Here is a 116,351-nt window from a genome sequence, read left to right as displayed (position 1 = left end):
CTCATCTGCATAATTCAGGGCCGTTCAAAGAGCCGACCATCTACAATAACAAACATAATGGTCTGCATCTAGCTTGGATACTAACTTTGTGTTATTCCACCTGTAGCCTTGATAACTACTTTACATGTTGTTCTGTTTACCTGAGCTATATCAAACCATCTATTCAGGACATATACAGATGTTCCATGATCACAGTTATGAGAGGCTATGGTGCCATGGTAACTAGAGACCATTCTTCTCAGCTGTTGCAATGTTTCTGAAAGTGCATCTGACAAGGTGATGATATCCCACTTTATTGTTTCTGTGTCACAAATCTCACTCTGTACTATAAGGGATAAAGGTATTTGGTTTACTAAACATTTGAACATGTACAGAGTATGCACCTGTTGTTTTTAGAAGATAATAAGACATAACTGTGGTTTGAGTTACAAGGGTGCCCTAGCAGGCAGGGCAATCCCATAACAAATCAGGGCACCCCCATGAGATAATGTATGCCCATTTCTTTCCACACACCCATTAGTCTGTGTGGCAAAGGTCAAATGATTGGGAAATATTAAAAGTTGGTCCAACGTTTTACGCACACCGTCTAGAATCAATGTGCAACAAATATCCTGCATAAAATAAATGTAAGTCTTTATTTATTAACATTTAAATATATCCTGATATATTTAAATATATATCTTCATTTCATCTTTCACTCATCAATGTATTTTATTTCCTATGGAAAAAAGCTAGAACAAAATTACAGTATATCAACATGTGCTGCCAATGCATGTTAATATGAACACGTGCAAACAAAGTAAATGAACATTTTCAAACATATATCAATATGAACATGTGCAAACAGAGTATATATCAACCTCCACACCCAAGTGACAACCCACTGGGCACAAACTGGTTGAATCAATGTTGTTTCCACGTCATTTCAACAAACAAATTCAATTTGATGGATATTAAATCAATATGGAAAATTGATTGGATTTGCAAAAAATCATCACTGTAAAGACCTTTTTGGGAATGTTTGTCTATTTTTCACCCACTTTTTTAACCTTCATCCAATGACATTGTTAAATGTTTTGTTGATTTCACATTGAATTCACGTTAGTTGACACCTCAATTAAATGTAAATCAAAACTAGACGTTGAACGAATGTCTGTGTCCAGTGGGAAGCGCTAATCAATTCAATACAGAAAACACTTACACACTCGGGTCTATGATTGACACGTCTCTTTCATTTCCGCTCTCTCTTTTGTTCTCTCCGATATATGTTTTTCCAGGGACGGTCACATGTTCTGTGTGCTCCTTAACCTCTGATCTGGGGAAGTTCTCACATGCATGGTGCTGTGCTGTGTGTCCAACCCCTCCCTTATCTCCACACAGAGCCAAGTGGGGCAGAGGTGGAGGAACAGCCAGGGCAAGGGGGTCGGGGACGTTTTTTTCCCCAGGGCCGGTTGTTGTGCAACACTTGACATTGATCTGGGGCTGATGAGCAATGACACTGCAGTTTACTGGTGTTAAACAGCCGTACAACATGCCTCCTTCCTTTTCACTCTCTGCTGTGCCTGGATTCCCTAGTAATACACACATTGTTGTTGTTTTCCTCTTTCTCTGGTGCATTATGAGTGGTCCCACCTCCTCTCTCTCCTCTTTTCCTTTCCTCCCGCTGCTCCTCTTTTCGTCTCTCTCACTTCTCTGTATGTCTTTCACCCAACCAATCATTTTGCTGCAGTTAATAAGGAACCTGCATGTAGTATTTTGCGTCAATATTACATTCCAGTGTTCTACAAAACAATGACAGAATATTACAGTTTCTCTGTTGATATGGCCCAATGTGTAGTGGGTTAACAGTTGGAAGAAAATATGAATCAACACTCATGAAATGGGCTTTATGGAGAGACTGGCTGGATATACAGTTGAAGTCGGAAGTTTACGTACACTTAGGTTGGAATCATTAAAACTCGTTTTTCAACCACTCCACAAACTTCTTGTTCACAAACTATACTTTTGGCAAGTTGGTTAGGACATCTACTTTGTGCATGACACAAGTCATTTTTCCAACAATTGTTTACAGACAGATTATTTCACTTTATAATTTACTGTATCACATTTCCAGTGGGTCAGAAGTTTACATACACTAAGTTGACTGTGCCTTTAAACAGCTTGGAGAATTCCAGAAAAGGATGTCATGGCTTTAGAAGCTTCTGATAGGCTAATTGACATAATTTGAGTCAATTGGAGGTGTACCTGTGGATGTACTTCAAGGCCTACCTTCAAACTCAGTGCCTCTTTGCTTTCCAAAAGCCTGAGGGTACCACGTTCATCTGTACAAACAATAGTACGCAAGTATAAACACCATGGGACCACGCAGTTGTCATACCGCTCAGGAAGGAGACGCGTTCTGTCTCCTAGAGATTAACGTACTTTGGTGCGAAAAGTACAAATCCATCCCAGAACAACAGCAAAGGACCTTGTGAAGATGCTGGAGGAAACAGGTACAAAAGCATCTATGTCCACAATAAAAACGAGTCATATATCGATATAACCTGAAAGGCCGCTCAGCAAGGAAGAAGCCACTGCTCCAAAACCGCCATAATAAAGCCAGACTACGGTGTGCAACTGCACATGGGGACAAAGATCATACTTTTTGGAGAAATGTCCTCTGGTCTGATGAAACAAAAATAGAACTGTTTGGCCATAATGACCATTGTTATGTTTGGAGGAAAAAGGGGGAGGCTTGCAAGCCGAAAAACTCCATCCCAACCGTGGCGCACGGGCTGGCAGCATCATGTTGTGGGGGTGCTTTGCTGCAGGAGGGACTGGTGCACTTCACTAAATAGATGACATCATGAGGAAGAAATGACACAAACAACAACACAGAGTTGAATAAACAAACATACAGTCAATAATACAATAGATTAAGTCTATATACAGTGTGTGCAAATGAGGTAGGATAAGGGAGGTAATAAATAGGCCATAGTGGCGAAATAATTATAATTGAGCAAATAAACACTGGAGTGATAGATGTGCAGAAGATGGATGTGCAAGTACAGATACTGGGGTGCAAAGGAGCAAAATAAATAAATAAATAACAGTATGGAGATGGGGATGAGGTAGTTGGAGGGCTATTTACAGATGGGCTATGTACAGGTGCAGTGATCTGTGAGCTGCTCTGACAGCTGGTGCTTAAAGCTAGTGAGGGAGATATGAGTCTCCAGCTTCAGTGATTTTTGCAGTTCGTTCCAAGGCGGCCAAAGTAGGAATTGGCTTTGGGGGTGACCAGTGAAATATACCTGCTGTAGTGCGTGATACGGGTGGGTGCTGCTATGGTGACCAGTGAGCTGAGATAAGGCGGGGCTTTTACCTAGCAGAGACTTATAGATGACCTTTAGCCAGTGGGTTTGGAGATGAATATGAAGCGAGGGCCAGCCAACGAGAGCATACATACACATTTGCTGAGTAGAGTGTTGGAGGCTATTTTGTAAATGACATCGCCGAAGTCAAGGATCAGTAGGATAGTCAGTTTTACGAGGGTAAGTTTGGCAGCATGAGTGAAGGATGCTTTGTTGCCAAATAGGAAGCCGATTCTAGATTTAATTTTGGATTGAAGGTGCTTAATTTGAGTCTGGAAGGAAAGTTTAGAGTCTAACCAGATACCTAGGTATTTGTAGTTGCCCACATATTCTAAGTCAGAACCGTCCAGAGTAGAGATGCTGGACGGGCGGGCAGGTGTGGGCAGCAATTGGTTGAAGAGCATGCATTTAGTTTTACTTGCATTTAAGAGCAGTTGGAGGCCACGGAAGGAGAGTTGTATGGCAGTGAAGCTTGTCTGGAGGTTAGATAACACAGTGCCCAAAGAAGGGCCAGAAGTATACAGAATGGTGTCGTCTGCATAGAGGTGGATCAGAGAATCACCAGCAGTAAGAGCGACATCATTGATGTATACAGAGAAGAAAGTCAGCCCGAGAATTGAACCCTGTGGCACCCCCATAGAGACTGCCAGAGGTCCGGACAACAGGCCCTCCGATTTGACACACTGAACTCTGTCTGAGAAGTAGTTGGTGAACCAGGCGAGGCAGTCATTTGAGAAACCAAGGCTGTTGAGTCTGCCGATAAGAATGTGGTGATTGACAGAGTCGAAAGCCTTGGCCAGGTCGATGAATACAGCTGCACAGTATTGTCTCTTATCGATGGCGGTTATGATATCGTTTAGGACCTTGAGTGTGGCTGAGGTGCACCCATGACCAGTTCGGAAACCAGATTGCATGGCGAAGAAGGTACAGTGGGATTCGAAATGGTTGGTGATCGGTTTGTTAACTTGGCTTTCGAAGACCTTAGAAAGGCAGGGTAGGATAAATATAGGTATGTAGCAGTTTGGGTCTAGAGTGTCTCCCCCTTTGAAGAGGGGGATGACCACGGCAGAGAGGTTGAATAGGCTAGTAATAGGGGTTGCAACAATTTCAGCTGATAATTTTAGCCCAGCTGATTTGTAGGGGTCCAGATTTTGCAGCTCTTTAAGAACATCAGCTGTCTGGATTTGGGTGAAGGAGAAATGGGGGAGGCTTGGACAAGTTGCTGTGGGGGGTGCAGGGCTGTTGACCAGGGTAGGGGTAGCCAGGTGGAAAGCATGGCCAGCCGTAGAAAAATGCTTTTTGAAATTCTCAATTATCGTGGATTTATCGGGGGTGACAGTGTTTCCTAGCCTCAGTGCAGTGGGCAGCTGGGAGGAGGTGCTCTTATTCTCCATGGAATTTACAGTGTCCCAGAACGTTTTGGAGTTTGTGTAAGGGATTTCTTCCATTGACGAAAAGGCGGACCAAAGCGCAGCGTGGTTATTCTGATTCATGTTTAATTCAAAGATAAACACAACAAAACAAGAAACGTGAAAACCCAAAACAGACCTATCTGGTGCAAACACAGAGACAGGAACAATCACCCACAAACACACAGTGAAACCCAGGCTACCTAAGTATGATACTCAATCAGAGACAACTAATGACACCTGCCTCTGATTGAGAACCATACTAGGCCGAAACATAGAAATACCCAAATCATAGAAAAACAAACATAGACTGCCCACCCCAACTCACGCCCTGACCATACTAAATAATGACAAAACAAAGGAAATAAAGGTTAGAACGTGACAGTTTGTGCTTCAGGATGCAAATTTCTGTTTGAAAAAGCTTTCCTAACTGCCTGTGTATATTGGTTCCTGACTTCCCTGAAAGGTTGCATATCGCGGGGGCTATTTGATACTAATGCAGTACGCCACAGGATGTTTTTGTGCTGGTCAAGGGCAGTCAGGTCTGGAGTAAACCAAGAGCTATATCTGTTCCTGTTTTTTTTTTAATGGGGCATGCCTATTTAAGAAGAGGAAAGCACTTTTTTTTTATTATTATTATTTATTTTACCCCTTTTTCTCCCCAATTTCATGGTATCCAATTGTTGTAGTAGCTACTATCTTGTCTCATCGCTACAACTCCGGTACGTGCTCGGGAGAGACGAAGGTTGAAAGTCATGCGTCCTCCGATACACAACCCAACCAAGCCGCACTGCTTCTTAACACAGTGCGCATCCAACCCGGAAGCCAGCCGCACCAATGCGCCGGAGGAAACACCGTGCACCTGGCCACCTTGGCTAGCGCACACTGCGCCCTGCCCGCCACAGGAGTCGCTGGTGCGCGATGAGACAAGGACACCCCTACCGACCAAGCCCTCCCTAACCCGGGCGACGCTAGGTCAATTGTGCATCGCCCCACGGACCTCCCGGTCGCGGCCGGTTATGACAGAGCCTGGGCGCGAACCCAGGGACTCTGATGGCACAGCTGGCGCTGCAGTACAGCGCCCTTAACCACTGCGCCACCCGGGAGGCCTGGAAAGCACTTTTAAAGAATAACCAGGCATCCTCTACTGTCGGAAGGAGGTCAATATCCTTCCAGGATCCCCGGGCCAGGTCGATTAGAAAGGCCTGCTCGCTGAAGTGTTTTAGGGAGCGTTTTACAGTGATGAGGGGTGATCGTATGACCGCAGACCCATTACGGATGCAGGCAATGAGGCAGTGATCGCTGAGATCCTGGTTGAATACAGCAGAGGTGTATTTGAGGGCAGGTTGGTCAGGATGATATCTATGAGGGTGCCCGTGTTTACGGATTTGTGGTTGTACCTGGTAGGTTCATTGATAATTTGTGTGAGATTGAGGGCATCAAGCTTAGATTGTAGGATGGCAGGGGTGTTAAGCATGTCCCAGTTAGTTCACCTAACAGCACAAGTTCTGAAAATAGATGGGGGGGGCAATCAATTCACATATGGTGTCCAGGGCACAGCTGTGGGCAGAAGGTGGTCTATAGCAAGCAGCAACGGTGAAAGACTTGTTTCTGGAAAAGTGGATTTTTAAAAGTAGAAGCTCAAATTGTTTGGGCACTGACCTGGATATTAATACAGAATTCTACAGGCTATCTCTGCAATAGATTGCAACTCCACCCCCTTTGGCAGTTCTATCTTGTCGGAAAATGTTATAGTTAGGGATGGAAATTTCAGGGTTTTTGGTGGTCTTCCTTAGCCAGGATTCAGACACGTCTAGGACATCCGGGTTGGCAGAGTGTGCTAAAGCAGTGAATAAAACACATTTATGGAGGAGGCTTTTAATGTTAACATGCATAAAATCAAGGCTTTTACGGTTACAGAAGTCAGCAAATGAGAGTGCCTGGGGAATGGGAGTGGAGCTAGGCACCGCAGGGCCTGGAGAAACCTCTACATCACCAGAGGAACAAAGGAGGCGTAGGATAAGGGTATGGCTAAAGGCTATAAGAACTGGTCGTCTAGTACATTTGGAACAGAGTGAAAGGAGCAGGTTTCTGGGCACGGTAGAATAGATTCAAGGCATAATGTTCAGACAAAGGTATGGTAGAATGTGAATACAGTGGAGGTAAACCTATGCAGTGAATAACGATGAGAGAGATATTGTCTCTAGAAACATAATTTAAACCAGGTGAGGTCACCGCATGTGTGGGAGGTGGAACTAAAGGGTTAGCTAAGGTGTATTTAGCAGGGCTAGAGGTTCTACAGTGAAATAAGGCAATAATCACTAACCAAAACAACAATGGACAAGGCATATTGACATTAGGGAGAGGCATGCGTAGCCGAATGATCATAGGGGTCCCGTGAGTAGCTAGGCGGGCTGGAGACACGGCGATTCAGACAGCTAGCGGGCCAGGGCTAGCAGGTAAGGAAGGGTCTTAGAGGGACGTCGTGACGGAAGAAGTCTATTGTAGCCCCCACGTGCGGTTACGTCGGCAGACCAGTCGTGATGGATCAGCATCACTTGAGTGACTGAGGGATACAAAGTACATTGAAAGCAGGTGCTTCCACATAGGTGTGGTTCCCTGAGAAACTCCTTAGCAATTAATATCTCATCATGCTTAGGGTCATGAATAAAAATGGCTCAAACCCCATATGATGACAATGCCCCCATCCACAGTGCACAAGGGGTCACTGAATGGTTTGATGAGCATGACAACGATATGAACCATATGCCTTGGCAGTCTCAGTCACCAGATCTTAAACCAATTGAACACTTATGGGAGATTCTGGAGAGGCGCCTGAGCATTTTCCAACACCATCCACAAAACACCAAATGATTGAATTTGGTGAATTTGGAAGAAGAATGGAAGAATGGTGTCGCATCCCTCCAATAGAGTTCCATTTACTTTTCAAATGTATGCAAAGTGCATTGAAGCTGTCCTGGCTCGTGGTGGCCCAACGCCACATTAAGACACTTGGGGGCGGATTCTTGGACAGAGATTCATTTAAATCAGGACCAGGCTAATTCTACTTAAATTAATCCAGATTTAAAAAATGGCTTTCTGAGACTTTGCTTAACTTCAGACTCATTAGTTCTAGACTAGGGAGTCCCAGGCTAAGGTAAATAAGGACTACCCAGTTCATTTTTGTGAAGCCTAATTAGATAAAAAATGTGGACCTTCTAAAACCAGGGATGGGACATTAATACATAATCTTACTGACACTTGTGGCTGCTTTGCATGATGTATTTGTGGTCTCTACCTTTTTGCCCTTTGTGCTGTTGTCTGTGCCTAACAATGTTTGTACCATGTTTGTGCTGCTACCATGTTGCGTTGCTGCTTTGTTGTTGTCTTGCTGTGTTGCTACTATGCTGTGTTATCATGTGTTGCTGCCATGTTGTATTGTTGTCTTAGGTCTCTCTTTTATGTAGTGTTGTGGTGTCTTGTCGTGATGTGTGTTTTGTCCTACATTTGTATTTTATTTTAATCCCAGCCCCCCTCCCCAGGAGGCCTTTTTCTCCTTGGTAGGCCATCATTGTAAATACGAATTTGATTATTGACTGGAATTGGAGCAAGTCATCTAAACCAAACAATGGACTGAGGTAAAATAAAACTTAAAAAATAAAATAAAACCCTCAAAGTGAATTGTGTCAAATAACCCAATTATCGAGAACAAACAGAATGATTCATCAACAGAAAATAAGAAAAAGAATGCCTGGACCACCATTTGTAAAGAATTGAACTCTAATAAAGTTTTTTAAAAATCACAAAAGGATGCTACAATAACTTCAGACAAAATGCTATATTTATTGTTGCCTCACTTTTACAAATCACTTTGAAATGTTAGTTTTCTTGCGTAATAACACAGTGGGGCCTAAATGTATTTGTGACAGTAACAAACTCCTGAGTGGTGCAGTGGTGTAAGGTGCCATAGGTGTCACTACAGACCCGGGTTCGATCCCAGGCTGTGTCGCAGCCAACCGGGAGACCCATTAAGTGTCGCACCATTGGCCCAGTGTTGTCCGGGTTAGGGGAGGGTTTGACTGCCCGGGATGTTCTTGTCCCATCGTGCTCTAGCGACTCCTAGTGACGGGCCGGGTGACTTTGTGTCGCCAGCTGTACTGTGTTTCTTCTGAAACATTAGCGCTGCTGGGTTAAGCAAGCAGTGCGGCTTGGAGGGGTTGTGTCTTGGAGGACGCGTGGCTCTAGACCTTTGCCTCTCCGGAGTCCGTACGGGAGTTGCAGCAATGGGACAAGACTAACACCAATTAGATATCACTAAAAAGTAATACAAAAAAAATTATATTATTTTTTAAATGTAACAAAACAATATCATACAATATCATTACGAATAATTTCTATAGTATCTTGTCTTTCTAAGGTCCTGTGGAAAAACATAAAAATCAACTAAAAGAAGACAAATGCTGTTGCTCATAGGGAGTGTTTCAAGACTGGTGGCTGACCCCCTAGTAAGACCACAGACAGGTCAGATTGGGGACCATTCCAATCCTCATTTAGTAGGAAAAATTCTTTCAACATGTGCCATCCCCGGACTGCAGGGAATATGTAATGTTGTAAGTCATGTCTTGCACTCCCATAATAAAACATAATGCAAGGAACTCAACTCTAGAAGAAATAATGTTCTCTAATGCAGCAATGTCATCATTTTCTAGAGGCTGATGATCACCTTAGATTGTAGGGGACAAGACAGGATGAAGGACAAATCACTACATCTGCAGCAGCCAGGAGGGAAGATTGTGTCACTAACTCGGGCTGGAAGACAAAGACAGAAGCTGAGCATGCATGAAAAACTGACCATGGAATTTCATGAGTGCAAACTAATGTATTTAAAAGAAGAGCATGACACGAAGATGCACATCCTTCATGTTGAGTTGTCTATGAAGGAGGAGGAGAGAAACATGAAGCAGCAGTAGTACCAATCTTCTTCTCAAATAAGCACCAGTTCGGGGTCCCGGTATTTCCATTTGTGAATAAAAAATGTTTTGGATATTACTTGTTTCAATCACCTGAGCTGTCTTTGTTGGGAGAAGTGCTGCATAGCAAAAGCATCTCTGCAGGCGAGTCCATTTCTGTCATTCTCTGCCTCAACCATGGGAACCATCCTCATCTTCAATGCGAGGATATGGGCAGCCATACTGTTTGGGGTAATTGCGAAGCACTGCTGTTGGAATTATGACAATGCAGCGTCTTCTTGGTAGAAAGCGCAATGTGTTTCTGAGACACTGGAAACAACTCTTTCATACACCAAACGTGCGCTCCACTACACCACAGGTGCCGATATGAGCTTGGTTGTAGCGTTGTTGCTAAGGTCCTATTACATGAAGATGAACCTTCCCCTAAGAGAGTCAGATGAAAGCCTTGGCTCAAGCAAATAAATTATGTCAACAGCATTTTCTTTGTACATACGGAAATTGTCACACAAATTGATTTCATCAAAATCATTCAGAGGGTTGCTCCTGTCTATAACTGCCTTTCTGCCTGGCCTTGATGGTGCTCTGTGATCATCATTGAAAGTCCAGGCAATCAATTTTCCTCCATTGCCAAGGTCAACCTGGGGACCAACATCCATTTATCTGAAGTTTAACCTGCCTCTGGCGAGGTTTCATTTAAGGCTTCACTTAGATCTAGATTAAGGCCATTTCAGTTAGTCCAGTTTAAAAGTGCAATTTAGTCTATGGTTAGGCTTAATCTGTGTCCGCAAAACCGCCCCTTTATGTTGGTCTTTCCTTTATTTTGGCAGGTACCAGTTTTTTTTCACATAGTTGATTATGTGTTTATTACCAGGATGATTTGTGTTGTATTGTTTTTCTCTATACTTTATCTCAGAGGAAGGGTTATACGTAGATAGGTGAGAATCCTTTTCAGACAAAGCTGCTGCTTGTTAATGTTCCTCGAATAAGTGGAAATTGTCTATCAAACATTTCCCTTGGGTTAAGTGGGCTGGGAACTCACCCAAGCCGCCTACAGGCCTGTATAAAATGAAGTCAGCATTTGTAAATAAGGCATAATGCAGCAAGAGGTCACAATAAGTGTTAGGATTTATGAATATGTCATATCATTGATAATTAAATGGTAAATGATTACTTTTATAGCGGATAGAGCCTCTATTTCAATTCATTTTAAACTTACTACATTCACCATGAGTTCAAGTTCAAGACAGCATTCATAGAGTCATGGGCCTGGTCAGTGAGCTTTTATTTGCTTTTCCAGCTGGACTCACTGTGGCTCTGGGGCTTTTTAAATAGGACAGTCTGGGATATGTGCCCTTGTGGTGAACACAGTAAAAGCAGAACAGTAAACATGATGGACTGAAAATTTCAAACGTCCTTTGTGCATCATCCTTTAATACACATTTCACTCACCATCAAGAGCACTGGGCAAACGGGAATTTCCACCAATGGAGGTGAATCCAGAGAATTTGTGGCTTGTTTATGTTCCAGTGGAGTCTGCATTCGGGAGAGAGGATGCCTAGTGTATGGAGGGGGTGTGAGCATGGGGTGGAATTTGAGAAGGAGAGAGTGTCTCCTGTTCCTCAGTTGCACTGTGTTTACACAGTGGACACACCCCTGACCCAGGAACCACCACACACCCCCATGCCTCACTTCCCCCACATACACTGATCCGCCCCTCAGACACAAAGCCACAGGGATGGCCTAGATTCCTGCACGTGCAGACGCAGGCACATAAAGGCACAGGGAAAATATTACATGCCTGTTCTGTTGCACATGCGACCCACATACCTTGCCAGATGTTAATTTACATGTACACATAGCACAATGGTGCTCACGCCAAATTCACACACTCCATCATATGCTATGTGTATGAGCATGTTGAAAGACTAGACTACTAACAATTGCCTACACATTCACACACATGTATACGCCCACACAAAGTATGCAGACAAAGCTTCATGCGGTCACTGTTACACACTGAGCCCCCTCCTCCACACTACACACATCTCGCCATCTGCAGAGTGCTTTGTGAGGAGAGTTCTGGTAGGTTCGATTTGAGAGACACACCCAGGTCGCAGGAAACCATCCGAGTGGGGCCCATGTGACTCTACAACAACACCACTTTCCAATGAGTGATGAGTGAGCATGTGTCCTACTGTTCACAATATGGCTTTGAGGAACCACTTGGTGCTATAACACATCTAATAGCCTACTGGTCAAAGATGTGGCTCTGGTTTAAAGGTCTGACATTTTCTATTATTTGTAAGTGAAACCAACCTACCCAAGCTCAGCTCGCAGCCTCACACATGATCACTGACAGACAAAGAGGCCTGACAGTCATTCCTTCAGACTACCTCCAGAAAGGCATGTGCCCCAAGTTAAGCTCTATATCAACAACAACACTGGGCTGCATACAAAATCAGTTTCCCTAACCTCTTGATCCCCCTCCTCTTCGGGAGTTGGCATTCGTTTTCAATGCAGAGAGGAAGAGAGGCTTTGATGCAGCCTTTGACAATGTATAATTCATAACCAGAAACACTTTACATTTTTGTATCCACATTATTAATGTCTCTTTCTTGCGATATAATCATAGATCACTGTAGAAAAACAACAACATTCCCCAATTCTCCTTTTAGTCATTATGAGAAATCCCCAAATACACATACATAATTCCAAACTTCACAACAGCCGAATTGTTTAGCGCTTAGCTGGTTTTCTATGACGTCAGGACACACCCCTACATGGCAGGGGGCATCGTCTTCAATAAATTCCGAGGAGTTCTATTCGACCAAAAAGATGAGACTGTCATGCTCCTGTCCAATAAAAAGAGAGATTATTCTTACATGTTTGTTATGATTGGTTGCTTGTGGTGCTATACTTACAGATATACCTTTCTGCTGAGCTATGGGGCGGGACAACGCAGAAGTGGTGGTCGTAGCTATTTATGGGTAGATTAAAGATTTGCCTCCGTATGGATTAATGTAAGTTGTTTTACTAATACGTTTACAATTAGGTCCTTATAACATGCAAACGTTTTAAATACATTTGATAATGATCCATTGACTTTTAGTAATATGTGTTTTGATGCGTTTGAGACTGAAAAGAATGGTTCGCTCGCGCAGCGCTGCACGCTTTTGCTGGCGCTTCGCAACTGCGCGGCTAGCTCGCGGCATTTTAGCCAGCTAGTTTGTTAATATTTTAACATGCTGACAATGTAGTTATTGAATGTAATTTTACTGTGTTTAATTTGGAAATGTTGGTGAATAGTATTGTTATATACTTTACGAGCTACTTAATATGGCTACCTAGCTATCTTGCTACAATATTACTTGTTAGCGAGTTATACTCCTAACGTTAGCTATTTTGTTCTGCATAATACATGTTTTGATTTATCGTCTTTAGTCATAGCTAGCCCGTTACGGTTACGTAAAGTTTGTGTGATCCATTGCCATTTCTTTCAGTTTAACACCAGAAAAGTTTCCATTGAACGAAGAATACGTTCACCAGCTACCAAACATTTGGAAAATTCTCGACCTGGCTTCAAGTTTAACAGTCCCGGAGACCCTACCCAGCAAAGTAAAGAAACGTGACATGCCACATCAGGTATGAACATAACTAGTATTATGCAAACTTGGTAAAAAGCTAACTAACGTTAGTCACAAACTCGATTCATCCAATACAGCAGGGACTGTGATGCAGCTAGTTGAGGAACGCTCTACTCCTTTCTCTTATCGAGGCTGAATTGAGTTTTGATATCTGGTCGCGGGATTTTCTAGCAACAACATTAAGTGCGGTTACATGCACACAAAATAGATTATTTTGTATAGTCTGATTATTATAATAGTTAGATTAAAACGTTTACTTTGCAAGAAGAACCTAATAATAACTTTTTACATGAACACATCTGGAATCAGGGTACCTGATGGTAATCTGATAAATGCAGAAAATAGGGCTGAGTGATTAGAGTTTTTTGGTTTCGGTTCGATCATTTTTTTTAAACATCAAATGCATTATGTGGGTTGAATGCTGTAACAAGACAGAATAAAACGGGTAATAAAAGTCCCATGATGGTAGTTTCTGTTTTGTACACCAGCTTCAAAAAGCATAAAAATACAATATTTTTAGTTATTGAAAATATATTTTAACAGCGATTTAAATGGTACAATGATTCTTTACATTTGTTTTCTCACAAACTGAAATTAGGTAAACTATTTGAATTTTAGCAACTAGGAAATGGCAGTGATTTTTCTGCCTAGTGTACCTTTAAGATAAGATAAGCAGAGTATGGTGTTTACATGACTATTGCATAATCGGTTTAATATTTATTTGATTTATTTTACCTTTATTTAACCAGGTAGGCTAGTTGAGAACAAGTTCTCATTTGCAACTGCGACCTGGCCAAGATACAGCATAGCAGTGTGAACAGACAACACAGAGTTACACATGGAGTAAACAATTAACAAGTCAATAACACAGTAGGAAAAAAAAGGGGGGGAGTCTATATACATTGTGTGCAAAAGGCATGAGGAGGTAGGCGAATAATTACAATTTTGCAGATTAACACTGGAGTGATAAATGATCAGATGGTCATGTACAGGTAGAGATATTGGTGAGCAGAAAAGTAAATAAATAAAAACAGTATGGGGATGAGGTAGGTAAAAATGGGTGGGCTATTTACCGATAGACTATGTACAGCTGCAGCGATCGGTTAGCTGCTCAGATAGCAGATGTTTGAAGTTTGTGAGGGAGATAAAAGTCTCCAACTTCAGCGATTTTTGCAATTCGTTCCAGTCACAGGCAGCAGAGAACTGGAACGAAAGGCGGCCAAATGAGGTGTTGGCTTTAGGGATGATCAGTGAGATACACCTGCTGGAGCGCCTGCTACGGATGGGTGTTGCCATCGTGAACAGTGAACTGAGATAAAGCAGAGCTTTACCTAGCATGGACTTGTAGATGACCTGGAGCCAGTGGGTCTGGCGACGAATATGTTGCGAGGGCCAGCCGACTAGAGCATACAAGTCGCAGTGGTGGGTGGTATAAGGTGCTTTAGTGACAAAACGGATGGCACTGTGATAGACTGCATCCAGTTTGCTGAGTAGAGTGTTGGAAGCAATTTTGTAGATGACATCGTCGAGGATCGGTAGGATAGTCAGTTTTACTAGGGTAAGTTTGGCGGCGTGAGTGAAGGAGGCTTTGTTGCGGAATAGAAAGCCGACTCTTGATTTGATTTTCGATTGGAGATGTTTGATATGAGTCTGGAAGGAGAGTTTACAGTCTAGCCAGACACCTAGGTACTTATAGATGTCCACATATTCAAGGTCGGAACCATCCAGGGTGGTGATGCTGGTCAGGCGTGCGGGTGCAGGGAGCGATCGGTTGAAAAGCATGCATTTGGTTTTACTAGCGTTTAAGAACAGTTGGAGGCCACGGAAGGAGTGTTGTATGGCATTGAAGCTCGTTTGGAGGTTAGATAGCACAGTGTCCAAGGACGGGCCGGAAGTATATAGAATGGTGTCGTCTGCGTAGAGGTGGATCAGGGAATCGCCCGCAGCAAGAGCAACATCATTGATATATACAGAGAAAAGAGTCGGCCCAAGGATTGAACCCTGTGGCACCCCCATAGAGACTGCCAGAGGACCGGACAGCATGCCGTCCGATTTGACACACTGAACTCTGTCTGCAAAGTAATTGGTGAACCAGGCAAGGCAGTCATCCGAAAAACCGAGGCTACTGAGTCTGCCGATAAGAATATGGTGATTGACAGAGTCGAACGCCTTGGCAAGGTCGATGAAGTCGGCTGCACAGTACTGTCTTTTATCGATGGCGGTTATGATATCGTTTAGTACCTTGAGCGTGGCTGAGGTGCACCCGTGACCGGCTCGGAAACCAGATTGCACAGCGGAGAAGGTACGGTGGGATTCGAGATGGTCAGTGACCTGTTTGTTGACTTGGCTTTCGAAGACCTTAGATAGGCAGGGCAGGATGGATATAGGTCTGTAACAGTTTGGGTCCAGGGTGTCTCCCCCTTTGAAGAGGGGGATGACTGCGGAAGCTTTCCAATCCTTGGGGATCTCAGACGATATGAAAGAGAGGTTGAACAGGCTGGTAATAGGGGTTGCGACAATGGCGGCGGATAGTTTCAGAAATAGAGGGTCCAGATTGTCAAGCCCAGCTGATTTGTACGGGTCCAGGTTTTGCAGCTCTTTCAGAACATCTGCTATCTGGATTTGGGTAAAGGAGAACCTGGAGAGGCTTGGGCGAGTAGCTGCGGGGGGGGCAGAGCTGTTGGCCGAGGTTGGAGTAGCCAGGCGGAAGACATGGCCAGCCGTTGAGAAATGCTTGTTGAAGTTTTCAATAATCATGGATTTATCGGTGGTGACCGTGTTACCTAGCCTCAGTGCAGTGGGCAGCTGGGAGGAGGTGCTCTTGTTCTCCATGGACTTCACAGTGTCCCAGAACTTTTTGGAGTTGTAGCTACAGGATGCAAACTTCTGCCTGAAGAAGCTGGCCTTAGCTTTCCTGACTGACTGCGTGTATTGGTTCCTGACTTCCCTGAACAGTTGCATATCGCGGGGACTATTCGATGCTATTGCAGTCCGCCACAGGATGTTTTTGTGCTGGTTGAGGGCAGTCAGGTCTGGAGTGAACCAAGGGCTATATCTGTTCTTAGTTCTGCATTTTTTGAACGGAGCATGCTTATCTAAAATGGTGAGGAAGTTACTTTTAAAGAATGACCAGGCATCCTCAACTGACGGGATGAGGTCAATGTCCTTCCAGGATACCTGGGCCAGGTCGATTAGAAAGGCCTGCTCACAGAAGTGTTTTAGGGAGCGTTTGACAGTGATGAGGGGTGGTCGTTTGACTGCGGCTCCGTAGCGGATACAGGCAATGAGGCAGTGATCGCTGAGATCCTGGTTGAAGACAGCGGAGGTGTATTTGGAGGGCCAGTTGGTCAGGATGACGTCTATGAGGGTGCCCTTGTTTACAGATTTAGGGTTGTACCTGGTGGGTTCCTTGATGATTTGTGTGAGATTGAGGGCATCTAGCTTAGATTGTAGGACTGCCGGGGTGTTAAGCATATCCCAGTTTAGGTCACCTAACAGAACAAACTCTGAAGCTAGATGGGGGGCGATCAATTCACAAATGGTGTCCAGGGCACAGCTGGGAGCTGAGGGGGGTCGGTAGCAGGCGGCAACAGTGAGAGACTTATTTCTGGAGAGAGTAATTTTCAAAATTAGTAGTTCGAACTGTTTGGGTATGGACCTGGAAAGTATGACATTACTTTGCAGGCTATCTCTGCAGAAGACTGCAACTCCTCCCCCTTTGGCAGTTCTATCTTGACGGAAAATATTATAGTTGGGTATGGAAATCTCTGAATTTTTGGTGGCCTTCCTGAGCCAGGATTCAGACACGGCAAGGACATCAGGGTTAGCAGAGTGTGCTAAAGCAGTGAGTAAAACAAACTTAGGGAGGAGGCTTCTGATGTTGACATGCATGAAACCAAGGCTTTTTCGATCACAGAAGTCAACAAATGAGGGTGCCTGGGGACATGCAGGGCCTGGGTTTACCTCCACATCACCCGTGGAACAGAGGAGGAGTAGTATGAGGGTGCGGCTAAAGGCTATCAAAACTGGTCGCCTAGAGCGTTGGGGACAGAGAATAAAAGGAGCAGATTTCTGGGCATGGTAGAATATATTCAGGGCATAATGCGCAGACAGGGGTATGGTGGGGTGCGGGTACAGCGGAGGTAAGTCCAGGCACCGGGTGATGATGAGAGAGATTGTATCTCTGGACATGCTGGTTGTAATGGGTGAGGTCACCGCATGTGTGGGAGGTGGGACAAAGGAGGTATCAGGGGTATGAAGAGTGGAACTAGGGGCTCCATTGTAAACTAAAACAATGATAACTAACCTGAACAACAGTATACAAGGCATATTGACATTTGAGAGAGACATACAGCGAGGCATACAGTAATCACAGGTGTTGAATTGGGAGAGCTAGCTAAAACAGTAGGTGAGACAACAACAGCTAATCAGCTAGCACAACAACAGCAGGTAAAATGGTGTTGACTAGGCAGGGATGGTCGGATTAACTACACACAGAGCCTGAGTGCGGCTGGGGCCGACAGATAAAACATAAACAAGCAGAATGGAGTACGGTGATTAATGGACAGTCCAGCATGCATCAGCTATGTAGCCAAGTGATCAGTGTCCAGGGGGCAGCGGTGGATGGGGCAGGGAAGCTGGACTGGCGAGTGTTATCCAGGTTTTTTAAAAACTGTCTGGCTGTGCAAAAGGTAAAAGCCGCTAGCAGTGGCTAACAATGACTAAATAGCTTGTAGCTAGTTAGCTGGTTAACTTCTGGAGGTTCTTGAGTGTGTTCTAAAAATAAAAAATAACAGCGATTCCGTATCACATTGGTTGAGGCAGGTTACCGGAAGGTATAAACAAATAAATAAAAAATCGAAAAGAGAGAGAAAGTAAATATGGGTCCAGTGAGTGTTTGGGACGCGGCGATTCAGACGGTTAGCAGGCCTGTGCTACCAAGCTAACAGTTAGTAGGCCGGGGCTAAACAAGGTAGCAGTTAGCGGACCGGGGCTAAACAAGCTAGCAGTTAGCAGGCCGAATTAGCAAGCAAGGAGATGGCAAGGGCTAGAAAGTTAGCCTCTGGGGGACGTCGCGATGGGGTGAGTCTGTTTATTCCTCTTCATGCGGTGACATCGATAGACCGGTCGTGGGTCTGGATATTGTAGCCCAGGAGTATGCTTCGGTGGTAGCACAGGAGCTCTGGCCGGGCTAGCTTCAAGCTAAGTGGGTGGAAACGCTAGCCAGGAGTAATCATCCGGGGTTGCGGTTAGCTAGATAGCTAGTTGTGAAGAATCCAGCTGAAAATGTTCCGTTTGCGGTGGGAATCCGGTGATAAAAAAATAATAGGTCCGTTATGCTCTGGTTAGAGTCGCGTTGTTCGAACTGGCGAGAGCTTTCCGAGCTAAAGGTTAGCTGATGACCGGTTAGCTGAAGACCGCTAGCAATGATTTGCTGACTGATAGCTGGTAGCTAGCTGGCTAGCTTCAGTTGAGGGGTTCCGGATCCAAAGTAGATATAAATACTTTAGAAAAAATAGCTACATTGGGTGAGGCGGGTTGCAGGAGAGTATTTAGAAGTTGAGGTTTAGCAAAATGTTTTAAAAGATATGCGAAGAAAAATATGTAAAAAAACGATGTATACAAGGGACACGACACGACAAGACGTCTGACTGCTACGCCATCTTGGATCAATATCATTTTTATTGGGTAAACTTATTAATTCTAAACCTACTTATTGAGTTACTATCAGTCGATCCTTGTGAAAATGTCAATTCTGAAAACGATTCTGATTTTCCTGTACAACTGCGGTCCTGCTGAAATTCATATCTTTAATAACTTTTTGCTAATACAATCAGACTTTTAAAAAATCTAACATTTAGGTAATGTACTTTTACCTTTGCTGCTATTTCCCATAGAAACACATTGAATTACTCATTTGTACATGGCAAAACAGACAGTCAAAAAATAAATCATAAGTTTCTGACAGGTCTGTCCTAAATCGAATCAAATAGGCTTTGCAAAAATGTGGTAGAATGTTTATTTTGATTGGCGATTTTCTTTTACGTCCCATCAGGTAGCCTGCTTTTAAATGTGTCCATGTAAACAAGATTATTAGGGAAATAGTTATTCTTGAAAGCATGTAGATGTTTTTTTAAAACTATTATATTAAAGGGAAACTTTGCAACTTCATATTTACTATCTGCACCAAACCAATTGTCTACATATGTGAAAAAGGCACGTTTCTATCATCTGTGGTTAAAAAAAGATCAGAAAGTTCCTAAAACAATGCAGGGTAGGATTTAAATGTCAGAAAAACAATGATTTTCAAAACCTGCCATTTGTTTCTAGCCATACGGATGGTATTTCTTTCTTCCCAAATCACTGTGAATCTGTTTGAACATCAGTGCTTTTAAAATGTTAAAACTTTGGATATCAGTTAACTTCTTTACGTTCCATTTTTTTCTTCTGCAATTTAGAAATGTGACATTTTTTTCTTATGTAGACACTGATTTGATGATGGATGGAGATAATGAATATGAGGTTGAAAAGTTTCTGAGTTGCCCTTTTTAATGAGTATCCACAAACCCTAATTACTCACTAAAGTAGCTGTATGGGTACCAAAAAAAGATAAGGGAACTAAAATGTAACATTTTTTATATCAACCCTTAGTTTAGTGTCTGAAATATCTCCATATACTTCCATTCATTTTTTAAAAGCTGGTTCCAGGGACCTTCATACGAGGCTTGTGGGCATCCTAGATCAAAGCGGAGAACACCTTTGTGAGAGTCTCTGGTTTCAATAGTGGTCATAATAGGCCAAACCGTTTTGATGCTACAGATGTTTTCGTGAGAAGACCAATTTTCGGGAAGTGTATGGTCTGACAAACACCACTGTAGCTCTGCCACCTTTCACCGCAGATGCGGAAGGGCGATATTGGCGGATGTGGTGGATTGAGACGCAGCTCATGCAAAAAAAAACACATCTCTATCTAGGTTTGCAAACTGTCTGAAACTTTCCACTAAATTACCTGGAATTTCTCCAGAAATTTTCCATGGGAATTTAAGCCCTGGAATTTTCTTAAATTCGTCAAAAAGTTAGCTTGTAGCAGTGAACTTTTTTTGTGGGTTACGATACACATAAGGAAATCTAGGTATTGTGGCTTATTTTGGTTAAACTATCCCCAATTCAATGGAATTGCAACCCTCTGCATGCACAGTGCATTCTTCCATCACATGTGCAGCTGATTCTCAAGATTTTGCACACTAATGAGATTCTATTGAGCCCACACTACTACACTGTCTGAGCCAAGGACTACATGCTTTCTGGTAAGTTTTGGTTACAATACTGGGTGGGGTGAATGTATTTTATGACACATGATTTGTTGTTAACTAGTAAATAGTAGCCTACAGCAAAGTGTGTTTAAATAATTTACAACTTGTTAACAATTTCTGCTAGTCAGTTTTTGCTACCATGTGGGTTTTTAGCTTGGTTGAGTCTGCTAACTAAGTGTTAATTCACCTGTTTCCATACATGTTTCATTTTAAAACATTTCTCTTATAAAGGAGTTGTTTAATCTAACTTCTTAACTATTCATCTGTACATGGAATTATATATATTTTTTTACTAAGTTTTTATTTTATTTCATCTAATCTTTACTTGGAAAAAGCCACAGGCACTATCTGATGTGTGGAGACATTTCACTGCAGCTAATGTAGAAGGAGAAAAGCTGTGTACATTTGCTAATACTGTGCCAAATCATATGTGAAGAATGCAACAAAGATGCAGAATATTCTGGCCAAGTGCATAAAGTTCCCTCAGCACTCGCAACAAACAAGCTCTGACAAAAGTCCCTCTACTTCTATTCGAGGTGAAAATTATGAATGTGACACCTTATTGATAGCAACAGCTCAGGGTCCTCCTGGAATCAAAGTTTTTTTTGACTCAATGGAGGAATGTAGTCAGAGAGATGCTGATGAATGTCTTGCTTGAGCAGTGTATGCAACTGGTTCACCTCTGATGCTCACAGGCAATGTGTGTTGGAAAAGATTTCTGAATGTTTTTCGCCCAGCATACACCCCTCCAACCAGACATGCTTTATCTACCAAGAGTTCAAGTGAAGGTCAAGCAAATCATAGAGAAAGCAGACTGTATTGCAATCATCTCTGATGGGTGGTCGAATATTCATGGGCAAGGAATAAGTAACTACATCATCTCCACCCCTCAACCAGTATTCTACAAGATCACAGACAAGGGACAACAGACACACCAGTCTCTACATTGCAGATGAGCTGAAGGCAGTCATCAATGACCTTGGACCACATAAGGTATTTGTACTGGTGACAGACAATGCTGTGAAAATGAAGACTGCTTGGTCTAAAGGGGAGTAGTCCTACCCTCACATCACACCCATTGGCTGTGCTGCTCATGCATTGAATCTGATCCTCAAGGACATCATGGCACTGAAAACAATGGATACACTCTACATGAGAGCCAAGGAAATGGTTAGGTATGTGAAGGGTCATCAAGTTATAGCAGCAATCTACCTCACCAAGAAAAGTGAGAAGAATAAGAGCACAACATTGAAGCTGCCCAGCAACACCTGTTGGGTTGTGTTGTCATCATGTTTGACAGTCTCCTTGAGGGGAAGGAGTCTCTCCAAAAAATGGCCATATTACAGTCTGCCCATATGGACAGCCCCATCAAGAGGATCCTCCTGGATAATGTATTTTGGGAGAGGGTGTTAAGCAGCCTGAAACTCCTGAAACCTATAGCAGTAGCCATTGCACGGATTGAGGGAGACAATGCCATCCTGTCTGATGTTCAGACTCTGCTTGCAGTTATAAGAGAAGAAATCTGTACTGCCCTGCCCAGTTCACTGTTGCTCCAAGCAGAGGAAACTGCAGTAATGAAATGCATCAAAAAGCGTCTGGCGAAGTACACTTCCAAGCAAGGGCTTTGGGATGGAGATGCAATATGGGTTTCGTGCCAACATATCTCATCAGCCACCTGGTGGCAGGGACTTTGTTGATCTGAGGCTCTTTCCTCTTTTGCCTCCATCATCCTCCAAATCCCACCAATGTCAGCCGCCTCAGAGCGCAACTGGTCCTTGTTTGGGAACACACACCAAAGCAAGCAACAGTCTGACCAATACTAGGGTTGAGAAATTGGTGGCCATCCGGGCAATTTTGAGGCTTTTTGAGCCTGACAATGAGCCATCCTCAACTAGTTTGAAAGATGAGGCCTCAGAGTCTGATGTTCAAGAGGTGGACATTGAGGAGGTTCAGGAAGAAGACATGGAAGTCTGAGAGGAACACAACCAAAGCTTTAGTTTCTGGACTATAATTTTACAGATGTATGTTGAAAATGTTTTTGGGAGATGCGATGGATCATTGGGGATCATTATTCCCTTATCAGTATTCCCATGTGAAGCGTCAACTCATTTAATTAAAGTTCAGTTCGTAACAAATTTTTTTTTTTTCTACTATTGGAATAATTTGCAGCTATGTCTACTTATGGTAAGGTAAAAGGGTTCTGTCTCCATATGATATAAAAACCTCCAAATGGTAAATGATATCTTAATATTAATTGCATATAATTGCATATATTATCATGGAAAGTTTCCACTTCTGAATATTCCCCAAAATGTGCAACCTATCTTAAACAGATGGATTTAAAAAAATTATATTTCAAGTGTTTAAAGTAAAAAAAAAAAAGATTTTCAAAACCTGCAATGAGAGAGGGTATCCCCCCCCCCCCATATCACTGCAAATCTGTGCTTGAAAATGACTTCCTTTTTAACGCACACAGACACTGGTTTGATTCTGGAGATAATGAATATTAGATTGAAAGGTTGCTGAGTCGCCTTTTTAATCTGACTATCCACAATACTCATTATTGTGTGCATGTAACCCTACTCACTAAAGTAGCTATGTGGGTACTGTTACATCCTCCTGTATGTGAATCTATAGAGACATTCTCTGTTGCAGACACATTTCTAGTGACATGGCCGTGTTCATAACTTTACCAGACTATTAGCTTTTTTTACCTGAGTGGTTAATTAAATGTATTTATAATTTATTTCCCCCCCAAATTCTGTTCTCTCTGTTTTGTTGCTTCAGGTTTTCACTGTCAATCACTTGTTTAATAGAAAAAACAACACTTGCTTAAACCACAGACTACTTTTGAGGCCTGGGGAAAATTATATATATATATATATATATATATATATTTCTTTGAGTAGTTACTCTTTTAATGGAAGTGTATAGCAGCAAGAGACTGTTTCATTAGCAGTGTTTCTGTAACCCTCATGTGATTGCAGAGTTTGCTAAACAAATGGCCACTGGATTCATAGGCTAGTTTGTAGTTGACATTTAATTGAGAGGGTTTTGGGAAAGCCTTTCCGTCTGATTCAGAAGATGGTTATCGTTAGCATTGTCGCTAATGGCTACACATGTAGACATGCATACGCACGACACACAGACGAGCATTCCTGTGCTTTTGCATTTTGTATTATGATGCATTTTATTCATGTCTTATGTTTAACTTGGGAAAATGTTATGCATTTTCTAATAAGTTAATACATTTAGTTGATTTCAATAAAATTTAAATATATTAAAAAAATATTGTTAGTTTTAATGTCTGTATTCTGTCAGCGTTCTCTGCGCAGACTGTTTCCTAAATGTTGTAGTCTGGCCTTATTTGTGGTCTGATGATGTATGGGTAAATTTGATGATTTTAGCACCATTATCCCATAGGCTAAATCTCGTACCTCTTTGAAAAGAGACTTTGTCTACGGTACTTTTTGTGGCTGATGGCCATATTACGTTGGGAGTCATTGTATTGTTTCAGAAGCCATTACCATGCAGAGATCTTGGCTGGCATGGTTGGGCTGTTTGATGTGGTCAGATTGTGAGGCACTCCATGCTTTTCTGAGGCAGTACTGATAAAACCCTTTACCCCTCACCTCCCCAGAGCAGAACAGAGGTTCACTTCGATAGGGAAAGAGCCAGAAGTTTTAGCACTGCCAATGATCTTTGTTTACCCTCAAACTGTAGGCAAGAGTTGTTATCAAAGAGATTTTATGTGATGGTGGAGTTTGAAAATAATCATATCTTTCTGCCAAGTAAGCATAGGCTACTTTGTAGTTAACATTTAATTGAGAAGGTTTTTGGGAAAGAGTTTCCATCTACCAGAAGACTTTCATTAGCATCATTGCTAATGGCTACACAAAGTGGTACACTCGCGCACCACACATACCCAAACGGGGAATTGTCAATGTCTCTTCAGAAAGTTGCAGGAGATACAAATCACTGATGCATTCTGTTCATGTCTTATGATAAACTTGGGCAAATTAATACATTTACATTACATTTAGTTGATTCCCTAAGTGCCAATATGTTTTATAATATTGTTGAATACGATTTTAATGTCTTGTATTCCTTCCGCGTTCTCCGCATTGTGTATTTTATATGGCCCTACATAATAGGCCCCCATTCAGGCAAGTGTTCCCAGCTCATCTGAGTTCTGCCCTAGTAGCTGGTTAGTTCAAAGTGCAGTACAAACTGTCAAGCAGAAAAGTTTCCAACACCATAAACAAACACGTCCAAGTATCTTGGCTATTGCTGGTCTACAGCAATTCCCTGGCTTGTGGTGTGAGTGCACGTGTTGCTGTACAGACGGTGAGCTTTCTCTTGACGGCTCCCATATGAGCAAGGCTTGTGAAATTTTGTGTACATGCTTTGAAAACAGAACTGAAGGTGTATCATTTGTGTTCCCCCAACCACACATTGCAAACAAATAACTTGTTGTGCAGGAAGGCCCCTTGCGCATTGCGTAGGACCACCCAGCTATGAGTGACACGAGGGAGATCATTCAACAAGATAAAAATGGTCTGTTTTTTTTAATGAGTGGAGACCCATGCCATTATTAATTAATAACCTTTGCCTCACTGTCTTTCACTATTTTCCTTGAAGATGCAGGTTACGCCTAAGTATTTAACTGTTAAATCACTACACTCCAGTAGCCTTGCAGCCTGAGTAGTGGATTACTTTGAAAAGGGGGCTAATGGTTTCCACATGAGTGTAATTGCAATGGAACAAAATAAGTGTAGGTATAATTCAGGCCTTTAGAAAAATCGCTGATGTTATAGTTTTGTGATTAGGCCTTGGCCTTAGGGGCTTTGAGATCCCCAGGGGTGGCCAATGTTTGTAACAGGCAAGCCAGGCGGCTTTCTATCACTGATCTGTACACCTTGACACTGTTAGTCTCCAAGCAAGTTGTCAGAAGCCACATGGCTGGTTAATCCTGTGCTAGCATTCAATGCCGACAGAGAAAACGACAAGTTGAAGTACTCCATTGAACTATCCATCGACTTTTTCAAAAGGTTTTCATAGTGTTAATTTTTTTCTAAATAGGTGACTCGATCAATTGTAAAGGCCTTGCACAGTGCATACAACATGGAATTAAAGTTACCAGAGAACAAGGATTACTTCAGATTTGTTTTACTTTTGGCTACTCGATTACACTAGTTTAACTACCATTACCTTAATGTTTTTACTGCTACAATAACATTTGCTCGTAGTGCTCATTAAGCCTTAATGGGCAGTGTTGATGTGCTGCTGTGTAAAGTGTATCCCTGGGGCTTGCAGTGCAGGAATTCACATGCTTTTGTCCTGTGCAGGGTATGATCCCTGGACTTGGAGAGAGCATAGCAGTAGGGAGGGGCTGTGTTTTGTAAAGGACTCTGGTCTGAGCTCTCCCTCTCTGACCGGTTGTCCTCACAAAGAGGCCCAGCGCAAGGGGGGTATCCACTCCTCCCTCCCGCTCTCTCGCTCCCCTCCTTCCTCTCTCCGCAGCTCATGGGTTGAGTGGATCAGGGAGGGATGGGGTGTAAACTGAGTCCACTGGATAGGATTGGTTGAGAGACAACAAGCCCCCCACTGCAGCCTCCTCCCCTTCCTGTTTGTGTCCTAGTCATGCGCACCCCAGACCCCCCACCCCTCATCCTCACCACCGCCACTACTGCACAGAAGAGCTGCTGACTCCTGTGGATCTTCTGTGAATACAGAACACAGGGGTAAGCCCATGGAACAGGACTGAGCATGTTTGGCTTGAAGTGTTCTTCTCCACACTCTCTCCCTTTTCCTTCCACTCCTGTCTCCTCTTCTCTCCTGTTTTTGAATGGTTCTAATTTTCATTTTGGTGTCTGTCTCAGAGGTGTGTAATATGAGGTAGCTTGTTGAAATGTTTTTCTCGCTCTGGGTTTCTGTCTTTGTTTTCCTGTTGTTCTTGTCCTTGGTAGCATCTGTTTGGTTCTGTGCTATTTTTTGGGGCCATTCTGAGGTCTTCTCAGGTCAGATTTGTTTTCTGTCTGTGCTTGTAGTCTGCCAGCTATAGTACGCTTTAAACCAACACCCGCGTTCCTCTCTTAGGAACTCTGTCAGATCAGATGACAGATATTACCCAGTGACGCAGCATGCATTAGAGTGACTTAATGGGGTAGTTAGATATAATTTTTTGTTTGGTTTCCTCTGGCATGATGTATTTGTCTGATTGCTGTATGTGGGGTTCCCTGTATGGAGGTGAAAGCTGACACCACTATGCTTCAGTGACCTTTCTGCCTACACCACAGGCTACAGTTACGCTCATGCTGCGTTCCTGTGTTCACCTTTCATCCCAGGGATGTTATTGACTTAACAAAATGCTGTTGACTATTGAAATGGAGTACCTCTGGAATGCATATGGGAAACCTAAAGGGAACGGATACAATGTGATTGCAAATATTGTGCGAACTAAGGACATCTGACATTTATGCTTATTCTTTGATGCTGTTCGTTAACACAGGAAACCATGAAACCTTAGATGGTGGCTATTGTCTCTATTGCATAATGTGTCTGTAATCTCATCAATCATTTTTAATGCTCAATTGCACTGTTGTAGTGTTAACATTTAGATGAAATTGGGATCCTTAACGTTATGAAATGTCCCCTCCACAAAATTAAAATCACAGTGCAGTTATCACAAACATTGTCCGTGTTATAGCCCAACTTGACAATGGGCTATAAAGGCCTGGGAAAAGTTGTGTAATTTAAATAAAACCAGAGCGGAAAAGGCAAACTTTAGGCTACTTTGGTGAATTTTGCGAAGCATGCAAGACAGATGACCAATGCACACCCAGCCTGCCCCTCTCTCCGTCGCGCTGGCTCGCCTGGTGCCTATTCATTATGCTGATTATGTTACAAAACGTTTCTTAAATGGGTGCAAATGGGACCTTCCTGAATTTGGCCAATAGAAACTCATTTTAGATGAATGATTACACCCCTGCTCTTTCTCTTTGCTAATGATGCAAATGTATGTTGTGTGTAGAATATCCTTGCCTATTCATTTTTGTTTTCACCTTTATTTAACAAGGTAGGCTAGTTGAGAACAAGTTCTCATTTGCAACTGCGACCTGGCCAAGATAAAGCAAAGCCGTGTGACACAGACAACAACACAGAGTTACACATGGAGTAAACAATAATCAAGCTAATAACACAAACCAGTCAATGACAGTAGAAAAAACAGTCTATATACAGTGTGTGCAAAGGCATGAGGAGGTAGGCAATAAATAGGCCATAGGAGCGAATAGTTACAATTTAGCAGATTAACACTGGAGTGATAAATGAGCAGATGATGATGTGCAAGTAGAGATGCTGGTGTGCAAAAGAGCAGAAATGTAAATCCAATAAAAACAATATGGGGATGAGGTAGGTAGATTGGGTGGGCTATTTACAGATGGACTATGTACAGCTGCAGCGATCGGTTTGTTGCTCAGATAGTTGGTGAGGGAAATAAGTCTCCAACTTCAGCGATTTTTGCAATTCGTTCCAGTCACTGGCAGCAGAGAACTGGAAGGAAAGGTGGCCAAATGAGGTGTTTGCTTTAGGGATGATCAGTGAGCTATACCTGCTGGAACTTGTGCTACGGGTGTGTGTTATCGTGAACTGAGATAAGGCGGAGTTTACCTAGCATAGACTTACAGATGACCTGGAGCCAGTGGGTCTGGTGACGAATATGTAGCGAGGGCCAGCCGACTAGAGCATACAGGTCGCAGTGGTGGGAGATATAAGGTGATTTGGTAACAAAGCAGATGGAGCTGTGATAGACTGCATCCAGTTTGCCGAGCAGAGTGGTGGAAGCTATTTTGTAGATGACATCGCCGAAGTCGAGGATCGGTGGGATAGTCAGTTTTACTAGGGTTTGGCGGTGTGCGTGAAGGAGGCTTTGTTGTGAAATAGAAAGCCGATTCTAGATTTGATTTTGGATTGGAGATGTTTAATATGAGTCTGGATGGAGAGTTTACAGTCTAGCCAGACACCTAGATATTTGTAGTTGTCCACATATTCTAGGATAGAACCCTCCAGGGTGGTGATGCTAGTCGGGTGGGCGGGTGCGGGCGGGCAGCGATCGGTTGAAAAGCATGCATTTGGTTTTTACAAGCGTTTAAGAGCAGTTGGAGGCGGAAGGAGTGTTGTATGGCATTGAAGCTCGTTTGAAGGTTAGTTAGCGCATTAATGCTAGGTCCTACTCTACTGAAGTTGCGATACATTGCAAGCTAAGAAATTGTGAGATTAAGCATTACATTGCAAGATACAGCTTTTGATTGCCAATCGAAGGCCTAGTACACAGCTCTGTCTGTCTAGCTGGGGGCCTATACTGTGCCTCTCTTTCTCTCTTATGAAAGATACAAGTGTTTGATTAGCTGCCGTACTTCAGAGAACAGTCTCCTCCGTTCCAAAAATACTGAATCTTAGGTGTCGATTCCTAGCGGAAACTAATCTTTACACTCAGAAATGTGAGTCGACGTGCAAAGTTGAGGAATCAATTATTTTAGTCGACTCACCGCCACTACGTCGTTATCTTTTGGAAAAATAGCAGAGGAAAGGCAAGCAACAGCAACAAAGTTCTGTATGGCAGTTTAATGAGAAGGAAATGTAAACTTTGCGACGTGGAATTGAGGTAGGCCTACAATAATGGTAGTTGAGTTGCAATGCTTAACCATCTGAAAGGGACACATGAGACCCAAGCACAGAAAGTCCGTGGCACCTTAATTGGGGAGAATGGGCTTATGGTAATGGCTGGAGCAGAATAAGTGAAATGGTGTCAAACACATGTTTGATGCAGGGGCGTAGACAGAATTCTTTGGGGGGATAGGTCTAGAAAAATTTGAATAGGCATTTTTTTCCTACTTGTTTATTACATTTATTTTGCGATGTGCACCGTATATTATTTCGTAATCCAATCGTTTTATACTAGTGCATAGTACTTGGAAAATATCATCAGGGCAGCTATAGTGCATAGTACATGGAAAATATCATCAGGGCAGCGATCAAGTACACTCATTATGGAGGAAAAGTCACTCGTTCCCATGTTCATTTTGTGACTCAACTGCTGAATAAAAACAGTGAATTCAACATCCTCAATTGATATTGCACAATGATCGCATATGGTCTTCAGCTGCTCTTTAAGGCCGCAGGTTTGGGATTCTTTGGAAAAGGAGACGCTTGCATGATCCCATATGTGTCTTCTTGAAATCTTGAGTTTAACGCAGTAATCTGTCTGTCTAGAATATTGTTCCAAAGTTGCCTCAGGTCACTGTCACTCTTGATGCTGGATGTTTTCCCTAATGAAGTTGTGACTACACTGACTACAGACAGTTTTCGCTGCCGTGATGCGCTCACATCCCAATTACTATTATCATGCTTAATCATCATCTCTTCAGTTAGCTTGAACTTTATCAAAGTCTCCCCCGAGTTATCTCTGATTGTAGAAAAGCTGCTTTTAAGGATTTCAATTAAACCAATACAGTCCGTCACAGATAATGTATAGCTTTGTAATCCCTTCGTAGCAAAATCACTAGTGTCAAACAATTTACTAAACGTGACTAACAGGAATAAAAACATATTATTCTGGCTTTGTTGTAAGAGGGCATCGGCTTCTAGTTTGGTTTGTCCACAAGCCTCTGAAAAATCTTACAAGAACCTCGAAAAGCACTACTCACAGACCCTGATTTTGAACTCCAAAGTACATCTGTGGATCTTTCTAGTTCGATACAAGTTCTATCTGGATGCAACTCTTTCTGTGCTTCTATGAATAGAGCATGTCAGTGGGATCCACTCATAAATGTGTGTAGCTGGTTTACGGTGTCAAAAAAAGTACTGACATGTCCCGACACTTTTGCCGCGGTGCACAGAACCAAATTCAAACGGTGGGAGTTGCAATGCACATATTCCTTTTGCTTTAGTAGGACATGTTCCCTGACATGACTGAAGCGCCATCAAAACCCACACACATAGTGGGATCCAACTCCAGGGGTTGAAACACTTCAAGTATTTTCAGAGAAATTCCTTGTGCAGACAAATCAGCTGTTTCCATAAACCCAACAGCTCTTTCTTTAATCATTCCAGCATGAATGTATCGGATGCACACAGCAATAAGTTCTCGTTTAGATTGTTCTTTATATTCATCTGCTAGTATGGCAAAATACGCAGAAGGTGCAGAATGAACTTCATATTTTATCCTGCACAGTAACAATGATGCTGCATACTCCAGCAACTCATTCTGAAATTTGGGGCTCATAAGTGTGGCATTGCGAGGTAGCTCATTAAGCCTATTTTGTTTTTCTTTTGTATTTTTTAAATTTTGCCCAGTTTTCTCCCCAATTTTGTGGTATCCAATTGTTTTTAGTAGCTACTATCTTGTCTCATCGCTACAACTCCCGTACGGGCTTGGGAGAGACGAAGGTTGAAAGTCATGCGTCCTCCGATACACAACCCAACCAAGCCGCATTGCTTCTTAACACAGCGCGCATCCAACCCGGAAGCCAGCCGCACCAATGTGTCGGAGGAAACACTGTGCACATGGCAACCTTGGTTAGCGCGCACTGCGCCTGGCCCGACACAGGAGTCGCTGGTGCGCGATGAGACAAGGACATCCCTACCGGCCAACCCCTCCCTAACCCGGGCGACGCTAGGCCAATTGTGCGTCGCCCCACGGACCTCACGGTCGCGTCCGGTTACGACAGAGCCTGGGCGCGAACCCAGAGACTCTGATCTATTTTGTATTTCTGAGTCATACTTTGAGATGAAATTGAAGATTTCTAAAAAGTTACCTTTTGTTGATTGCCTCTTCGGTTTCTCTATGCCCTCTGAGTAGAATATCCTGCTCTGCATACATTAGAACAATATCTATGACCACTTTAACATGTGCACTGTTTCTTTCTATAAAATCCATGTTTGCATCACCATGTATTTGGTTTAACAGTCCCACGACTTCTAGGCTCATGGGTCGCCTTGTAGGATTCAAATTTTGCAAGGGCACTAGCATGTCATTTACTATTCTCGTGTTTGCAGCAAGCATTTCTTGTGAGTTTCCAGTTTTTAAATCCATCTCGTACAAATCTGAATTTGACATTTGCCCCAGGAAAGTGACTGCAAAACTTACAATAAATTGCATCTTTTGCTTTACTATACTCAATCCACACAAACTGGTCATACCACCTCGAAGAGAAGCAGCGTGATTTATCATACTTGAAGGGAACTTTGCTAGCTTTGGTTGACAGGCTGGTTCATCAACGGCAGACATCTGTCAGTGGACCTACTGCAGGTTCACCCCCGCCCGCAGCATCAAGAACGAGAGGAGACGGTGGGGTAGGCAAGCATGCCTGGCTCAACGTGGCATTTGTGGTTGTGATGGCTTTTGCGGTTGTTTCTATCCTGGTGCCACCTGTTAATGTCTCATTCTGGAAGATATCGGTAGATTGAGCCAAATTATTTTCTGGCACACACTTTTTCCTCCGGTTGTCTTTTTTCTAAACACCCAGCGGTCAACATTTGGTTTGCCATTGCTAGAACTACTAATTTACCTTAGCTGGTGAGTCAATTTGAGTAAGCTAGCATGGTAGAGCTTGCTAGCTTATGCGCTACAAAGTTTATCCACGTGACGTTCAGGTAAACCACCGTATGAGTTTATTTTAAATGTAACCAATAGTCGGAAGCCAACTTAATCGTCGCGGACTATTACATTATATTAAAATGACCCATAAAAAATAAATCTCACATGCATTTATTTTAAAGATTTAATAAAATAAATACAAATGTATATTGAATAATAATAACTTTTTTGGGGGTAGGCCTGAGATCAAACACCCAGGCCTACCTGTGGCTACGCCGCTCGTTTGATGCCATTCGCTCTGTTCCTGCTGTTTTACTATGAGCCTTCCTCCCCTCAGCCTCCACTGGGCCCAAGCCATTGCAGGCAGCAGCGCAGCTGCATTGCGAATTTCTGGAGTTCTAGGATTGATTTTTTTTGCATTTTAATGGACAAAGTGTCTTAAAGATTGTCAAAATGTCATAGCCCTAGTTGTAGTCGTCAATTCATACTGACTAACAAAAGTGAATTGACTGACTGGTCTAAGATCTGAGGGACTTGCTTCTTTGAGAGTGGTAGGCATGCATATTAGGGACTGGTCAGCTGTTTGTTTACCTTCCCGCAATTGGTAATAACCCTCTTTCGGCAACCGCCCGACAATAGGTGATAAAGTGAAAATCTGAGGCCCTACCCTCCCCTGCAAATATAAAGAAAATGCGTTGTACAGTCAGATAGCAGAGCAAATATTTTTGGGGGGATAGGACTATCTTTGTGCTTAGAATTTCTGACATTTTGGGAGGCTACTTGTTCGCTAGAGAACACATTATCACATGTTATAATACCTTTAAAACGATAACCTGCACTCCAGATTGCCAAATCAGCCAATAGATTGTATGGGCATACTTGTCTAGAACACTTCCATCAGTCTATATCGTCATGACAGAGTATGTGCCGTCAGATTAATACCCTTAATACTGCGAAGCAGTTTTCCCCTCTCGGCTCCCTGCCAGCAGGTTCTTGGCCTTTGCAAGTTTCCATAGCAAACTCAGCAACTCAGTTTTGAGCTAAACACATGATCTCTACCAGGTTCGAAATTGTGAGAATGTAACTCCTAAGTTGATAGTGCAGTGTGTTTCAGGGATTTTACAGCTAGCTACCAACGTCACATGCTGATATTGACTTTGGTTTTATTGTATGTAGCTATGTTTTCTAACTAGCTAGCCAGCCTGTACAGAGGTAGCATTGAGTTTTGTACCAAACAAATTTATTTAACCCCCTTTCTGTATTTTAAAGGAGTAGTTCATTATTTTACTACATGATGTTAGACTACTTTCAGGGTGAGGAACATCTATGGGCCGGGAGAAATTGTAATCCATGATTCGGGTTTCTTAAAAAATTCACTACAAACTTCAGCTAACTCTAGGCACCGCTACCTAAAAGGAAATGGTAATGATAGGAGCATGTGAACACGTATTTATTTTTTGATTCAAAATGCAGAAATCACTCCATTTCCTGGTTACAAAAGTTCTAATAGTTTGCCTAATTTCAGTTTGTGACAAAAAAAGCAGGTATAGTGCGGAGAATCATTGTACTGTCTAAACCGTTGTGAAATATGCTTTCCATAACCAAAAATATTTAGTTTATTCAGCGGTTTAAAACTGGTGTAAAAGACGCAAAAACTAAACTTAAGAACGGGAAGCATAGAAATAGTGCACGTAACAGATCTATAACACTAATGTCTATGTGAATTTGGTCAGGTCGACATATTGAAGCTTTAAAATGGCCAAATCACCTTTAAGTAACATCAAACCAAATATGAAATTGATTTCCAGTGATTGTGGTCACAGGTGATATCAGGCCCCCACCACTGCCATTTTAGATTTTTAGCTGCAGATTGTAGTGGCGGTTTAAAGAACCAATCTATGGAGCAGAATTTCTTCTTTCTCAAAGCCTACTTTCAGGGTGAGGAACCATCTAACATGTTGTAAAATAGTAAACTACTCCTTTAATTTCCCTTAGCCAGGAATTGAAATCCTTCAATGGATCTGCACTCATAACTCTGTCCTTTGTGCCAGCTGGACCTGGTCAGCTTTAGGAGACGTAGGCTACAGCAGTAGTGTAATGGTGGTGCAGTAGTAGTAGTGGATGATGTGATGGCAGGCTGTAGCACACTCCCCCATTGCAGTACCAGCCAAGAGCCAACAAAACTGTGCCTTTTTCTCCTGTGCACTGCTGCTGCATTAACACAGACAATCCGTCGTTTCCCTGAGTAAGGGTGGGAGGGAGAAACGAACTAAGCCAACACCAAATAAGAGTGAGGTAATGATTTTCGGAACTGCCTCTCTCCCGCTCTCTCTCATTATTTTCCCCATATGGGCTTGGTTGTTGTTTTTCCTCCCTCACGTAGGTTTCATGTGGGAGCGACTCATGCCTGGCTGAGGAATACAGAGAAACATCCAGCTCTTCTCTGGACTGGAGGGACAATGGAGCTGTTTGCTGCTGTGCCCATTCTGTCCATAAGGCCTTGTTGTGTACACTTCTGTTGGATAGAGGTGGTGTACCAGATTTGTACCAGATTTTGCAATCAGATATTCACTGTTCAAACAGATGTTTTACTGTGACCTGATTTAGGATTTTTAAAATTATGATTGGTCAATCTGATTTGAATTCCTCTGTGATAATTCAGTGATAGAGAATGATTTGTCTCCATGGCAGACAGCAGTGGTTGGATCCACCAGTGTGTATGTGTAGTCTGGGCTTGGCTGTGTGGAGCAGAGTAGCTTTCCCTGCAGGTACCTCCCACACTGTACAGTAATGAACTCTGACTCTTGCTGTGTGTGAGGTCTTTTTCTGCTGTCCTAGACAAGTGTGGTAAGTGCAGCAAGTGGGTCTTGAATTAGTGGCATCTATGTGCTTTCCCCACTTGCCCTCTTCCACGTTTTGCTATAAATCTCCTCCCCTGACTTCAGCTGTGGGCTGCATTTGCGCTGGCATAATTGTCTACTCACCCACTCGCTCGCTCACTCACTCACGCTCTTCCTCGCTGTCAGTTTCTGGAACAGCCTGTAGATTTGTTTTTTTTCTTAAACGGATGTAGCAGGCAGCGATGGATGAGTCATTTTCTTTGTTGCGTGTAAACCTTTTTTCCACATCTCTTTTTTTTATCATTAATTGATGCCAGGGTTGCGTGGTGAAATAGATTTTTTTTCTGTTCTTTTTGTAATGGTGGAGATGTGTGGAGGGAGATTCAGGGCCGGCTGAATCCCTGAGCAGATGGAGTGGTGGTGTGTCGGTCTGCTGAAGATGTGGGTTTGGACACGTGACTCCAGGAAGGGTTAATATTAGGTGAACTCTACAAAGTGAGTGGAAAGCAAAGTGCTCCAAGCCAATTACAGACCTACTGCAAATCATCTATTTTCTAAGAATTAAAAAAATATTTAAATAGGGTTTATTAGAAATATTTTCATAGTTTCTTATACTCATGATGGTTAATATGTCTACCCCTTTAACACTAGAACCACTAAAGCAGTCATTCTGACTGCTCATGATTATGAAATATTTTCTCTGCCATTTTTAAAGTCATGACCCCCTCTCCTTGACTTTTCCTAAATATTTCAACACGCTGCTGTTTAAATGTTAATATCACAAACAGAACTGGAGTTATAAGTTTTAGGAGGGTATGTCATTTTAAAAAAAGAAGGTTTTCCCTCATTGCCCCGCTTCCCGACAGTAGGGCCGATCTGCACCTTCTCCCAAGTTGCCTCAACTGAACCTAAACTATACCGTCACTAATTTAATTTATGTATCTCAACAGATGAAATGAATTAAGTATGATGGGTGAGTTGATGAGCGAGGGGAAGTGAACAATACATAGTTATGTAATCACCAATTGTGAATAAAGAACATGGCGGGCCGTTCTGCTTTTGAATTTTCGAATTATAATCTCAAAATGGTATGTACCCTATCTCAGTCCACCAAATCCAAGCCGTTTTAACAGTCTACTCTGGCCTACTTGGGAGTACACAGTGAGAGCGTGCACAATTTACCATGTCAAGAAGACCAAGACGAATGGATGCACATGCTAGGTTAGCGCTGCTACAAGATCTGAAGGAAAACTACTTGGATAGTGGGAAAGAAATTAATCATGACATCTCTGATTATTCTTCTGATTCTGGGCTTCAGCCTGAAGAACAAAAAAGCCAGAACGGTGCACACTGAACAGGGGCCCGCTCCACCACCCAAATGAAACGGTGAGAGGGGAAGGGACGGCACCATTTGGATAGAACAAGCCGGTGACAATGTTACGGGACAATTATCAGCACAAAATGTCAGGCCCTACACCTCTTAAGCAAAAAACATCAGCAACGCACTCACCAGCTTTCATTGTTTATGTGAGATGGACAATGCTACCGCACATCAGGGACAACTGTGGCTGAAACACTGCCTGGGATCTGTCTGTTGATGAGCTGGAAGCATTCATTTCAATCCTGTATGTATGTGGAGCATTCGGTGGAAAGAGTGTGTATACGGAGAGCTTCTGATCAGATGTATTGGATACCTTTCTTTGGAGAAACCATGTCACGGGATTGCATCAGAGATCACGTGTTAGCTTCATTTTTGATGACTAAGAAACGTGACCATGACGCCAGGAAACAGACATTCACTGTGGTGTCCTACATATAAATAATTGACTATTGGTGACTGCTGTCATATCCCCACTATTTTTTATTATGCCATTTATTTATTTTGTGCTGAATTTCCGAGCCAGAAAGAAAATGTAGCTCCAGTAAAATGGGTATTTAAAAAAAAAAAAGTTTTGAATGGTTTGAGCTACAGACGAGCGGTTTTCTGTATTGTGAAGGTGCAACCACAGGCACAAAGCCATACTCTGTTTGTTTCTATGGCAGAGGCTGTGGTATGCCTAATCAGACTTGCCTGTGCTAATGGTTTTCAGACAAAGTAAAAAATGGCACACGTTTAAAATCTGTGAAATGTTCAAATGTATTATCTGAGCGGCGCTAGTGCTCCCAAGTAGGGATGTTAACCTCTTGATTCTAGCCATCCCGGATCCGGGATCGTGAATACAGCCTCAAGCTCATTACCATAACGCAACGTTAACTATTCATGAAAATCGCAAATGAAATGAAATAAATATATTTGCTCTCAAGCTTAGCCTTTTGTTAACAACACTGTCATCTCAGATTTTCAAAATATGCTTTCGAACCATAGCTAAACAAGCATTTGTGTGAGAGTATTGATAGCCTAGCATAGCATTTAGCCTAGCATTCAGCATGCAACATTTTCACAAAAACAAGAAAAGCATTCAAATAAAATCATTTACCTTTGAAGAACTTCAGATGTTTTCAATGAGGAGACTCTCAGTTAGATAGCAAATGTTCAGTTTTTCCCAAAATATTATTTGTGTAGGACAAATCGCTCCGTTTTGTTCATCACGTTTGGCTACGAAAAAAACCTGTATCCAGGAGTGTAATTCTCTCCGCATGCTCATTAGCATAACGCAACGTTAACTATTCATGAAAATCGCAAATGAAATGAAATCAATATATTAGCTCTCAAGCTTAGCCTTTTGTTAACAACACTGTCATCTCAGATTTTCTAAATATGCTTTTGAACCATAGCTAAACAAGCATTTGTGTAACAGTATTGATAGCCTAGCATAGCATTAAGCCTGGCATTCAGCATGCAACATTTTCACAAAAACAAGAAAAGCATTCAAATAAAATAATTTACCTTTGAAGAACTTCAGATGTTTTCAATGAGGAGACTCTCAGTTAGATAGCAAATGTTCAGTTTTTCCAAAAATATTATTTGTGTAGACAAATCGCTCCGTTTTCTTCACCACGTTTGGGTAAGAAAAAACCCGAAAATTAAGTCATTACAACGCTAACTTTTTTCCAAATTAACTCTATAATATCGACAGAAACATGGCAAACGTTGTTTAGAATCAATCCTCAAGGTGTTTTTCACATATCTATCGATGATAAATCATTCGTGGCAGTTTAGTTTCTCCTCTGAAGAAATGGAACGCGCATGGACCTAGAGATTACGCAATAATTTTGACGCAGGACACCGGGCGGACACCTGGTAAATGTAGTCTCTTATGGTCAATCTTCCAATGATATGCCTACAAATACGTCACATTGCTGCAGACACCTTGGGGAAACGGCAGAAAGTGCAGGCTCATTCCTGGCGCATTCACAGCCATATAAGGAGACTTTGGAACACAGCGCCTTCAGAATCTGGGGCATTTCCTGTATGAAATTTCATCTTGGTTTCGCCTATAGCATTAGTTCTGGGGCACTTCCAAAGCTGTCAATTACATGCATAGTCGAGCATCTTTTCGTGACAAAATATCTTGTTTAAAACGGGAACGTTTTTTATCCAAAAATTAAAAGCGCGCCCCCTATCTCGAAGTAGTTAACCGATAATCGCTTAGCCGCCGAAATTACATTTGACTGGTTATGCTTATCGTCTATAGGTTTAATTTGTGTAATTTAGTTTAAATTGGTGCGTATATTTTCATTACCCATCACCTGTCAGCTGGTATTGGAGTGAAACATGCTTTTATAAGCCCAATCATTGTGCAACAAATAGCAATTCTAAATGCAATCGTGTGTTATATTGTAATGGCTACGATTTTTTTTTTTGTATTACTTTTTTTTCTCAACTCGTAATTTAAGCTTGCCTCCCATTCTCCATTCGAGTGCATAGGCTATCAGTGCGTCACCCAATGTCAGTTCCAAGTATGCATGCATAGCATTTTCTGTTGGTCTCGTCATTTTACTGTTTGGAAAACATTTAACCATTTGTTGACTGGTTAATGAGGGTCGGTTAGTCGGCTAAAAAATTTACCGACATGTGCGTCCAAAGTCAAAATTCCACAGGCATTCCTGTGAAGTAAAAAAAATATATAGCAAGATTGGGAAAGGATTGGTGGCACACCTGAGTTCCTCAAGGTTTAGAGCCACTTATAGATTACAGGACTTTATAGATCCTTGGTTTGTAGGCTCTCTCATTTTTCCCCTCTCCTCGGAGACAGGCACTTCGTTTTTTGTCTCTGAAGTTCCCTGTCCCACTTCAACACTATACATTTTTCCCTCAAGGCTACAGTAGGGCTGTGAATCTGTGTTTAAATGAAGTTGAATCTTTTTTCTGCCGCAATTAAAATCAGTGTAATTAGTACTGGTTTGTGATAACGGGTACCAATCATCATAAATGAACAACAAAAAAACATTGTCTTGCCAATGACCCCAAGCATACAGCAAAAGCAATGCTGGAATTGCTTCAGAACTAGAATGTGAAAGTCCTTGAGTGGCCCAGCCAAAGCCCGGACTTGAATCCCATTTGAAAGTCTGTGGAAAGACTTGAAGATTGCTGTTTACTGCCACTCCCCATCTAATTTAACAGAGCTTGAGAAAATCTGCAAGGACGAATGGGAGAAAATTCCCAAATCCAAATGTGCAAAGCTGATGCAGACGAACCCAAGACGACTCAACAGTGTAATGCCCACCAAACGTGCTTCCACAAAGTATTGACTCGGGTGTGAATACTTGTAAATTAGATTTCTTTCATTTTTCAATACATTTGCAAGCATTTCTAAAAACATGTTTTCACTTTTTGTGTAGATGGGTGACAATACCCCATAATGACAATCTATTTTTTCCATTTTGAATTCAAGCTGTAACATGTGGAATAAGAATAATTTCAAAAGGCTCACTGTGTGCACGTTACAGCCTTGTTACGGTACAACCTTATTCTAAAATGGATTAAATAACAATTCAATCTACACACAATACCCATAATGGCAAGGGACTGGGAGACTAGTCAGGATCGAGGGAAAGATGAATGGAGAAAGGTCCATGATGAAAACCTGCTCCAGAGCACTCTGACTGGGGGGTGATGGTTTACTTTCCAACAGGACAATGACCCTAAGCACACAGCCAAAACAACGCAGGAGTGGCTTCGGGACAAGTCTCTGAATGACCTTGAGTGGCCCAGCCAGAGCCCGGACTTGAACCCGATTGAACATCTGTGGACAGGCCAGAAAATAACTGAAGCGACGCTCCCCATCCAACCTCACAGAGCTTGAGAAGATCTGCAGAGAAGCATGGGAGAAACTCCAAATACAGGTGTGCCAAGCTTGTAGCGTCATACCCAAGATTACTCAGGGTTGTAATTGCTGCCGAAGGTGCTTCAAAAAAGTACTTAGTTCAGGGTATGAATACTTATGTAAATGTGATTAGTAATTTTTTTATATATTTTCAAACATTTGTGAACACCTGTTTTTGCTTTGTCATGATGTGGTATTGTGTGTAGATTGAGGTGTAAATGTGTTTATTCAATTGCAGAGTAAGGCTGTAACATAGCAATGTAGAAAAAGTCAAGAGGTCAGAATTTTTTCTGAATGCACCTTAACTGCTGAGTATACCAAACATTAGGAACACCTTCCTAATATTCAGATGCACCCCCCTTTGCCTGCAGAACATCCTCAATTCGTTGTGGCTTGGATTCTACAAGGTGTCTAAAGCATTCCACAGGCATGCTGGCCCATGTTGATTCCATTTGCCTGGATGTCCTTTGGGTTGTGGACCGTTCTTGATACACACGGGAAACTGGGGAGTGTCCAAACCCAGCAGCGTTGCAGTTCTTGACACAAATCGGTGCGCGTGGCACCTACTACCATTCAATGTTCAAAGGCACTTAAATATTTTGTCTTGCCCATTCACCCTCTGAATGGCACACATTACACAATCCATGTCACAAGGCTTAAAAATATTTTAGCAGCTCGCTGCTGCTAAATGAAATATGGGAAACACTGAAGATGCCTTGTCCTGTTCATTAAAAGATTGTGTTCAGCTCAAATGGGGCGGCAGGGTAGCCTAGTGGTTAGAGCGTTGGACTAGTAACCGAAAGGTTGCAAGTTCAAATCCCCGAGCTGACAAGGTACAAATCTGTCGTTCTGCCCCTGAACAGACAGTTAACCCACTGTTCCTAGGCCATCATTGAAAATAAGAACTTGTTCTTAACTGACTTGCCTAGTAAAAGAAAGGTAAAATAAAAAAATAAAAAAAATGTCTTGTGACAGAAGGTTTTCAGGTGCTGGGTTCTAAAGGAATATACATGAAAAAAGGGAAAAACCTGCACTCACTGAAACATTATTTAGATTTTAATGTATTTTTTTAGCAGCAGAGGTAAAAAAAAATTGAGAGGTTTTGGCAGTAATCTTCACCAGCGTTTACGAAGGCTGCTGCCTAAATGCGCCCGTTTCTGCTGACCTCTGCTGCTAAAAAAAGACATTAAAACAAATATTTCAGGGAGTGCTGTTCATCTCAGTGCGTTCAGATCGAAGGCCAAGGGGGTGTCAAAATTGGCGATGGTAGGGACTGAGGCTTGGTGGGGAGCCTGTATACATTTTGTCTCCCTGGGCCTCGAGGAGCTCTCTGCCTCTAGGGTGCTACTTTTCACCATTTTTAAACTGCCCGGAACAGCTTTTTATCTGGAGTACCAATCACAACCATTTCCTTCCAAAAAGTACATGAAGATAGAGTCCGTGGCCTTTTGCCCCTTTACCAAACCTACTGTACACGGCCAGTACGACATGGCTAGACACTCAGATATGCATAGCCTAAACATTGATCGCAATTTGGATTAACAAAAGTTTCTGATTAGTTAGCTGATTGGCTATAAATCATGCTACTCTCACGCTTGAAGTTTTCTGGTGTGTGATATCATAGGGCAATTCCACCGTTATAGAGTGACACTGAGACTGTTCACTTTAAAATCTGTCAAACAAAAACCAATGATTGCAAAGTTAAAGAACCTGTAACTCTATGCACAATGCTTATTTTCAACAATTTCCACTGAGTTGTATGGCTTAACTTGGAAATCATTGGATTTTGTGAGACATTTTAAAGTGAAAGATCTGAGTCTGTCACTCTTACTGTGGAATTGCTCCATAATTACCCAGCATACCACTCACTGACCTGAATCGTACCGTCGTACCGTTTTCTCAGCTGTGTTTGATATATAGGCAAATGCCTGCTGGCTTTATCTGATAGAAACGCCATGGAGTAAGTATAGCGATCAGTGCTCTGATATGTACAGTGCATTCGGAAAGTTTTCAGACCCTTTGACTTTTTCCAAATTTTGTTCCCTTACAGCTTCATTCTAAAATGGATTACATAGTTTTTTTCGCCTCAATATACACAATACCCCATAATACATTTGCAAACATTTCTAAAATTTATTCATTAAAATAAAATTGAACTCACATTTACATAAATATTCTGACCCTTTACTCAGTACTTTATTGACATACCATTTGCAGTGATTACAGCCTCGAGTCTTCTTGGGTAAGACGCTACAAGCGTGGCACACCTTTTATTTGGGGAGTTTCTCCCATGCTTCTCTGCAGATCCTCTCAAGCTGTCAGGTTGGATGAGTGAGCATCACTGCACAGCTATTTTCAGGTCTCTCCAGAGATGTTTGTTCGGGATTAAGTCAGGGCTGTGGCTGGGCCACTCTCGGACATTTAGAGACTTGTCCCGAAACCATTCCTGTGTTGTCTTGGCTGTGTGCTTAGGGTCGTTGTCCTGTAGGAAGGTGAACCTTCACCCCGGTCTAAGAACCTGCTCCAGAGCTCTCAGGACTTCATGAAGGATCTCTCTGTACTTTGCTCTGTTCATCTTTGCCTCAATCCTGACTAGTCTCCTTGTCCTTGCTGCTGAAAAACATCCCCAGAGCATGATGCCGCCACCACCATGCTTCACCGTAGGGATGATGCCAGGTTTCTTCCAGACTAGAGGTCGAACGATTTTATGATTTTTCAACGATGATACCGATTTATTGGAGGACCAAAATAAAGACTTAATTTATTTAAAAAATATATTTAAAAAAAGTGTGTAATAATTACAATACTCAATGAACAATTATTTTAACTTCATATAATACATAAATAACATCAATTTAGTCTCAAATAATGAAACATGTTTGGTTTAAATAAGGCAAAAAAAGTGTTGGAGAAGAAAGTGAGAGTGCAATATGTGCCATGTGAAGAAAAAAGCTCATGTTTAAGTTCCTTGCACTGAACATGAGAACATTTGAAAGCTGTTGGTTCCTTTTAACACGAGTCTAAAATATTCCCAGTTAAGACGTTTTAGGTTGTAGTTATTATAGGACTTCCTCTCTATACCATTTGTATTTCATATACCTTTTGACTATTGGATGTTCTTATAGGCACTGTAGTATTGCCAGCCCAATCTTGGGAGTTGATGGGTTTGAATTCATAAACAGCGCTGTGCTTCAAGCATTGCGAAGAGCTGCTGGCAAACGCAGGAAAGTGCTGTTTGAATGAATGCTTACGAGCCTGCTGCTGCCTACCACCGCTCAGTCAGACTGCTATATCGAATCATAGCCTTAATATAATAAACACAGCAATACGAGCCTTGGGTCATTAATATGGTCAAATCCGGATAACTATCATTTTGAGAACCAAACGTTCATTCTTTCAGTGAAATACGGAACCGTTATGTATTTTATCGAACGGGTGGCAAGCCTAAGTCTAAATATTGCTGTTACATTGCACAACCGTCAATGTCATGTCAGAATTATGTAAAATTCTGGCAAATGACTCTGCTTACGCAAGAGAAGTGAAAAGATTTCAGGCACCGCATTGATTATATGCAACTCAGGACAAGCTAGTTAACTGCACATGATTGATGATATTACTAGTTTAACTAGTGATTATGTTAAGATTTTTTTTATAAATAAGATAAGTTTAATGCTAGCTAGCAACTTACCATGGCTCCTTGCTGCCTGCATTCACATAACAGGTGGTCAGCCTGCCACGCAGTCTCCTCGTGGATTTCAATATAATCGGCGTCCAAAAATGACTTATGAAAATTTGAAATCGACCCTAATTAATCGGCCATTCCGATTAATCGGTCGACCTCTACTCCAGACGTGAGGGTTGGCATTCAGGCCAAATCTTGGTTTCATCAGACCAGAGAATCTTGTTTCATGGTCAGTCCTTTTAGGTGCCTTTTGACAAACTCCATGTGGTCTGTCATGCGCCTTTTACTGAGGAGTGGCTTCCGTCTGTCCACTTTACTATTAAGGTCTGACTAGTGGTTCCAAACTTCTTCCATTTAAGAATGATGGAGGCCACTGTGTTGGGGACCTCCAATGCTGCAGACATTTTTTGGTACCCTTCCCCTGATCTGTGCCTCTACAAAATCCTGTCTCTGCGCTCTTATGGACAATTCCTTCAACCTCATTGCTTGGTTTTTGCTCTGACATGCACTGTCAACTGTGGGATCTTATTTAGACAGGTGTGTGCCTTTCTAAATCATGTACAATAAATTGAATTTACCACAGGTGGACTCCAATCAAGTTGTAGAAACTCTATGGAAACAAGATGTACCTGAGCTCAATTTCGAGTATTATAGCAAAGGGTCTGAATACTTATGTAAATACGGTATTTCTGTTTTTATTTTTAATACAAAAATGTCTAAACCGGTTCACTTTGTCATTATGGGGTGTTGTGTGTAGATTGTAGACTATTTAGTCCATTTTTAGAATAAGGCTGTAACAATGAGGGTCAAGGGTCTGAATTTCTTCCGAAGGCACTGTAAATGTCGTGTGATCTGTGGATATGGTGCATAAGGAGTAGAGGATGGAGAGTAGGAAGGAGGGGCTTTGGATGACTAAGGTGACCCATTCTGCCCTAATACCTATTCCTATGCTAGCCTGTATGCTAGTGAGGTATGGTACACTTAGTACTATCATTTGCATGACCACTTAACTTTTTTCTACACTTTCTTCCAAGATCTTTTTTCTTCCACATTTTCCTATCCCTACTCTTGTTTCTATTTCATCCTTTTAGGAAAATGAGTGAATTTCTAATGAATTCCTTCAAGTGAGCTGCACTGGCAAATCGGAGATCATTTCCATGAGAGCTTCATATCGATCTTTGTTTTGCTTGTTATCAGACTGTCGTCATCATTTAGCTAGGCGATCTCATAGCACCCCACTCCTTCAGTCAATGGCACAAGGCAGAGAGAACCAGCTTTCTTGGTTGATCGTCACCCTTGCCTGGCGGGGGGGTCTACATGCTTGGCCTCGTAGACCGGAGGACTCATCACAGTGCTCCCATGATCAATTGTGGTGATAGTTGAGGTATTATTGCCATCATTACTTTCAACAACAGCATTTGCAGCAATTCAGATGGAATTAATTAGCCTTCCTTCACACTTTGTCTACCAGACAACGAGTCAGGTGACTGAGTCGGGAGGCAAGAATCTGCATGACTCAATGAAGGTATAGGCTGGCCTAGCTTATGCATTTGTATGGGCACTATTTGGATATGCTGATTTGTTGTTTGTAGTCAAGCATGCCTACTATGTGGGTGCACTCTGGTGATATGTTTCTTGTGTTAAAGTACCCACATATGACTGTCCTGAAACTGCTTTCCTCAATTTCCTTGCCAGTATCTGTTCATTCAGATGTGGACAAAATGGAGGATAAACATGTTGCCTTTTGACTGTTCCTGGTCGGAACAGAAGATGGGACAGAGTTGCATAGGCCTGACTGTTGAGGTTATCCTCTGCTTTTGGCCTCCCCACCACACAAAAACACCAGCTCACCTTAGCTCACAAAATGTATTCTAAATAGGTCACATTTTCTGCTAAACAGTCTGATGTGGACAGATATGAGGTGTCAAGTTTAAAGCTTAATCTTTTGGGATGAATTGTGTTAAGTATGTTTTGGAGGCCAGTGTTCCTGAGATCAGTATGGTTGCAATCAATGACAACATGGAGATATTGAGGGTAATTTGACAGTTGGAACTAAGGGGCTCGGGGGGTCCTGACGGTGGTAAAGCATTAGGAGAGGCGTGACCGTTTGGTTTGCTCCATGGGGGCAGCATCTGTTGTAGACTGCTGAGTGCAGCCACAACTTTGTTTGGTTAAACCCACATTTATTTGATTAACTTTCCCTTGTTTGTTTTTGTAACCACCTCTGATGTCTTGGCCCAGACGGTTACTTCAGTGCAACAAACTCTACCCCTGTCTGCCTAGGGCTGTGACAGTCATGGAATTTTGGATGACGGTGATTTGTCTGTCAAATGACCACGGTCACCAGCGGCAGGGAGCCTAGTGGTTAGTGTTGGGCCAGTAACCGAAAGGTTGCTAGGTTGAATCCCCGAGCTGACAAGGTAAAAATCTGTCATTCTGCCCCTGAACAAAGCAGTTAATCCACTGTTCCTAGGCCGTCATTGTAAATGAGAATTTGTTCTTAACTGACTTGCCTACTTAAATAAAAAATAATTAGAATAGTCAATTTTTTATAATTAGAATAGTCCTTCCCCCCCAAAACACATATTTTCACTCCTGCTCCTGACTGTCAGTGTGCCCTGTTTTTGGTGCATGAATTTCATGATACTCGTTTGCTACAAAACGTTGCTCAACAAGGAGCAACAAAGTTTCCTCATGTTAGAAAGTGTCTGTTACTATGGGAAATGGACCACACTGCACAGCTGCAGCAGTCTTCAGTCAGCTGTTTATTTCATACAAAAAAAACTGTATTTTTTTCCTTCTCTCCTTTTATCAGGTGTTACATGTGAACCAGGTGTAATTTAACTGCTTTTTGGCTAAAGTTAGTCTTAAATGAAGTTCAGAAAACATAAAGATTATGACTTTTGTTTTCATTATGGTCTTCATCATAATCGTTGGTTACACGATTATTGAAATGACCATGTAAGCCCTATGCCTGCCAAAAACAAACATCACTTGAGTTTTCATATCCTCTAGCCTCTGTCAACTAGATGTCCCATAAATTGGTGTTTTCTGCTGTTATTACTGTGATATCAGCTGCATTTCTGTACAGTAGTATTAACTAAGGGTGTGCTGAGTACTCTGACAAAATGAGTATTATAACGGATATGGAGAATTCTTCGTCATGATCAGTGATCGACAAAGTTATTTTCAGTTGTCAACACGCATCTCTTTCACCGTGTGAAGCGTTGTGTGCTCCAAACAGCTATTGGCTAGTTCTTCTGTCTGTAATGAAGCGGGCGGGGTATTGGTTGAGCCTGCTGCAGAGACTAGGACAAGCCCCTCTCATTTCCAAAGACAGGCACGCGCGACTGTTTCACTCAGTCACTTATCTCAGGGCACAAGCCTCCCCTTCTCCAAAGATGATGTTAGACATTGTTCAACCTAATTATTTTCTGTACACATTGCTGAAGCCATATGGCTGTTTTTTTGTCTGTCTACTTGGCGTTGTTTAGTAGGCCTACTTTTTCTCTCACTGTATAATTATTCCATTACTGACGACGTCTTATGTCGTGATCCAAGCCCATGCTTACTTACAATTATTATTTATTCTCGCTTTGGCATGTTTACTGAGTGACAAATCATTTGGAAAATAAAATGACATATGTAGATTGGATAAGTGTCTATGTTTCAAGTCTCTATACAGTGTATTTAGAGCCTTTTCTCACATTTTGTTATGTTAGACTTATTCTAAAATTGGTGAGGATTTGTATTTATTTTACAATCCGCACACAATACCCCATAATGACAAAGTGAAAACAGGTTTGTAGAAATGTATGATTTTTGCAAATGTATTAAAAATAAACTGGAATATCACATTTACTTAAGTATTTAGACACTTTACTCAGTACTTTGTTGAAGCACATTTGGTAGCGATTACTGCCTTGTATGACGATACAAGCTTGGCACACCTGTATTTTGGGTAGTTTCTGCAGATCCTCTCAAGCTCTGTCAAGTTCGATGGGCAACATCGCTGCACCACTATTTTCAGGTCTCTCCAGAGAGGTTTGATCGAGTTCATGTCTGGGCTCTGGCTGGGCCACTCTAGGACATTCAGAGACTTGTCCCGAAGCCACTCCTGTGTTATCTTGGCTGTGTGATTAGGTCGTTGTCCTCTTGGAAGGTGAACCTTTGCCCCAGTCTGAGGTCCTGAGTGCTCTGGAGCAGGTGTTCATCAATGATCTCATCTTTCCCTCGATCCTGACTAGTCTCCCAGTCCCTACTGCTGAGAAACATCCCCACAGCATGATGCTGCCACCACCATGCTTCACCGACGGGATGGTGCCAGGTTTCCTCCAGATGTGACGCTTGGCATTCAAATAGTTAAATCTTGGTTTCATCAGACCAGGGAATGCTGTTTCTCATGGTCTGAGAGTCCTTTAGGTTCCTTTTGGGAAACTCCAAGTGGGTTGTCACGTGCCTTTTTACTGAGGAGTGGCTTCCGCCTGGCCACTATCATAAAGGCGTGCTTGGTGGAGTGCTACAGAGATTGTTGTCCTTCTGGAAGGTTATCCCATCTCCACAGAGGAATTCTGGAGCTCTGTCAGTGACCAACGGATTCTTGGTCACCTCCCTGACCAAGGCCTTTCTCCCCTGATTGCTAAATTTGGCTGGGTGGCCATCTCTAGGAAGAGTATCGGTGGTTCCAAACTTATTCCATTTTAAGAATGGATGCCACTGTTTTTGGGGACATTCAAAGCTGCATAATTATTTTAGGTACCCTTCCCCAGATCTGTGCCACAACACAATCCTGTCTCTGAGCTCTGGACAATTTCTTCGACCTCATGGCTTGGTTTTTGCTCTGACATGCACTGTCAACTGTGAGGTCTTGTAGACCAATGTGTGCCTTTCCAAATGTCCAATCAATTTGCCACAGGTGAATTCCAAGTTGTAGAAACATCTCAAACATCTCTACTTAGCAAACTGGATGTAGTCTATCACAGTGCCATCTGTTTTGTCACCAAAGCCCCATATATTACCCACCACTGCGACCTGTATGCTTTCGTTGGCTGGCCCTATACATGTACGTCGCCAACCCCACTGGCTCCAGGTCATCTAAGTCTTTACTCACCATAGCAACATACACCCGTGGCACACGCTCCAGCAGGTATATTGCCTGAGACAGCTGCGCCACTCTGGAGGCCCCTACCTTTGCTTTCTTGGGTACAGGAATCATGGTGGGCATCTTGAAGCAAGTGGGGACAGCAGACTGGGACAGGGAGAGATTGAATATGTCTAAACACTCCAGCCAACTGGTCTGCACATGCTCTGAGGATGCGGCTTGGGATGCTGTCTGCGCCGGCAGCCATGCGAGGGTTATTGCACTTCAATGTCTTACTCGCATTGGCCACGGAGAACAAGAGCTCACAGTTTGTGAGCAGCGGTAGCCTTTTTGTCTTTGAAGCGGGCAAAGATGTTAAGCTTGTCTGGTAACGAGGCGTCGGTGTCCGCAACTTGGCCGGCTTTCCCATTTTAATCCGGGATTGTATGGAGTCTGTCACATACTTTTTGTATCTGAGTCGATGAATTACAACTCCACTTTGGCCCTGTACTGTTTTGCCTTTTTGCTTGCCTTATGGTGGTCATAGCTGGTCTGTACATGCCCACGTTCCCAGTCACTTTGTCGTGGTTAAATACGGTGGTTCGCGCTTTCAGTTTTGTGCAAATGCTACCATATATCCATGGTTTGGCTAACTCAGTCACCGAGTCATTGTATATGTCGATACTGTTCTGAGGCAACCCGGAACATTTCTCATTTGCTGTGATCAAAACAGTTTTGAAGCATATGTTCCAATTTTTCTTCCCAAGAAATGCTATTTGTCTCAGCACCTCTCCGCTCAATCACTGGATTTCTTTGTCTCTTACGCATTTGTTGTCAGTTTGATATTTAAATCTCTGCACTTCAACTTCTGATTCCATGTCTCTCTTGTCTCCAAATCTAAAATGCATTCTGCAGACCATCCCATAGGTTACTACTGGAAGGATCAGTGTAACCTTGTCACCACTCCTTTCAGTTCCAAACCGCCAAACCACTATCAGAGGAAAATAATTTGTAAGTCGCTCTGGATAAGAGCGTCTGCTAAATGACTTAAATGTAAATGTAAATGTAAAATAAGATTTAGAGAAAAATATGATCAATGACGGAGCTACTGTTTCAACTGTCAAGGACTCTGGGCCAACGAGAGCGATGAGTGGCCTCAAGTAGCAAAAAGCTTTCCCAGGCCCATCTCCCCATGGTAACCCAAATGCCCATCTTTTGTCCATTGCATCCTGTACATCTCATGCCCTATAGCTGCACATAACCTAAATGAGGTATAATAATATTATAGCTAAGTACCTTTTAAAGCCCACCCAAATGTAAGTTTAGACATTTCTAAGGTACAGCCCTATTTAAAAAAAAAAAAAAAAAAAAAAATATTTATTTATTTATTTTAATAACACTTAAAAAAAATGGACAAGTCTGGACTGAACTTAATAGGTACTGAATGTACCCTTTAAGACCATAGATATTCCAAATAAGCCAACCTCTTAAATAATACATTTTTTTTTGTAATTTCCAAATGTTCAAAACTTGCAAACTGATATTTCTTATGGGGAGATTAATATAATCCAAATTTATATTAATCTCCCCAAAGTTATTCAAATAAACTGATCATTGCTGTTAATCATGACAGTAGCAGTTATGAGAGGAGGGTGTCCAATCGTATCCACAGAGATCAATGTGGACTTAGGCTTTTGTTCTTGCCAACCAGTACACACACACGTGACTCAATTAATCAGACTTCAATCAAGACCTGATTAGTAGAACGGTGTTGGTCTGTTGCTTGGTCAGAACACAACCCTGTACCCACACGGGCGCTCTGTGGATAAGAATCCATGCAACAAAGACCATAACTTTAAATGAATTATCTGGAAGGTGATTCACATTTGCTGTACTGGTTTTCTTAATTAGTTCAACTTGTCTTCCTAAAGCCTATTTAATGTGTATTAAAAAGGTACCGGTGCTAAATCAACAACAGAAAATCACCTGGATGAATGAAGGACAACAATATGACGATGCCCCCACCCAAAAGTGCATGAGTAGCTGCCCAATAGTCATCTCTTGTCCCTCACTTGTTTGCATTTTTGTCCCTCACTTGTAGGTCTTCTGTCCCTCTAACCTGATCATATTCTTCCCACTGCATCGACTACCTGTCCACCCACTCTTGGATAGAGTACAGAGGTTTCACATTTTTCCTAATTGTTTCTAATCTTGGTAAAGATACCGTATTTAAGCTCATGTTCATTGAAATATTAGGGATATCATACACTATCGACATGTGTTTCAATGCAAACAGGGCTTAATAGGAGCGATTTTTATGGTGACAAATATAGAATAGCAGTCTACTCATAAAATATTTGGAAACCAATGGTTTAGGGTATAAATATACACTATGGACTACAATATTATGCAAAGTTAGTATTGAAAAATATGTATTTTGTCATTTACATTCTGTATAGAGGGAGTGCTTTTTGTGCTCCTGTACCATTTAAGCCCACCTGAGAAATGTCAAATTTACAAATTGGAATCTATGTATAACAATGCAAGGTTCAAAATTACTAACAAAAAAGTAGATGTGAATGCCTGATATGTTATGTGAATGCCTGCCTGATATGTTATGTGAATGCCTGCCTGATATGTTATGTGAATGCCTGCCTGATATGTTATGTGAATGCCTGCCTGATATGTTATGTGAATGCCTGCCTGATATGTTATGTGAATGCCTGCCTGATATGTTATGTGAATGCCTGCCTGATATGTTATGTGAATGCCTGCCTGATATGTTATGTGAATGCCTGATATGTGTGATATATGCAGGTATGAAAAACCCATATTTTCAATTTGCAGGAAGTAGTAATACATGCTCATGAAAATGTTGTCATGAGAATTTACAGTATCAGTACATGAATCTCTTAATTTTACCAAGTATGGTCACATATCTGAGAAAGTATCTGATGTGTATCTGAGGGTCGCCTTAAGTTTTACATTTTTTATTTAATTTTTTTAATTTTTGAAATTGGCCATTACTGGGAACTTAACCAATGAACAGTAACTTAATAATAACTTCTGATTGGCTTATTATTATAATAACCAGTTATGGATATATAACCAGATGAATAAGTTGAAACATTAAACAGCAGATATTTGTTCCAATATTTTAGTTTTTTAAATCCAAAAATGGATGTGGGCTTAACCCTTGTTTGGGTCTGTGGGACCTATATCCAATTATTACTAAAAGAAAAATGATACAATTAAAAAAATAATGAATCTGAGACACATTGGCCTTGGCTCATCTTCTGTGAAGAACATGCAAAATAACACATTTTCATTGAGTGCACACTGTGCACCTCCCTGTACATTTATAATACATATGTGGTGTTCAGGTCCAATGGATCCGAGGGTAATAAAAGTGTGTGTGTAGGTGAAAACCCTGTGCCGGCTGTTTCAACATAGGCAGGTTATTGGTGCTGTCTCCCGCTTTTCTCACACTCTTTACCCTTTGTAGTGTGTGAAACTACACAATGTTTGCGGGAACCTGCACAATGTTATTACAATATATTATTTTGATACATTGTAAAAAAAAAAATTTAAAAAAAATGCTGTACATTCCCACTCTACCCCAGCCAGGTGCAAATTGAGGGAGGGACAACAAATAAATAGCTTAGCATGTGTGGCTCCTTACCACAATCAGTATGGCAAAAATAATCTCTGCCTTAGAAATCATTTCTGCAGAGAGAGAAGCTGGTGTGGAAGGAGCGTCTTCCACTGTGGAAGATGAAGAATTTTCCAAATATGTCTCTCTATGTCTCTCATGTCTCTGTCACTTCGGAGTCTGAAAGTAAGATGGAAGCCAGCCCCAGGACCATCCCGTCAGCAGCCAGCCCCAGTACCAGCCCGACAGTAACCAGCTCATCAACAGCCTGCAGGAGGAGAAATATGGATGTCACAAAATTGTGAAATGTAATAGTCTTCTTGCTGAAGGAATGAGCCACCCCGCATGGCTGCCAATGTGATAAGGATACAACCAGGGTCAAAGCGGATGGGGGTTACTCATGTGCAGAACATAATGTCTTCTTTTGAACTGTTCATCCCAAAAATCATTCTGCACTGCACTAATTTGGAGGGACTGTGTGTTTTTGGAGAACGATGGGCCAAACTCATTTACATGCATACTTTGGGGTTCTTGCCCTTGCTGGTGTTTTCAGATCCAATGGGGAATCTACAGAATCCCTGTGGGATGCAGAAGCTGGCAGAGAACTTTTCAGTGCAACAATGTCTCTGGAAAACTTCCACATTATTTCCAGGATTATCCTCTTCGATAATCGAGACACCAGACCAGCTCGGCGGCAGAGAGACCAGCTAGCTGCAATCAGGTCAGTGTGGGACAAGTGGTTAGACCGCTTTCCCCTTTCTTACAACCCTGGGCCCAACGTTACTGTTGATGAACAGCTTATGCCATTTAGGCAGTATGTACTGTCTAAACCAGCAAAATATGGAATCAAGATCTGGGCTGCCTGTGATGCTGCTTCATCAAATGCGTGGAACTTGCAAGTGTATACGGGGAAGCCAGATGGAGGAGCCCCTGAGAAGAACCAAAGGATGCAGGTTGTCCTGGATGTGACACATTGGTAGAACCTCAAATCCAGAGGAGGCAACATATCCCAAGGACCCCAGCTTCTGCAGCCATCGTGAGGTGGATGCTTGTGACCCATCTGCCCGACCCACAGAACCAACAACTCCAATACTGGAAGTAAATGTGAATGATGTTGTGTGTGTGTGTGTGTGTGTGTGTGTGTGTGTCTGACTCGCCTACCCTGGTGTGTGTGAGAGAGTAAAATTCCTCAACGAAGTGTTCATTATTCTAGTTTGCAGCCGGTAGCAACAAGAAGAAGCCCTGTGACGTGTGTGGACCCAAGAAGGACAGGAAGACACAATACACATGCATCAAGTGCAAGAAATACATTTGCAACACACACACACAGTAAAATTCTGTCCCTTTGCCTTAATTTGTGTTCAATGGGACAAAAAAAAAAAAAACATAAAATACTGTATGTACAGTTTGTCCTTCCAATTTGTTAATTTCAACGCAATAAACATCAATAGTGATAAACCTTGTTTCATTTATATTTGTTCGTGATATCATGATTTATTCCAATGTTTTTTCAAACCGCACTTTTATTAATAAATGTGATCTAGCAGAGTTAAATGGCAAATAGTAACCATGTAAGCTGTCTATATTGCTTGTAATTTAAGTCAACATCTAAGTTAAGTATTTTTACGGCTGTATTGTTTTAAAAACCCAATAATGTTGTGGGTCCGTCAGACCTGCGAACATTGGGTGAATAACAAAAACATGAACACCACACAAGGGTTAATAAATACACTTACCCTAACTCTCAACCAATTTAGTAATTGTTCAATAATCTACAGATCTAAAATGAAGTGAATTTCTTAAACTCATTTATTTTGAGTGGCTGAAGTGAAGATGAATGTGTTCCTAATCATAAATCTCCTCATGTTGCATGTAGGGCTATTACTGCCATATTAGGCACCTTTTTGTTCAACAGGCTAATATGTTATGCTTGGCACTTTTTTTTTTTTGCCTAACATGAAGATTTGGCAGGGGACAAAGCTCAGATCTTAATCTGTTCCCCTTCTTAACCAAGTTGATAATCTCAATGTTCTTGTTGAGTCCACCCCTATTAGCTGAGGGGAACTTAATGTATAGTTTCCTCAACCCCCTCACAAACTTGAGGTCTCGGTGCTGTACAGACAATGTGGCATTTCCCAAGGTCATATGTCGCTACCAGTATGTTTAATAGAGATGCATAGCCTGATGATGCTCTTTTGAAGGGCTCATCTGCCATGTCTTGTCTTGAGGTTAAGTGCACTCCCCTACAATTTCCATCGCCTGTTTGTTTTTGTAATGCAGTACTGTAATAAAATCCAAACTTTCCTGTCAAGTGAATTTTTTTTATGTAGGCCCTACTCCCATTGGTCAGGTGATGTAACAACGTACTGGTCAGTGGCTCAGTGCACACGGCGAGCAGAGCTAAACTCTTCAGACATTTCAGAACATGGTTCTGCTAACCTACAACATTCCAATGTCATGTGGGCTGTTCCAGCTTATAGCCGATTCCATAGAAAAAAATCTAAATCAAAGGGGCTTATTCAGCTAGAATGTAAGTTTTACTTTGCCAAATATTGGTTGAAAGCAATCTCACCGTAACTATCGGAGCACCATAATACCGTTACGCTGCATTATGTTAATATAATGCTAACTTTGATCTGTCCACACATCCTACTTACTTACTGTGTTTATGTAATTATTTCCACACTTAAGTGAATGTCAAGTACATACTCTTGTTTTAAAGGCTGGTCTGTTAACTGTTGCGGTTTCACTACCTAGCCTTTCCTTGCTCATGGTCCTTTTTATTTTGATTAATGCAATTGCATGTCAGGATGTTATGAGAACATTTGTACTGCGTCTCCCTATGTTATGAGAACATTTGTACTGCATCTCCCTATGTTATGAGCACATTTGTGGGCCACATCTCATATGTTGATGGACCTCTCTCCTTTGCCCACGCCAGTCCTGGAGTTTGCACTGCTGACCCCATGAGTATGTTAAACATTAACTAATACCACTCACCTCATCACTACCGAACTGGTACAAAGAGAGACATTACTGCACCTGAGGGGTTGAAAGAATAAGAGAGCCACCAAAAAGGAGTGTTAGGCAGAGGAGAGAGGAGAATACTCTTTTTCTTGCAGACCTTGGGGGATTTTGTCTGGAAACTGTATTTTCTAATTCAGAGGAAATGGATCCACAGACCCCTCTCTGAGTCGCTCAGGTCAGTGCTCCTGTGTTTTACCTAGTTTGATGAAGTCTGAATGATCAATTCTATGTTTATAGTCATTTAAGGATTTCTTGTAGTTTCTGCCTAATAGTGCCCACTGTATGTAAGGTATTCTAGCTTTTATTTTAAGAGGTGAACACTGAGCCGTTTCTTTGGGAGCTTATCTTTGTGCATTGGACTATTAAATTTGCCTGTGTTCAATGCCTGGCCAATGAATGTGTGAACACAAGCTGTCGAAAGAAAAAGACCACATGGTGAGCACTGAGCACTCATTGACAGCTCCACTCGGTGAATGCTTAGTGAGCCCATTTAATACTTGAATGTGAGTACCTAGCCTCTTAGGTTTTAATGGGCAAGTTTTAATGTGACTCTTCAGGGAAAAGTGATGGTGGCCATTGTAAAATTTAGGCTAGTCGGACATTAGCTATAAGTGTGTCAGTTCAGTTCATTTTTCATGCACTGCAGCTGTCTGCTGGGTGTTTCATTGATGCTTTGGTTCTATACTGCAATTCTGTAATTGACAGAATTCCATTGATCTTTGCGTGACCTCTCAGCAGCTGTGTTGAAATCTGACTTGAAGAGACCCCACGTGGCTTTCCAGCAGAGGGGGCATTGTTCCCCACAGGAGAATCACTTTATTACAACAGGCCTATATTGATGATGAGCAGCTATTTTGTTTACTAACAGTTTTAACATATGTTAACAAACAAAACGTGAAAGGGATTTGCAAGAACGGCAAAATATGAATATACTAGTCTTGTATTTTGCAGTTTTGGTAAATCTCTTTCAGGTGTTTTTGAAATTCCTTTCCTAACAAAATTAGCTACTTTCCTAGTTCTGCTCTAAATGATCAGTTCAGAAATGCTGTGTCATTTGTAGAGCCCAACCGATAAATCGGTTGGCTGATATTATCGACTGATTATTAGCCTTTCACAGAAATATTTGGATCAGTCTTTATTCCACCGATAAAGCATAAATATTATATACATATTAATGAACAAATGTGCTCGTTTGCGGCTCATTGAACGTCATTCAGCCCGTAAATCCCAACGTCACTCAGTGGGCATGGTGGTTTGACGGTGGTGCATGGTGGTTAGCTTGCGACAGCGTATTTCAATCAGTAAACTTCAAAAGTACACTTCACCAAACAAGCAGCCCTGTCATCACATGCCCACTTGGGTAACATTAGCTGACTAGCTAACCAGCAAGGTAGTTAGCCAGGCTAGCTTGCAATCTGTGCTACTTATGTGAGAACACTAGACTGCTACCAAAGTTAACGCTGACTCATCCTTCATACAATAATAACACTGTTACCGTCTGGGCCTGTTATGTTAGTGAGCTTATTTAGATTGCGCAGATAAATCATTCAGCCCATGTGCATCATTAGTGATGACAATGTTAGCTAGCTAGCTAAATTAGAATTCAATTAGAACCAGTGGCAGGCAAGCATTTGAATGCATTACCGTTTTCAGTCATCAGTGCATGCCATTTGCAGTTGAAATATATAGCCAGTACATTTTGTATTGAATAACAGTGTAATTTAAGGTTTCAGTCATTTTTTTGTAATGAACAGCTAGCCTGTGCTTGTCATAACACAGTACATATTGTGATAACAAGCCAGAGAGAGAAAAGAGGGGATAGGAATCCCATTGGGCAATGAATGGAGGAACGTAATAACACCTCACAGCACTTTCGATCAGTCGCGTTCACGTTGTCATGCTGTGTTGCGTGATTGCTGAGCTAATCGCCAGGCAATTACTTCTCAGTCAGGCAGGGTGAGTCAAGAAACCTGCCTATTTTCCTTAAGTACGTAATGTCACAATTCCAAAACTCTGCGATATTACAGAGAACAAGTTAATTAACTCACATCTCTGAAAAATATTTGTTGTACTTCTTGTTGACAAAATTCATGCTAATGTTTTTTTTGTTTTGAGCTAGTGCCCAATTTGATTCCATACAGTCCTTGAAGGAGAGCTCTCCTTGTCCCAGAGTTGCCAGAATGCACTGCGCGTTCCATTGACGGTGCATGGGAAACATACACAATGGCTGTTAATACAATGGAGTTAACCATCTCTCGAAAGTATCTCCGAACAAGCTCTCATTGCGAGGCTGCTGTAAAGTGTTTATTTACATGACATTTGACTGTTGCAAAGCGCTAGTAAATCTACTCAATGCAAAGTGGTGGCATTATGAACCGCATGTTACAGGATTTCACTGCATAGTTTGATCTTGTGAAAAGTGCAGTTTCAGGTTTACTTTGAGACCAAGTTCAATTAATTCGTTCCTTGTTTATTAGTGTGCTTGTGGTTCTTCAGCACAAACACTTCTACATTCGTATCTACTCCCATAGATATGTATAACTTAAAGATGTGTCTAAGAAGGTAAACTGAAGAAGTGTTTTGTATTTACTTTCATATTTATAGAGGATAAAGTTGCTTTTTGGTGGTTCATGTAAACCACAAAATGTTCTTTAAATAATGTAATGGTAAGAACATTTAAATTAATGTTATCTGTGAATCCTTTGGAGCACAATTTTGAAAAATATTTGAAAGTATTTTTTTCTTTCCACACTATCGGCAGATGTCATTTGTGATTTTTGCCTCCCTAAAATCAGTATCTGACCCAAAAATCACATTTAGGTCGGGCTCTAGTCATTTGCCTTATTTGGTTTTTGCTTGTTATTTTACACATCAACAATATCCTGTTTCCCAGATGTTTAAAAGTACACTACTTTTCTTTGCATTACACAGGGATGCAGTACATGCTTGTGCTCTCGTGCAGTTATTTGACTAGTTGTTTCAGCAAGGTAGGCGGATTTGCCACATCTAAACCTTTGACCAGGTATGTTATTACTGCCCTGTGGGGAACATACAGGTCATCTCTCCTTTTACCTTATCGGTCTGCCCTCCATTCTCTCTAATTGTCAGTCAAAGCTGCCTGAGTAAGATGGCTGACATATCAGTCTTACTAGGAGTAACATTACATTACATTTACATTTAAGTCATTTAGCAGACGCTCTTATCCAGAGCGACTTACAAATTGGTGCATTCACCTTATGACCTCCAGTGGAACAGTAGTGCATCTAAATCTTTTCAGGGGGAGGGGGTGAGAGGGATTACTTTATCCTATCCTAGGTATTCCTTAAAGAGGTGGGGTTTCAGGTGTCTCCGGAAGGTGGCTTGCTGCTCTATAAGTGGCTTGCTGCTCTATAAGGAAGTTCATCTCCCTCCAGCTCATCATGCACTGTGATAACCTGTCAGCCCGATAGGCTATACCGTTGGACGTGTCTCACGCTAGTTTAAATCCCAAAGGTTACAAGCCAGTCTGTTTTTGTTAACTGCTTTATGCACTTATCAGGGATATCAGAGTTCAGGCAATCATTCCCACAGAGAGGGATTTCTTTGCTGTGCTAATCTGATTTGTGTTTCTGTCTGTGTGCATCCTCTGTTGTTGCGCCTCTGAACTTTGAACTACAGCCCTCTTGATTAAGTCAAGGCAAATGGAGGATGGGCTGAAAGCATATTTTAGAGAGGGGACAGGGTGGGAGGTTAGATTTTGTGTGGTCACAACTCTTCTAATTTGTGGTCACAAGATGACACACCTTGACCCCAGTCAGAGATACCATACTTCATCCTGTCCAGTTTCGGAGACCATAAGCACTACAGTTCTTTTTTTAGTTTGCTCTTAAATGTATCTATTAATGTAATGACAGTCTCTTACTGTTGAAGTAAATTAAGATTGATCAAAGGGAAAGTTGGCTTAGTTACTAATAATACATAGCTAGTAGAATTCAGATATACATTCCACCATGGTTGCGAGAGTGGGGTGTGGACAGTCGGCATCGTAAAGCACTGCTCAGCTCAGTTATGCTGCAATGCAAGTTTATGTTCCTGTTATTCATCCCTACGAGGCCTCGCCGAAGGGATTTGGGGCCCCCCATACCACAAGTTGTTTTTTTCTCTCTCCCTTCTCACTTTTGTCAGCCTGCCAACAACACGGCGGCCTATTCATTTCCAGCCAATGCCGAAAACAAGGTCCAAAGTTCAGAGTCGCTGCAGCAGTGTGGATCTGGGGAACAGGATAATGTTATTTTATTTTATTCTATTGCTTTGATGAGCAAGAGAATAATATTAGTTATCCAGTTTCGGATGCCCATATGCAGGGATGCTTAGGGAAGCCTGGTGAATTCATTAGCATATTATCAGTTTGTACAGTCATCGCCAAAAGTTGAGAATGACACAAATATTCATTTCCACAAAGTTTGCTGCTTCAGTGTCTTCAGATATTTTTTTCAGATGTTACTATGGAATACTGAAGTATCATTACAAGCATTTCATAAGTGTCAAAGGCTTTTATTGACAATTACATGAAGTTGATGTAAATAGCCAATATTTGCGGTGTTGACCCTTCTTTTTTTAATAACTCTGCAATCCGCCCTGGCATGCTGTCAATTAACTTCTGGGCCACATCCTGACTGATGGCAGCCTATTCTTGCATAATCAATGCTTGGAGTTTGTCAGAATTTGTGGGTTTTTGTTTGTCCACCCGCCTCTTGAGGATTGACCACAAGTTCTCAATTGGATTAAGGTCTGGGGAGTTTCCTGGCCATGGACCCAACATATCGATGTTTTGTTCTCTGAGCCACTTAGTTATCACTTTTGACTTATGGCAAGGTGCTCCATCATGCTGGAAAAGGCATTGTTCGTCACCAAACTGTTCCTGGATGGTTGGGGGAAGTTGCTCTCGAAGGATGTGTTGGTACCATTCTTTATTCATGGCTGTGTTCTTAGGCAAAATTGTGAGTGAGCCCACTCCCTTGGCCGAGAAGCAACGCCACACATGAATGGTCTCAGGATGCTTTACTGTTGGCATGACACAGGACTGATGGTAGCGCTCACCTTGTCTTCTCCGGACATGCTTTTTTCCAGATGCCCCCAAACAATCTTAAAGGGGATTCATCAGAGAAAATGACTTTACCCCAGTCCTCAGCTGTCCAATCCCTGTACCTTTTGCAGAATATCAGTCTGTCCCTCATGTTTTTCCTGGAGAGAAGTGGCTTCTTTGCTGCCCTTCTTAACACCAGGTCATCCTCCATAAGTGTTCGCCTCACTGTGCGTGCAGATGCACTCACACCTGCCTGCTGCCATTCCTGAGCAATCTCTGTACTGGTGGTGCCCCGATCCCGCAGCTGAATCAACTTTAGGAGACGGGCCTGGCGCTTGCTGGACTTTCTTGGGCGCCCTGAAGCTTTCTTCACAACAATTGAACCGCTCTCCTTGAAGTTCTTGATGATCTGATAAATGGCTGATTTAGGTGCAATCTTACTGGCAGCAATATCCTTGCCTGTGAAGCCTTTTTTGTGCAAAGCGATGATGACGACTCGTGTTTCCTTGCAGGTAACCATGGTTGACAGAGGAAGAACAATGATTCCAAGAACCACCCTCCTTTTGAAGCTTCCAGTCTGTTATTCGAACTCAATCAGCATGACAGAGTGATCTCCAGCCTTGTCCTCGTCAACACAAACTCCTGTGTTAACGAGAGAATCACTGACATGATGTCAGCTGGTCCTTTTGTGGCAGGGCTGAAATGCAGTGGATATGTTTTGGGGGGATTCAGTTAATTTGCATGGCAAAGAGGGACTTTGCAATCCATCTGATCACTCTTCATAACATTCTGGAGAGTTTGCAAATTGACATCATACAAACAGAGGCAGCAGACTTTGTGAAAATTAATATTTGTGTCATTTGTGGCCATTACTGTACAGCTGGGCATGTGTTGAACCCTGCTTACTGTGCTCATCGTTAAACAACCATGTCTCTGCTGCAGAAGTGCCCAGGATTGATGACTTGGCCCATATGCCACCATGTGTTTTTTTGGCGTGTCATGTGTGTGCATCTCACCCAGGTCTTACCCTCGCCTGCTCCTTGTCTGCCCTCAGCTCACTAAGAATAGGAGACCGCCCACCTGCTCTTTAGCTCAATTCTGCCCCTATGATTGTTGCTTCAATAACATGCACAACAAGTGAGGCAGCACGCAATGGTGCTGTGACCTGGTCTTTGTTTTTTTTTTGCGTGTAACTTTGGCCAGTGAAACCGCACCTTATCAGAGCGATGTGTCCATGGGGGGCACGGGTGCCGCGTTAGCCAATCTGAACATTGTGTGTATTTTTTGGGGGGAGGCCTGGGGAAGGCTTCGTTCCGTCGTTGGGTTTTTATGTCTGTGACTAAATGCGACTCTCACATGGCCCCTTTCCTATGGCCCCCTATCTTAATGGTTTCTGGGTCGTTTGCTCTATGAGCGAGCGTCCGGTTAGATAACATCAGCGCTTTCTTCCCTCTTGTGTGATGTCCTGTAGCTGCACTGAGGTTGGTTGTTTCTCTGGTCAGGTCTGGAGCGACAATAGGAACAACATGTAGTGACTGGTGACTAAACTAATCATCCTGATTAATAGTATAATAGTTAGGTCCCTGAGTAGCAAACTCGATTGCACAGCAACGTAACATTTAACCTAGCCCAGGGCTCTAGGCTGCGACCATTTAGTCGCATTTTGCGACCCTTTGACATGGCTCTGCGAGTAAAATGTTTAATTTGTCGCATCAGTGCAGGCTTCAAATTCGCTGGTCACCTCACTCAAAACCAAGGCTTGAAGCGACATTTTTTTTGCCACTTGTTCTTTTGGACAAGTAGGAAAATATATATATATATATTTTTACTTGTCTGAAAGCTGAAGTCTCAAACCATTTTTGCTGCATTGTATTACGCAAGGAACCACTTTACAAAATACAATGCTTTACTATCCTTTTTCAATAGAACCAGACAAATGTAGGCTACACTCTGCCTATTAGGCTTGAATATGCAAAATGAGCCGTCTCAAAATATAACATTTCCCCTTTAAGGCTCTCATGGAGGATGGTTGGACACAGTTTGAAGCCTATAAAATATTGCAACATTACAATTTACAACCATTTAAAAAAAATCTTGATGAAATAATTCATTCCAGGGCTTAATTAATGGCGTCCCGTCGTCCCTGGGACGATTACAAAAAAAAGATGGCTAAGACCAAAACACACTCGGGGACAGTTCTGTGATGACAGATCCAAAAATCATACAACCACTCCACATCCAAATATTGTAAAGCAATGAGGCTGATGCAACAGATCAGACCATTTAGCTAAAAATACTGACAGTTCTCAAAAGCTCACCACACGTGTGAGCGGTTTCATGTGATGAAGATATCTGTTAGAGGGGAGATCTAAAGATGCATCAACTGGCATGGGTTACTAATATGACTAGGATTATCATCATCTAGCATGGGTTACTAATATGACTAGGATTATCATCATCTAGCATGGGTTACTAATATGACTAGGATTATCATCATCTAACATGGGTTACTAATATGACTAGGATTATCATCATCTAGCATGGGTTACTAATATGACTAGGATTATCATCATCTAGCATGGGTTACTAATATGACTAGGATTATCATCATCTAACATGGGTTACTAATATGACTAGGATTATAATCATCTAGCATGGGTTACTAATATGACTAGGATTATCATCATCTAACATGGGTTACTAATATGACTAGGATTATCATCATCTAGCATGGGTTACTAATATGACTAGGATTATCATCATCTAACATGGGTTACTAATATGACATTTACATTTTACATTTAAGTCATTTAGCAGACGCTCTTATCCAGAGCGACTTACAAATTGGTGCATTCACCTTATGACATCCAGTGGAGCAGCCACTTTACAATAGTGCATCTAAATCTTTTAAGGGGGGGGTGAGAAGGATTACTTTATCCTATCCTAGGTATTCCTTAAAGAGGTGGGGTTTCAGGTGTCTCCGGAAGGTGGTGATTGACTCCGCTGTCCTGGCGTCGTGAGGGAGTTTGTTCCACCATTGGGGGGCCAGAGCAGCGAACAGTTTTGACTGGGCTGAGCGGGAACTGTACTTCCTCAGTGGTAGGGAGGCGAGCAGGCCAGAGGTGGATGAACGCAGTGCCCTTGTTTGGGTGTAGGGCCTGATCAGAGCCTGGAGGTACTGAGGTGCCGTTCCCCTCACAGCTCCGTAGGCAAGCACCATGGTCTTGTAGCGGATGCGAGCTTCAACTGGAAGCCAGTGGAGAGAGCGGAGGAGCGGGGTGACGTGAGAGAACTTGGGAGGGTTGAACACCAGACGGGCTGCGGCGTTCTGGATGAGTTGTAGGGGTTTAATGGCACAGGCAGGGAGCCCAGCCAACAGCGAGTTGCAGTAATCCAGACGGGAGATGACAAGTGCCTGGATTAGGACCTGCGCCGCTTCCTGTGTGAGGCAGGGTCGTACTCTGCGGATGTTGTAGAGCATGAACCTACAGGAACGGGCCACCGCCTTGATGTTAGTTGAGAACGACAGGGTGTTGTCCAGGATCACGCCAAGGTTCTTAGCGCTCTGGGAGGAGGACACAGTGGAGTTGTCAACCGTGATGGCGAGATCATGGAACGGGCAGTCCTTCCCCGGGAGGAAGAGCAGCTCCGTCTTGCCGAGGTTCAGCTTGAGGTGGTGATCCGTCATCCACACTGATATGTCTGCCAGACATGCAGAGATGCGATTCGCCACCTGGTCATCAGAAGGGGAAAGGAGAAGATTAATTGTGTGTCGTCTGCATAGCAATGATAGGAGAGACCATGTGAGGTTATGACAGAGCCAAGTGACTTGGTGTATAGCGAGAATAGGAGAGGGCCTAGAACAGAGCCCTGGGGGACACCAGTGGTGAGAGCACGTGGTGAGGAGACAGATTCTCGCCACGCCACCTGGTAGGAGCGACCTGTCAGGTAGGACGCAATCCAAGCGTGGGCCGCGCCGGAGATGCCCAACTCGGAGAGGGTGGAGAGGAGGATCTGATGGTTCACAGTATCGAAGGCAGCCGATAGGTCTAGAAGGATGAGAGCAGAGGAGAGAGAGTTAGCTTTAGCAGTGCGGAGCGCCTCCGTGATACAGAGAAGAGCAGTCTCAGTTGAATGACTAGTCTTGAAACCTGACTGATTTGGATCAAGAAGGTCATTCTGAGAGAGATAGCGGGAGAGCTGGCCAAGGACGGCACGTTCAAGGGTTTTGGAGAGAAAAGAAAGAAGGGATACTGGTCTGTAGTTGTTGACATCGGAGGGATCGAGTGTAGGTTTTTTCAGAAGGGGTGCAACTCTCGCTCTCTTGAAGACGGAAGGGACGTAGCCAGCGGTCAGGGATGAGTTGATGAGCGAGGTGAGGTAAGGGAGAAGGTCTCCGGAAATGGTCTGGAGAAGAGAGGAGGGGATAGGGTCAAGCGGGCAGGTTGTTGGGCGGCCGGTCGTCACAAGACGCGAGATTTCATCCGGAGAGAGAGGGGAGAAAGAGGTCAGAGCACAGGGTAGGGCAGTGTGAGCAGAACCAGCGGTGTCGTTTGACTTAGCAAACGAGGATCGGATGTCGTCGACCTTCTTTTCAAAATGGTTGACGAAGTCATCTGCAGAGAGGGAGGAGGGGGAGGGAGGAGGATTCAGGAGGGAGGAGAAGGTGGCAAAGAGCTTCCTAGGGTTAGAGGCAGATGCTTGGAATTTAGAGTGGTAGAAAGTGGCTTTAGCAGCAGCGACAGAAGAGGAAAATGTAGAGAGGAGGGAGTGAAAGGATGCCAGGTCCGCAGGGAGGCGAGTTTTCCTCCATTTCCGCTCGGCTGCCCGGAGCCCTGTTCTGTGAGCTCGCAATGAGTCGTCGAGCCACGGAGCGGGAGGGGAGGACCGAGCCGGCCTGGAGGATAGGGGACATAGAGAGTCAAAGGATGCAGAAAGGGAGGAGAGGAGGGTTGAGGAGGCAGAATCAGGAGATAGGTTGGAGAAGGTTTGAGCAGAGGGAAGAGATGATAGGATGGAAGAGGAGAGAGTAGCGGGGGAGAGAGAGCGAAGGTTGGGACGGCGCGATACCATCCGAGTAGGGGCAGTGTGGGAAGTGTTGGATGAGAGCGAGAGGGAAAAGGATACAAGGTAGTGGTCGGAGACTTGGAGGGGAGTTGCAATGAGGTTAGTGGAAGAACAGCATCTAGTAAAGATGAGGTCGAGCGTATTGCCTGCCTTGTGAGTAGGGGGGGAAGGTGAGAGGGAGAGGTCAAAAGAGGAGAGGAGTGGAAAGAAGGAGGCAGAGAGGAATGAGTCAAAGGTAGACGTGGGGAGGTTAAAGTCAGAACAGAACTGTGAGAGGTGAGCCGTCCTCAGGAAAGGAGCTTATCAAGGCATCAAGCTCATTGATGAACTCTCCGAGGGAACCTGGAGGGCGATAAATGATAAGGATGTTAAGCTTGAAAGGGCTGGTAACTGTGACAGCATGGAATTCAAAGGAGGCGATAGACAGATGGGTAAGGGGAGAAAGAGAGAATGACCACTTGGGAGAGATGAGGATCCCGGTGCCACCACCCCGCTGACCAGAAGCTCTCGGGGTGTGCGAGAACACGTGGGCGGACGAAGAGAGAGCAGTAGGAGTAGCAGTGTTATCTGTGGTGATCCATGTTTCCGTCAGTGCCAAGAAGTCGAGGGACTGGAGGGAGGCATAGGCTGAGATGAACTCTGCCTTGTTGGCCGCAGATGTACACCTGCTGAGACAAATTGCATCATTTTATGGCTGGTTATGTTCAAATGTGTTTTTTTCCTGCCAATAACTTTCCTTTTGTTTGTTGTTGTAACAAATTCTTTAGTCATTTTTTTCTCCGTCATATTTTAAATAATTTGTCATAAAGCATTATGATCATTATGACCATCATAATCATATAAGCCAGATATGTCTATCACGTACTTTCCCTTATGTCAGTCATCAGTCAAATAGAGGGTGTCTTGTCCTGTTTCTTAAATCTGCTCCTGCATGCATCCCAGTCATCAGAAACAAAGCATTTGGGTAGTTGCATGTCTGACATCAATGTGTGCACAATTACAATGATATTAAATTCTGGTAAATTCCAGAAAATGTTTGGTAACATAAACATACTACTGACAAGTAGGCTATGGTGGAATGAAATGTTTTGCTTTGTGTGGTAGGTTGTGGGTTTTGACATTTATGTAGGTGTCATAACCAGCCATAAAATAATCTAATATGTCACAACAGGTGTAATTATGCCAGGTTATGTCAGCTGTTATGACATGGTTATGACCGTTTCATAACGTGTAAGGACGCTGGGTGTCAAGTAAAGTGTTACAGACATGTTGTATTTTCCCAAACATCTTTGCAACGAGATTTAGCGAGTTTAATCTCCCCACAGAGGTGATGCATTTTGTTAGGGACATGTTCGATACTGAAGGGGGAGGGGGCACTTCTATGCGAAAGCTAAACAGGTGCCGACGTCACTCACCGAGGGTTCCCTCCAGCTGTAGACATGCAAACATCTTATCTGAGGCAGGCACTTAAGTCTGTGGGCTGTGCAATGTTTTGGACTGATCATATTACTGCAGAGTAATTCCCAAACATGACAGCACTGGCGTTTTTTCTTTTAACGGTGTTTGGATCAACATACACGACATATAAATTCAGCTTCTCTCACATGAAAACGAACACTGTTCTTCTCTGTCAAATGTGCATCAACAACACTGCAGGTTGCCCTGAATTCATATGTGCCAAATGTTTTGCTCTTTCACAATTTAAAAAGTGCATCCAACTTGGAATTCTAACTCAGAAACTCTGGCATCTTTCTACAGCTCAGACTTTCCAACCGGAAGATTACTGACATTGTGATTTGACCCAGTTTTTTCCCCCAAGTTCCCAGTTGTCTTGAAAGCACCATTAATGTTTCTGCACTTTAATGTTCCATCATTATGTAGTTTTACATATTCATAAGCATGATCATTTCATACTTCATACAAAACATGTTCATAACAATTATCAGATTATCTTGAACCATCATCATAACATGGCCTGTGCATTGTAACAATTAATAACCCCTTACATTGTCAGGTTAATAATTTTACTGATAAAAGTCTTTACAGTTTGAGTAGAATACCTCTGACTTTTATTGACAAATATCTGTCAAATAGGTCACAATGCGTGATTTCTGATTGTCTAGTTTTCTGGATATTACAAAAGGTGTACCGCAGAGATCAGTATTGGGACCTGTTCTCTTTCCCATTCATATAAATAATATTAAACTGTTAAAACTTGTAATATTCATCTGTATTCAGATACACTTATGTATGCCATTGTCCCAACTGTTGACAAGGCTATATTAGAGCTGCAATTTGACTTTGTTGCCTTACAAAATAGCCTGTTTGGTTTAAAACGTGTACTTCATGCGGGCAAGACTGTTGTATGTTGTTCTCTAATCCTCGCAAACAAAAAACATTTGACTACCTATTTATTCATTGGCTGGTTCTCCCTTCAATCTGGTTCCCGGCAATAAATACCTGGGCATTTGGATTGACAAGATTTAATGCTTAAAAAAAGATATGGATGAGCTAGTTAAAAATCCACGATTTAATGTGGGCTTCTTTATAGAAATATATCTTGCCTCTCCCGAAATAGCAAGAAGCAGATTGTACATTCAACTTTCGTGCCAGTTCTTGATTACGGTGACACCATTTACCAGACTGCAGCAGCCATTACTGTTAAACCTTTGGATGCCATGTCTCCCATAGCGCCCTTCACAGGTGACAGTTTCAATACTCACCACTGAATGCTGTATCAAAAGGTTGGCTGGTTCTCATTAATGTCCCGTAGATCAGTTAATTATTACCTTTTTGTTTACAAAGTACTACTACACAAGCTTCCGACTTATCTAACTTCACTGTTCAAATATAAAATCCCATCCACGAGGTTGGTTGAATCTTAAGGTTCCTCAGGTCTCCACCGAACTAGGTAAATCTGCTTTTAGTTTTAAAGCACCGCATTGCTGGAACCAACTATAAAATACATTACAATTGCATGTTCTGGTGCCACTCTGGCAATTTAAAATATTGATTGGGGACCTGCTTATTGGGGAATGTAATAGTTTTCCTTGAATATTTGTGTAGTGCTGTATTTTACTTGTTTCATATAGTATTTAATTTTTTAGATTCATGAAATTATATATAGAGGGCTCCCTTGTGAAAGAGAACCTCATCTCAATGGTGACTCCCTGCTAAAATAATGATACAATTAAATAAAATTAACTGGCAACATTGCCCAGCCCCTCAACCCAATAAAGAGAGAGGTAGGGAACTGGCAGTAATTAGACACTGAATGCATGTATTCACTAGGAAACAACATTAATACATGTAGCTAAGGATGCACAATCAATTAATTGGCTAGTAAGCCTACATGAAGCAGAAAACAACTAGCTGAATGTCGAATGTTTTTAATCAGATAATGTTACAATATCTTACCTCCACACCAGTCGGGAAAGAGTGCTTTGTCCTGGTAAAGCGTCAATTGGCCTGTTTAGTCCCTGAAAGAAAACTAGGATTATCATCATCTAGCATGGGTTACTAATATGACTAGGATTATCATCATCTAGCATGGGTTACTAATATGACTAGGATTATCATCATCTAGCATGGGTTACTAATATGACTAGGATTATCATCATCTAGCATGGGTTACTAATATGACTAGGATTATCATCATCTAGCATGGGTTACTAATATGACTAGGATTATCATCATCTAGCATGGGTTACTAATATGACTAGGATTATCATCATCTAACATGGGTTACTAATATGACTAGGATTATCATCATCTAACATGGGTTACTAATATGACTAGGATTATCATCATCTAACATGGGTTACTAATATGACTAGGATTATCATCATCTAGCATGGGTTACTAATATGACTAGGATTATCATCATCTAGCATGGGTTACTAATATGACTAGGATTATCATCATCTAGCATGGGTTACTAATATGACTAGGATTATCATCATCTAGCATGGGTTACTAATATGACTAGGATTATCATCATCTAACATGGGTTACTAATATGACTAGGATTATCATCATCTAACATGGGTTACTAATATGACTAGGATTATCATCATCTAGCATGGGTTACTAATATGACTAGGATTATCATCATCTAACATGGGTTACTAATATGACTAGGATTATCATCATCTAACATGGGTTACTAATATGACTAGGATTATCATCATCTAACATGGGTTACTAATATGACTAGGATTATCATCATCTAACATGGGTTACTAATATGACTAGGATTATCATCATCTAGCATGGGTTACTAATATGACTAGGATTATCATCATCTAACATGGGTTACTAATATGACTAGGATTATCATCATCTAGCATGGGTTACTAATATGACTAGGATTATCATCATCTAGCATGGGTTACTAATATGACTAGGATTATCATCATCTAACATGGGTTACTAATATGACTAGGATTATCATCATCTAGCATGGGTTACTAATATGACTAGGATTATCATCATCTAACATGGGTTACTAATATGACTAGGATTATCATCATCTAACATGGGTTACTAATATGACTAGGATTATCATCATCTAGCATGGGTTACTAATATGACTAGGATTGTGCCTTTGGCTGCTGGACAATAAAGTAACATTGATTTGAAAACCTATAGAACATGAGAGAAATGCTGGTTTCAATGACATATGAAGTGTTTTTTTATTTTTTTATTGCCCTCAACATGTCTGTAGTTATATTTTGGCTAGGCTACTTTGAAACCTGGTAAGACATGCATCATAAAATGACATAAAACGTTGATTTTAAACAATTACATTTATGGTTAAAGTTTGAAAATGCTGATTTGCCTCTGCCCAGATTCCATGTGGGTGACGTGTGGTGCACAAGATGCGCTGTCCTTCACTCTGTCTTGTGACTATTTGATCTGAACGAACCGTGCCTCAAGCATGTCGACAGAATGAAGTTTTTTAGACTTAATGTAAATTATCCTTCATTATATTTGGTCAAACATGACTGGCGTCTAGCCTATATTTCTATAATTAAAAGTCTCATTAAAGTTTAGCTACATTTTCTGGCGCTTCGTGTCTGCATCTGTTTTGGACATGTAGCCATTCGGACAACTTAAATCAATGTTCTTGTCTGATTTTTTTGATTTTTTTACTTGTCCAGAACAACCATTAATGTTGAGCATTTGGCTTCTAAAACCATGATTTGGTCAAACCGTACACCTAAATTAAAGTGCATTGATTCCTGCCATGAAAGTGCCTGCCCTGCCTCTGACTGTGCCTGCTGTGATGAGAGAGCTACTCACATTCCCTCTCCCTCCCCTGTGCAATGCATTTTGAGGAAAAACTGTTAAAATAAATAAGTATGCTGTTAGTTGGAGAGAGGAGTGTCTTTTCTCAACTCAATATTGTGCGATTGACACAGTTTTAAAAACCAACGTTTCTGGCATGTCTTTGAGCAGTAGAGCGTGCAAATGTTTTTAGGATATTACTGCTAGATGAATCAACTACATAGCTAACTATCAGCACTATTTAAAAGTTGCCGCTCTAGCTAACGTGTTTTTTGGTTTCCACTTCCTCAGGTCTTGAATTATCCCCAAATGAATTAGCCTATTAGCTAGTGCACAAAAACATTTAGACAAATGGGTCTCTATTGAGCAAAAAGAAAATCTCAATTCTAGTGTGCTATTTTGACAGTAGAATATATCAAGAATAACCTAATTGTCAACCCAAAATGTTTGATTAACATCACTCGTTAAGGTTGAACATGTTTGGTTAAAAATCTATCATAGCATCTCAGGAGTCGATTTTTCAACAACAAAAATTTGCGCTGAATGTATTTTATAAGGTGATTACTAATTTAATGGGCTGGTGCCACCAACTGAGAAAGTTAGTCTGGAGCCCTGACCTTTCTTTTCATTATCTTCTCAGTGTGAGACTCCAGGCAGGCGGTTGTTCACTGTCAGAGGTCTGTTGTGGAACATCAGATTTGTGATGGCAAGAACTCACAAAGAGAAGACTGGCACTGTACTACTTGTTAGTGGATGGTGCGTGCCAAGAGACCAGAAGACAGATGCAGTCAAAGCAGGGTGGAGGATCCATGTTTTGTCTCCTGGCATGCATAGATTAGATGAAACTAGCTTAATATTGTTGCTTTATTGCACTTGTTCCATTTGTTTACATAAGAGCCCCCATCCAGTGAAATGGCATACATTGCTGCACCACATGTGTTGATAGTTGGGTGTTTACTGGGTCTTGTTGAGCATCTGCTCAAGGACTAAATGGCATTGACCTGACTGAGATTTGACTTCTTGCTCTATTCATTACACAGCACTGTTGGCGGGTGGATCATGTTTCGAAAGAAAGTGATTATCCCCATGTTGTGGAGAGCACAGATAATTGTTTTATGGGACAACTGGCACTGTCCATGTCAGAATGACAATTAAACCAAGCTACCAGCCAAGCTAACAAAAATACAGCAGATGTTGAAAGTGCACATACACTGACATAGACCCAGTACTATTAGGAAACTTAGTCATGGTTCCATTCAGCTCTGTGTTTGGGGAGTGATGGGGCTTTAAAAGCCTGTGTTTCAATGATTGGCACAATGATGGGGAAGCCCTGGCCCAATCCTAAATCGACCCCTAAGCCCTACTCCCTATGCAGTTGTGGAGATCTGACTGGAATTGGCAGGTGTAAGAAATATGGTAATCGTTCCATCTTGCCCTCTGATAGGCTAGGGTGTAGGGGCTTGGGTTGATTTGGGATTGGGCCTCTATCTCATATGAGACAGGCAAGTAGCAACGCTGGAATAGTCTACCGTTGGGGCAGCCTGGCTTTATATTAGGCACCTCTGTCTCTATGCAATTCTTTGCCAGTCAGACCAACAACCTAATGATTGCTTCCAGGAATAGAGAGGGACTCGCTTCGCCAGTCTGCATTATATTTTCAGCTTCCAGCTAAAGAAAAACAACTTGTTTTTCTGTTCTGGCCCTGTGGTGAGCCGTGGACGAAAGAACAAAATGCTCAAACCAACCAGTGCCTTTGTCAGCAGAGAAACAGATGACAGCTGCTCAATTATTCAAATCTTGGCTAAACCTTGTTGATTTCTCTAGTACAACGATGAATTATGTTATGGTCTGTGGTTGGCCTGATTTGATAGTGTGTCGCCCATGTTTATCAATCAACATCATGCGTCTGCATTGAATCTCCATGCATATGTACACACACCCCTGTTACACATGGGTCATTTACTTGCTGAATAAGAATTGTATTATTGCTGTTTTTCAGTCTTATGGTTCAGAATGTGCTAGTACTGTGTATTGAGAAATGGCGTGTCCTTGTTTTCTGTATAAGGGGGTTATTGGTGTCTGGCATTTTGATGGGAATGCCTAATCAGTAGGGTTGGGCGACCTATATCAAATTAAGTCAAATCTATTTTTGTGCGATATTCCTAATGCCTGTAATATTTTAATGTTTTTATGAGCTTTTGTGCACTTGTTTTCGTGTTGTCTTTTTGGTCTCATCTCCTTTGCTCTTTCTGTGCTCTGTATACCTTCCCATTTATACCAGAGATCTGTATATAATGACAAGATGCTCATGTCTCTGCCTTAACAATGGGAGCCGTTGTCCAAAGGCGGGAAGGCAGGCAACAAGCTTAGCCCATAGAAACGCATTGGGTTTATTTTGGACAGATTATAGTGAGAGTGAAACTTCTCGCTTTGCTTCTTCCTCTATGGTTTACACACAAACCAAGCCCCTGCCACTCAAAACAACAAAGATGAGCGATCACTTCTTCTTCTCTGACGAGCGATTTCAACTATTTGAATTTGAGGTTTGGCCCCAACAGAATTGGTCATATGGACAAATGTTTTGAGACATTATTTTACTGTAATAGACAAGTTAACCTTTTCTATCGATTGCGAGCAGAGCAGACACTACTAAAACAAAGACTATCAGTGAACACTGATTCTGGAAAATAAATGCTCAGTTTGTCGCGTGCATCCTTGTGGTACCACGTGCTGCTAGCAGCTTTTTATCTGAAGACTGTTGTACTAGCTGTCTAGTCTGTGTAACAATAAACACAATTATAAGGAATTGGCAACTCATTGTCATTCTGAGAAATAAGGTAGGTCACTTGATTTTAACATCTGAACAAAGTGGACAAGCTAACATGCTGTTCAAACAGTTAGGGACGGACCAAAGGGTGTGTTTCATAACAATTCTAAGTTGGCTAAACTTGAAATATAAAGATTAGCTGGCTACTCACTAGCAGGTGGTCTTGTGCTTAAAGTTAAAGTTAAATAAAAGATCCCAGACATTTTCCACAAAAACGTATTTCTCTAAATTATTGTGCACAGATTTGTTTACATCCCTGTTAGTGAGCATTTCTACATTGCCAAGATAATCCATCCACCTGACAGGAGTGGTATACCAAGCAGCTGCTCATTACACAGGTGCAACTTGTGCTGGGACAATAGAATGTAGAATAAATAGAAATAAAATGTTCAGTTTTGTCACAACACAATGCCACAAATGTCTCAAGTTGAGGGAGTGCAATTGGCATGCTGACTGCAGGAATGTCTACTAGAGCGTTTGCCACATAATTTAATGTTAATTTGTCTACCATAAGCCACCTCCAATGTTGTTTTAGACAATTTGGCACTACGTCCAACCGGCCTCACAACCGCACTGTAACCACGGCAGCCCAGGACCTCCACATTTGGCTTCTTCACCTGCGGTATTGTCTGAGGCCAGCCACCCGGACAGCTGATGAAACGGTGGGTTTGCACAACTGAAGAATTACTGTACAAACTGTCAAAAACGTCTGCGTGCTCGTCATCCTCACCAGGGTCTTGACCTGACTGCAGTTTGGCGTCGAAATCTACGTCAGTAGGCAAATGCTCACCTTTGATGGCCGCTGGCATGCTGAAGAGGTGTTCTTCACGGATGATTCCCATTTCAACTGTACTGTGCATACGGTGGTGTATGGGTGAGGGGTTTGCTGATGTTGTGAATGGAGTGCCCCATGGTGGGGATATGGTATGGCCAGGCATAAGCTACAGACGACAAACACCAGATCCTGAGGCCCATTGTCGTGCCATCCATCTTTTTATTTTACCTTTTTTTAACTAGGCAAGTCAGTTAAGAACAAATTCTTATTTTCAATGACGGCCTAGGAACAGTGGGTTAACTGCCTGTTCAGGGGCAGAACGACAGATTTGTACCTTGTCAGCTCAGGGATTCGAACTTGCAACCTTTCGGTTACTAGTCCAACGCTCTAACCACTAGGCTACCCTGCCGCCATCACCTCATGTTTCATCGCGCACCAGCGACTCCTGTGGCGGGCCGGGCGCAGTGCGCACTAACCAAGGTTGCCAGGTGCACGGTGTTTCCTCCGACACATTGGTGCGGCTGGCTTCCGGGTTGGATGCGCGCTGTTTTAAGAAGCAGTACGGCTGGTTGGGTTGTGTATCGGAGGACGCATGACTTTCAACCTTCGTTTCTCCCGAGCCCGTACGGGAGTTGTAGCGATGAGACAAGATAGTAGCTACTACAACAATTGGATACCACGAAATTGGGGAGAAAAAGGGGTAAAATGTTTTTTTCAAATTTAAAAAAAAAAAAAGAAGAAGAGGAGTGGGACAACATTCCACAGGCCACAATCAACAGCCTGATTAACTCTATACGAAGGAGATGTTTGCACGAGGCAAATCTTAAGGTATCTGTGACCGACATGCATGTCTCTATTCCCAGTCATGTGAAATCCATCGATTTAGGGCCTAATGACTTCATTTAAATTGACTGATTTCCTTATTTGAACTGTAACTCTCAAGTCTTTGAAATTGTTAAATGTTGCGTTTTATATTTTTGTTCAGTGTAATACCCGTGTTCATTTTATATAGCCTCATGCTTATTCGTAGAAGTTACGCATGGTTCTGGTTAAATTTGTAACAAAACAAGCATTTTTATAGACTCTTAAAAACCAGATCAGTGAATATTGAAAAAAATAGCATGTTAAAATGATAAAATTATTACTGGGTCTCATGGTTGTGGAAGGCTTGGGCCTATATTTAGCGTCACAATGTTGTGAATCATTCTAAGTTAGAAAATAATTGAGAAGTGATTTTTAGGCCATATCACCCTGCCCTGCTAATCCGGGTGAATGGATTTATCCCACGTTTTTTATAATAATAAATGCTATAAAATTTTACTAAAACATTTCAAATCTTTTTTACATTTATATTCAATCACATCTCTAATTATGCTTGGGAATACATTGGAACAGATTATGAAAATGTAAAACCACTTGGAGCTCATTTGCTGGTGTTTTTAGTCTAAAATCCCCCACAGGCCAAATTCAGCCCGCGGCCCACCAGTTGGGGAACCCTACAGGCAGGCTAAACCCTGTCTGGCCATGTGACTGACTGACTTGACTTCTCACGCCCCGTCAATCACAACCTCTTCCCGGTTCTCTTTTTTTTGGTCCAGCTTTCTGTTCTGTGTTAGATCTGCTTCATCCTCCTGGGAGGTCCCTAATTCCTATATGTAACACCACTACTAGGATATAATGTCTCTCTGCTCTTCTCTCTCCATACAATGCTAGAGGATCTTTGGCTGTCAAAGGAAATTAGTCAGAGTGAGATTGAAAAGGGGTTTGGGTGTATTACCTCTGGTGTGCATTACTCCAGTTTTTTTTCATTGACAGGGACAAATGGCGTTAACTCACTACAGAGCCAATAACAGGAACAGTCATTCGGCTGTTTCTTGTCTTGTGGCTTATGATGATTTCTTCAACACCTGTCTCTATAATTTGAGTTGCAACACATGCAACCTGTCTGATACAGCCTTGCTTTCACACATGGGAAGGATGGACTGCACCAGACCACTGCTAACCAAACACACCCTCTCCTCTCTCATTGCAGTGATGGAGACCATGGCTGTGAGCACGTCTGTGGTGGGGCCTGATGAGTTTGACCGCAACGCGCCGCGGATCTGTGGCGTCTGTGGAGACAAGGCCACAGGCTTCCACTTCAACGCCATGACCTGTGAGGGCTGCAAAGGCTTCTTCAGGTGGGTACTGACCAGGACAGGTACACTATGCATGGGATGGTTTTGCTGGCGGGTCCAGTTTGACTTGGAACAGAAAGGGTTATCTTGAAAGGGTTGTCTATTTCCGGTTGCTTGCCCTAATGAACACAATGTAGTGGAGTAGCCTGTGGGGCTCCAGGGCTTATTATGGCTCAATATTTCCCACACAGCGGAGGACATACCACACTGTCCGGGAATAAAAACAATGTAGTTTATTAGGCAATATTGAAATGATCTGACAGCCTCCGATTCAAGCCAAACTAAAGTGCTGTCCATATGGAAGCTTATTATCTGGAATCTTTATAAAGCTAGAGCAAGCTGGTCTTTTGAGCAGGAACGGGAGAATGTATTTTTGTTTCATGACAAGGAATAGGCCGAGAGGGTGTAACTTTATTAATGTGGCCTACAGACTGTAGGCAATTAAAGTCACAGTTATGAAAACTTAGGACACTAAAGAGGCCTTTCTACTGACTCTGAAAAACACCAAAAGAAAGATTCCCAGGGTCCCTGCTCATCTGCATGAACGTGTCTTAGGCATGCTGCAAGGAGGCATGAGGACTGCAGATGTGGCCAGGGCAATAAATTGCAATGTCCGTACTGTGAGACGCCTAAGACAAGGAGACAGGACGGACAGGACGGCTGATCGTCCTCGCAGTGGCATACCACGTGTAACAACACCTGCACAGGATCGGTACATCCGAACATCACACCTGCGGGACAGGTACAGGATGGCAACAACAACTGCCCGAGTTACACCAGGAATGCACAATCCCTCCATCAGTGCTTAGACTGTCCGCAATAGGCTGAGAGAGGCTGGACTGAGGGCTTGTAGGCCTGTTGTAAAGGCAGGTCCTCACCAGACATCACCGGCAACAACGTCGCCTATGGGCACAAACCCACCGTCGCTGGACCAGACAGGACTGGCAAAAATTGAGGCGAAAAGACGAGTCGCGGTTTTGTCTCACCAGGGGTGATGGTCGGATTCGCGTTTATCATCGAAGGAATGAGCGTTACACCAAGGCCTGTATTCTGGAGCGGGATCAATTTGGAGGTGGAGGGTCCGTCATGGTCTGGGGTGGTGCATCATCAGACTGGGCTTGTTGTCATTGCAAGAAATCTCAATGCTGTGCGTTACAGGGAAGACATCCTCCTCCCTCATGTGGTACCCTTCCTGCAGGCTCATTCTGGCATGACCCTCCAGCATGACAATGCCACCAGCCATACTGCTCGTTCTGTGCGTGATCTGTGCGTGGCCAGCAAAGAGCCCAGATCTCAATCCCATTGAGCACGTCTGGGACCTGTTGGATCGGAGCATGAGGACTTTTGTCATTCCCCACAGAAATGTCTGGGAACTTGCAGGTGCCTTGGTGGAAAAGAGGGGTAACATCTCACAGCAAGAACTGGCAAATCTGTTGCAGTCCATGAGGAGGAGATGCACTGCAGTACTTAGTATCTGGTGTGGCCACCAGCTGCATTGACTGTTACTTTTTGACCCCGCCTTTGTTCAGGGACACATTATTCTATACATGTCTGTGGAACTTGTTCAGTTTGTCTGTTGTAGATTCTTATGTTCATACAAATATTTACACATGTTAAGTTTGCTGAAAATAAACGCAGATGACAGTGAGAGGATGTTTATTTTTTTGCTGAGTTTATATGGATTAGAGAAAGTTCCTACAAGAAAGAAGGAATAATGCCAAACATCTCAGGCATCGTGTTGTTCTCATTAAACTCAACCATTAACTCTTAAGTCAGCTGTCCTCTCATGTCTGTCGTTCCCAATTTGTTCTTTTGGAGAAAGGTCAGCTGACACCTGTAGGTACCCCAGTGTGTGAATATGTGGGAACAATAGGGACTCAAGTACTTATCTCTGGGTGTTTTATTTATGCTTTTGGTGTGTTTATCTATTTCTGAACTTTGTGTGTATCTACCTGTGTGTGTCTACCTGTGTGTGTGTGTGTGTGTGGCTTGTTGTAAATGGGAGGCTGTATGAAAAAAAAAAAAAAATCCTTCAAAGTAGATTTATGATTTTTCCAACGCCGATACCAATTTATTGGATGACCAAAAAAAGCCGATACCGATTAAATCTGCCTATTTATTTGTAATAATGACAATTACAACAATACTGAATGAACACCTATTTTAACTTAATATAATACATAAATAAAATCAATTTTGCCTCAAATAAATAATTAAACATGTTCAATTTGGTTTAAATAATGCAAAAACAAAGTGTTGGAGAAGAAAGTAAAAGTGCAATATGTGCCATGTAAGAAAGCTAACGTTTAAGTTCCTTGCACAGAACATGAGAACATGTGAGTCTTCAATATTCCCAGGTAAGAAGTTTTAGGTTGTCGTTATTATAGGAATTATAGGACTATTTCTCTCTCTACCATTTGTATTTCATTAACCTTTGACTATTGGATGTTCTTATAGGCACTTTAGTATTGCCAGTGTAATAGTATAGCTTCCGCTCCTACCTGGGCTCGAGTCAGGAACACAACGACAATAGCCACCCTCGAAGCAGCGTTACCCATCCACAAAAGTTGCGGCCCCTCTGTAAGGGGAACAACCACTCCAAGTCTCAGTGAGTGACATTTGAAATGCTATTAGTGCGCACCCCGCTAACTAGCTATCCATTTCACATCGGTTACACAAGCCTAATCTCGGGAGTTGATAGTCATAAACAGCTGCTGGCAAACACAGGAGTGCTGTTTGAATGAATGCTTACGAGCCTGCTGCTGCCTACCATCGCTCAGTCAGACTGCTTTATCAAATCATAGACTTAGTTATAATATGATAACACACAGAAATACGAGCCTTAGGTCATTAATATGGTCGAATCCGGAAACTATCATCTCGAAAACAAGGCTTTTATTCTTTCAGTGAAATACGGAACCGTTACGTATTTTATCTAGCGGGTGGCATCCATAAGTCTAAATATTCCTGTTACAATGCACAACCTTCAATGTTATGTCATAATTACGTAGAATTCTGGCAAATTCGGCGGCTCAAACTGTTGCATATACACTGACTCTACATGCAATGAACGCAAGAGAAGTGACAATTTCACCTGGTTAATATTGCCTGCTAACCTGGATTTCTTTTAGCTAAATATGCAGGTTTAAAAATATATACTTCTGTGTATTGATTTTAAGAAAGGCATTGATGTTTATGGTTAGGTTCACATTGGAGCAATGATGCGCACCGCATCGATTACATGCAACTCAGGACACGCTAGATAAACTAGTAATATCATCAACCATGTGTAGTTAACTAGTGATTATGATTGATTGATTGTTTTTTTATGAGATACGTTTAATGCTAGCTAGCAACTTACCTTGGCTTACTGCATTCGCGTAACAGGCAGTCTCCTCATGGAGTGCAATGAGAGGCAGGTGGTTAGAGCGTTGGACTAGTTGACTGTAAGTTTGCAAGATTGAATCCCCGAGCTGACAAGGTACAAATCTGTCGTTCTGCCCCTGAACGAGGCAGTTAACCCACCGTTCCTAGGCCATCATTGAAAATAACAATGTGTTTTTAACTTCTCTAGGGTAGGGGGCAGCATTTGGAATTTTGGATGAAAAGCATGCCCAAATTAAACTGCCTTCTACTCAGGCCCAGAACATAGGATATGCATATAATTAGTGGATTTGCATAGAAAACTCTCTAAAGTTTCCAAAGCTGTTAAAATAATGTCTGTGAGTATAACAGAACTGATTTGGCAGGCGAAAACCTGAGAGAAATCCATTCAGGAAGTAGAGTTTTTTTGTTGTTGTAGTTTTCTATTCAATGCCATTACAGTATCCATTGACTTAGGACTCAAATTGCAGTTCCTATGCCTTCCACTAGATGTCTTTATAAATTGTTTCAGGCTTGTATTCTGAAACACGAGGGAGTAAGAGCAGTCTGAATGAGTGGACCCTGCAGTGTCAGAGCTTTTTCATGTGCGCAACCAGAGAGAGTGCCTTTATTGTTTACCTTTTATATTGACAACATTATTGTCCGGTTGAAATATTATAGATTTAGGCTAAAAACAACCTGAGGATTGAATATAAACATCGTTTGACATGTTTCTATGAACTTTACGGATACAATTTGGATTTATGGTCTGCCTGTTGTGACTGTGTTTGTGCCTGTGGATTACTGAAGAAAACACGCAAACAAAACGTAGGTTTTCGGATATAAAGAGACTTTATCGAACAAAAGGAACATTTATTGAATAAATGAATGTCTTCTGAGTGCAACCATATGAAGATCATCAAAGGTAAGTGATTCATTTTTATCTCTATTTCTGACTTGTGTAACTCTTCTACTTGGCTGGTTACTGTTTGTTTTTTATTTTAATTTTTTATTTCACCTTTATTTAACCAGGTAGGCTAGTTGAGAACAAGTTCTCATTTGCAACTGCGACCTGGCCAAGATAAAGCATAGCAGTGTGAACAGACAACACAGAGTTACACATGGAGTAAACAATTAACAAGTCAATAACACAGTAGAAAAAAAGAGAGTCTATATACATTGTGTGCAAAAGGCATGATAATAATTACAATTTTGCAGATTAACACTGGAGTGATACATGATCAGATGGTCATGTACAGGTAGAGATATTGGTGTGCAAAAGAGCAGAAAAGTAAATAAATAAAAACAGTATGGGGATGAGGTAGATAAAAATGGTTGGGCTATTTACCGATAGACTATGTACAGCTGCAGCGATCGGTTAGCTGCTCAGATAGCAGATGTTTGAAGTTGGTGAGGGAGATAAAAGTCTCCAACTTCAGCGATTTTTGCAATTCGTTCCAGTCACAGGCAGCAGAGAACTGGAACGAAAGGCGGCCAAATTGAGGTGTTGACTTTAGGGATGATCAGTGAGATACACCTGCTGGAGCGCGTGCTACGGGTGGGTGTTGCCATCGTGACCAGTGAACTGAGATAAGGCGGAGCTTTACCTAGCATGGACTTGTAGATGACCTGGAGCCAGTGGGTCTGGCGACGAATATGTAGCGAGGGCCAGCCGACTAGAGCATACAGGTCGCAGTGGTGGGTGGTATAAGGTGCTTTAGTGACAAAACGGATGGCACTGTGATAGACTGCATCCAGTTTGCTGAGTAGAGTGTTGGAAGCAATTTTGTAGATGACATCGCCGAAGTCCAGGATCGGTAGGATAGTCAGTTTTACTAGGGTAAGTTTGGCGGCGTGAGTGAAGGAGGCTTTGTTGCGGAATAGAAAGCCGACTCTTGATTTGATTTTCGATTGGAGATGTTTGATATGAGTCTGGAAGGAGAGTTTACAGTCTAGCCAGACACCTAGGTACTTATAGATGTCCACATATTCAAGGTCGGAACCATCCAGGGTGGTGATGCTGGTCAGGCGTGCGGGTGCAGGCAGCGAACGGTTGAAAAGCATGCATTTGGTTTTACTAGCGTTTAAGAGCAGTTGGAGGCCACAGAAGGAGTGTTGTATGGCATTGAAGCTCGTTTGGAGGTTAGATGGCACAGTGTCCAAGGGCCGGAAGTATATGGAATGGTGTCGTCTGCGTAGAGGTGGATCAGGTAATCGCCCGCAGCAAGAGCAACATCATTGATATATACAGAGAAAAGAGTCGGCCGAGAATTGAACCCTGTGGCAGCCCCATAGAGACTGCCAGAGGACCGGACAGCATGCCCTCCGATTTGACACACTGAACTCTGTCTGCAAAGTAGTTGCTGAACCAGGCAAGGCAGTCATCAGAAAAACCGAGGCTACTGAGTCTGCCGATTTTAGAATATGGTGATTGACAGAGTCGAAAGCCTTGGCAAGGTCGATGAAGACTGCTGCACAGTACTGTCTTTTATCGATGGCGGTTATGATATCGTTTAGTACCTTGAGCGTGGCTGAGGTGCACCCGTGACAGGCTCGGAAACCAGATTGCACAGCGGAGAAGGTACGGTGGGATTCGAGATGGTCAGTGACCTGTTTGTTGACTCGGCTTTCGAAGACCTTAGATGGGCAGGGCAGGATGGATATAGGTCTGTAACAGTTTGGGTCCAGGGTGTGTCCCACTTTGGAAAGGGGGATGACTGCGGCAGCTTTCCAATCCTTGGGGATCTCAGACGATATGCAAGAGAGGTTGAACAGGCTGGTAATAGGGGTTGCGACAATGGCGGCGGATAGTTTCAGAAATAGAGGGTCCAGATTGTCAAGCCCAGCTGATTTGTACGGGTCCAGGTTTTGCAGCTCTTTCAGAACATCTGCTATCTGGATTTGGGTAAAGGAGAACCTGGAGAGGCTTGGGCGAGTAGCTGCGTGGGGGGGGCGGAACTGTTGGCCGAGGTTGGAGTAGCCAGGCGGAAGGCATGGCCAGCCGTTGAGAAATGCTTGTTGAAGTTTTCGATAATCATGGATTTATCGGTGGTGACCGTGTTACCTAGCCTCAGTGCAGTCGGCAGCTGGGAGGAGGTGCTCTTGTTCTCCATGGACTTCAGTGTCCCAGAACTTTTTGGAGTTGGAGCTACAGGATGCACATTTCTGCCTGAAGAAGCTGGCCTTAGCTTTCCTGACTGACTGCGTGTATTGGTTCCTGACTTCCCTGAACAGTTGCATATCGCGGGGACTATTCGATGCTATTACAGTCCGCCACAGGATGTTTTTGTGCTGGTCGAGGGCAGTCAGGTCTGGAGTGAACCAAGGTTTATATCTGTTCTTAGTTCTGCATTTTTTGAACGGAGCATGCTTATCTAAAATGGTGAGGAAGTTACTTTTAAAGAATGACCAGGCATCCTCAACTGACGGGATGAGGTCAATGTCCTTCCAGGATACCCGGGCCAGGTCGATTAGAAAGGCCTGCTCACAGAAGTGTTTTAGGGAGCGACAGTGATGAGGGGTGGTCGTTTGACTGCGGCTCTGTAGCGGATACAGGCAATGAGGCAGTGATCGCTGAGATCCTGGTTGAAGACAGCTGAGGTGTATTTGGAGGGCCAGTTGGTCAGGATGACGTCTGAGGGTGCAATTTTTAAAATTAGTAGTTCTAACTGTTTGGGTATGGACCTGGAAAGTATGACATTACTTTGCAGGCTATCTCTGCAGTAGACTGAAACTCCTCCCCCTTTGGCAGTTCTATCTTGACGGAAAATATTATAGTTGGGTATGGAAATCTCCGAATTTTTGGTGGCCTTCCTGAGCCAGGATTCAGACACGGCAAGGACATCAGGGTTAGCAGAGTGTGCTAAAGCAGTGAGTAAAACAAACTTAGGGAGGAGGCTTCTGATGTTGACATGCATGAAACCAAGGCTTTTTCGATCACAGAAGTCAACAAATGAGGGTGCCTGGGGACATGCAGGGCCTGGGTTTACCTCCACATCACCCGCGGAACAGAGGAGGAGTAGTATGAGGGTGCGGCTAAAGGCTATCAAAACTGGTCGCCTATAGCGTTGGGGACAGAGAATAAAAGGAGCAGATTTCTGGGCATGGTAGAATATATTCAGGGCATAATGCGCAGACAGGGGTATGGTGGGGTGCGGGTACAGCGGAGGTAAGCCCAGGCACCGGGTGATGATGAGAGAGGTTGTATCTCTGGACATGCTGGTTGTAATGGGTGAGGTCACCGCATGTGTGGGAGGTGGGACAAAGGAGGTATCAGGGGTATGAAGAGTGGAACTAGGGGCTCCATTGTGAACTAAAACAATGATAACTAACCTGAACAACAGTATACAAGGCATATTGACATTTGAGAGAGACATACAGCGAGGCATACAGTAATCACAGGTGTTGAATTGGGAGAGCTAGCTAAAACAGTAGGTGAGACAACAACAGCTAATCAGCTAGCACAACAACAGCAGGTAAAATGGTGTTGACTAGGCAGGGATGGTCGGATTAACTACACACAGAGCCTGAGTGCGGCTGGGGCCGACAGATAAAACATAAACAAGCAGAATGGAGTACCGTGATTAATGGACAGTCCAGCATGCATCAGCTATGTAGCCAAGTGATCAGTGTCCAGGGGGCAGCGGTGGATGGGGCAGGGAAGCTAGACTGGCGAGTATTATCCAGGTTTAAAAAACTGGCTGGCTGTGTAGAAGGTAAAAGCCGCTAGCAGTGGCTAACAATGACTAAATAGCTTGTAGCTAGTTAGCTGGTTAGCTTCTGGAGGTTCTTGAATGTGTTCTAAAAATTAAAAATAATCGCGATTCCGTATCACATTGGGTGAGGCAGGTTACCGGAAGGTATAATCAAATAAAAAATCGAAAAGAGATTGAAAGTAAATATGGGTCCAGTGAGTGGTTGGGACGCGGCGATTCAGACAGTTAGCAGGCCTGTGCTAACAAGCTAACAGTTAGTAGGCCGGGGCTAAACAAGGTAGCAGTTAGTGGACCGGGGCTAAACAAGCTAGCAGTTAGCAGGCCGAATTAGCAAGCAAGGAGATAGCAAGGGCTAGAAAGTTAGCCTTTGGGGGACGTCGCGATGGGGTGAGTCTGTTTATGCCTCTTCATGCGGTGACATCGATAGACCGGTCGTGGGTCTGGATATTGTAGCCCAGGAGTATGCTTCGGTGGTAGCACAGGAGCTCTGGCCGGGCTAGCTTCAAGCTAAGTGGATGGAAACGCTAGCCAGGAGTAATCATCCGGGGTTGCGGTTATCTAGTTAGCTAGTTGTGAAGATCCAGCTGAAAATGTTCCGTTTGCGGTGGGAATCCGGGGATAAAAAATTATAATTTGTAATGATTTGTCTGCTGCGGCTTTCGCCGTAAAGCATTTTTGAAATCTGACACAGTGGTTGGATTCACAAGAAGTTAATCTTCAAACCGATGTAAAATATATTTTCAGAATTTATTTTCAGAATTTTTATAATGAGTATTTCTGTATTTGAATTTGGTGCTCTGCAATCTCACTGGATGTTGGCCAGGTGGGACACTAGCGTCCCACATACCCTAGAGGTTAACTGACTTGCCTAGTTAAATAAAGGTGTAAAATCGGCCAAATAGGTGTCCAAAAATACCGATTTCCGATTGCTTTGAAAACTTGAAATCGGCCCTAATTAATCGGCCATTCCGATTAATCGGTCGACCTCTACTTCAAAGGGCACGCTGCGTGACTGCTCATGATATGTTTTTTTCTGTGAGAGGGGTAGTGTGTCTTTCTTATTCCGTTTGTGTGTCTGCAAATGTAATCCAGTTGAGTAATAAGCCCATCTGCCTCCATTTTGCAAAAGAAATCCAGTGTTTTTAATGTCTCTGTGTATATTTGAACGTGTCAGTGAGCCAGGTTTCAATATCTCTGTCTCGCTGTCCCCACCAGACGCAGCATGAAGCGTAAGGCTTGTTTCACCTGCCCCTTCAACGGCAGCTGCACCATCACCAAGGACAACCGGCGGCACTGCCAGGCCTGCCGGCTCAAACGCTGCGTGGACATCGGCATGATGAAGGAGTGTGAGTGCTCAGAGACTGATTGCTAAATGGTCATAAATACAGTAACTTCAGCACTTTAAGTGCTAGGCTCATGCTGGCTAAAGACTACATCATATAGGCCTAATGTAAAAAAGCAGTACAGTATAATGTTAGTAGAATCTGTTTTACTGTACATTCATGCATAGTCATTGTTGCCTGGACATGCTCTTTATGTTTTAGATATCTGTATTTTTGATCTGTTTCAGGAAACTAGGCATATGTCGCGTGTCACTACTTCACACGAGAGCCACTTGAACATAATCTTATTATTTATTTTTTTAATCAAAATGCCTTTTTGACAGATAAGCCTTCTGGAACATGTGAACTTTCATGTGCCTTAATAACGAACTTGTATGCCATCAGTAAATACGAATACAATTACTTAATTACAAGCCTAGTTGGTTTAGCCACAGAAAAAGGAAGTAATCTTCCCACTAGCCATGATTGGCTGAGATAATGAGTGGGCTGGACATGCCGAGAGATGAGTTGGGATTGTTCTGCCATATAGCACGCTTCTGTCTATTTCAGCTGGTCAGTATGTGTAGGTAATCCTGTCTAACACTGGTTTTAATTTTTTTTTAAAGTTTACATAGTAGAACTGCATAAGTGTTGCTCTCCATTTTCTGGAGGACCGAGTTTTGAAATCAGTGGAATTAGTTTATGATAGCTAAGGAGATGAAGAACACCTGTCTCCGGATTACATCTTCAAACTAAGGGCAACCTTGGAATCTGTAACAGGAAGAGGCGTCCATCCATGATAGTCTAGCTAGCTACATTTTCAGATTTGAGACATTTCAAATTTTGACAGTATTTTCTTTCAAGTTAAAGTGTACTGTTAGCTGACTCGCTAGCTAACGTTACGTGTATGATCTTGTTATTCGTATCTGAGCCATTTTGCTTGGCTAGTTATAGCCTAATGTTGGCTAGCTAACACTGAACCTGGTTTGTTAGCTACTTGCAGATTCATGCAGGGTAGTAACGTCATGAGTTGGGATTATGGTTAATTGTTTACCTAGCTAGCTACATGTCTTAACAAAAGACTCCACTATGCAAGTAACGATTTCAGGTGCTTTTGTAAATTCAGTCTTGCCATCTACTTTGATTTCAGAGCACTCTCGTCTGACTGTGCCAGAGCGCAGAATAACTGATGAATTTATGAACGCTCAACACTCGTTGAATATGACTGGTGTCAGTAAGCGTCCAGCAAAAAATAATAATTAAATTGTTGGCAGCAGCACAGTTAGTCACCAACGCTCTGAATAACATGAAAACAGCCTAACCAGCTCTGCTAGGGCAAGTAAAGTGGTCAGAGTGGGGTGTTCTCTCATTTGTGTCTGGAAGTAGCTAGCAAAGTAGCCAATGTTAGCCAGTTAGCTTGGGTGCTTGACTGCCGTTGTGACGTCAGAATGCTCGGATCTCCTCATCAAATAGTGTCCAGTGTGCGCTCTGAAAGCTCCGAGAGTGAAATGCTCTGAATTTACGAACGGACAATCTGACAGCACATTTGCAGCCACCAACGCTCTGGATAACATAAAAACAGCCTAGCTCTGCTAGGGTGAGTATTGTTCAGTGAGCTGTTCTCTCATTTGTGTCTGGAAGTCGTTAGCCAGTTAGCTTGGGTGCTTGACTGCTGCTGTTAGTACAGAACGCTTGTGTCAACCCTTAGAGATGGGTCAGGCTAAAGCTTAAGAGGGAGTGAACGATGGTGAATGGGTGTAGACAAAGAAGAGCTCTCCAGTTGGTACCAAAACGTTCAAAGTGAAGATACAAGTTTAGCAACTTTCAAAGCAGAATTACTTGCCCATTGTTCCTCAAATATATTGTATGATTTACTATTTTGTAGCTCTCTGTGTCTGCTTTTATCCAGTGTAAAAACACTTTCTAATTTTGCTACACAAGATTGAATCAAGGCGTTCAGTCACATTTGGATTGCATTCAGCCAGAAAATAGACCAGGGCTGTACTGTTTTACATTCTGTACTGTATTAGAAAATATGTGGTGGTTTCAGAATATTTAGACAAATTTACTGGCTAAGTCATATTAATCCTGCTTTATGAAATACCCTCCACTTTACTGTGCCGGAACACCAACAAATCCGCATGGTTATGAAAATAGACAAGTTGTGCATTTTGAGGTGACAAAGAGAGAAGGGGAAAGAGTGGGGAAAGACCAGTCCAACAATGATACTCTTTCTCCTGTCCGTTACACAATGGTCCGATACAGAGTGGTGCTGCTGCCCTGTAGCCTAGCCTGCAAACAGTCACAAGCCTAAATGAGCCCCCTGGAAAATAAAGAGGATTCAAACCACTAAAATGGCCTCTATGTCTGCACAAGTGCTATAGCTTCAGGCCATGGGGTCATGGATGAGGAGGGAGCTGCCTGGCGCTGCATGCCCCAGTCATGTGGACCTCACTCGTGTAAAAAACTATGTGGTATGAAACATTTCAGGCAGAGGTCTGGCACAGAATGAGACTTGCGATTGGATGAGCATGGTGACTGAGCAATTGTCGAGCTGTGCTAAGCTTGATGTGGATACAATCGGAGGCGGTTATTTAAAGTGTTAAAATGTTGATCTTCTTTAAATGTTGCCTGTTGGTCCTCTTTTTTTGGACTGCTACAGTTACGGTATGTGTCTCATTTAGCACTGTATGTACACATGAATAAATCATGTTTTTGTGTGTGTTAATGACGGTTGACATTGATGACCCGTGGGTGTAGTCTTAACACTGTAATTGGTCAATCCGAGCCTCGCCCCTAAAGATTTTTTGTTGCTTCTTCAAAGCACCGCTGCCATGCTGAGGATCCAGCCACATTGTCCGCAGTTGTTAGTGTTAGTGCCAAGACAACAGAGCAGGCCTGCCCACTCGGCGCAGCCTGCCAACTCAGTGAGCAGTACACAATTACTCATGCTCCCTTAAGCTGCAGGGTTGCCAGGAATAGCGCCTCTGTGCTCATTCTGCATGGAGGTGCCTCCTACCTTACTTTCTCTGAGTAATAGAGGGATTGTAGTAGTTGTGGTGATATTAACAATATCCTGACCCAGAGTATTAACACCCTAGAGTCGATGTCCGCGCCCCGAGAAAATAGTTTAAATCTTCTGTTTGGGAACATTTTGGCTTCACAGATTACAATGGCGATGGACAGAGTTGTGGATAAAACGTTAACTGAATGTCGCCATATCCTATGCAGTGGCTTGTTGTCGGCCACTCAAGTCAAAGCGAAACTACAGTCATAGAGCCTCCCTGTGTGGCAAAGCAAGTTACAAGATTATCTAATCAATGGAAAATGGAATTAAAATGAAGGATATGCTACAACAACCAAGAGCCAACAGGTATGCTGCTACTTAATAATTTGAATAGAGGTGTTATTTGGATCTGTAGGATAAGGAGAAAGCGCATGATGCCTTAGTTAGCCTAGCTAGCTAGCTTCTCTCAGTTTGATGCCGTCAAAACAGGTACCACATAATCATATTGAATGATAAATAAACTAGCTGTGACAAACTAGAAGTTAGTACACTAGCGCAAGTTTGGTTGGTTGCTGTCTCTCTCTCCCTCATCCTTGCTCCTGTATCACTTGCTCACATTACTCACACCACAAGGCCCCTCCTACACCTGCTAGAGCGTCTCTCCCTCGCACTTTATCAGCTCTGTTAATAAAGTCGCTTACAAATTCACATCGTTGCTGCCTCCCTCACTCTGACCAAGTCTCTCTTGCCTTCTCTCCTCTCTTTCTCCCCCTCTTTCTCTCTGCTGTCCTTCTCTTTCACTCTCCTCTCACCTTTCTCTCTACTCTTGCTCTCCTTTTCCCTCCTATATCCTTCTCCCTCTCTGCTCTCTTACTCCTTTGCTCTCCTTTTCCCTCCTATATCCTTCTCCCTCTCTGCTCTCTTACTCCTTTGCTCTCCTTTTCCCTCCTATATCCTTCTCCCTCTCTGCTCTCTTACTCATTTGCTCTCCTTTTCCCTCCTATATCCTTCTCCCTCTCTGCTCTCTTACTCCTTTGCTCTCCTTTTCCCTCCTATATCCTTCTCCCTCTCTGCTCTCTTACTCCTTTGCTCTCCTTTCCTCTCCTTTTATTTCTCCTATTTATACTTCTTTCTCTCCTCATTCGCTCGTTCTTTCTCCCGCTCCTTCCTCTTTCTCGCTCTACTTCTCCCGTTTCTCTTGCCTTCTCTCCTCTCTCTCCTTTCTTTCTGCTCTCTGCTCTCTTCTCCCTCCTTTCTCTCTGCTCTCTCCTTGCTCTCTTCTCATCTTTCTCTCTTCTCATCTTTCTCTCTCGCCTTCTCTCCTCTCCCTCCTTTCTCTCTGCTCTCTCCTTGCTCTCTTCTCATCTTTCTCTCTCGCCTTCTCTCCTCTCCCTCCTTTCTCTCTGCTCTCTCCTTGCTCTCTTCTCATCTTTCTCTCTGCTCTCTCCTTGCTCTCTTCTCATCTTTCTCTCTTGCCTTCTTTCTCTCTCCTTTCTCTCCTTCTCCTTTCTTTTTCTCTTTCTCTTGCCTTCTCTCCTTCTTTTGTTCTTTCTTAATCCTCTCTCTCACCCTGCAGCTCAGTCCTCTGCCATGTCGATCCAGGCATGAGGCTAATGAATAAATGTGAACAATTTTGTGGTAAACAGCTCGATTTTCTGGCCTCCGCTGTCTCACACTTTACCGCTGTGCCATCCAAACAAAAAGGCACTGTGAAATACTATCCAGACAGCACAGCAGACTATTGCTGGTGAACTCTGGGAAATTACCACACGCTTGCCTGGCTGCGGCGGTGGTCCTTCTGACTATGCCATGCTAGATGGGCTACTCGGTGTCCCATTCTGGCCTGATGTCAGCCAGGCAGCAGTAGTAAAATAAGATTCTATCATAGAGTAAAGCTGGTCCAACTCTAGTTCTGAACAGTGTTACTGTATGTTGTTGCCATTGTTGATAATCCTTGAATATGGCAATAGATTAAATAAAATGTTTAGCTGCAGTGGACTAGTCCAAAAGCTAGCATATAACACAAACCAGATGCCTGGTTGTGGTTAGTCAGCTCCTAAAGTGTTTTGGTTTTATCACCTACATCATGTATGTTTCCTTCAATCTGCTGTTCAGTGAAGACTATTGGCAAGTGATAAACATAATGTATTTGACCACAGCTGCTGTTAATGGCAGACAAACTTGATTTAGCAGGAATTCTATCTGTCCATGTGTGAAACGGGCAACATATGTTTTACTGTTGCGTAATACATTTTCTGACATGGGTGGTAAAAGAAATTTTTTGCTAATGAAGTGTGCAGGAGTTTGTAGAAAACATCAGGCATGACAAGATTGCCCTGCCATGAAGATGATTCCCATTTTGTGATGGGGGGGGGGGAATCGATAGTTGCATATTGGGGTATTATTTTTGACGATATATTGTATAGTTTTGACAATCACAATATAATTTTTGCGCTAGTTGGCTGTACCTGCAACAAAACTCCCATATTTTTCCTTCATAGAGAGCCAATTTGTTTTCAGCACTTTTATTTCCATGACTGAGAGACTCGTTTTCTCATGTGGTATCTTGTCCATGTGCAGCACACATATGGTGTTTGGAACATCAAATCAAATGTTTTTAGTCACATGTGTGGAATACAACCATACAGTGAAATGCTTACTTACGAGCTCCTAACCAACAATGCAGCTTTAAAAAATACGGGTAAGAAATTAAAGTAACAAGTAGTTCAAGAGCAGCAGAATCGCAATAAAATAACAGTATTGAATCGCAATCCACATAGAATCGTGAGAATCGCAATATATATATTGGCACCTAAGTATAGTGATATCATGAGGTCCTTGACATTTCTCAGCCCTATTCACATTCAGGAAAGGCTTTTAGCTTTTTATTGCTAGTTATTTAAAGTTATTTAGCAGTTAGTCTGTCTGATTATTTGTTTCATTATTGAAACTAAAATTAGCTTAGTTTCTATTTATTTACTAGTGTGCAGTAAAGCTGTCCCTGACTATATATGTATACACTGTCTATATCCTGGGCAACCTAGAGTAGTTTGTTCTTTCGACCAATCGCTTGATTTACATTTTTAAACGTTATTGTTCCCTATACAGACACACCCTATGTGTTTTAATAAAATAACTTATATTGTCATTGCCAACTATGTTAAAATAGCCTACATAAAGCCAACAATAATTAACCTTGCAGCCTGCAGGTAGAAAATATCCTGGTAAAAACATTGGCTACACATGGCCTGAAACATGGAACTTGGGTCTGGCCTGAAGCTGGCACGAGCAAACTTGCAACATTTGTATAAAATATTCTGGGTCCTCAGTTTCCTGTCCAGTGAGCTCTAGACTTAGGCTATTTGTGCCAGGGATAAGAAGTAATCAGGTAGGCCTATTTTATGACGTTTCCACCAGATAAGAGCAATACCTTTTCCTCCTTTCACGCCGAGTGGTTACCAAGAGAGCTGGTAAGATATTTCAGATATCAGATCCCCAAATGGGCACACATTTGTGCGCAAGCCAGGTAGCCTGGGCATACTTCTATGCATAATCCGCTGCGTGTCCTTACTCAACATTGACAGGAGCACCACAAACAAAAGTCTGACTATATTGACAACTCCTAAATGGAATGAAATAAACCAACTTGCTCCTCACAAGTGTAGCCTAGGTTGTGCGGTCCTCGAACAACGTGTTCACTCCGAAAATGACAACGGTAAAAGACTAATAATATATTGAACGCATTAACAGAAATGACCGTAACCAAACATACATTGTAGATCAGAAAATGATAGGAACGGTCGATGTTGGTGTGCCATCCCCGCGGCCTCCACAATGGATTAGTCCATTGAGACAGGCGTGGATCAGACGGGTGTCTTGTGTCCCATTAAAACATATATATACAGTACCAGTCAAAAGTTTAGACGCCTACTCGTTCAAGTGTTTTTCTTTATTTTGACTATTTTCTGCATTGTTGAATAATAGTGAAGACATAAACTATGAAATAAGACACATGGAATCATGTTGTAACCAAAAAAAAGTGTTACAACGAAATAAATGATATTTGTGATTCTTCAAAGCCACACTTTACCTTGATGACAGCTTTGCACACTCTTGGCATTCTCTCAACCAGCTTCACCTGGAATGCTTTTTCAAAAGTCTTGAAGGAGTTCCCACTCTGGTCCAACTCATCTCAAACCATCTCAATTGGGTTGAGGTTGGGTGATTGTGGAGGCGAGGTCATCTGATGCAGCACTCCATCTCTCTCCTTCTTGGTCAAATAGACCTTACATATGATAGTCCCACTAGGTGCAAACCAGATGGGATGGCCAGTCGCAGCAGAATGCTCTGGTAGCCATGCTGGTTAAGTGTGCCTTGAATTTGAAATAAATCACAGACAGTGTCACCAGCAAAGCACATCACACCTCCTCTGTGCTTCACGGTGGGAACCACACATCCGTAGATCATCCGTTCACCTCCTCTGCGTCTCACAAAGACACGGCGGTTGGAACCAAAAATCTCAAATTTGGACTCATCAGACCAAAGGACAGATTTCCACCGGTCTAATGTCCATTGCTTGGGTTTCTTGGCCCAAGGAAGTTTCTTATTCTTATTGGTGTCCTTTGATTGTGGTTTCTTTGCAGCAATTTGACCATGAAAGCCTGATTCACTCAGTCTTCTCTGAACAGTTGAGATGTGTCTTAATCATTTGTTTGGGCTACAATCTGAGGTGCAGTTAATTGACGATTTCTGGGGCTGTTAACTCTAATGAACTTGTCCTCTGCAGCAGAGGTAACTCTGAGTTTTCCTTTCCTGTGGTGGTCCTCATGAGAGCCAGTTTCATCATTGTGTCTTAAAGTAATGATGGACTGTCGTTTCTCTTTGCTTATTTGAGCTGTTCTTGCCATAATATGGACTTGGTCTTTTACCAAATAGGGCTATCTTCTGTATACCACTCCTACCATTTCACAACGCAACTGATTGGCCAAAACGCATTAATAAGGAAAGAAATTCCACAAATTTAACAAGGCACACCTGTTATTTGAAATGCATTCCAGGTGACTACCTCATGAAGCTGGTTGAATGCCAAGAGTGTGCATAGCTGTCATCAAGGCAAAGGGTGGCTACTTATGTTTTACACTTTTTTGGGTTCTGATTCTCTTTGTTATTTCATAGTTTTGATGTGTTCACTATTATTCTACAATGTAAAAAAAATATATATATATTTTTTAAAGTAAAGAAAACCCCTTGAAGGAGTAGGTGTGTCCACACTTGACTGGTACTGTATATATATATGTATATATATATGTATATATATATATATTATATATATATATATATTAACGACTGCTCGACTAAAATAATCTTGGTCGACCAACAGCCTATCGATCAAACAATCGATCAGTCGACTAAAAGGAGTCAGCTCTATTTTGTAGTTGTTAGCCTCTGTCTGGTACAGTTCTATTTTGTAGTTGTTAGCCTCTGTCTGGTACAGTTCTATTTTGTAGTTGTTAGCCTCTGTCTGGTACAGTTCTATTTTGTAGTTGTTAGCCTCTGTCTGGTACAGTTCTATTTTGTAGTTGTTAGCCTCTGTCTGGTACAGTTCTATTTTGATTTGATTCATCCATTGCTTTGTGCATCATCTTCTAGTTTTGGGGTATCAACTCATTCCATGGAGGACTGCAGGTTTTTGTTTTTTCCTTTCAATTAAGACCTAGACATCCAGGTGAGGGGAGTTCTTTATTAATTATTGACCTTAATTCATCAATCAAGTACAAGGGAGGAGCAAAAAAACCCGGACACTCTGCCCTCTGTGGAATGAGTTTGACACATGGTGTATTACATGTAAAATGATTCTTGTCTGTCAGATTAGTTTGAGAAACAGCACGGCTCAGATTACACTGCAGCACTCGTGGTGCTTATGGTATTCTCCTTGGAAGATTATTAGCCTACACATTCTAGAGTCTCGCATAGCTAGCTGCTGTTTGTGTGAAGAAAACCGCAAGTGACAGTCACTTAACGAACACGGTTGTCAGTAGATCTGAGGCTCCTGTGTGAGGCAATCAAGCTAGCTGTGTTCTTCCTTCTCTCGCTCTCCCCCACCGCTCCTCTTCTTACCCGTCTCCCCCTCGCCTCTCTCTGCCCCAGTCATCCTCACAGATGAGGAGGTGCAGAGGAAGAAGGACCTGATCCAGAAGAGGAAGGAGGAAGAGGCGGCGCGGGAGGCCTTGAGACCTAGGCTGAACAACGAGCAGAGCCAGGTCATCGCCTCATTGGTGGAGGCCCACCACAAGACCTATGATAACTCCTACTCTGACTTCTCACGCTTCAGGGTCAGTACTGGTCAAACTAGCCGAGCCGCTCACATCCTCACTTTTTTTGCAATATTGTTTTTATATACTAAACCACAGATATTGCATGATGTTAATGTAATGTTTTACCATTCTCATTTCATGTGATTATGGGTCTGTTTTATTAATCACTTCTATGTGCACGTTCCAAGACAAATCAAAATATGTTGCATTATGTTAATTGTATGTGTTTGCAGCCCCCAGTGCGAGAGGGCCCAGTAACACGAAGTGCCAGTCGTGCAGCCTCCCTTCACTCTCTGTCAGATGCCTCCTCAGACTCCTTCAACCACTCACCAGGTGAGGGACACATGCTCACGCACATATAGCACTCATACACACAGTATACATGCACCACAATCACATTTTCCATTAGCAAGATGTGTTGGCATTAAACGTCTCAAAGGTCTCCTTACAGTGATAGGGTAAAACCAAAGGCCATAACTTGGCTGTGGAAAAATTCACAATCACACCACACCGAAGTTTGTTACACAGCTGCTGTGTACCATACATTTTGCTTTTATAAAATGCCTGCCTTGGGTGTCTTTAAAAAAAAATCTCTCAAACATAGTGTCCATGTGTACCAAGGTTCTTTAACAACACGCGTGTCCCTGCCTTACTTCTACACTGCATAATGGGCAGTACCTTTCATTGTAAACCTGTTGCTTCTTTTAGCAACCATTTCTTTACATTCCCCATGAACTATTATATTTCTGCTCGCTCTGTCTCTCTCTAACTCTCTCTCTTTCTCACTCTCGCTCTGTCTCTCTCTAACTCTCTCTCTTTCTCACTCTCGCTCTGTCTCTCTCTAACTCTCTCTCTGTCTCTCTCTCGCTCTGTCTCTCTCTAACTCTCTCTTTCTCACTCTCTGTCTCTCTCGCTCTGTGTCTCTCGCTCTGTCTCTCTCTAACTCTCTCTCTTTCTCACTCTCGCGCTCTTTCTCACTCTCTCTGTCTCTCTCTCGCTCTGTCTCTCTCTCGCTCTGTCTCTCTCTCGCTCTGTCTCTCTCTCGCTCTGTCTCTCTCTCGCTCTGTCTCTCTCTCGCTCTGTCTCTCTCTCGCTCTGTCTCTCTCTCGCTCTGTCTCTCTCTCGCTCTGTCTCTCTCTCGCTCTGTCTCTCTCTCGCTCTGTCTCTCTCGCTCTGTCTCTCTCTCGCTCTCTCTCTTTCTCACTCTCGCGCTCTTTCTCACTCTCGCGCTCTTTCTCACTCTCGCGCTCTTTCTCACTCTCGCGCTCTTTCTCACTCTCGCGCTCTTTCTCACTCTCTCTGTCTCTCTCTCGCTCTGTGTCTCTCACTCTGTCTCTCGCACTCTCTCTGTGTTTCTGTATCGCTCTCTCGCTCTCTGTCTATCTCTCTCTGTGTATGTAGAGTCTGTGGACACCAAGCTGATGAACTTCAGCAGTCTGTTGATGATGTACCAGGACAGTGCAGGCAGCCCAGACTCAAGTGAGGATGATGGCTCCAAGCACTCTATGCTGCCCCACCTGGCTGACCTGGTCAGCTACAGCATCCAGAAGGTCATCGGCTTCGCTAAGATGATTCCTGGCTTCAGGTGGGACTCTAGCATACCGTGTGCTTACTAAAGGTGTGGGGTGGAGTTGCCCTTAGATTCTGGTCTTGGGTCAGTTTTGTTTTTCCCCCCACTAATGTTAAAGGTTAGGATTGGGGAAGGGGACGCTGATCCTATATCTGTACGTAGTGGAAACTTCGCCCAGGAGCCTTAATATAGTACATTAAAAGGATTGTGTAGGACAAATGATTGCTCCACCATATATCTTTAATTAGGCCATTACACAACAACCTTTCAATTTGAATTTGGATCTTAGTTAGGCTTCTACTGTCCATTAAGCTTGTAATTGTTATTTGTGGGTGGATGACTTCGGTAATTGCATAGCTACATGCTTTGGTACAGTGTGTTATTATTACAGAGTATTCACCAGTTCAGTAAAGGTTCCCTATCCATCTGCTCCCCAGATGCACAGTGCATTCAAGAAGTATTCATACATCACTTATTCTACACGTTGTTACAGCCTGAATTCAAAATGGATTAAGTATATCTTTTTTTCACCCATCTACACACAATACCCCATAATGACAAAGTGAAAACATGTTTTTAGAAATTTTTGCAAATGTATCGATATCTAATTTACATAAGTATTTACACACCTCAGTCAATACTTTCCAGAAGCACCCTTTTCAGAGATTACATCTGAGTCTTTCTGGGTACATTTCTAAGAGCTTTCCACACCTGAATTATTCAACATTTGCCCATTTACTATTTTCCAATTTATTCAAGCTTGTCAAGTTGGTCGTGGATCATTGCGAGACAAACAGGTCTTGCTATAGATTTTCATGTCAAAACTTTAACTTGGCTACTAAAGAACATTCACTGTCTCATTGGTAAGAAACTCCAGTGTAGATTTGGCTTTGTTTTAGGTTATTGTCCTGCTGAAAGGTGAATTCATCTCCCAGTGTCTGTTGGAAGGCAGACTGAACCAAGTTTTCCTCTAGGATTTTGCCTGTACTTAGGTCTGTTCCATTTATTTATTTTATTCTTAAAAAATACGACTCCCCAGTCCTTAATGATTACAAGCATAACATGATGCAGCCACCACTTGAAAATGTGTTACTTTTTGTCCTGATTACAAAGTGTTATTTCTTTAGTGCCTTGTTGCAAACAGGATGCATGATTTGGAATATATGTATTTTGTACAGGCTCTCTTCTTTTCACTCTGTCAATTAGGTTAGTATTATTTGCTAACTATAATGTTGTTGAACCATTCTCAGTTTTCTCCTATCCCAGCCATTAAACTTTAACTGTTTTAAGTCACCATTGGCCTCATGGTGAAATCCCTGAGCGGCTTCCTTCGTCTCCGGCAACTGAGTTATTTTTGTAGTGACTTGGTATATTTCTACACCATCTAAAGTGGAAATCTAATTAGCATTATAATAAATATCCCCAACAAAATCTGTCTAAACTAGAGTTATGTTTTTTTGCATGAGCTGCATCTCAATCCACCGCATCCGCAAATGGCGGCCTTTCACATCTGTGGTGGAAGGTGGCCAAGCTACAGTGGTGTTTGTCCCGAAAATCGGTCTTCTCATGAAAACATCCGAACGGTTTGGCCTACGTGTCACAAACACAATGGTGTTCTCCATTTTGCTCTACAACCCCCGCAAGCGTCACGGGACTCTGCCAACTTCTGTCTGTAGCGTCCGAACAGTTTGGGCTACACACTAATATGACCCCTCTATGGAAAGGTGAGACTCCCACCAACAGGTACGTTGGTTATTTTGCTCTAGGATGCTCACAAGACTCGTCTGAAGGTAGCCCGGTAACAGTTTAAAAATAAGTTTGTGCTTTGTTAAATATGGTTCAATATAAAACAAAATACAAAACATTGCTGATCGTACTTATATAAGGAAACTATAGGACACTTTAAAACAACATTTTGATTACATTTTGTGCTCTGTTCGTGTATGAATCCATTAAATTATTATATCAAAATATATTTTATATTTGAGATTCTTTAAAGTAGCCACACTTTGCCTTTATGGCTTTGCACACTCTTGGCATTCTCTCAACCATCTTCATAAGTGTGCATTTGTGCTCACCTGGAATGCATTTCAATTAACAGGTGTTCCTTGTTAAAAGCGAATTTGTGGAATTTCTTTCCTTAATGCGTTTGAGCCAATTAGTTGTGTTGTGATAAAGTATGGGGGTATACAGAAGATAGACCAATTTGGTAAAAGACCAAGTCCATATTATGGCAAGAACAGCTCAAATAAGCAAAGAGAAACGACAGCCCATAAGGCTGTAATGTAACAAAATGTGAAAAAAAGTCAAGAGGTCTGAATACTTTCCCAAGGGTTTTTTACGCACATCCCAAACTTGATTAGTTTAATAAAGTTTTGATGATTTAAGACTTATTTCAAAGAGGTGTCACGAGCCAAACCCTTATCAATAGTCTTGACTACTTGAGTCCAACGCAATGGATATACTGCTTTCTCAGGAACGGGCCAAAATCCCTTCATTTGCGTGAAGAAAAGACGGAGAGGGGGGGGGGGGGGGGCTGCCTTCTGAGACTTCGTAGGCGAGTGAGTAAACTCCCACTGTCATCTGTTCTATTGGTCACCGTGCAATCATTGGAAAATAAAATGGATGACCTATGATCAAGATTATACTACCAACGGAACATTTAAAAACTGTAATATCTTATGTTTCACCGAGTTTTGACTGAACTACGACATGGATAATATAGAGCTGGCAGGATTTTCCATGCATGGGCAGGACAGAGAAGCTAGGTCTGGTAAGATGTAGGGTGGGGGTGTGTGTCTTTTTGTCAATAACAGCTGGTGCGCAATGTCTAATATTAACCTGTCTAGGACTGCGGTTCCTCTAGCGAAACCCCAGTCCTAGACAGCCAACAGCCAATGAAACCCAGTCCTAGACATCCAACAGCCAATGAAATTGCAGGGTGCCAAATTCAATCAACAGAAATCTCATAATTCAATTTTCTTAAACATACAAGTATTAGGCACCATTTTAAAGATAAAATTCTCCTTAATCCAACCACAGTGTTCGATTTCAAAAAAGCTTTTCGGCGAAAGCAGAACATATCATTGTTAGGTCATCAAATAGTCACACAGCGATTTTTCCAAGCAAAGCGAGGAGTCACAAAAAGCAGAAATATTGATAAAATGAATCACTAACCTTTGATATTCTTCATGAGATGACACTCCCGGGACAACATGTTACACAATACATGTATGTTTTGTTCGATCAAGTTCATATTTATATCCAAAAACCTCAGTTTACATTTGGCTTTGCCTCCAAAACATCCCGTGAATTTGCACAGAGCCACATCAAATCACAGAAATGCTCATAATAAACATTAATAAAAGATACAAGTGTTATTCACAGATTTAAATATATACTTCTCCTTAATGCAACTGCTGTGTCAGATTTTTAAAAAAAAACTTTACGGAAAAAGCAAACCATGCAATCTGAGTATGGCGCTCAGACGACATACACAACCCAAGAATATATCCGCCATGTTGGAGTCAACATAAGTCAGAAATAGCATTATAAATATTCACTTACCTTTGATGATCTTCATCAGAATGCACTCCCAGGAATCCCAGTTCCACAATAAATGTTTGATTTGTTCATCATTTATGTCCAAATTCCTCCTTTTATTAGGGCGTTTAGTAAACAAATCGAAACTCACAAGACGTGGACAAGTCCAGCGGAAATGTCGGACGAAAATTCCAAAAAGTTATATTACTGGTCTGGGAAAAACAACTCAAATGATGTATAGAATCAATCTTTAGGATTTTTTAAAATCATAAATGTTTAATAATGTCCCACCTGGAGAATTCATTTCTCTGTAGAAAAGCAATGGAACGAGAGGTAACTTTCTCATGACCGCACGTCACGAGACCGAGGCTGCTGGCAGACCTCTGACTCATTCCCCTCCATTCAGCCCCCCTTCACAGTAGAAGCCTGAAACAACATTCTAAAGACTGTTGACATCTAGTGGAAGCCACCGGAAGTGCAAGATAACCCATATCCCACTGTATATTCAATAGGGTTAGAGTTGAAAACCTACAAACCTCAGATTTCCCACTTCCTGGTGGATTTTTTTTCTCAGGTTTTTGCCTGCCATATGAGTTCTGTTATACTCACAGACATCATTCAAACAGTTTTAGAAACTTCAGAGTGTTTTCTATCCAATACTACTAATACTATACATATATTAGCATCTGGGACTGAGTAGGAGGCAGTTTACTCTTGGCACGCTTTTCATCCAAATGTGAAAATGCTGCCCCCTATCCATAAGAGGTTTTAAAGGAGTCTCGAGGTATTTCTCGCCTGAGATAGTGTGGTCTACAGCTTATCATAAGGTACTCTATCTACCAAGAGCATTCTCATCTATATTATTCGTAGGCGTCTATTTACCTCCACAAACCGATGCTGGCACTAAGATCGCACTCAACCAGCTGTATAAGGCCATAAGCAAACAAGAAAATGCTCATCCAGAGGTGGCGCTCCTAGTGGCCGGGGACTTTAATGCAGGGAAACTTACTTCTGTTTTACCTCATTTCTACCAGCATGTGCAACCAGAGGGGGAAAAAAACTCTAGACCACCTTTACTCCACACACAGAGATGCATACAAAGCTCTCTCCCACCCTCCATTTTGGCAAATCTGATCATAATTATATCCTCCTGATTCCTGCTTACAAGCAAATACTAAAGCAGGAAGTACCAGTGACTCGCTCAATACGGAAGTGGTCAGATGACGTGGATGCTATGCGACAGGACTGTTTTGCTAGCACAGGCTGGAATATGTTCCGGGATTCATCAAAGGGCATTGAGGAGTATACCACCTCAGTCATCGGCTTCATCAATAAGTGCATTGACAACATTGTCCCCACAGTGACTGTACGTACATATCCCAACCAGAAGTCATGGATTAAAGGCAACATCCGCATCGAGCTCAAGGAGCGGGACACTTATCCAGATGCTTAAAATAAATCCTGCTCGGCCCTCCGATGAACCATCAAACAAGCAAAGCGTCAATACAGGATTAAGATTGAATCCTATCACATCGGCTCTGATGCTCGTTGGATGTCGCAGGGCTTGAAAACTGTTACGGACTACAAAGGGAAACCCAGCCACGAGCTGCCCAGTGACGCGAGTCTACCAGACAAGCTAAATGACAAACTGGCAAGTGTCTTCACTGACATTTTCAACCTCTCCCTGACTGAGTCTGTAATATCTACATGTTTCAAGCAGACCACCATAGTCCCTGTGCCCAAGAACACTAAGGTAACCTGCCTAAATGATTACCGCCCTGTAGCACTTACGTCAGTAGCCATGAAGTGCTTTGAAAGGCTGGTCATGGCTCATATCAACAGCATCCTCCCGGATACCCTAGACCCACTTCAATTCGTATCGGGGCATCCTGTATATAGCCCCGTTGTTATTTTTGTTACTTATTATTTTTTTACTCATATTTATTTGGTAAATATTTTATTTATCTCTTTCTTGAACTGCACTGTTGGTTAAAGCTTTGTAAGTAAGCATTTCACGGTAAGGTCTACACATGTTGTATTCGACACAGGTGACAGTTTGATTTGCATTGGGCAGGACAAAAACAACTGCCTTTATTGAGAGGAGGGGAGGCTATATGCTTGTTTTTTAATCAAATGAAACGAAATGGGTAAGAAACGTTATTCAGACTTCGGTCTTAGAAAGCAGGTAAATGGCTGAATCCTGTATTTGTGACGAAGGGTTAGATCACAGGTGTAAACAGATCTCCATTTCTAGCCATGTCAGTCAGTGTTGCATGTATTCAGGATTCCCTTTGTGTCGGAGGATCTGTTTAGAATAACCTGGCTGGCTGTGTGTTAGCCACACTAACAAAGGCTGTCAGGCTCATGATGACTCATCATAAGAAGGGAATAGGCACAGAGGCAGAGCAGATAGAGTTTCCCGTTAGTTTGGTGTTAACCTTCGTACCGGTGTGTGAATATGGAAGGTTGGATGAGGTAAAGCCTGTGTGCTCATGCCTCCAATAGCATTTAAGTGAAGCACACGCTGCAGTGCACCATGGAACGCTGTTGTCCCGGTAACCATAAAATTAATTGTACTACCTGTCCTTTCCGGTCCCCCCCCCCCTTAGAAAACTCTAGAAAACAGTGCTCATTCAATTAATTCATCTGTGTGTACAAAAAATAGAAACGAGCAAAAGATGGCAATTAAATATTTGTCAGACAATGACAATGAGGCAATTCCAGTTTCAAGGTTAAGAACTACTTTGTTTAGTTTGGAAATAGAAGAATGACATCACCCAATGTGCTGTAAGATTCCAGCCTTTGAGCCTTTACCATCTACTGTATCTTGCCTATGCCGCTCTGTACCATCACTCATTCATATATCTTTATGTACATATTCTTTATCCCCTTACACTTGTGTCTATAAGGTAGTAGTTTTGGAATTGTTAGCTAGATTACTTGTTGGTTATTACTGCATTGTCGGAACTAGAAGCACAAGCATTTCGCTACACTCGCACTAACATCTGCTAACCATGTGTATGTGACAAATAACATTTGATTTGATTTGATTTGTTATGCCGATTCCCTCATCTTTTGGTACCAATGAAACACTGTCTCTGCCATCAAATCTGGAATGAATTTGACATTGGGAGAAATAGGTTGCTATTGCCACAGTTTGTCATCAGGTAAAGTAAAAGCAGATAAGGCCCTCTGTGTATGATGGGGTGAGGGCACCCTGTCAATCTGCATGTTTGGCTCAATACATTTATTGTGTGTTTCCAGAGGGCTGACTGCTGAGGACCAGATCGCCCTGCTGAAATCCAGTGCCATCGAGATCATCATGCTGCGTTCCAACCAGTCCTTCAACCTAGAGGACATGTCCTGGAGCTGTGGTGGTGGTGCTGACTTCAAGTACTGCCTCAACGACGTCACCAAGGGTGAAATACATGTACACACACACACACTCTACACACTGTACGTACACTCCCCACCGCATGTTTAAATTTGGCTCTATACTCCATCTTTTTGGTTTTGAGATCAAATGTTTCATTTAAAGCAACTGTTCAAGAATGCCACCTTTTATTTTAGGGTATTTTCATATCTGTTTTACTGTTTAGAAATGGAAGCACTATGTACAGTGCATTTGGAAAGTATTCAGACTCCGTGACTTTTTCCACATTTTGTTAAGTTATACTTATTCTAAAATGGATTAAATAGTTTCCTCAATCTACACACACTACCCCTTAATGACAAAGCAAAAACTGTTTTTTAGAAATGTTTGCAAATGTATAATAAAAAAATATGAAATATAACATTTACATAAGTATTCAGACCCTTTACTCAGTACTAGGTTGAAGCACCTTTGGCAGCAATGACAGCCTCCAGTCTTATTGGGTATGACGCTACAAGCATGGCACACCTGTATTTGGGGAGTTCTCCCATGCTTCTCTGCCGATCCTCTCAAGCTCTGTCAGGTTGGATGGGGAGCGTCGCGACACAGCTATTTTCAGTTCTCTCCAGAGATGCTCGATCAGGTTCAAGTCCGGGCTCTGGCTGGGCCACTCTAGGACATTGAGACTTGTCCCGAAGCTACTCCTGCGTTGTCTTGGCTGTGTGTTTAGGGTCGTTGTCCTGTTGGAAGCGGAACCTTTGCCCCAGTTTGTTTCTGAGCACTCTGGAGCAGGTATTCATCAAGGATCTCTCTACTTTACTCCGTTCATCTTTGCCTCGATCCTAACTAGTCTCCCAGTCCCAGCTGCTGAAAAACATCCCCACAGCATGATGCTGCTGCCACCACCATGCTTCACTGTAGGGCTGGTGCCAGGTTTCCTCCAGATGTGACGCTTGGTATTCAGGCCAAAGAGTTCAATCTTGGTTTCATCAGACCAGATAATTTTGTTTCTCATGGTCAGAGTCCTTTAGGTGCCTTTTGGCAAACTCCCAGCAGGCTGTCATGTGCCTTTAACTGAGGAGTGGCTTCTGTCTGGCCAGAGTCTTGGTGGTGCCAAACTTCTTCCATTTAAGAATGATGGAGGCCACTGTGTTCTTGGGGACCTTCAATCCTGCAGAAATGTTTTGGTACCCTTACCCAGATCTGTGCTTCTACACAATCCTGTCTCTGAGCTCTACGGACAATTCCTTCAACCTCATGGCTTTGTTTTTACTCTGACATGCACTGTCAACTGTGGGATCTTATATAGACAGGTGTGTGCCTTTCCAAATCATGTCCAATCAATTGAATGTACCACAGGTGGACTCCCAAGTTGTAGAAACATCAAGGATGATCAATGGAAACAGGATGCACCTGAGCTCAATTTTGAATGTCATAGCAAATGGTCTGAATACTTTTGTAAATAAAGGTATTTCTGTTTTTTATTTTTAATACATTTACAAACCTCTTCGCTTTTTCATTATGGGGTATTGTGTGTATGTAGCTTGACGAGGAGGAAGATAAATATTTTTTTACATTTTAGAATACGGCTGTAACAAAACAGAATAATTCGTAAGTATTTGAACAAATTCACTTATAGTGTATTAAATTAGTCAAGAGTTTTAGTATTTGGTTCCATATTCATAGCACACAATGATTACATCAAGCTTGTGACTCTACAAACGTGTTGAATGCATTTGCTGTCGTTTTGGTTGTGCCCAATATAAAAATGAATGGCAAATAAGGAATTATCATTTTGGAGTCACTTTTATTGCAAATGAGAATAGAAAATGTTTCTGAATGCACTATACAGAAATTGCTCCACAATTTCTTTGTTGCTAAAATTTGAATAGTTTTCCAAATGTTGGTTTGTGATGAAAGAAGCATAGTGTATCATTGTACCATGTAAACCGCTGTGAATGATATTTTCCACAGTTCAAAACTGGTGTACAAACCCGAAAGTAAAAGACGCAAAAACGAAGCTTAAGAACGGGAAATAGAAATGGCACACATAAAACAGATCTACCGTTTCTTAGACTTGCTTTCAATGAGAATGACAGATCTATAACATACTTTTCTAAGTTGAATTTAGTCTGGTCGCCCAAAAACGGACATATTGCAGCTTTAATGTAGATGCTACCTTGATTAGGAATAGTTGAGCAATAAGGCCCGGGGGGGTGTGGTATATGGCCAATATACCACGGCTAAGAGCTTTCAGGCACAACGCAACGCGGATGAGTGAGAATGTTAGAGGCATAAAGACCATTAACACCCCCCCTGTTATTGGTAATGGTGAGAGGTTAGCATTTTAGGGGGGAGATTATCTTTATTATTTTGGGGTATAATCATCATTATTCAAGATTCATTCATGATTATCCCTAATCATGGCAGCATCCACATTAATGTAGAAATGTTCAGAAACATCTCATTTCATTTTTCAATAAAAGTGACTCCAAAATGACATTTATTCACCATTTAGTTCCTATTGGGCAAAGCATAATACAAAGCACAACCAAAACAAACTGCAAATGCATTCAACAAGTTTGTCACAAGCTTGATTTAGTCATTGTGTGCTTGGAATATGGGACCAAACACTACGCTTTTGACTACTTTAATACACTAAGTGAATTTGTCCAAGTACTTAGTGTACCTGGAGTATCGAGACAAATGTAAACATTTTAGCTTCACTGTCCAAACAAATATGGAGGACCGTGTCAAACCACAATGAGCACACACTTAACCCACTGTCGGCCCCTCCCTGTAGCGGGTCACACTCTGGACCTGTTGGAGCCACTGGTGAAATTCCAGGTGGGCCTGAAGAAACTCAAGCTCCATGAGGAGGAACACGTGCTGCTCATGGCCATCTGCCTGCTGTCTCCAGGTATCTACCCGCTCGCTGTCATGTGTGCTTGTTAGTGTGCTTTGCATGCTTTTGTACATGTTTGTACGCACATGTACAGCATCTGTTTGTATGGTATTTTTGTGTGCATTCCCCTCTCTCCACCCCTCCTTTTAAGGGCCTCTCTCTCCTCCCTGTAGATCGACCTGGGGTGCAGGATCACGCTAAGATCGAAGTTCTCCAGGACCGTCTGTCGGAGGTGCTCCAGGCCTACATCAGAGTGAACCACCCAGGAGGGCGGCTGCTCTACGCCAGGATGATCCAGAAGCTGGCCGACCTGCGCAGCCTCAACGAGGAGCACTCCAAGCAGTACCGCTCGCTGTCCTTCCAGCCAGAGCACAGCATGCAGCTCACCCCGCTGGTGCTGGAGGTGTTTGGGAGCGAGGTGTCATAGCAGCCCCTCTGACCCCTCCCCATGAGGGACCCCCAAGATGGCGTTGAGTTGCTGGATGGTGGGTTCAGCGATGGAAGGGTATCTGAGGGGGGATAGCCGAATGGACCTGAGTGTCACTGTCAAAGAAGGTTTTGGGGGGTTAATTAGGGGATTATGGGTAAAGAGAGTGAGGGGCTTTGATAAGGTTGGAATTTCCCATTGATAAGAAAAAGGGAATTTCAAACAGAATGTATTTATAAATATATATACATACATACATAAGCTAATATCTATATTTAAAAAAAGGTTGTTTCGATTAAAACAAATGGATGAGTAATCTAATGTATATTATAGGATATGTAGGCCCTATTTGTGTGCATATGAATGTGTGTATGTGTTGACATGGTGTTTCAAATGTAAAAAATGTAATGCATGCATACAAGCATACACGCACAGACACACCCCGAGTAGAGTGTGAGGGGCCTTCTATTTTTGATGTTTGTATATTGAATGACCACAAGAGAGGGTGTTGTGCACAGGCTCTGACTGAGTGTTTAGTAGTGGGACTAACATCTGTGTTTCAGTAACAGTTAATGGATTGGTTAAAGTGTAGGCTACATGGGATATGTGTGGAAAATCTGGAAACTATTTGGATCTTTTGCCCCTTCAAAATATATACATTTGCCACTCAAAAAGCTCTTGCCTTCATAAGAGGAAAGAGCAACATGTTTTTAGTTCATTTTCATTATGGATTATTGGCTAGCTAAAATAAAATGAGCTAAACTAACCTAGTAAGGTGGCTAACGGCCATGCCTCAGGGAGAAGTTAGCCGTTGCTAAATACATATGTACAGTTGAAGTCGGAAGTTTACATACACCTTAGCCAAATACATTTAACTCAGTTTTTCACAATCCCAGTAAAAAGTCCCGGTTTTAGGTCAGTTAGGATCACCACTTTATTTTAAGAATGTGAAATGTAAGAGAATGATTTCTTTCAGCTTTTATTTCTTTCATCACAATCCCAGTGGGTCAGAAGTTATATACTCAATTACTATTTGGTAGCATTGCTTTTAAATTGTTTAACTTGGGTCAAACGTTTTGGGTAGCTTTCCACAAGCTTCCCACAATAAGTTGGGTGTATTTTGGCCCATTTCCTCCTGACAGAGCTGGTGTAACTGAGTCAGGTTTGTAGGCCTCCTTGCTCTCACACGCTTTTTCAGTTCTGCCCACACATTTTCTATAGGATTGAGGTCAGGGCTTTGCGATGGCCACTCCAATACCTTGACTTTGTTGTCCTTAAGCCATTTTGCCACAACTTTGGAAGTATGCTTGGGGTCATTGTCCAATTGGAAGACCCATTTGTGACCAAGCTTTAACTTCCTGACTGATGTCTTGATGTTGCTTCAATATATCCACATAATTTTCCATCTTCATGATGCCATCTATTTAGTGAAGTGCACCAGTCCCTCTTGCAGCAAAGCACCCCCACAACATGATGCTGCCACCCCCGTGCTTCACGGTTGGGATGGTGTTCTTCGGCTTGCAAGCGTCCCCCCTTTTTCTCCAAACATAACAATGGTCATTATGTCCAGACAGTTCTATTTTTGTTTCATCAGACCAGAGGACATTTCTCAAAAAGTACAATCTTTGTCCCCATGTGCAGTTGCAAACCGTAGTCTGGCTTTTTTTATGGCAGTTTTGGAGCAGTGGCTTCATCCTTGCTGAGCGGCCTTTCAGGTTATGTCGATATAGGCCTCGTTTTACTATGGATATAGTTACTTTTGTACCTGTTTCCTCCAGCATCTTCACAAGGTCCTTTGCTGTTGTTCTGGGATTGATTTGCACTTTACGCACCAAAGTACGCCCATCTCTAGGAGACAGAAGGCGTCTCCTTCCTGAGCGGTATGATGGCTGCGTGGTGTTGGTGTTTATACTTGCGTACTATTGTTTGTACAGATGAACGTGGTACCTTCAGGCGTTTGGAAATTTCTCCCAAATATGAACCAGACTTGTGGAGGTCTACAATTTTTTTCTGAGGTCTTGGCTAATTTCTTTTGATTTTCCCATGATGTCAAGCAAAGAGGCACTGACTTTGAAGGTAGGCCTTGAAATACATCCACAGGTACACCTCCAATTGACTCAAATGATGTCAATTCGCCCATCAGAAGCTTCTAAAGCCATGACATAATTTTCTGGAATTTTCCAATCTCTTTAAAGGCACAGTCAACTTAGTGTATGTAAACTTCTGACCCACTGGAATTGTGATGCAGTGAATTATAAGTAAAATAATCTGTCTGTAAACAATTGTTGGAAAAATGACTTGTCATTCACAAAGTAGATGTCCTAACAGACTTGCCAGAACTATAGTTTAACAAGAAATTTGTGGAGTGGTTGAAAAAGAGTTTTCATGACTCCAACCTAAGTGTATGTAAACTTCCCACTTCAACTGTGTGCAAGCCTACAAAAAAAAAACAGTTGTCCTCTTTAGTCAAACCTGTCTGTCATGACTGTAGTAATTACTCAAACTTTTTAATCTAATCTGAAGATGCTTTTAACGCTAGATCAAATTCTAATCACAATGAAATACAATCACAAATTCACTCCCACCAGTTTGTTAGAGAGCCGTTTGGTTTTGCTTAGTAGGTCGAAGGGTCAGCATATCACAGTCGTGTTCTGCAGGTCTGGCTCTCCCTCTTGTGGTCATTGCCTGTAAATACCACTCATTTCTGTACATAAGGAAGAAGATGGCAAATACTAAGATAATTCAGTTGAGAAGTATGCTCTGGAGATATATGCAAAAATGAGATGGACTATTTTCTTATGTTGTACCTCTCTTTGAGGTCTCAATAAGCTTTGACAACTATATATCTATACTTGTTTTGATGCAAACTCATTACTTTGGACTGGTTTGATTTTAATCAAGATTGTTTCCTAAAATCAGCGTTCATTCAGCTGCGTCAAGACCTTCTCACATACCAAGGAGACGTTCTGACTCAACCTGCTGCTCTATAAAGCTGCTCTGTAAAGCTGCTCTGTAAAGCTACCACACCATTGGAACCAGGAAAAAGACAACAATCATGCGCTTTACTACTAACACTGCCTCAACTCAAACTGACAAGGATACAGGCCAATCAATCAGTCACCGTAGCGACGGGCATGCCTCTCTTCAACAAGCCAACCAACGCCTCTTTTTCTGCAATAGAACAGCAGCCAGCCTCGCAGGACTCTTCATAGCTTTAACGCGACCGCAGCCATTCAGGCCCAACTCGATGGTTGTAGTGCACCAAGGGCTGATGGGACTGAATTCGTGTGTAGTGGCTTTGAATATGTCACTGATTGATAGGTGACGTCCCTTACCTAGGAAGTGACTGACACTGAACTGATCTAGCGAGGAGCGCTTGGGGAGTTGGACTCAGGAGTGAACCCTGAGACTGTATAGCAAATTTAAAGATGAATTTTAGAATAAGAATCATAGAATACCGGTGTGCAGAGCGTATATTGACGTGTCCTCCTCCCGGCCCAAAGTGGTTTTCTCACACTGCAGCCCTTGTCCAGACCCCACTGTGTGTAAGCCAGGTCATGTGGAGACAGCTGGCTTTTTTTTAACCTATCACGTATGCATAAACCAATGTAAAGGAATGTAGGGAAGATGGGGTCAGGGGCTCTAATGGGAGGAACTCCTCCAAGAGCTATCTGCCTGCTGCCAAGCTGGCTCAGAAAGACACACCCCAAAAACTGCACCCCTCTCTCCCGACGCAGGTCAGCAACTTCACCTCGGTAGCCTTACAAAACTCTCAGTTCAACATTTAACAGATACCTCATTGAAACTGAAAACGTTCATAATAGCATAGAAGGGAACCAAACGTAACACAGTGACACACACACACATATGCATACATCCACACACACGCCATGACTTTCTCTTCGGCAACCTCTGCAGTGTTGTGTTTTTCGTCAAGTTCTTTGTTTGAAGTGAAACTGCCTAGAGAGATGCATTGCAGACCCAGTATAGAGGGATCCCATTGTTTTCACACACAGGGTGTCGGTCTGTTTTTCTTTATCACAGCAAGACAATCATGTGTACAAGAGGCAGGCCGCAACATTTCACACAAAAAACTATGAGTCATAGTGCGTCTGACTCCATGGTTCCCGCTGCCACTGTATCCAGTCCTGCTCAGTATTGTTATTGAGAGGAGTAGGTGATGCTGAGGAATGACTAATAATATGTATATCATGCAGTCACCACGGCTGATTTGAGGCAGTGTCTCTGTGATCAGTGCCTTGTCAGGTTTACCGACATGAAATAACCTGACTTGGCAAAAAGATGACATAGAAGTAATAAATGTCTTGTTTCAGTGTAATATGTAAATGGTTGCAGACAGACTCCTGATAAGGCGCTGCTCACAGCGGCCCAGCATACGTTTTTGGTGGCTCTGTTGTATTCCTCTGGTGACGTGTGAAGCCAGCTGAATTCTGAATAGAGTTGCAAAAAACTTTTATTGAAAGTTCCTGGAATTTTGCAACCCTAATCCTGAATCCCAGTTAGAGTTGATTGTATACAGAGTTGTGCCGCCAGGCGCTGTGTTAACCAAAACAAACTACCTCTCCCATCCGCACATGTATTTTTGGCATGATTGTTTCATCTATTTTAACACTAATTCATTTTATTTATTCCTTTTACTTCTCAAATGCTGGATGATTTACCTCAACACATCTCAAAATAAGCCTACAGATCAAGAGGGGGCTGTCGCCACTCCACGTCTCTTGGTGTTGGGGGGGGGGGAATGGCTCCTCTTTTTATTAAGTGTCACCTTCAATGCATCGATGCTAACAACTTGGTTTGGACAGCTTGTAGCTGGGATATTATGACATTGCTTCCTCATGCTAGAGGCCTCAGTTAGCGTCAGTTAGCAATCATACACAGTTAGTAGGTGTATGATGTAGTGTCAAGATTTCTGAAAGGTTTTATGAAATGGTTATGTTGGGATCCCGTCTTGATGTTTTAGTTGTCAATGTCTTGCGTCTTTGCCATTGCTTGCTCAGGCTGCTCTCAGCAAAGTGTTCTACTGCCCCTCTTACTCATAGCTCATCGCTCTGGAATCCAGGTCTTTATTGTAAAACTCTGACGTACAGGACACAGCTCTATGGTGGCACAGTGCTTTACCAACAAAGCATCCTGCTTAAATGTTTCTGTAAAGGACTCAAGGAAGATGTGTGTGTGTATAATCATACTTTCACCCCCCCCCCCTTCCTATGTCTTTATTTTCTTCTTGAAAGGCAAAGTTTTTATTTGGCTAGAGAGCGATGAGAAAAGATATGATGGAAATTGTATATCTCTGAGGAGGAAAGCCTCTTTTAGTCTGTAGTCATATTGGTCACTTTTGGAATCTTTTTGTTTTGCTGTGATCATTATCTTCTACCTCTTAATATGCGCTTGCTTACACACATGTCACAAACAAACACAGAACTACAATATGTGCACACGCTCAGTGTCCACACTTTCACCAGCAGTTTTTGCCAATGATATACTCATGTTTCTGTCTCTGTGCTCTGACTTACGTCTGAATTCTATTACTGATGATCACTATAGCAAATCTGCAATGATGTAGGCATCGCAGGGTCATTTAACAGTTTGTCTTTTAACATTGAATGCACATTTTAGCTCCGTTACCTTGGTGTGCCTAGAACCCAGAGCCTTATTTTAGGACAATATCAGGGGTTTAATGAAACAAATTACTTTTTTTTCCCTGTTTTAAGACCTTGTTCAAGTGGCTTTTCACAACTACATTCCTTTTATTGTCAAATCAATCTTTAGTGGTTTAGAGAATAACCATCGGCTCACCCCTTCTGGGAATAACCATCGGCTCACCCCTTCTGGGAAGCACATGTCAAATGGTGATCCACCGGACGTAAATATGCTCCACTTCTTTAAAGCTATCGGGCTCTCTTTAGACAGATCCCTTAAAACATAGGTGATGCTTTAGGGACGTACGTAAGGCCAACATAACATGTATATAGACACCATGTCACACCTGACAGTTTTTATTTAATACTATAGACCATCATAGAGGATGTGGTTCAGTATATTTGTGTGAAATATAACAACTGGCCATTCTTCCTCATATTTATGTTAAGTGCCATGCTATGCTAACGTAGTTGTTATTAGAGCATATGTATACTTCGGCCAAATACAGTTGGTACGCTGTATTTTGCGAAAGTGTCACTGGAATGGAAGGTGGTGTGAACTGTTCTGAATCTTTACTCCTATTGGACGCCAGTAAAAAGTTGTTAGCAAGCACTAGTGGTCGAGTTCTCCTTTTGTATGTTTGTTTTATAATCCTAACCATTTTCTTTGATGCCTTCTCAAAGGACAATATGTTACTATTGAGTTTATGAAGTAGCATCTGAATTGATCTTGTGAAAAAAATGCAACAAACTGGTAAACTCTTGGACTAGTTGGACGTGGAATTTTGTTGACTGTGACTTCTGCTAACCATACCATTTCTCATTAGTAATCAATCATTGTAATTGATCTCAAAGTCCCAAGATAAGTACTTTTATACATGCACACCATGTAATTCTCAAGACTCAATGCTTCAAACTGTCTTTCAACATAGCCTTGTCATTGATGGAATTGATAGTATTATCATTGTCTTTGTTCAATCACCGCCCGTTCTGTATCTTTTACGTTTCTTTTATTCTGAAGTTGATCCATTGTACATTGATTTATGTGCATTGTATGTAGTATATAATGTTTTGGAAAATCACGAATAAACCGCTGTACATAATAATGCAAAGATCATGTGTATTTTCCTATTTTCTCAAGAAGAAACATACTAGATTTGTTACCCTCAAGGAGGGCCTGTATAAGTCTTGAACATTTGATCTAATTTGTATACATGGCACAAAAGCTCTTGCTGTTTCTTGATGCCTTTTTCACCAAAATAATTGCTCTTGTTTTGTCCCATTTGGCCAGTAGAGCGAGCTAGTCTCCTGCTTAGTCAACTTCTTTCTCTGTCAACTGGCCCACCTCCCCAGTCATTTTGGGACTAATGTGAATCATGCATATATGAATGGGTTCTAGGGATCAGCGAGAGGCCGAGTGGGGAAAACGAATTAGGGTTTTGTTTGTCAGTGCACATACGTAGTTGGTTGGTGGTTGTGATCATATGGCTTGCCTTCTGAAAGTTTAACGTGTGAGATTTGTAAGTGCAATTCAGTGTGTGTGGGTGTTTTTTTTTAAATCGCCCTTACTTTACACATTCAAATTGGGCCCCATTATTGCTGAGCAGATGCACTCACAAGGAGGAGGAGGCCGGCTGTTTGGCTTCTTTTATGAAAGTCATCCAATCTCTGCAATGTGACTATCGAGAATGACTTCGATGTACAGGAGTCTGTACTTCCTGCGAGAGGCAGAGAGATGGTTGAAGAAAAGGAGAGACAATTCTGGGATATTTCTTCTGAGATGCAAAAGAGAAAATAATTCCTTAGTCTCGACTTGTCGGCATCGTAGGCTTGTGGCGTTAGGTCTCAGCACAGCGTCTGATGTGGCTGTGAGGTCCAATCCATGAGAGGCAGACTGAGACACAGATGTCACATTTGTAGGCCGGCCCGAATGTTGTTACCTCTTTGCTTCTCTGTTGAGCTACGGCTAGTTTCTCTTGTCTGCAGCCCTCTGCGAAGTCCCTGCTGCCAGGGGAGACGATCCTAGGCGGTATCTTCCCAGGTGTTGACGTTGATGGCAAAGGACCTGAGGTCTTGCTTGCAGACATCTTTATAGCGTAGCTGTGGGTGGTCAGTTGGTCTCTTTCCAGCGGACAATTCTGTATAGAGAATATTAATTCCAGCCTGTGAAATCGTCGCTGCCTCAGAGGGAACATACTGGGTAGCTGTGCTCTCTCCAAGTGATGTCCAGTATTCGCCTCAGGCGGTGCATGTGGAAGTTGTTTTGCCTTCGCTCTTGTTGTGAGTATGGTGTCCAGGTTTTGCTGCCATACAGGAGCGAGCTGGTGACACAAGCTTTGTACACCTGTACCTTTGTGTGTTCTGTGGTTGTTCCATACCCTGTATGCCAGTTTACCAAAGGTGGAGACTGCTTTTCCGATGCGGCTGTTGGTGATGGTGGACCCAAGGTAAGGGAAGTTGCTGGCGAGGTGGGAGGCAGCACATCTTGTTTAACTCCACCTCAGATTTTGAAGGGGTCTGAAGTGGACACACGTCAAACTAGATGGTGCCTTGTTGCATGTTGGTGTGGAAGGACTGAAGTCTATGGGTTGGCAATCTCGTTTTTATGAGTGCCTTGAAAACACTAGCCAGATGCTATGAAACACAGTGTTGATTGCTAATTATCTGTGTGCGTCATGATTGCCTCATGAAGGACTCACTCGGAAGTGTTTATAAAATCACATTCCTGCGTATTGCTTAACCAACCGCTAACAGTCAAGTTATTGATTCAGCCCCCTTCTGAGATGATTAGTCATATCCTGCTCTGCTCAGAGATTCAGATGTTCCTTCCTGGAACATCGCTGAGTATAACAGAATAAATACAGTGCATTCGGAAAGTATTCAGATCCCTTGACTTTTTCCATGTTGTTATGTTACAGCCTTTTACAGTATTATTGTTTTTCCCCTCATCAATTTACAGACAATACCCCATAATGTCAAAGCAAAAACAGGTTTTTAGACGTTTTTGCAAAAAATATATATCTAACCCCATTACATAAGTATTCAGACCCTTTACTCAGTACTTTTGTTGAAGCACCTTTGGCAGCGATTACAGCCTCCAGTCTTCTTGGCTATGA

General features: G+C 42.3%; 1 protein-coding gene across 3 annotated transcripts; it reads left to right on the top strand.

Moving 5' to 3' along the window:
• The first annotated feature begins 12,656 nt into the window (after nt 1-12,656).
• LOC115132270 (vitamin D3 receptor A) lies at nt 12,657-114,347 on the top strand. Of its 3 annotated transcripts, XR_003864052.2 has the most exons (11): nt 12,657-12,749; nt 13,230-13,371; nt 76,889-77,036; nt 86,327-86,457; nt 95,588-95,772; nt 95,988-96,087; nt 97,156-97,339; nt 104,132-104,286; nt 107,044-107,160; nt 107,319-107,630; nt 110,492-114,347. XR_003864052.2 is itself a non-coding variant. In XM_029664728.2 (10 exons), the coding sequence occupies exons 3-10, from the start codon at nt 76,891-76,893 to the stop codon at nt 107,570-107,572; spliced, it is 1,272 nt and encodes a 423-aa protein (XP_029520588.1). In that variant the 5' UTR covers nt 12,657-12,749; nt 13,230-13,371; nt 76,889-76,890; the 3' UTR covers nt 107,573-114,347. The 3 variants fall into 3 exon arrangements, 2 of the variants coding, with proteins under 2 accessions (XP_029520588.1, XP_029520589.1); XM_029664728.2 differs by having other exon boundaries at nt 107,319-114,347; XM_029664729.2 differs by lacking the exons at nt 12,657-12,749; nt 13,230-13,371 and adding an exon at nt 26,336-26,430 and having other exon boundaries at nt 107,319-114,347.
• Nucleotides 114,348-116,351: the final 2,004 nt, after the last annotated feature.

Source organism: Oncorhynchus nerka, linkage group LG7 (genome assembly GCF_034236695.1).
Source record: "Oncorhynchus nerka isolate Pitt River linkage group LG7, Oner_Uvic_2.0, whole genome shotgun sequence".
In the NCBI taxonomy this organism is placed as follows: Eukaryota; Metazoa; Chordata; class Actinopteri; order Salmoniformes; family Salmonidae; genus Oncorhynchus; species Oncorhynchus nerka.
Note: the sequence above shows the minus strand (reverse complement) of the source record. Positions and strands in the feature narration are given on the sequence as shown.

What these genes read in the sequence shown, in the direction of transcription:
- LOC115132270 (XM_029664728.2), top strand. Translation starts at nt 76,891, where the DNA reads ATGGAGACCATGGCTGTGAGCACGTCTGTGGTGGGGCCTGATGAGTTT. An exon ending in GGCTGCAAAGGCTTCTTCAG is followed by an intron (nt 77,037 to 86,326) that starts GTGGGTACTGAC and finishes TGTCCCCACCAG; the next exon opens with ACGCAGCATGAAGCGTAAGG. An exon ending in AAGATGATTCCTGGCTTCAG is followed by an intron (nt 97,340 to 104,131) that starts GTGGGACTCTAG and finishes GTGTGTTTCCAG; the next exon opens with AGGGCTGACTGCTGAGGACC.